General features: G+C 38.7%; 3 protein-coding genes and 1 long non-coding RNA gene across 5 annotated transcripts; 3 read left to right on the top strand and 1 right to left on the bottom strand.

Annotated features, from left to right (window-relative positions):
• Window positions 1-51486: 51486 nt before the first annotated feature.
• On the top strand, window positions 51487-62749 carry LOC132109841 (AP-1 complex-associated regulatory protein-like). Of its 2 annotated transcripts, XM_059516224.1 has the most exons (10): window positions 51487-51797; window positions 52633-52681; window positions 52782-52808; window positions 52895-52920; window positions 53509-53605; window positions 53826-53924; window positions 54587-54654; window positions 60941-61014; window positions 61125-61232; window positions 62238-62749. In XM_059516224.1, exons 1-10 carry the CDS (start codon window positions 51727-51729, stop codon window positions 62516-62518), a joined length of 900 nt encoding a protein of 299 aa, XP_059372207.1. In that variant the 5' UTR covers window positions 51487-51726; the 3' UTR covers window positions 62519-62749. The 2 variants fall into 2 exon arrangements, with proteins under 2 accessions (XP_059372207.1, XP_059372208.1); XM_059516225.1 differs by lacking the exon at window positions 53826-53924.
• A 19874-nt stretch (window positions 62750-82623) lies between these two features.
• LOC132110171 (uncharacterized) lies at window positions 82624-84703 on the top strand. The gene is made up of 3 exons (XR_009424604.1): window positions 82624-82733; window positions 83746-83851; window positions 84215-84703. It is a non-coding gene; the product is annotated as an uncharacterized LOC132110171 (long non-coding RNA).
• A 3622-nt stretch (window positions 84704-88325) lies between these two features.
• Window positions 88326-90342, top strand: LOC132109320 (putative nuclease HARBI1). Its single transcript, XM_059515326.1, has 6 exons — window positions 88326-88358; window positions 88459-88759; window positions 88911-89023; window positions 89069-89180; window positions 89246-89510; window positions 90330-90342. Exons 1-6 carry the CDS (start codon window positions 88326-88328, stop codon window positions 90340-90342), a joined length of 837 nt encoding a protein of 278 aa, XP_059371309.1.
• A 1763-nt stretch (window positions 90343-92105) lies between these two features.
• On the bottom strand, window positions 92106-94456 carry LOC132109319 (E3 SUMO-protein ligase ZBED1-like). The gene is made up of 2 exons (XM_059515325.1): window positions 93988-94456; window positions 92106-93127 (listed from the first exon to the last, which is right to left on the bottom strand). The coding sequence occupies exons 1-2, from the start codon at window positions 94454-94456 to the stop codon at window positions 92106-92108; spliced, it is 1491 nt and encodes a 496-aa protein (XP_059371308.1).
• Between the last annotated feature and the right edge of the window lie 49723 nt (window positions 94457-144179).

Here is a 144179-nt window from a genome sequence, read left to right as displayed (position 1 = left end):
ATCTAACCAAAGGGTCTATGGAACCATCCCCCAAAATTCAACTATCACCTTAAAAAAGGCAGAACATGCCTCTGGTTTCATAGCAACCATAGGCACACTATCTGATAACACTAGTTTACGACGCACCAGGAATGTGGCGAAACAACTCTTAACTCAAGTCTCTCAAAAACAGACACATAATACACATAAAAAGGGACTCTTCTCTAATTAATTAATAGAAAAAAAACTTTCTTTGAATTAATTCACATATTCTTTAGAGGAATGTGTATGCTGTTATTGTTCATGTATATTGTATATGTTTTATACATGCTTATAATGAATCAATAGTTAATATAACCTCATCTATATGATGTTTGGTATATATGAGTTCATATTTTCATAATCTAAATGAGAGTGTATATTATATGTTGATGCCTATGCAACACATTATTTTTATAAGAATCTTAAAGATTCTTCTCTTGAACCCCCCAATCTAATTACATATGCAAGACACCATACTAGAAACAAAGACTTGTAAAACTTCCCTCCAAAAGGTACCATTCCTCATTGGCTCACTCAAATCCTGAGGGTGTGACATCATCCCCCATATAGATCACTGATCACCAGATCAGGGCGGTTCTTTTAGATTCGGGAATTCCAGGAGAAGATGCTGAACTCAGAGCCTTCAAAACCATGCTAAGCTTGCTCCAGGCACTCGGCCTTGACTTTCCATTCATCAAGATCCTCTGATTCAAACTGGTCTTTCTCATCAACTCACTTTAGCAGAGACCAACTGGAGCCCCAAAGTGCATCAGGACTCTTTTTCAAACAGGCGAGACTTGCAAGTATCAAACTTAGCCTTATTAATTGATACATTAAGTATAATATGCATCTTTAACAAAGGTGTGTTTGAACTAAGAAACTGATGTTTCCTTCAGGCTGTAGATCTGTTGAATATCAAATTGTACCATTGCTTTGTGATTTTATTTCTCTTCTCTTTACTGCTTAAGCTTTATTCCTTTTTCCTATGCCCACTGAATAAGTGTGTGTCTGTGTGTGTGTGTGTGTGTATGTTGGACTAGTTTAAGTGTTTGTGTAGTTAATAAAGTCTTACTTGTATCACACTTGAGGTTGTTCATTGTTTGCTAATAACTAAAGTCCCTAATCATGCAGATTTTTGCTACATGCTCTGAGTAGTTTTGTACAGTAAGAAAGTTGTTTTCCTTAAAAAGGAAAATAAGGTTCGTAGAATTGACAGACAGTTGACACTGAGATGTCAAGTAAATACTTAGAGAGGATCTAAATATTTATAATTAATTACATAGTTATGATGGATTATTTATATTTCCCCTTTGGGCTTATTCACTACAGAATATATATATATATATATATATATATATATATATATATATATATATATATATATATATATATATATATATATAATATGGTGTAGTGTAGTCTACACTGTCTTGTGGACATCTCTTTGAAAATCAACCCTGGACCTTCCCGCACTGATAATCTCTCTGGTCGGGACCCTGGTCCCCTTTACCAGCTCCTCTTCATTCAGGATCCTGTAGTATAAATAGGAGCTCCGAAAATAAGCATCAGTTCTCCCAGGGAGCTCTCCGGAGATGGACTCATGGATGGCCATGTTCCCAACCAGCCGCTCAAATTTCCAAAAAGGCCACACACACACATACACAACATATAAAAAAGAGAGAACTAATAAGTTTGAACAAAAGCATTTCAAATGAACTGAGAGCAAAAATAGACATTTGTGTAGGTCATGTGGATAACAGTGAATATTATATACAATACATTAAAATAATGTTGAAATGTAACATGCCATAATTATTATCGTTTTTATTAAGTAAATCTTTAAATCTTTACTTAACATGAAACACCTAAATTTCACATATAAATAATTTACAAATCATAATAATCATCATCCACCGGTAATTATTCTATAAAATGATGGTTGAATGTCACTGGCAGAGTTTTTACCTTTATAAATAGCAGGCTGTTTAAATGAGACCCTTCTGTGACAGACAGTAGTAACACCTAGTAAAAAAGTACCATGGCTTTACAATGTTTTTTGGACTACCATGTAAATGCTGAGGTACATGAATACAGTAATCATTACATAACAGGGTATAGGTCAAAGTGTCATGGTATTATCTTCAGATACCGCCACTTTACCATGGTCCTTTAAAGTCATTTACATGTTTAAAGGGATCATTGTAATGACTGGGTGAAGGAGTGGCAGGAAGCAAGTGCGAGATCAATGAGATTTAATGAAGACAATGAGACAATACAAAACTGAGACACAAATAACGCTGGGAGGAATGCACAGTCCAAGATGGTGGTGAGGAATGACGAATCTGGAAGGCGGAGGTGAGTTGGCTGCAGGAGAGGGTGACACAGGAACTGCGGGGAAGCGAGCCGAAGGTAAGTGGTGTTGCTTGGTGGTGGGTTGCGTAGAGTGGACGGGGTTCTGGGGAGAGACGGACATCCAACGCAGAAACACACAAGAAAGCAAGGCATAGGTTACAAACATGAAACAATGCTCTCACGAACACAAGACGCTAGACAAGCCAATATATAGGGATGAGTAATGAGTGACAACTGTTGCTGATGACAATTAACGGAGACGCCCACAAACTAATCAGTGCTTTTGTTTATTTGGTGTAACAGAATATGCTTTAATGTTCAAAAAACACATTATTTTTCAAATACTGTACATTATTGTAGGTCCTCTATGCCCGGTCTCTCTCAAACACATCGTTTTCTACAAAGTCCCTCCTTCCAACAGGCGCAGTCTGCTCTGATTGGCCAACTGACCCAGTGCATTGTGATTGGACGAACACTGCAAGCACACGTCAAAAATCTAATGCGCCTTTTCATAATCTTGAGCTTCTTCTTTCAAAATTAATGTAATGACAGTTAATAATGTCCTTAGTTTTACCATCAGATCAAGCCTGAAAGCGGACCATTAAGACAGCTGACTCCACTGTGTGACACTCTCTCTCTCTCTGTCTCTCTCTCTCTCTCTCTCCCTCTCTCACACACACACTCACACATGCGCGCACACACACGCGCGCGCAAAACTTCACATTTAAACAGTAAATAGCAAATACTTAAATTAATAACAAAACATACTTACAGTAGCTGATTCAGAAGCGTCAGATTGTCGTAGCAAAGTCAGAATGACCTCCTCTTCTAGGTTCATGAAACGGTCATCATTAAAATGCTTTGCTGTTCTATTGTAAGTAATCTTAAAGATTTCTAAATGCACCTACTTTCGGAAGGCTAGATAAAGTGCTTTTGCTTAGATACACACAGAATCTCCCTGACATGGCTGCTTCAACACTAATTGCGGTTACTGAAAGCACGCCTTCTTTCTTTGTGTGAACATTTGGGCAGCACTCCGCAAATATTTCCACATAGTGATGTAGACATGTGGGGTGTGTTTGAATGAGCCGTTTTAGGAGGGTGTGGCAGAGTCTTAACTCTGATAAAGAATATCTCTTTGGATTTGAGACTTTAGTCTTTGCAACTTTACAGATCTACATGCACCAAGAGCTTGTAACACTCCAAAGAGAAAGGAAAAATTTAAATTGCATCAATTGCACCCTTTAAAGACATCTAAATGAAAAGTTAATGCTCCAAAAATTATTATTATAAATGCTTAAAACAAATTGAATTTTTCAGGGAAACCTTGATGCTGAGCCCCCAAGTAAAAAAAAAAAAAGTTTCCATGGTACTGTATATAGATAGAGTAAGAAACTACAATAGACATTTCGTGTAATTTTACAGAAAAATATTGGTTTGGAAGTGTAAAAGAATGTATAATTTACTGTGAAAAAAAAAACCTTCCCAGAATTCCCTGCATTACATTTCAAATGTGATGTTGTTTCTTTGAAATAACTATGTTTCTTAGTTATTCTAATCAGTTATGTTTATTATGGTTGCATGTTACATCTAATGTTGTTAAATTAATGTTTATAGCATATTTCAGTTTCATGGTTGGTATATTAACGTTAAATACAGTATGATATGTCCAGGTCTGTGATTCTCAATTAACATCAAGAGCATTCAGTATGTGTTCACAAAACACAGCACCAAATTGTGTCTATTCAAAGCTTTTTGTCACCAGGCTCTCACCCCATTCCAAACAAAAATGCTGAAGTGAGCAATAGATTCATTGTTTCACTGAGCTGGACAAGCTGAAATGATTTCAATGAATGTTGCCGGTTTGAAATGCTCACTCGTTTCATGCTGTCCCTGCAGGGCGAATGCAGCAATAAAAACATACATCAAGAAGAGAAAGCTGTTTGCTTTCTGTTCGTTCCCAAATTAAAAGAGAATTGAGTACAATTAGGGACAGTCATGCAAAAACAACCTGCCAAACAGATGTGATGATGCCTCCTGCTCTGATAATGGCTCTGAAACTGCAAAACAGTTTATTTTAATGGAGCCTGAATAGGGTTTGATGTATGTTAGGAGAGGATGTTTACAATGATGTCACTTCATATTGCTCTCACTTCATAAACACACATTCATGCATCAATAGTAGGGTTTGGGGGTGCTATCGTTTGTGCATATAAACGATAAATGACTGTATTCTCTTTGTTTTTGTGGACAGAGCACATTAGTTACGACCAAATTAATATATCATTTAGTAAGTCTACCTTTCTCACTCTGCGTCATAAACCTTGCCGTTGTCATGACAATCAGTTCATGTCTTTTCCAAGCATGTTGTACATGCTGTAGCTCCAAATGTTTGTGATTTTTTTGTAAGTTAATTAATGCTGCATCTGTGCAATAAAACTTTTGTAGTAAATAGGGGGCAAAATTAACATGCAATTATGGTCATTTGATGGTAAAAAAAATTGATGGTGAAGTTCATAAAATAATTGTATTAGTAGTATTTGTTTATTTACAACTCTTATAGTTTATTTAGAATAAATGGTTTAAACTGCAAGAATTACAGTCTGGCATTTACTGTTTTGTTTGAGTTTATGAAAACTTAGCAAATCTAATCAAATGTATATCTACTCATTTAATTCCAGAATTTCTGTATAAATTAATTAATTTGGGCCCCAGTGTGTAAAAATTCAGAAGACTTAATGATATGCACAAATACATACATATGCAACTAGAAAGATTCATACACATGCATGTACAGTAAACCTCTAATCATGCATGCATGTTAACACAGACACATTTAGCTGTGTCATTTTCTTGTCGTTTCCACAAGCTGCTGCTTTTCTAACACAGGAGATGCAAATGGATTTTATTGTTGCTTAGAAACTCCTTGAAAGACCAGGAACAACTTTCATTTGATAATAACAAAGGAAAAGGCAAAAGCATCTCAGTCATTAAGAGCCAAAATGGAGGGTCTTTGGACTTCCTGACTTGCTGTGTATCTGATTTAATAAATGACAACAGTGTTTTATCTTGAATGCTTAGTTCAGAAGGCTTATGGCAGAGATGAAAATGGAGGAAATTAATCAAAACTTTATTATTTTTATTTTTTATTTTTCGCCCATGGTGTTAGTGTGGTTACATACAAAAAGTCTATTCACACCAAGAGAAATGCAGCAAATCATTGCCAATTTCTTCTAATTTGTGTTAAAAACATTCACATAAAGCAAAACATGAATTTTCATCAACTTCTACTACACAACCCCCCTCCCACCAACAAAATTTATCTGAGAAAATTTGCATAAAAAATATCCACATAAGCATGATATCAATTTACTTTTACCCCTTTAGCAAATCCTTTCATCCAAAGTGACTTAAAAGTCAGGAACAGCACAAGCAATTTATCATAAGTGCTTGCCAAAGAGGAGTGTTTTCAGTTGTTTCGCTATTTTCCTCTTTAAGGTCATGATGGTGTCAGCGGATCAGTTGGAAACTTGCAGCTTTTACACACCACAGAGGAATAGAAAGGGTTTATTATTGTTGATAACAATTTGTCATCTGCCTCTGAAAAAGCCTGAATGAAAATAAAATCTGCTGTTTGTTTGTAGAGACTTCAGGGATTGTTTAGGTTAAGGCTTTATAGATCCTTTTCATATTACCAGGGTTCTCAGAAGCAGAAGTTTCCAAATCTGGAATGTTGATTATGGACTTTTTTTTTTTTTTCAAATAAATATTTTATTTTGCACAGAAGAAAGATAGAAATTCAGGTTTATAACAACATGAGAATGAATAAACGATGATAGAATTAGATTTTTATTTTCTGGGTGAACTAACCCATAAAAGTCTACATAAAACCAAAATTGTTCTTATTGAGAATAATTCATCTGTCCATGTTAAAAAGGATTTTCATAGTATAATTACACAATTACACACACACACACGCATGCACGCACGCATGCACGGACGCACACACACACACATTTGTTTCTGTGAATTGTGGGGACTTTCCATAGACTTCTATTACTTCTTTACTGACCAACAATATTTTTTATCCCCTAATCCAACCCTAAGGTTTTAGGATTTACTAAATCCTTGTGGGGACATTTGGTAGCATAAACAAGTACACACACAAACACTTAAACAACTTAAACTTGCTCTTCCTCAAACAACTTTTCTTTTCAGATAATGTCTCCTATAGGCAGTACGGGTGGAGAAAATAATGTTAAAACAAACTCGCATTTAGTTGTGGCTTTAAGCTAATATGAAGCCTCCACATTTCTTCACATATAAAATCAACATCACCGCTTTACATTTCACATTATTTCACATGGTGAAAGTAAAATGGGTTGCAAATTGTGAACACTGTTTGATTTTAAGTGTGTTTGTTTTGACATGACATTACAGAGCCTCTGCAATCTGAGATTAGACCACGTATCTCTTTCTCTCTGTCTGTCTCACTCTCATTCTCTTTGTCTGTCTGTCTGTCTTACTCTCCGACCGGCTGTCCAGCCAGCAGGACCAGATGAGCACTGATAATTACCAACCGGCAGTGTGGGGCAAAGGACACCTTCAGTGTGTGCGTGTGAGTGTGTGTGTTTACGTGTGAACAATGGATTCGGCCGGGGCGACACATGCCCCTTTCAGTCCCAGAGGCAACGTAACGCAGTCATTGTGTGTTAAGGACGCAGGCTGCATCCCAGCTAAATGGGGATGGGAGACAAGGGAGACAACTGCAAAGATGAACGATATGATACAGGGTCAGATGAGGTAAACACCTCAGTTAAGAGAGCAGGTGTGTGTAGCTGTGATCGAGGCTGCAGCATCTGAACTTAACCTCTAAATCTCTCATGGTTTAAAACATTAGCAGTGTCAGTGTATTTGTTTAAGTACCCTATTTATTGTGCAATCAGTTATAAGTTTGTATCTCACAATTCTGGCTTATTTCCCTCATGAGTTTACATCAGACTTCTTTTTCACGGTGGTACATTTCTATCTCACAATTTTGACTTTTTCCTCACAATTCTGATATAAACTCAGAATTCTGAAAAAAAAAGTCAGATTTGTGAGATATAAACCTGCAACTGTGAGAAAAAGAGTCAGAATTGTGAAATAAAAATAGGTCGTTTTTTCCACCAGAAACAGAATAAAGAAACTTCACCATAGCAGAAAAAATATTTTACAGTTTTTGCCCGTTGCTTGAACACATTTTGCAAAACTTCGCTCATTGTGCCAAAACTCTGCACACAAGTAAACATGACACAACACTGGGAAATATACCATTCACATCTGTGTCAAATTGAAACTCTAATATCAAAAACTAACATTCCTTTGTCAAAATGTAACTCTGATGACAAAAGGACACATACTTGCATCATATGCATACACTTTCAGATCAGGGGGAACACACTAGTCTACTTTATATAAAACATTGCAGTCTTTGATTTTCACTGTTTATTCAGAAGGCATATTTTCAGGAGGCACATTTTCAAACAACCAAAAAAGCAAATAGGCCTACTCAATATTGTTCATTGTAGCACTGTACATTGCAGTAAGATGAATTCAGATAAAGCAAAAAAATATAATACAGTTTTTCTCAATTGCTAAGACACATTTCTTTTAAGCTGCTCTCCTTTTCTCTAAACTGTGAACACAAAACCCAATTTTCAAGCTACATTCACAAAACCTCAGACTCTTCTTGCAAAACCAAACTTTCACCTCAAAACAGTTCAATCTGTGCTCAAAACTGAACTATGTTGTCAAATCGGTCAATCAAAATTAAAAATTAAAAACACTACTTAACAGTCACTAAACACTACGTAGAAAAATAGAAAACACAATGCTCAGGACATAAAGCTGGATAAATAAATGTTTATCCACTTCAGCTGTTATTTAGATTTTTTGAGAATTAGGCATATGCAATATTGGACCCACCGGTGGGTCCCCAGAGTTGATGTGGTTATTGTTCACTGTAGGCTAAATGCATGTTGCAAAACAAAACAAAAAAAAACTGTGCATTTAGCACTTGTACAAAAAGACAAAACAGAAATCTTATGTGTGTGCCACTTGTGTACAGTAAGCTGATGTAAAAGTATAGTACAAAAATATACAAATAAGTGCATTACTCACAGCATCATGTCTCCGTACAGGGTCAGGCCACAGTACTTCATCCACATCACAGGCCACATTTTGTCTGGCTGAGCAATGGGGAAAAAACCCTGGCATGCCGTATCCAGACTTGGCATGCCTCCACACCTATGTCACCACAGGCAAGTCCCATGGCTTGCAGGAGATTTACCCTGGTGTAAGGTTGGCATTCATATACCTTCCACCGCCACAAGGAGAAGAATTCCTCAATGGGGTTTAGGAAAGGGGAGTACGGTGGAAGGCAAAGATTGATAAAACCTTGGTTCATATTGAACCACTCTCTAACCTGGGCTCTGTGAAAACTCACATTGTCCCAAACAACAACATAGATGGGATGCTCATCCTATTGCCCTAACAGAGCATCTCGCATGTGATTGAGGAAAATGAGGAGCTGGTGAGTGTTGTAGGGCCCCAGGTTGGCATTATGGTGGACAACCCCATGATTGCTGATGGCAGCACATAATGTGACATTGCCACCACGCTGCCCAGGAACACCAACAATGGCCCAATGGCCAATCACATTACGGCCTCTCCTTCTCCTTTTGGTCAGATTTAATATATATATTTAGTATATAGTATGTCATACAGTAATTGCTGTCAACATTTACACACTGTACTATAATGTCAAAAAAAGTTAATTACCTCACCTCTTCTCTAAATCTTCAGATTATGGTGGACACAATGAATTTACTGATGTTTGGTTTTAGCCTTTGTCCAGCCTCCCTCATGCTCATACCATGGACAAGAACATGGTCAATCACAGTAGCTCTGATTTCATCAGATATTACTGTTCTTTGTCTTCGCTTACCACCTCGACCTCCTCTCACACGAACTCTTCCTCTCAGATTTCTATCCATTGTAAGGCCTCACAAACCAGTGCTCTATGAACTGGCTTACTGTATATGTTCCCTCACATCATTAGCCACAAGTGTGATCAATTTTGAGTTGTTGTGTTCAAATGGTGACATCTGTGCTTTAATTGTGTTTGACTTTTGTCACCTGTGCTCACCATTATGTAGCACGGGTGCATCACAATGAAAATGTGTTGGCAAGTTGTGTCTAAACAGGTAAAAAGTGCTTATGGTTTTGCCAAAAGAGTGATTGATTCAATCAGTGGGTTCAGGCAACTGAGCATTTGGTTCAGACAATAGGATTTAGTGTTTTAACAATTGAGAAAAACTGTAATAATATAAAAAACACTATACTGTAAACACAGAAAATCATGGCAATTGTGCATTCGTGGGCTCATGGATCCCGCCGTCTGTTGGCCTCATCGACATCGCAAGCAATGTCTTCTCCCACTAGGCACAGGGGAAAATATCCCCTTGCATGTCGAAACCATCCATGGATTGCTGTCACCTGAATGTCGTCACAGGTCTGTTCCATTGCCTGCAGAAGAGACATGCGGGCGTGTGGGTGGACTCTCTGCCCAGCTTCCCTCACAGTCAGGCCATGGTTGATGACATGGTCCACCAAAGTTGCTCTTATATCATCAGAAATAGGGGTCCGTGCATGGCCTCTTCGACCTCCTCTTCCCCTTCCTCCTCGTCCTCTTCCTCTTGCTCTCCCTCCATCCATGCTTGCAAAGTTCTTGAAATGGCTAAACTGAGGGCTTTTTGTAGCTGGCTGATTGGTGTTCAGTTTTGCAAGTAAGTGACTTCAGTTGTGTATTTGAGTGGTAGCAATTACCCGATGTGTATTGTATTTTGGATACATGTGTTTTCCAAACGGCACTCTGAGATTTCATTTTTGAATGAAGTGTCTTATGTATGAAATAGAGTGTAGTATGCAGGACCAAGTGTGTTGCATAAAGGAGTAAGTGTGTTGCAGAATTGCAACTAGAGTGCAAAGTAGCGCTTTTGTTTAAGGTATGGGTACATGTGTTTGAGGTATGGTAACAAAAGCTTCAAGTTGTGTTACTTTAGTCTAAGCATGGGTCTATAGTGTTCAAGCAAGGGGCAAAAACTGTAAATGTCACCAATAGGTCATGGAATAACACATAATTTCAACATTTACTCCCCCTTTCCATTCCTATGCAAAGCATGCTGGAAACTGGAAATCTCCACTGCCCAATTTCCTTAGTTATCAAGACAATTTCATTAAGTTACTACAACTTGGTTTAATCATGGTTTAATTAAATAAATAAATGAGATTTGTATATTGCAACCATGCATTTAATTAAGTTATAAGCAATAGTAATAGTATTTACTCATGGATGACTTGAGTAAAACTAAATGTTATAAACTGGACACATTGCAGCAGAATTGCAAATAAGTTAATGCTTTTGAAAATCTTAAGTCTAGAAAATAACTACATAACAGCAGCTCACACTCTGAAATGTGCCATTACAATTGGAAAGAACTTTTTACAATTTTCATGAAAATGTCCCTCCAACTAAGGAAATTTCACAACTGTTTACACAAAATGGCAAGTAATACAATAATCATGGACCCATTAGCCCCTGCTGGTAGATGCTGTAACTATATTATCTGGCTGCAAGCAACATACTGTATGTATCACTAATATTTCTTTATGTTTCAGTAGATGTCCTGTGGCAGCCAAAGAGTTGCGATTGAGATAAACAGGAATACAAAGGGATGGCTTTCTCCAGGCCTCCTTGCACACAACCTGGTTACCGCCTACTGACGCCTTTGCTGGATCAAATTTAGAAATCTTTCAGCTAACCATTTACATTAAGCATTTGGCAGATGCATTTATCCAAAGTGACTTACAGTACATTTTTTTTAATCAGTTCATGCAATTTCTGAAAATCGAACCCATTAACATGACGTTGAAGGCAGCATACTCTAAATTGAATCTTTAATTTAAACTTCATCTTGCAAGCTAGCTGCTGTGATTTAATCATGGAAAATAATGCTTTTTTGCTTGCATAAGGAAAAAGAATGTAGTAAGTAACGTTAAGTGTTGTAGAACATTTGCCACTGAATTAGATATATTCTATAATTTGTCAAGTAAAAGCAAAGTAATCTCAGCCAGTGATTTCAAGCGCTTTCAAATTCTTCGCTCTTTCCAGCAATGAAGAGTTTCTAGTGTTCATTCTCATCTTGGATCTTTTTTTTTTGGTCCCATGGCTTTCTGGTCTATTTATTTTCTTATGTCTTTCTAGTCTTTGGTTGTGTAAATAGTTGTTGACAGATTAATGCATTTTTAAAATTCATATATGGACTGCCTGCTGTGAATGAGCAGAAATGACTGAGAGGTAGAATGCTTTACATTACCGTTTTTCACATTTTCTCTTTATTTATTTATTTTTGCTTCTGCACCTATACATTAAAGCAGGAAAACTCTAATATGACTTACTAACTTTATTGCATGTACAGAATGAATGAATAACAGTTTTTCCAATTGGAAGTTTTTTGTTGGGCCCATTGTATATTTACATTTATTCATCATAACCCTAATGATGCCTGAATGGGAATATTTAGCATAATATTACAGTAATATATTTTTTAAATTCAAAACAGCAAGGAAAACCTGGTGACGTGAGCCTTTTACCATTCCCAAACCTGTCTGGAATGGTAAAGACACGTTAGCAGCCTGTCAATCTGACCTTATATCTACAACCACACTCGGCTATAAACCAAATGAAGGCATTTTACAGTGATATATTAGCAGCGGACTCAAATTTCATATGCTTGATGGTGAGTCATAGCATACGACAGCAAATCAGGCATAAAATAGAAATAAAAAAGAGGAAGAATGCTTGCTTCCATGAGGAGAGAAGGATCGGCTCCAGTATCCTGTTTCTGGTCTCCAGGGTTTGAACACACTTCAAGTGGGACAGATTTACATGAAGCCTAATGAAATAGGGTGCTATTTTTAAATCAGTATTAAAACCACATATGGGACTGTGAACGTCTGCTTATGAACTTACTGCAACTTACAATCTTTATAAAAAAATAAAATAAAATAAAAATGATCAGGATTTCTTATTGAAAAAAAATTGAATAATTGAATATTTTATAATTAAATAATACAAATATACGTGTATATGTAATGTTTTGCATTATATATAATATTTTATAATATTTCAATTACATAATTTTATTATAATTATTAACGTAGTTTTTATTATTCTTATATAATCTTATATATATATATATATATCATTCAGCAGGTGACCTCATCACAGTACAAAGCTGAAACTCTCATAGCTCCAGGACACGGCCATTTGACTGAGTCCTTGTCAGTGCAGACATTTAATATGTCAAGGTGAATAAGAACAGCTTCTTTTGTGTGTCTCATTTGTGTCCGAGCTCAGAGGAAACTGAGCGGTTCTTGGCATAATAAGCTTCAATGCCAATTAATCTTCTTGCAGTGTGTTATTATACGTTTCCAACTGAAATCCATTTTCAGCACTCAGTTTCACGGTAAGACACTAGGCAATTTGTGGAAGGTCAAATATTAAATGAGCTCTTATTGTATTCTGTTATTATTATTATCTAATATTATTATCCTATTATTTCAGCTCAGTCACATGAGGTTAAAGCCGTCAAAAACGTGATGTCCTCTAAAAATAACCTGATCAGTTTGACGTCCATGAGTCACTTGTGCCAGTTTAACCTCCTGTCACTATTTTCAGCGCATATTTTGGAGGGTCTTATAATAGAAGCCCAAAATAACAAGCGGTGGTTTATTATCATTGTCTATTTAGTGAGGTAAGGAATTTGTTTTCTTTGCATCTCTGCTAATTTTATATTGATGAAATCTGTTTATATTTTATTTACTACACAATATTTACAATTTATTTTTCGATATGACAAATGTAGCTTATATTTCCATGAAGTCTGAGGATAGTCTATTGAAGATCAAAGTGCTTCTGTTAACCCTTATGTTTTGTTTGGGAGATGAGAACCACTAAGGCTCTTTTTTTTGGCAGATTGGCTCTAGATGACTCTTAATCTTATGAGACTGAAAACAACATTTGAATTTAATAACATGCTGCAAATGTCCTACATAAAAAATGTTGTGCTACTTATGTTAGGGTCTCAGGGAGTGAATAAATGCAATGAATTTGAACATGCAAACATTCTTGCATTTGTTTGCACAGTATAACATTTCACCCCAAAATTAAATTGTTTTTATTTTTTATATTTTATACAGTATTTGTATTTTTTATTATATACACCACCTCATCTTTCCTGACTCACAGCATTCAAACCTTTCAAACCACGGAAGAGATCATGCAGTTACTTGTTTTTGTCAGAAGTGGCTCTATCATAGCCCAGGAGATTCATGTCGATTTCAGATATCTTTCATTTAAGTATCAACATTATCTCATATTTTTTCTCCTAAATATTGTTAAAGCTATAAAATGAATGTGCATTTTTTTTTTACAAGAAAATACTTAAAAATTCACATTTAATTGAGTGTGTTACTTGCTGTTGCTTTATAATTGGTTGTGAAATTTACTAGCAGATTTTAAAAGAAAATTCTATCGACACTCATTTATTTTTAGTGTGGAAAGCTTCACATTGAACATTTGGTCTTTGACGAGTTCATATTGAGATCTCTTGACTTTTGATTGCACACTTGGAGTCTTGGCAAGTCTCACATTGTTGAGAAAACATTGCCAAGATCTCTGTGAGTTAAATTGGCTCCTTTTCTCATGCAGGACAAAAAAATAAAATAAAATCTCATTGCTGCCTAGGAGAAACAAGATAATAGTTTATATTAAGATATCTCATTTATAATTCTTTCCTATGGGATTTGAACTAAATAAAAATGAACATCCATATCTGACAGCCTAACGGGGATGTTTTAATATAAAGATATAATGTGTGTTTATCCAGATATGTGGTGTATTTGAGGTTGCAGGGACTGTGGGGTAGCGGCCGTGGCATCGCGGGGCATCCGGTGGGCTGCAGTGAGTAGTTGGAATGATCAGGATTTGAGGTGGAGAGACAGGTTGCATGACCAGGATCTGGCAAAGGCTGGAAGTGCGGTCAGTCAGGTGGGAAACTGTGGACTGGCACTCGAAATAAATTTGAAGGTTGGAGACCACAGTACAGGTGGAATCTGTATCTTTTTGCAGGATTTTTATTGCTAAGTGCACCACGATCCAAGTGAACATGAAATCCAAATGAAACATACCGAGTTTTATTGTTTTATTATTTCTTAACAGCACATTATTTAAAACAGAAAAAGGTTTGTTTTTGTAATCGGAACATTTGCTGAAAATTTGCTCAACCTTAGTACATCCAAAATGTTTGGTTTTTTATTCACTGGAGCAGATTTGGAGAAATTTAGCATTAGACACTTGGTAACCAATAGATCCTCTCTGCAGTGAATGGGTGCCGTCAGAATGAGAGTCCTAACAGCTTATAAAAACATCACAATAATCCACAAGTAATCCATCAATTAAAATCTTGTAATGAAAAAATCTGGAGGAAGCGTTATTATGGATTATGGACTAGTATTTTGTACAGAAGCTAAACACATTACTGGTGATTTTTGTTTTTACAAAACACACAGCTTTTGCATGAATTGGCATGAAAGACATGAATTGGTGGACTGGAGTGGTGTGAATTATTGTGGGTTATTGTAATGTTTTTTTTTCAGCTGTTTGAACTCTCAATCTGACGGCACTCATTCACTGCAGAGGATCCATGGGTGAGCAAGGGATGTAATGCTATTTAAAAATTCTCCAAATCTGATTTAATGAACTAGCACACTCTCCATGACAAGACACATAATAGGATATGTTAAACCCAAATTTACTCACCCTCAGGCCATCGAATATATAGAGGAGTTTGTTTTGTTTAAACCATTGCTTCCAGGTTAACATAAGTGTCCATATAACCATAGTATCACTTCTTCCAATGAAAAAGTAACCTTGTCAGTTTTTGAAGAGAAATATGCACAGATCAGGCAGTGTTTACAAGCAAAAAAATATAAAAAAGTGCAAAACAGCTACACAAATATGTCTATGGATTTTGATGTAAGAGAACAACAGGGGATAGTCTTTTTACAGAGAAAGTGTTATTATGGATTATGAACTGGTATTTTGGCCAGAAGCAATGATTTATGGGTTGGTTTCTTACAAACAAGCGTCTTTTTGCTTCACAAGATATTAATTGATGGACTGGAGTTGTGTGGATTACTTGTGTATGTTTTTATCAGCTGTTTGAAGTACATTTTCAACAAATGTTTATTTTGTGTGACCTTTGCTTTAAGTGTAGGTGTTTTCCAATCTCTAACCCCAAGTATAGTACGTTTTCATCATATTATTTTAACACTGTATCTCAAAATGCACATCAGTCATCAGAAATATGTGTAACTCTGTAAGGAAATGTACACTGTGTATTCACAGAGTCGAGGGCCAGCCCGCTGCGGCAGTTATCAGAGCGATTGTCCTCCTGTCCAAGTCTCCAGAAGCGCCTTCAGGCATCTGGCTGTGTTGTCCCCGTGTCTTCACAAATACCCTTCTACAACACCAGATGTTCTACACACGTCGCCGTCCAATCGGAAAACACGAGATTTTCCCTTCCTGAATCGAGTCCACCAGGTGGCATTGGCAGATATTTGAGTGCTTTTACCACATTACGTAAGTCTCCTTGTTTCCTCAAACAGGTTCTAAAAAAGTAATTTCCATGTCAATAGAGAGTAATTACTACTGATGCTTTAAATAACACAAATTATTTATTGATATGCTCATGCATATACTAGTATTTTTAAGGAAAAAAAAGAAGATTCATCATAAACGCATCTACTCTCTCTCTCTCTCTCTCTCTCTCTCTCTCTCTCTCGCATAGTGAGTACAGTGCGGTTGGCAGAAACAGAGAGAGACAGATATATACTACCACCCACACATGCATGTATGACCCTGTACATCTCACAGCAGAGAGTCGGCCCCCACATTTGTGCACACACCAGCGATTTTAACATCCAAGGGGTCAGAGTCGCTCCCAGAAACACATGCATGGGCTGGCGATGGGAGTCATGCTGCTGTTTATCACATGGATGGAGGGCCCCTCCACAATCACAGAGATCAAAGTGGGAAAAAAGGGTTCATACTCACAAAAACATGGCTATATGTAGATGGGGAGAGGAGGAAAAAAAATATTGTGTGCCGTATTTAGCACACTGCCTGTTGATGAGGTCTTTAAAGACTCTTCTTGTACAGTGTGCTGTCAGTTGAGTTTAGAGAACGCTGCTGCGTAGCTCTGCCTGGGATTATAACAAACCTGTCATGAATTTTAGATGCTACTAAACGCAGGGATTCAGCAGCCCAAGAGATGGAAGTTGGCTGTGAATTGTCATTAGCGGCTCCCTCCGAGGTTGCGAGTGGTGAAGCCGTACTGGCATTGAATGTTCTCTGGTGAGAATACTCACTTTCCCCTGCTGATCTGGGTCCATATGGATATCTAGAGTCTCAGATGTCTGTTTCAGGATCACTTCCATTCTGGATAAGGGCGAAACTGACCCTAGATTAGCCCTCAGTGGATTTAGAGATGTGATGCTATTTACCCTAAAAAAAAAAAGAGATAAATGAATAAAAATAAATTTGATATGCATGAGTACACATTTTATAAAAAATGTGAGTAGTGCTGTGCAAAAGAGGATGCCTCTTTTGCAGTTGCTAAGAAGTTCTGGATAGTTGCTAAGATGATATAGCTGATTTAATTTAGTTTAAATTAATGTACTAAAATAACTAAACTGAAATAAAAAAAGGAAAATAATAATAATAAAAATGACAAAACACAACAAAATTACTAAAACTTTTAACTAATATTTTAATGAAAAGAATATATATATATATATATATATATATATATATATATATATATGAAAATAAAAACTACGTACTATACTAAATAATATTAAAAGAAACACTGATTGCTAAGTCAGCACCAGGGTTATTATCCTTTTCTAAAACTACTAAAACAACAATCTACTTTTGTTAACTGAGATTAAGATGAAAAAAAAAAAAAATACACTTACATAGTAAGAAATAGCACATAACACAAAACTGCCACAAAACAAAATAAAATATTAAATAAATATGTTTAAATATAAAAAGCCATAAGGTTGTTTATTTAATGTAAATCAATGATGTTGTTGTTGTTGTTGATCGACATCAAGCCACATACTGTAATTTGATGTATCGTTTGTGTCTACACAAACATTGCAGGATGAGTTATGCTTAAGAAAAATGTTAAGAAACAGAAAGAAGGAATAATTGTAATACTGGTTCTAGCCTCAGCAGCACCACTAAAGAACAAGCAAAAAGGACTTGTTGTAAACCAGTTAAATCTTTCTGTGAGCAGATGCTCTAATGGACCTATTAACACAGAACAGGCCTGTAAGGATTCCTGGAGTTTCTTCACAATAACTTTAATTCAGTTTTTACTTTCACTATTTTTTTTCCTCTACAAAGAGGGTCGAGAAAAAGCTTTGAGAAAATCCTTGTGAGGGTGTCTTCATTTATAGATAGAAAACATAGATATATTTATTTGTTCTCCCAGGAGAAACGTAGTAATTGTTGGCGGATTAGCTGAGAGTCTGGAGATTTTTACTCTTCGGGAATTTGGAATTTGAAAACCTCATGGTCATTCCAGTTACTCCTTTTATCGCATCAAGAGACAGAGCAACTTTTATGTGCATTTTTTTAATTAATGCTAGATCAATAATTCATTAGCAGGGTCATTTAGTTACAAATGCTACAGTTTAACACTACATATCTGCTACATATCTGCATATGTTTTACACATATTTCTGATGACTGATGTGCATTTTGAGATACAGTGTTAAAAGAATATGATGAAAACGTACTATACTTGGGGTTAGAGATTGGAAAACACCTACACTTAAAGCAAAGGTCACACAAAATAAACATTTGTTGAAAATGTACTTCAAACAGCTGATAAAAACATACACAAGTAATCCACACAACTCCAGTCCACCAATTAATATCTTGTGAAGCGAAAAGACGCTTGTTTGTAAGAAACCAACCCATAAATCATTGCTTCTGGCCAAAATACCAGTTCATAATCCATAATAACACTTTCTCTGTAAAAAGACTATCCCCTGTTGTCCTCTTACATCAAAATCCATAGACATATTTGTGTAGATCTGTTTTGGACTTTTTTATATTTTTTTGCTTGTAAACACTGCCTGATCTGTGCATATTTCTTTCCAAAAACCGACAAGATTACTTTTTCATTGGAAGAAGTGATACTATGGTTATAGGACTCTCATGTTAACCTGGAAGCAATGGTTTAAACAAAACAAACTCCTCTATATTTTCGATGGCCTGAGGGTGAGTAAATTTGGGTTTAACATGCCTTGTCATGGAGAGTGTGCTAGTTGAAGAGGTGAACAGGGTACAAACTTCAACTAATAGATTTCACCATATTTCCATGACTGATTACATTAAGAATTGCATAAAATGTTTTTAAAAATCTGAAATGTTATGTTTAAATACGCAAATGAGGCAATGTTTAAGTAAGTAAGCACTAGCTTGTATACGTTTCCAGAAAAGCTAAACATTGGATAAAAACAGGTTCATATATATATATATATATATATATATATATATATATATATATATATATATAATTATAAAAAAAAGAAAGCAAGAAAATCACCATGTTTTTAGAAAGGATAAAAGGCAAATAATATATGAAATGTATGATATAATATATGATGGGAATACAAATGTAAGGTTTGGTGTTTGTAAGGAGTGCATGTGCATGAAAAAAAGCCTTTAAGGTGTAATACAGATGGAAAAATATAATAAATATGCAATAATAAACAATTGTATTTTGCACTTGCCAAAACAAATGTATTTTATATTTATCCTTTCCACTAGTCTGAAACAACATGTTACAAAAAGCCAAATAATAAAATTAACCAGTGCATGAAATATAATGTTTTTGCCTGTAGTGTCTCGTCTTAAGTGATTGAATTTAAAAAAAAAAAATACGGAAATGGGCAAAATCATATACATTTTCATTGAAGGAGTTCATAATTTACCAATCTTGTCTAGCAGAATATAATTTGTGGTTGTGTCTTTTCACTGGGATCACCTAGCAACTAGCCAGAACCCCCTGGCATCATGTATGTCACTTTTGCATGTGCAAAATTATCAGAAAATGTCAAAATGAAGTATTCTTATAATCACATTTGAATTGCAAACCTCATTTAAATCAATATTGTACCCCAAATTTATTGCACATACATATTTTTGTTAGTTCAGATGGCTCCATCTGTTCATAAGCATCATGCCATCAGCTGACAGAAAGAGGTTTCCTAACACATTTTTGAATCTCAGGGCCCGTTTCCATCATGCAATCTTTGGGCCAATCTGTCTTTCTGCAAATGGGAAAGAAAGTGCTTCATTTCTCTGACAAGATTCTGAAAACACAATGCATGTCAACCGAGATTTCACTTAGCACCAATTAAAAAGAAAAAAAAGACAATGTGAGAGCCATGTGTAGGAAGCAGGCATTTGAAGGGTTGTCTGTTGTGCATTGCTAGTGAGCTGTACTAAATTAAGTGCTCTATTACCATGAGATGAGAGGTAGACAAATGATGAGTGTGTAGAGGTGATAAATAAAACTTTATTTAGACTTTTAAAATCCACTTATTTTACTGCAAATATTCCTCCCATAAATGTGTGAGCAACACATAGTCTTGTGAGCTAACAGTTCCCTGACAGCATGACATTGGGCCATGAGAATGACAACCGCTGAGGAATACAGCTAATGTAAATTTGTACATTTATCAGATTTCACTCAAACTAAGCTGAGATCCTCAGGTGAACTCACAGGTGAACATTAAAAAAAAAACATCATATGACAGACCATGAGCCCCGTACTGCTTTAAACAGGATTAACTATAGATGTTTAAAACGTTTCTTTAAAGGATAAGTACATCAGAAATTAATGTGCCATCATTTTCTCAGCTTCATGTTGTTATAAAAGCCGGTTCACAAAAAAAACAAAAACAAACAAACAAACAAACAAACAAACGGTTATTACTCTTTTACTACCATAAAACCATGGGTACTTTTCTTAAGGGGTGTCGAAACATGTGAGATATAAACTGATAATTATAAGATAAAATGGTATTCTGTGGAGGAAAAAATTGCCATATTTAAACTCTTATTTAAAATCTTAAGTTAAAAAAAAGGTTTTAAGATTTGTTTTTTTACAGAGGAGGATAACTGTAACAATACAATTTTAATAATCATTCTCAGTCTATGAAACAACAACCTCCAATCAGAATCCACCTGACTTTAATATGGAGGCTTGTTTCCGCCACAGGACAGAAAAAAATAATAAGGGTAATTGTGACTTTTTTTTCAAAAACATCTCTCAGTTCTCTTGTTTTCTTGCAGTTCTGTCCCTTATGAAAATGAACAATGGTTTTACCATAAATACATAGCACCCTCCCCCCCCGTCAAAAAAAAAAACAAAAAAACAAACAAACATGGTTTTACTACACTATGGTGTTGGTAGTAAAACTGTCCACACACACACACACAAACATGGTTACTAAACTTTTAATACAATAAAATGTACTTGGTTACTAATGTAACCTCGGTTCTCTCTAGAAGAGGGAAAGAGTACTGCGTCTTAGACCACGCCCACGATGAGGCGACGCCTCTTGTGGAGTGTGCTCTGACACCCAGTGGGCACTGAAGGCCCCTGGAAGTGTAAGCTAACGTTATAGCATCAACTATCCATCTGGATAGGCTCTGTTTCGAAACAGCCATTCCCTTGGAACGTCCACTGAACGAGACAGCAGAGCGAGTCACATAAGTTCTTAAAACCCTAACAGGGCAAAGATGACTTGAGTCTCCATCCTCTTCTGACACCGACAGGGCAGACAGGGAAATAACCTGAGCCCGAAACGGTGTGTTGAGGGATTTCGGCACATAACCGTGCCTAGGTTTGAGTATGACTCTTGAGTCATTAGGCCCAAACTCCAAGCACGTCGGGCTCACCGAGAGCGTGTGCAGGTCACCCACACGCTTCACTGAAGCGAGAGCCAACAAGAACACTGTCTTGAATGACAGATGTTTGAGGCTAATCGTTCAGATAGGCTCGAAAGGGGAACCTTTCATGGCCTCCAAAACCGTTGAGAGGTCCCATACAGGGACTGACGGAGGTCTGGTAGGATTCAGCCTCCTAGCTCCTCTAAGGAAGCGGATGACCAAATCGTTCCTTCCTATTGACTGACCGAGCGTTGTCTCAGAAAATGCTGCGATAGCCGTCACATAAACTTTGAGCGTGGAGGGAGCTCTACCCTTATCCAACAGCTCCTGTAGGAAGGAGAGAACCTCCGTCACCTCACAACTAAGGGGTGAACGTCCCCGAGCTGTGCACCAGCTGGAGAATACTGACCACTTCGAGGCATATAGCCGTCGAGTCGACGGAGCTTTAGCCTAAGTGATAGTATTTAGCACTCCCACTGAGAGATCAGCTGTAACCGTTGAGCGCCCACACATGGAGGGACCACAACTCCGGTTGAGGGTGCCAAATCGAGCCCCTGGCCTGCGAGAGGAGGTCCCTCCTCAACGGCACTGGCCACGGGGCAGTGTCTGCTAACTGCATCAAATCTGGAAACCATGGTTGGTTCTTCCAAAGTGGTGCTACAAGCAGTACTGAGCATCTTGTTTCCCTCACCCGTTCTATCACCTGCGGAAGAAGGGAGACGGGGGGAAAAGCATAGAGCGGGCAGCACGGCCACCTTTGTGACAGCGCGCTTTCATTCTTGGAAAAGAACGCGGGGCAGTGAACGTTTTCGTGGGACGCGAAGAGGTTCACTTCCGCCCTGCCAAATCTCTCCCCCAGCAGCTGGACTGTCCTTGGGTGTAGAGACCATTCGCCCGTGGGAATGTTGTTTCTGGACAGTCTGTCTGGACCCAGATTCTGTAGCCCAGGCACATGAACTGCTCTCAGCGAGAACAAGTTGTGCTGAGCCCAAACCAGGAGGCGTTCCGCCAACCTGTACAGGTTTCGGGACCTGAGACCGCCCTGGCGATTTATGTAGGACACCACAGACATGTTGTCCGAACGGACTAAGACGTGGTGGCCCTTGTGGAACAGTTTGGGTGTGGAGGTTAAGCTATGTCCAAGCATGACCCAGTTTAAGAAGCAGTACAAAAATATGGTTTTCACAAGGTATAGGGAGGAGGAAGGGATTTAGCAATCGGTAAATAATTTATGTATTTGTTTTCTTAATTTATTTATTTTCTATTTTTTGTAGATAGGTATTATGTAAATATATTTATTATGGAAAACTGATTGTTTATTGAATAGTGGAGAAGGGGTAGGTTTTAATAAGCTTATGCTTCATCCTACTCCTTTTCGGACATGTTGGTTTCATATTAGTATTATTAATTGTTTGGTTTGTTTGTCTTTTTATTTTCAATTTACTTTCTTTTGTTACTTGTTTTATGTTTATGTTCGAAATAAAGCATTCATTCATTCATTCATTCATTCGGGGACAAAAGCGCGTCAGCGCGTTCTCCACTGCCAGCATTTCCAGACAGTTGATATGTTGGAGCTTTTCCCGTTCTGACCACAGGCCAAAGAACGGTCTGCCCTCGAGCAGCGCTCCCCATCCTGAAGTGGAGGCGTCCGTCGACACCACTTTCACTTTCGAGGAAGTCCCCAGGCTTACACCTGATTGGTACCAGTCGTTCGCTGTCCAGGGTTTCAAGGCTGTAACACAGCTCTGATTGACCTTGAGACACAACTGACCGGATATCCACGCTCTGCGCGGTACTCGCGCTTTCAGCCAGAAATGGAAACTGGTGATGCTGAGGCCATGAGACCTAGCATCTTCTGAAATTCTCTGAGCGAGAAGGTCGCGCCGCAGCGGAGAGAACTCGCTGCGCGCTGAATGCCCAACGCGCGCTGTGGCGACAGCCGCGCCGTCATGGAGCTTGAGTCCAGAGCTATACCCAAAAACAGTATCGTCTGACTGGGGTTCAGCAAACTCTTTGTCCAGTTGACACTGAGACCGAGTTTCTCGAGGTGATCGAGTAAAATGGCCCTGTGTTCCACGAACTCTGATCGTGATTGAGCCAGAATCAGCCAGTCGTCCAAATAGTTCAGCACCCGCATGCCTCTGAGTCTGAGAGGAGCGAGCGCTGCGTCCATGCACCTCGTAAATGTACGAGGAGCCAAGGACAAGCCGAACGGCAGGACTGCATACTGGTATGTCTCGAAGGCGAATCTCAAGTATCGCCTGTGACGTGACGCTATCTGTATTTGAAAATACGCGTCCTTCAGATCTATCGACATGAACCAGTCTCCTCTGCGAATATGCGCGAGGAGTTTCCTGGTTGTAAGCATTTTGAAACTGCATTTCGCCAATGCTTTGTTCAGCTGTCTTAGATCCAGTATGGGTCTGAAACCCCCTTCTTTCTTGGGCACTAGAAAGTATCTGCTGTACAGCCCCCCTTCGCTTTGAGCTTGAGATACAGGCTCCACAGCCCCTTTGCTCAACAGTTTTGATATTTCGGCTCGAAGTAGGTGTGCTACTTCTGTTTTGACCGTAGTTTCGACGCGTGCTAAAAAGCGCGGAGGGCGTCGAAAAAACTGTAGCGAGTAGCCTCTCTTTATAATGTCTAGCACCCAATCCGAAACCCCTGGAAGCGCTGACCATGCGTCTGCATGAATGGCTAAGGGTTGGATGCGAAGCGCGCTCTGTTGGCTGGGCAACGGCAGCGCTTCGATGTGAGGGCTGAGCGGGTCCCGTGGGACTCGTGCTGTCTGTGAGTAATTGTGGGCTGTAAGCGTGCACATTTACTGCTTTTGACTCGCTGTCTGCCTAGGCAGAACGAACGTGCACGGGTTTCGTTTTTACAGAAACCACATGACGTGTGTGACATAGTGTTTGTGGGCACTGAGGAGTGGGCACGTTTACTATGTAGTGCGCGCGATCGTCCTGAGTCGCTTTTATGGGCGCGAGCCCTGTGTGAAGGGCTGTGCTTATATGTGGAGATGGGCACTGAGCAGTGGGCATCGTCACTACATTTATAGCACCATCGGCCGTGGCCTGGACACCAGAAATTACACTCTTTTCGGGAAATATCTGGGTAGCCGTGATAACGGCTTTTGTGTGCAGGCAAGCGGGTAACTGTACAGGCTTGCGCGTTGCAGAAGACGCTGAGAAAGTCACAATTCCTGGAACTGAAACAGCGGCGCGCTTGGGTGAGAGTTTGGCCGCAGCGGGACTCGTACACCGGCGCTTTCCTAGGAGTGCTAGGATGACTTCGGGGCTTCCGGCCTCACCGTAATCCTCTGCCGTGGTCCCCGCGGCGCGGGGCGACGGTCGGTAGAGCGAGAGCGGGGTCTCGAGCTGCGTTGCTGATGCTGTTGCGATGAAGCAGCAGGAGGCGGGGGGTGTGGCTGAGAGCTTTGCGGGGCCGGTCTAGCACGACTCGCTGCAGAACCGGAGCGCTTCGGGAAGAAGTGCTTAAATGCTTGAGACGCTTTCTGGTCCTCGACGAATCTCTCAACGAACTCGTTGACAGAAGATCCGAAGAGGCCAGCGGGAGTCAGCGGGGCGTCGAGGAACGCAGTGCGTTCAGACTCTGCCATGTCTAAAAGCATCAGCCAGAGATGCCTCTCAGCCACAGTAGCGGAAGCCATAACTCGTCCCATGGCCTGTGCAGCGGACTTAGTAGCGCGAAAAGAGAGATCCGAAGCACTCCTCAAATCCGCGAGACAGATAGCCTCAGGTCCCATCTCATCCAGCTTACAGAGGAGATCACCCTGGAATATCTGCAGCATGGCCATGGTGTGTAGTGCAGACGCAGCCTGCCCAGCAGCAGAGAAGATCCGCGCAAGCAGAGATGACGTCATGCGGCAGGCTTTAGATGGCAACACCGCTTTCGTCCGCCGTCCAGCAGAGGGCGGGCAAAGGTGCGTCGCTATCGCCTGTTCCTCCGGCAGAAGTGACTGGTAGCCTCTGTTTTTAGCATCATCCAGTGTGGAGAATGCTGGTGAGACAGACGAACGAGTTCGTGCTGAATATGGAGCGTTCAAAGCCTTTGCCACCTCTTCATGAAGCTCAGGAAGAAATGGGGTGGGCTTTGAGTTCAGAGAAGTACGCTAACCCGGAAGAAAACTACCATCCAGCCGGGAACGAGAGGGGGGCGCTGGTGCAGACCACTCGAGGCCGAGGCTCGTCGCGGCCAGCGTGAGCACTCGCATCAGCTCCTTCTCGATGTCAGCTCGTCTGCTGGGCTTCTGAGCAGAAAGCGCGAGATCCCCGGAGCTCGCCCAGCCTTCGCTGCCCGAAGCTAGCAGAGAGCATGTGTTCTCTTCCCCCGACGCGGCCCTGAGATCGACTTCCTCGGAAGACGCGGCGGCAGACAGCGGGCGCTGACCACCGGGAAGCGATGCAGGGGAGGCCGGTGAAGCAGGGCGAACCGGCGAGCTCGGTCGAGCTGGAGAAGGTTCCGGAATCCGCTGGGAGCGGCGCTTTTTATGACGCTGCAGCGCAGCGGGGAATGCAGGCTCTGAGAAAAATGCCAAGCGAGTCCTCAGAGTCACCATTGGCAACAGCTCGCAGTGAGGGCAACCGCCGTCAGCGAGCACGAGCGCTGCATGATCCTCACCCAGGCAGGAGACACAGATGACGTGACGGTCTCCCTCGCTGAGTGGGGCTCTGCATGAGCCGCAAGAAGGCATCTTTAAAAAGACGCAGCTCTTTTACAAGTGTGTGTCGCAGGGCGAACACACACACGAGGATACGAATGAAAAGGATATAGGCGCCGGAAAGCGCAGCAGGAACGGCAGTGGAAGGCGGCGTTGGCCAGCGGCTTCAGGAAAGGCTCGTCCCGCTGAGATGCTATCGGACGACGCTTGCTTCCTCTCGTGATCCAACGATGCGTGAGCTTCGCTGAAGAGATGAAAAATCAGGTGAGTCAGCCTTTTCGAGCTCCCTTTATAGGGCTAGGCCACACCCGTTTCGGCGGGAAGTGGCATGGAGGGCGCGAGCGCCCTCATTGGTCTGATGTTGCATCAGCCTGCGCTCGATAGGCTTATGCAGTTGCCGCAGAGCAGCCAATGAGCGAGCGAGCCATCTCGCCTATGGCTGTGTGCTGCTGCAAATGCGCTTTACAATAATAAAAAATTAAGGATAATTTTTGCTTCAGTGTATCATGAAAAGAGACTTTTCCCGCAGCGTCTTAGCTAAGACGCAGTACGAGAGAACTCTCGTAAGAGAACTATGGTTAATTGTTGTAAGTGGTGTCAAAATTGAGATATAAAAACAGAATTAAAAGATCACGAGCTGTCTGCTCCGAGTGGTTAGTGTGCCGACATAATAGCACATGTGCTCACAGCGACCTGAGTTTGATTCCCGTCTCTAGGTCCTTTGCAGATCCCGCCCCCTCTCTCCACCCAATACTCTCCTGTCTGCTCTCAACTGTCCTAATAAAAAAGACATGAACAAATAAAAATAAAAACTGTCCACAAAGAGAGAGAACAGCAACACATCCACACAATCGACGTATACGACTGTAAAATAATGAACAGAAAGAGAGAGACTTAGATTCACAAGTAAACAAGGGCACTGGTACAATGAACGGGAAAAAAGTGGAAAATGAAACTACATCATACATGCACTTACAGTGCATCATACACTTTGAAGTGTATTGACATTCGGCCAAGTATGGTGACCCATACTCAGAATTTGTGCTCTGCATTTAACCCATCCGAAGTTAACACACACAGAGCAGTGAACACACACACACACTGTGAGCACACACCTGGAGCAGTGGGCAGCCATTTATGCTGCGGCGCCCGGGGAGCAGTTGGGGGTTCGGTGCCTTGCTCAAGGGCACCTAAGTCGTGGTATTGAAGGTGGAGAGAGAACTGTACATGCACTCCCCCCACCCACAATTCCTGCCGGCCCGGGACTCGAACTCACAACCTTTCGATTGGGAGTCCGGTTCTCTAACCACCAGGCCACGACTTCCCACAAGCAGTGGGCAGCCATTTATGCTGCGGCGCCCGGGGAGCAGTTGGGGGTTCAGTGCCTTGCTCAAGGGCACCTAAGTCGTGGTATTGAAGGTGGAGAGAGAACTGTACATGCACTCCCCCCACCCACAATTCCTGCCAGCCCGAGACTCGAACTCACAACCCTTCGATTGTGAGTCCGATTCTCTAACCACCAGGCCACGACTTCCCTTGAATAAAACAAGGTTAATTTTCATAAGGGACAGAATCACAAGAACAAGACAGAATTGTGATTGATATATATATATATATATCCTGTGACAGGAACAAGCCTCCATATTAAAGAAGAATGATTATTAAAATTGTATATTTACAGTTATCTTCATTTGTATGAACAGACCATAACCGTCTTTTTCTTTTCTCCTGTAGAACAAAACATATCCATGAACATTCATTATCTGTAAAAGAGCCATGTGAAGATTCTTCAAAAGTCCTCCCTTCATGTCCCACAGAAACAATAACATCATAAAAGTCTGAAACAACACGAGAGTGAGTAAATTCTGACAGAATGTTCATTTCTGAGTGAACTATTCTTTTGAAATCTATGCCGTGAGCATGCTAGCATGGGAACACAGAAGACTTCAGCAGCAGCATATTGAGGATGTGGCTAATGGAGTTGAACAGAGCAAGTGGGTGGTTGATGGTTCTAATTTTTTTTTTTCATAAATGGCACTCATAACCACATAGAATTATGACTGAAGGAGATTCTTGGTTCTTAATAAAACCTGGAATTATATAATATTATGGATAATCTGTAAAGAAATGTAGCTTTCGCTAAGGGTCAAAAGAGCATGTGGCCAGAGAATAGAGTGTGTTTGCAAGGATCAGTGTTCAGCTTAGACAAGAAAACGGAGAGACTGATTTAACCAAAAATAGAAAGCCATTCAATTTAAATTATTATTTTTTTCTTTTTTTTGAGATGCCACGTATAAAATGTCCCAGCTACATGACAGATATCACTGAAATAGGTGTCTTGAGAAATCACACCTGTCGCTGGCTCTGTAAACGGCTAAAAACGCATATGGGAACAGCACATCCTTTTTTAGCCAATCAACGCGTACAGTCTGTTAATCTTTTAGCATGTTGTTGACATCAGGTTGGCTGACACATTCTTGTCATTTATTTGTCTTTTTTTAGGGTCAGGTTTTGGATAGAGGCCGTGTGTTTAAAGGAATATGATGATGCAATTCAGTCGTTAGGCCTGGCTGAAAAAGGGATGCATAATTTATTCTCACCAACAGTATTATTTTCTGACAGTGACAGTCTATATATCATTCAAAGTTTGAAATCATTAGGACTTTTTAATGATATTGAAACAAGTCTCTTGTGCTCAACGAAGCTGTAAGAAAATACAGTAAAACGGTGACATTCTGAAACATTATTATAATATAAAATAGCTGTTTTCTATTTCAATATATTTTATTTATTCCTGTGATACAAAGCTGAATTTTCAGCATCATTACTCTAGTCTTCAGTGTCACATGACCCTTCAGAAATCATTTAACATTCAGATTTGAAAACAATTGTCACACACCACTGAAGCACAGGAGACAAGGAGAGTTCACTGAATTTTAATGAAAAGGAAACACTCAGGAAAAACCCCGCAGAGGTGAAATTACGTGAATGCCCAGCGTCCGAGAGACTTCACTTGCAAAACACAAGTCCTGCCGTACTTCAGGGAGGAAGAGGATCGTTAACCACTGACCAACGGCCGATGAGGACGAGGACGAAGATGACGATGACGGTGACGGTGACGGTGACCTGCGGGCTGGATGTCGGGAGTCTTACACAAACACGCGATAGACGAGACCAGATGGTTAGGTGTCTGTGAGTGCGGGTTTATATGCCAGTCTTGATTGGTCAGCGGCAGGTGCAATGATTTAATACTCAGGTGAGCAGGAACGGGAAGGTTGAGCTGTAGGGTCTGACGCTGCTTGGTTGGCTGGATCCGTGACAACAATAGTGTTGCTTCATATTTTATAGAAATTGATACATTTTTTTTCAGAATTATTTGTAGAATAGGAAGTTACACGACAGCACTGATTTGAAATAGAATTTTATAATCTTATAAATGTCATTATTATAACTTTTGATCAATAATCTTATAAATGTCATTATTAAAATTTTTGATCAATTTAAAGCATTCTTGCAAACTATATAGGGACAATATTTTCCCATCTGATTATCATTAGATTTATGCTATTTTATGGGACATATAGACCTTTAAATATATTATATTATATAAAATGTATATATATATATACAACCCGAATTCCGGAAAAGTTGGGATGTTTTTTAAATTTTAATAAAATGAAAACTAAAGGAATTTTAAATCACATGAGCCAATATTTTATTCACAATAGAACATAGATAACGTAGCAAATGTTTAAACTGAGAAATTTTACACTTTTATCCACTTAATTAGCTCATTTAAAATTTAATGCCTGCTACAGGTCTCAAAAAAGTTGGCACGGGGGCAACAAATGGCTAAAAAAGCAAGCAGTTTAGAAAAGATTCAGCTGGGAGAACATCTAATGATTAATTAAGTTAATTGATATCAGGTCTGTAACATGATTAGCTATAAAAGCTTTGTCTTAGAGAAGCAGAGTCTCTCAGAAGTAAAGATGGGCAGAGGCTCTCCAATCTGTGAAAGACTGCGTAAAAAAATTGTGGAAAACTTTAAAAACAATGTTCCTCAACGTCAAATTGCAAAGGCTTTGCAAATCTCATCATCTACAGTGCATAACATCATCAAAAGATTCAGAGAATCTGGAGAAATCTCTGTGCGTAAGGGACAAGGCCGGAGACCTTTATTGGATGCCCGTGGTCTTCGGGCTCTCAGACGACACTGCATCACTCATCGGCATGATTGTGTCAATGACATTACTAAATGGGCCCAGGAATACTTTCAGAAACCACTGTCGGTAAACACAATCCGCCGTGCCATCAGCAGATGCCAACTAAAGCTCTATCATGCAAAAAGGAAGCCATATGTGAACATGGTCCAGAAGCGCCGTCGTGTCCTGTGGGCCAAGGCTCATTTAAAATGCACTATTTCAAAGTGGAATAGTGTTTTATGGTCAGACGAGTCCAAATTTGACATTCTTGTTGGAAATCACAGACGCCGTGTCCTCCGGGCTAAAGAGGAGGGAGACCTTCCAGCATGTTATCAGCGTTCAGTTCAAAAGCCAGCATCTCTGATGGTATGGGGGTGCATAAGTGCATACGGTATGGGCAGCTTGCATGTTTTGGAAGGCTCTGTGAATGCTGAAAGGTATATAAAGGTTTTAGAGCAACATATGCTTCCATCCAAACAACGTCTATTTCAGGGAAGGCCTTGTTTATTTCAGCAGGACAATGCAAAACCACATACTGCAGCTATAACAACAGCATGGCTTCGTCGTAGAAGAGTCCGGGTGCTAACCTGGCCTGCCTGCAGTCCAGATCTTTCACCTATAGAGAACATTTGGCGCATCATTAAACGAAAAATACGTCGAAGACGACCACGAACTCTTCAGCAGCTGGAAATCTATATAAGGCAAGAATGGGACCAAATTCCAACAACAAAACTCCAGCAACTCATAGCCTCAATGCCCAGACGTCTTCAAACTGTTTTGAAAAGAAAAGGAGATGCTACACCATGGTAAACATGCCCCGTCCCAACTATTTTGAGACCTGTAGCAGAAATCAAAATTGAAATGAGCTCATTTTGTGCATAAAATTGTAAACTTTCTCAGTTTAAACATTTGCTATGTTATCTATGTTCTATTGTGAATAAAATATTGGCTCATGTGATTTGAAAGTCTTTTAGTTTTCATTTTATTAAAATTTAAAAAACGTCCCAACTTTTCCGGAATTCGGGTTGTATATATATATATATATATATATATATAGAGAGAGAGAGAGAGAGAGAGAGAGAGAGAGAGTCATTATATTTAAATATTATGTGCATTATATATACAACTTTCTGATACTGATTATATTCATTTTGTTACAGAATTGTGGTGGCAAGTGAGCTAGATGCTTCGGGGCAAGTTGAGGCGCTGGACTATTTCGAGAAGTCACATTTCTCTGGACCTGTCATTTAGATCCTTATCACTTAATTTGATAGGAGACATTCTGAAATATAATTAGGTGAATTAGTTTTACCTCAGTCTCCTTTCTCCTTCTCGCCTGGAGCAAAACAATGCAACTTAAAACTAGCTCTTCTTACCCCACTCCCCCCTTTACAACGCCCAGATAGATTGAAATGAAAAACGACTGATATGTAATAAAGCAGTAAACCACTGAGAGATGTTGTATTGCTGTGAATTCACTAAAAGTAATTGGTGTTTTTACCTAAAAACACACACCTAAAATTACAGTAATCCAAGGCCTCGTGTGGGTAATTGCTTCTATAAAGATGATGAAAGTCACAGATGTTTGTTAAATAGTTAAATCCATTAATAAGTGGAATTAACAATTCTTATGTCAAATAATATTCATTAGTTCATTCATTAGTTTAGCTGTAGGCTGTTTAGTGTCATTAGTGCCAGAGCGATGAGCAAAGATTCGCCCCGGCTGCTTGCATGTAAATATACTTAATGTTTTGTAATCGGTAAGGGCAGTACAGTAGATGTACACTTTGTGTGAGTAATAAAACCCTGAATGTGGGGGCAAATTGCTTCGCCAGTGAGAGAGCGACTAACATTGACCTGTATTGTGCAAAGTAGGCTACCAGCACCGCTAGGGAACTTGGGTAACGATCTCCAGTCTGCGTCAGAGGGGCTTTCACTGCCGCCCCATCTCATCATCTGCTATAAAGACAGGGCAGAACTGAAGAGAGAGAAGGAACAAAAATGAGAGATCTCATGCTCCACTTTTTTTATTTATTTTTTTACCTAAGACCATTAATTGTATCCATGGAAACCACAAAAAAGCAGAGAAGATGTTGTTTTTTTTTAAGTTTCCTCTGAATTCACTTTTGCAGCTTATTTACCCATAAAACACCAGAATGCAAACGATAAATAAAACAGCAGACACCACATTGTGGCAATTAGCTAATTTCTATCATCTAAGAGATGGTTTATGGTTTGAGAGCAACTTGAAGGGATGGAGGTTCCCCATGAACATTAGTTCCAGCGCTAAATGACCTATATACTCAGTAAAACGGTGTCAGTCTCAGATGTCTCTGCGCGGCTCTGCTTACATGCGCAGCTAAAATTTAACTTCACACTGCACCAGGGGGCCTTTCATATCTTTACATGGACACAAGGTGGTAAAATTAAACTGTGCAATTTAGGTTGCCACTGGAAATCCTCAAACAGTGCAGGTCGGAATATTTCACCAGAGGAAACCTCATTTATCTGATATTGAACTATGATGGATGTGTGTCATTTTAAGACACAGATTTACTTTACACTGATGCTGTTATTGCAGTCTGTAAAACATTCAGCATGGTATAATTGAAATAAATCCTGACATATTAAGGTGAATCTCTTGAAAAATGGTCAGATCGGAGCTGTGGCATGGATAGTAGTCCGTTAAACCTGACATACTGCATAAGTTTGAGTTTGTTCTAGGTCATGTCCCGTCAGTCTCCCTTTACTGTTAGTGCTCTACTGTGCTCTACAATATATATATATATATATATATATATATATATATATATATATACAGTACAGACCAAAAGTTTGGACACACCTTCTCATTCAAAGAGTTTTCTTTATTTTCATATGTGATGGGGTGCTGCGCCAGATGACCTGGCCTCCACAGTCACCGGACGTGAACCCAATCGAGATGGTTTAGGGGTGAGCTGGACCGCAGACAGAAGGCAAAAAGGCTAACAAGTGCTAAGCATCTCTCGGGGAACTCCTTCAAGACTGTTGGAAGACCATTTCAGGTAACTACTTCTTGAAGCTCATCAAGAGAATGCCAAGAGTGTGCAAAGCAGTAATCAAAGCAAAAGGTGGCTACTTTGAAGATCCTAGAATATGACATATTTTCAGTTGTTTCACACTTTTTTGTTATGTATATAATTCCATATATAATTCCACATGTGTTAATTCATAGTTTTGATGCCTTCAGTGTGAATCTAGAATTTTCATAGTCATGAAAATAAAGAAAACTCTTTGAATGAGAAGGTGTGTCCAAACTTTTGGTCTGTACTGTATATATAACATATTATTTTCTTATGTATTTGTTTGATTTTAATACACTATTTATGAATCGCAAAACATGAATAAACATTTATTTCATATAGTTTTTAATTGCAATTATGACTATGGAAAAAAGGTAATGAAATTTGGGGAAGTGTAATTTCTCAATGTTCCATTAAAAATGTCATAATTTTAGACATGACTCTCAAATAGGTCCTTCAAGGTATCTTGGAGAGATGAGATGTCCAAGTCACGACATCTTATTACTGGAGTACTTCAGGGCTCAGTTCTTGGACCACTTCTCTTCTTTGTCTACATGGCATCAATAGGTTCTGATATCAGAAACATGGCTTTTCACACCACTGCTATGCTGATTACACTCAACTCTACCTTTCATTCCATCCTGATGATCCGACAATAGCTGCTCACATCTCAGCTTGTCTAACAGACATTTCTTTCTGGATGAAGGACTATCACATTCAACGCAACCTTGCCAAGACAGAACTGCTTGTATTTCCATCAAACCCATTGTTTAATCACAATTTCACCATCATCCATAACGTTTTCAAAAACAGCCAGAAACCTTGGAGTTATGATTGATGATCAGCTGACTTTTCTCAGACCACATTGCTAAAACTACCTGGTCCTGCAGATTTGCTTTATTCAACATCAAGAAGATTGGGCTCGTTCTTTTGGAACATGCTTCACAACTCCTTGTTCAAGTTCTTGTTCCGTCTAGTCTGGACTATTGCAATGCTCTCTTGGCAGGTCTTCCAGACAGTTCTATCAAACCTTTACAATTAATCCACCACACAGCAGCAAGATACATTTTTTTAATGAGCCAAAAAGAATGCACCTCACACCTCTGTTTATCAATTTGGACTGGCCAATAACAATAGCTGCTGGCATAAAAAAAATGGGCATTAATGTTTGTCACATCTCTTTCATCTTTATCTGACCCTCTAACTCAAGAACTCTCTATTCTTAAAAAAGCTTGCTTTTAGAATTTAGACACTCTATTCATTTACTACTGCTTGTTTTAAAAAAAAAAAAAATCCTAACACTGACACTTCTTTTTGTGTTCTATTTGTTTTCTTTTTATTCATTAAGCAAAAAAGGCCTCTAACAAGCTTGCTCTATTCTTTCTGTTTTCTTTTTATTATATAATAATAATAATAATAATAATAAATTGCTATGTCTACAGCGTTAGACTAACTGAGACTTGTCATAGCAGTTGCATATCATTGCTCTTTTGTTGATTTTGATTGCTTCCATTGTCCTCATTTGTAAGTCACTTTGGATAAAAGCATCTGCTAAATGACTAAATGACATAGACGTGGGAAGTGGGGGTGCTGCAGCATGCGATCGACCTGGGTCCAAATCTGCCTATTTATTTATTTATTTGTATAAAAATTGAGGAAATGATGTAGCATATCAGATCCCAACCATACATTAAAGCCATTAAACAGTCGATCAGGACTGTGGTTGAAACACGAGCCAAATTCCTCAGAAAGGCATCAGGAGGTTGTCAATCATTCCTAGTGCCAGAGTCAGAGTCAGCCTGCACGCCTGCTGCTACTTAGCCACGATGAGAAGAAATACCACCTAGTCTCATCAAACTTTACTTCTGTTCTTTTACTTTAGTTTCTTTTCTTTTCTGTTTGAGGGTTTTGTGTTCTGAGTTAAGTTTTGTAACCCTGTGTATCTGACCTCGAGTGCCCATTCAACTTCAACCAGCCCACACAACTCCGCATCGTCAAAATAACATTTCTTGTTTCATTTTGATTTTGTGCTTAATTATGACCTAGACTTTATTTCTCTATGGCACCACTGGTTTCTGTGATGTTCTTATGCTTATTATGCTTCTGAGAAAATGCTTGACAGGTTTGTGAGATTCACCTATAAGTCTATTCATTCTCAGATTTGTAACAGGCCATTATGTATGTTTAAACCATTTGCTAGAATTTTAATTGTACATCTCATGAAAACCTCATTTGATGTAGAGTTGAGGGACACTGGGATGGCATAATACTCATTTGTTTGCCAAGAAGGAGTGTTTAATGTCTTCAAAGTCTGACTATAGGAAAATATCATCTATTTCATTTCAAAGTGATCCGGGTGCTTTGACTTCTCTCTTTATGCTCAGACCCAAATGCATAATTACATATTTAAATCATTACTAATATATTTGACGAACAGAATGGAATACTCTGACAGATTAAATCGGGTTTACCAGTTCTTAACTAGGTGCTCAGGTTCACAAGACAAAAGTTGTAGTCATAGTTCTCCTCACCAGTGTGCAGGTGTGTGACACCATCTCATATTTACGGTTATTGTGAATTTTGAAGTTTGAATCTGCTCCCCTTCCCTCACAGAATTCCTGAGGTTGTTCTTTTGAGGAGGGCGACAGTCTGACAGCTCAATTTGGTGGCGACGCCCCTGAGACCCCCCATTAAACTGAGCTGGAGGTAACATCATAACTCTCCCATGATCCCTGAACAGGCCGCAAAGAGCAGTGAGGACAAACCAGAGCCGATGAATCAGTCTGCTACCTTCCCCAAACGCTCAAAGGATGACCTCTATGGGCACAAACTATAGAAGGAAGTCCATCTGCTGTCCTTATGCAACTTATTCATTATTAGTACTTGTTAAAGCAAATGTAACTATTATTATTATTCATACTTTTTGATGCTAGTTGTTCCTACTGGATGCTGTCAACATATACAGTAATTTATATATATATAAAAAAAGGTACAGAAGTTGTCAGTGTGTTGGTATTTATATGGTACTAAAATGTAGAATTTAATAATTAAATACAGATTCAATATAGATTCAAAACAGATTGTTTCAAAGCAGCTTCACAATAATAAACAGGAAGATTACAGAATCATTAATGCAACCTTACCAAATATGAGACCAAATATGACAAATTAAAATGCTGCTGTAATAAGACAATAGTGTTATTATTCAGCTCAAGCCAGTTCAATTTAATAACTGTAAAGTTCATCAATTTTTAAAAAAGCTCAGTTCAGTAATAAGCAGCTTTACAGAAAACAATAATCCTGATATTCAGCTTAAGTCAGTGTTGATTCAATTCAGCTGAATTGTACTGTTAAAGGGGTCATGACATAAGAAATCATTTTCTTTTGGCATATAAGAGGTCTTTGTACCATTAAAAGATCCTGCAAGTTTCATAGCTTAAAACATCTTCCTAATCAAGCTCCAGAAATGGCTTGTTTTGGATCTGAGGTGCAAGATGACGTCACCTGGGCAAAAACATTTGCATGAACACTGCCTCCAGAGCAAGACATTGATGAACAGTCATCTTCTCACAATAGGCCCCGCCTACTGGTCTTCACTCACTTAATGGCTGACATTTGATCATGAATGACATTTGATGAATACAAGTGTTGCATCACGTCAATAGCAAATATAAATGACAACCACTGTTGCTATCTTGTCTACACTGGATACAGTATAGAGATGCACATTCACTTAATAACACAGTTCACGCGCTCGGGTCTGTCGTCAGGACAAATGGAGTGAAAGAACGTACGGTTTGATGATTTTGGTTTAAATAGCTTGTTTGCATCGTTATATAGATGTTGTATAGAAGGATCCCAGCATGAGGAATAAATGGAATGTTTATTTTTATCCCGGACCATGTCAGAGGATTTTTTTTTTTTGTAAACGAGGCACAGTGTCATGGAGAATTCACAAAGAAACAAAATTGATTTCATAATGCTTTGTCTGGACGTTACTATTTTTTATTTTTTGGATCATGTTATCAAAACATGCAACATGCAATAGCTAGGGGGCAGTTGATACTGTTTGCTGTGTAATGGCATTAGACAATTATAACACGTGGCCGATTCTTGACAAGCCTTAAAGGACACGACCCTTAAAACGGGTCATTTTAGACAGGGGGCCCGAACAAGGATTGAAGATAATAATTTTCCCACATTTTTAATTATTCATCCAAAATTCCATGTCATGACCCCATTAAATTAATATGGCTATTGTTTTTGATATCTGATCACAAATGATAATTTTTTTGATGGTAAAAATAAAGCATCATTTGTTATTCAGTTCAACCACAAATCAGGTTTCTTGCTGCTTAAAATGAGCACCATGTAATGGAAAGTGTTTATATGTAAATTGCTGTAGTGCATAATATATTATAGGCTATCATGAACAAGATGAACTATTATCAATGTATGAATCAAACTCACTCAGGATGCTGAAGGTTTCTGACATTTTTTCCATACATCATTTTTAATGATAACACTAAATGTGGAGCTGAAATGAAGTATGGGTCAGTGTAATCATTCACTGTAATATTAATTTCTCATATGTGACATTTTGTTTGCTGACAGGAGACAGACCATGTGACTTCCGCTGACTTCACAGAGTGCAATTCTCTGTAAGTAAAAACTGATTTTTTTAAAACAGACCTACTTTGAGTTCTAAGGTTGTTAATCAAAGGTAATTTATTTTGTTGAAAATGATTTTTTAACAGCTGAATTTGAGGGAAAAGACTTCATTTTCTTAAGCAAAATAAAGTTTCTTGTTTCTTTCTTTTGATTTTGTGGTGAAATATGACCCTGGAAGCGTTTCCCAGTGGCGCCAATGGTAATCACCCAGAACACTCTGGTGAGATTTGCAAATGGTGCAAGCACTACTCACATTGTCTTTCGAAAATGTAATAATACAAAATATGTATTACAAAGTGGTTGACGTTCGCTATGGGAGATATTTAGATTTTTGAAACTTCATTTTATTTTTTAGAGAATACTGATCCTGTTTTCTACATACTAAAGGTCTTCTAAACTTTGCTACTGCTGGCTGATGATTAAGTAAACTTACAGTTGTTTTTAGTTCTCTTTTCATCAATCAGGCTAGCATGCGTTATTAAACCTCTCATGCCCACTTACCCAGACATTTAAGGTCTGCGCGCTGGGGTCTGCAGCCGAGTACACCTGATGGATTAAGACAGAAGTACGGAGTGATGGAGAAGATGAGGGAGCCAGGGTTATATTTGGCCTGTCTAAACGAGAGATTTGGATTGCCTTCTGCGCAGATTTGTTGTTCCGATGTGGGGTGGTGGCATCTCTCCAGGTTTCCGTTATGTGCCACTGACTGCGGTAATGAGAGTCGTTTATATTGTCATTTGTTTACAAGGCTTGCAGTGACCATGTCTGCCACTGCCAGACAGGGAGCAGAAGGAGACGCTAATATGAAGATGTGGATATGTTGAGTCTGTGGTGGTGTCATTAAAAATAGAATAACACTTCACAAGGACAGTAAGTTCAACAGATTAATGATTTGTCAATTAGCAGATTCTTTTATCCAACGTGACTCACAGTGCATTTAACTATTACAAGAACAAACCTCTGAACGACCTGAGTACAAGTGTCTATCTATCTATCTATCTATCTATCTATCTATCTATCTATCTATCTATCTATCTATCTATCTATCTATCTTAAATATTGGTTAAATATCATTAGATATTAAATATTTCTAAATGTTAGTTAAATATTAGTTATGTGAATTCCTTCGAACTTAATTTGATTTAATTCTACTTCGTTATATTCAGTTTCAATTAACAGTTTCAATTCTGCATTCTGTTTGCTTCCTCAATTAATCTGAATTCAATTAATGAAAGAAATTCAAACTGAGAAAAGGGCAATCATTGAACAAACAAAAATGTTTGTGTTTCAGTGTTACTGAGGACAGTTGTAAGACCTCAAATCTAAGCATAATGTTTTCTCTCAACAAACCTTTTGTACTGTATGAGCTTGTTATAAACATAAAGCATGTCCTAAAGTACTTTTTTTCTCTGAATATGAACAGTTTCATCATATTCTTCATATGCTTTCAATGGAGCATCTCAAAATGTCTCAATCAGTCATCAGAAATATGTGTTACCAAGGGCGTAGATTTGGTTTGATTTATTTCTTATCTATCTATCTATCTATCTATCTATCTATCTATCTATCTATCTATCTATCTATCTATCTATCTATCTATCTATCTATCACAAATTCATATACAAATATGAAAGAGACAACATTTAGACATTTATTTTAACATTTTTACATTCCACCTTAATGCATTTTAATTTTTTTTTCTAAAGGGAAACACATCTTTAAAACATTAAAGGCATTAATGTATAGTCTAACTTTACAAAACTGCTGTTTTTCTATACTGTTTCCTATTTTATTTTATTTTATTGATTGAATGGCATCTTCTTTACCTGATCACCTGCTCCTCCTCTCCCTCTGCTGATTTTTCTACCCTGCAGCTATATTTACCTCGAATCTGTTATAAAAACATGTTAAGAGATTATACACCTCATAACGTTATGAAATTTGTGTATAATCATCAATCATAAAATTCTAACATAGTAGAGATTATCAAAAGAAAGAAATTAAGTATTGAAACCGCCAGTAGGCGGCAGTGTTTCACTGTTTTAATGAGTTAGCCACTTAAATCGTTAATTCATCCAATTCGTTCAAAAGTCAGATTAATTTAGTAAGAAAACAAACACCGACGTGAATACTTTTGTCGTTGATAATTACAGACACTATTGAAAAATACACTAGCAAAACAGACAGCTGCTTTTGTAACTTGTTATACTGATAGTTATAGCTAAATACATTGCAATGGATTAGCTAGCTAAAATATATGTGGTGTGTACGAACTATTACACAATATTCTCATACCTCATTCTCAGTAGATGCTTTAATTTTTTTTGCATCCCTCTCTGACCAGCAGTTAAATATAGTCCGCTGTGCAGCGCTTCTCTTCATTTTTGGCGTTAACATTAACCGTGTGCTCTCCCATTCAAACACCACTCGCTTGTTTTGGTGAAAGTGCGACTCATTGGTTGGGCGTTACCAATCGGTTCAATGGAGGGGGAGTATTTTTTGTCTGATTTATTATGACATACTCATATTCAGTGTTGGGGAGTAACTAATTACATGTAACGGCGTTACGTAATTTAATTACAAAATTATTGTAACTGTAATTAGTTACAGTTACTAAGGAAAAATGAGTAATTAAATTACAGTTACTTATGAAATTTTTAACGATTACAAAGGGGATTACATTTGAATATTTACACACATCCACATACAGATTTAACTGATTTCTTTCCCAAATTGCACTGACTATTCTGAGACATACCGCCCTGATAATTTCCGGGATGCGGAAATACAGTCTGCTTCGTAGAATCCAGTCATAAAAACGAAATGCCTAACGCGGACGGAATAGGCTATGCCACATTTTGGATGACTAAATCAAAAGTAGGTCAGTACACTTGAATCAAAACATGACATCGACTAGTGTCTGTGAATATAAGGCCCCAAAAATGCAATATATGACTTGCACATTCTGCGTGTCTGTGGAAATCAGGCGCGGACTGGACACCGGGAGAACCGGGACAATTCCCGGGGCCTGGCAGCCGATTTTGCCCGCTATTTTAATATCATTATTGTATAATTGCCTGCCGAATGTACTAAAGCGATCATTTGCGAATCCGCCATTTGATAATTAAATCTCTAATAAGTCATGACTCGCGCGCTCTCCGCGCCTCCGCAAAACGGTTTGGATCAGACTCAGAGAGAGAGAGAGAGAGAGAGAGAGAGAGGGGGGGGGGGGGGGGGGAGAGAGAGAGAGAGAGAGGGAGAGAGAGGACGGACTGCTGGAGCAGAGAGCCAGAACTATACTGTTCAGGGTTTCAGGTCAGTTTCATCTGTAAAAATGCTTTTTTGTCTTAGTTTATTTATTTATTTATTTAATCAAGCAGCAGCACGTTGCTCATCAGTCATCACTCAAAATACTATATAAAGGACATCATTATTATCTGTTGTAATGTTACAGTAGTAATTTAGCTGAAAAAAAAATCCGATTTTTTTTAATAGGTTTAGGGGGAGCTACGACAGACAACAACACAACCCTTACGAAAATTAACATTTTAATATTTAACTATAAACCCAGGGAAAATGGTTACTATTGTTTAACTGTGATAACCAAAAATGCTAAATTATTTTACAAATGTATTTATTTAAAAATAAATACAAATCAATTTGCAAAAAAAAAAAAAAAAAAAAACAAGGTTATTTTACTTTTATATAGGCTAATAAAAGCATGGTAATTTTTTGTAAGGGAAAAACACGACTCATGTACAGTATTAGGATTTTTCTATAAAGATATTGTAGTATTGTAGAGTATTGTATTGTAAAGTATAGTTTTGTTCAATCTTGAGTATTAAAGTCATGAGAGAGATGGATAACAGGGCATAATAAAGAGACTTGAAGAGAAAAATGGAAGTGAAGGTGCAGTTCAGGAGAGAACTTTTAATTATTTTGCATGTCCCCAAATTAAAGATTCAAACCTTTTTTATGTCAGGTCCATACAAAAAATAGTTTTGTCCATGAATTTGTTTGTATGAGTTTGAATTTTCCAGTCTGAATTTTTTTCCCAGTCCGCCCCTCCTGTAAATTAATGGCAAAGACATGGTTTCATTTACTACACATAGGCCTACTGAAGCTCGCAGTGTTTTCAACCTCTGCTGCCTCAATATAGGAGTACACAAGCACATAAACATAATTTCTAGAACTGCTCTGTGTCTCTTCATGTGCATTTTACTTATTTTGAGAAAACTATCATCATATACAGAGACAGCAGTTTCAAAAAAACACCAATGTTTCAGGATTTTATTACACAGAATACGTCACATGCTTATTAGATAACTGTATTTAAGTTGATGTATATGCTTTTATTTATTATTCTTTAATTTTCACAAATTTAGAAAAGTAATCAAAAAGTACTCAAAAGTAATTAGTTACATTACTTTAATAAAGTAATTGAAAAAGTTACACTACTATTACATTTTAAACAGGGTAACTTGTAATCTGTAACCTATTACATTTCCAAAGTAACCTTCCCAACACTGCTCATATTTGATTATGAACAAAATTATTTTTACAAAATAAATGAATTCTATTTTTTCATATTATATTTTTCATTTGATCTACTGTGATTTTCATGTTGAAATATTGGGGGGGTTGTAACTGATGGATTTGAATATTGGGGGGTTCCCCCCCCCCCATCCCCCCCATAAACTACGCCCCTGTGTGTTACTCTGTATGGAAATGTACACTGTGTATTCACAGAGTCGAGGGCCAGCTCGCTGCGGCAGTTATCAGAGCGATTGTCCTCCTGTCCAAGTCTCCAGTAGCGCCTTCAGGCATCTGGCTGTGTCGTCCCCATGTCCTCACAAATACGATAGATAGACAGACCGGTAGATTGCAACTTTGCACAAATACATTTTCACTAATGGCCATCCAGCCATTAGTTTCCGTGACCTGTTATTCAGACTGTGTACAGTAGCAGCACAGTATTTATCCTGCTTCATAAAGACCCAAAACACTTTCATCCCACAGCTACCTTTGAACTGATGGTTTAGTTGCCATGGAAATGGCGAAATGATCTTCTATTTTATATATATATATATATATATATATATATATATATATATAAGCACTGTTCAGAAGCAATGTTTTCCACTAAGCTAAGATAAAAAGTAATAGTATTATCAGAAAGGAAAAACAAACCATTGCACAAGAACTAACAGCCTGCAACCAAACCCTGACTCTAATAATTGGCTAAAAGTCAGTCAGTTTTTTTTTTTGTTTTTTTTCTGTAATCGTCGGCTGTCTGCTGCGATCTCCCTCTGACTAACCGTTCAAGGATGAAGATTACAGTAGGAGAGCAGTTACGAGATGTTTTGTAGGTTCAGTGGAGAAATCTAACTTGGATGTGTGGATATTTTCCATGATGCAAGCTGGCGTGTGTGTGCTTATGTGTGAAAGGGACCAGAGGAGGAGGATCAGTGCATGGAGTAGCACAGGAGGAGGAGACCAACCCAGATCTGCGGGATGCTGTGATAAAAAGCCATGAAAAATGATCACAGGAGGACTGCTGAAATATATCACATCTGCTCCTCGCTCCCCTCAGCATATACTGATCCATGAGGGAGTGAAAGACAAAGAACACTTTAAACATATATGTGCCACAGAGTTTCTCTTTACACATTCACATCAGAACGTTCTCTCTTTAGCACACTGGAAATGACATCAAACATGGTTGTTTGATCCTGTTTGCATGTCCTGAGGGTTACTGAATAGGTACATATTGAAGTTTTCTTGAAGCAAAATGTTTTTCTCTCACTTTAGGAGAGGCAACAAGGGCAAAATGCACAAAAAATGGAAATACTGATTAGATTTTGATCTTCGACTTTTAGAAGGGAGATTTTTCACAAAAGACTTTGTTTTTTAATTGCACAGGAAAAAAAATATAATAATAATTTGTGACATTATTTTTCCGTTTTTGTTTTACTGAATAAATAAAGTCATGGAACAATAAGAGGGTGAGTAAATTATGACAGAATTAAAATTTTGGGGTCAACTGCATGTCAGAGATTTAAATAAGAACAAATCAAATGATCTGAGATGCAGTTTTTATTATTTAATAAATAGAAAGTTTAAAAGAACAGAATTTATTTGAAACAGGGACCTTTTGCAACATTATAAATGTTTTTGCTGAATAAAAGTATTAATTTCTTCCAAAGGATAAAAAAATAAAACTCTTACTGACCTCAGACTTTTGTACAATATATATATGTGTGTGTTATAGTTTATACATCATGTTTCACCTGTATTCCGAATTTTGCATTTAATTGTGTTGTGTTTTATCACTAATGGAAAGATTCATAAAATTATTAGACAATATTCTGGTGGAATTTTAGAACATGTGAGACAGGGTTATTATCATTAACTAAAAATGTTACTATAGTAAAAAAAAACTAAAAATAAATGAAAAAAAATAACAAAACACCACCACCACCACCAACAAAAACATGTTCATTACTTGATATAAAATGTTGATATAAACATTTATAAACTGAAATTCAATTGGAAGAAAAAAATATATAATTTAGAAATTTGTCAAGACAACTTTCTTTAAGTACAAAAATAACTAAGAGTGAAACTGAAATAAAAAATTATAAAAACCATTTTAGACTGAAGTTTCTGGTCTGGATTACCCTCTGTGCTCTGGTTGGATGTTGACCCTGTGGGATCGTGGTGATGTCAACTTTTTTGATTACATCAGGATCTGTGTTCTTGAGGAACGATTTAAGTAACTATGGCAACAGACGGCAGAATATTACAGCAAACTTAAACTTCACGTCACTCTGCTCTTGGAGGCTTTTGTGAGATTTACTATAATCAGCAGTTCAGAAGCCTCTCTGCTGGTGCATCAGGATTAGACATCAGCTGGTCCGCGGGTTTCAGAGGGGTTAACGACATGTTCACACCACGTCTGACCACATTCTCCATCTGTCATCTCCCTGAGGTCAAATCACCCAAAACATTTCAGTTAGGAAAAGTTACAATACCCTGATACTGGTCTTTTACTCCTAACACACATACTGACCTTCAGTACATAATTCATCCCACATTGTGCTATGAACTGCTTTATTGTTAACTAAAACTATAAAAAAATAAAAATAAAAAACTCTCAGGTTACTGTTACAGATCACTCGGGAGGCTGAGGAGTAACAGAGAGAAGGGTTTATTAATAGACACAAGCAGAGGAGCAGGTAGTGTTGGGTGGAGTGATGAGTGGATCCGTGAGAGCTGGGTGAAGACGTCAGATGAGGGAGGTGAACCACACACACACACACACACACACACACACACACACACACACACACACACACACACACACACACACACACTAATAGTGCTGTAAAAAAGCACCTTATCTGTTTAAAGTGTTTGCAAACCAAATGTTATCACACTTTTGTTCATATAGCAGTACTTTTAAATGAAAAACGTGCACAATACACTACTTTTGAATTCATTTTTGAATTTTGAACATAATGCAATTGCAGAAAATCATGCGATTAAACATGATTAAAAAATTCAATTAACTCAATTAATCATTATTCAGATATGAATAAAAACTATATTGATATTTCAGTGATACAAAAGAAAAAATACTGCTATGAATATGATATATATTCTTTAAATTATGTGATTTAGTGAGGAGTGGTGAGCTATAACTATCTAAAAAAACTAACCCTACTTTAACTACAAATATTGCATATTATATGTTCATTACCATTTGAAACTTTGAGATCTGTAGGAATTTTTTTTTTATGTGTTTGAAAAGTCTATTTTGCTCACAAGACTGTTTATTTAAACAAGAAGCTGTTCTTATTATCAGATTTTTTGCAGCTAAATCGCTTTTTTTTTCTTACAGACCCCAGACATTTTAATGGTAGTGTATGTTTGTATAATAAGTAGTTATTTAGTGTATATATGGTGCATATTTACATAAAACAACAACAACAATAATATTAAAATCCTAACTAATAAAATTAATTCTTGTTACTTTCAAAGTTTCTGTTGAATGTAGAATGTTCTGTAGAATTTTAGAGTTTAGCATTCATAATACAAAGATATGTTAATGGCCTATTGACCAGTCATATTGAATTCAAACGATGGTGTAATAAAAGATGCTAATTCTTGCTCTGTGTACTGTAGTCGTGGTTTGTCGAGCTTGAGCATCTGTGCCTGAGACTCCGGTGCAGAGGTCAAAAGGAAATCAAAGGATGAATGTCAGCATGCCTTTCACCCACAGCAGGAAACACTTAAGTCTCTCTCCAGTTTCCAAAGAAACAGCAGTTCTTGTTTTATGCAGTGCTGGCATGATGCTGTGACCCTAATTAGTTTCTCCCCTAAAAATTTTCATGGCTCCCTAAAAAAAAAGTATTTTTAGCATTTTTTTCTTCTAATTTTAAATCTGATTTGAGCTAGTGCACAGAATCCAAAAGGATGAAAAAGCAACTGCTACAGCCGCAGGCTGGAAAACTGAGGAAGGTCTCATTAGTCTTTGCAGGTTAAATGACACGGGACGTTCACCAATTGCAGAATGTATCACACATGCTCTAATGCCTGCAGACACATTTAGTTTGCGTCTGTGAAGAATTAGAGACATTTAGCAAATCCAGTTGAACAAAGAGCCTCATAATGCTTCCATATGCAGCCATATGGAGAGCATTAGCTCTATACGGCAGAAAGCAATGAGTCATTTTATGTGTTCGGAGGTTAACCTTCATGGTAAATGACCAACGGATAACCAGCTCCACAAACATTCCTAAAACTCTGACACTATTTTTCCAGCACCTTTGCCAAGAATTTGGATCACAACAGTTGTCCCACCTGTGTCACGATTACAGCGGTCTTCTGTCTACAGGTATAATCTAGTTTTCATTAAGAGCCTCACCGGCCTGCTGACAGGAGCAGGTGTACAGGTATGTGTGGATTTATCTGTATGGTTATAAGTGTGGAAAGGTGTAGCGTAATCATAAGTGAAGGTTTCAGACCGGTGGCCCGTAAAGGTGGGATCGCCAAGCCTTGCGTGCAATCTGGGCAAGCGGCTTTACCTGCTGGTAGGAGCAATTTGTGCTCCCTGAAATCAAGCATCAAAGTACGTTGGCTAATATGATTTTAATCCTCCTTGACCTTAAAAAAGCAGCAGGGCCTCAGTTTTGATGAAGTAATACATAAGACCTCATTGTTTCAGAGTCAGAGGAGACACATATGATCCTCCATATGTAGGTGTCTAAGATCCAAATCTCAGATGTTGGACACCTACAGTGCATATTAACATTGTAATATAAAATAATGAAACCATGGTAACTCCAAATACCTGCCAAAGTACCATAGTTTCGGGTAAAGCATATTTAGACCTACTTCTGCTTGCAAATGCACTAGGAACATGTATAACATTAGATTAAATTATATATTATATTCATTTTTACATTACATTTACATTTAATCATTTAGCAGACACTTTTATCCAAAGCGACTTACAAATGAGAACAATAGAAGCAATCAGACCAACAAGAGAACAAAAACAGTATACAAGTGCCATGACAAGTCTCAGTTAGTCTAGCACAGAACATGTAGCCAGTTTTTTTTTCAAGAATATGATAGACAAGAAAAGAAAAGGTAAGTGCTAGTATTAGTTCATTTGCATGAACAAATATATATTTAAAATATTATGTATTCTTAATTCGTATATATATATATATATATATATATATATATATATATATATATATATAAATATATATATACACTCACCTGAAGGATTATTAGGGAAACCTGTTCAATTTCTCATTAATGCAATTAACTAATCAACCAATGACATGGCAGTTGCTTCAGTGCATTTAGGGGTGTGGTCCTGATCAAGACAATCTCCTGAACTCCAAACTTAATGTCAGAATGGGAAAGAAAGGTGATTTAAGCAATTTTGAGCATGGCATGGTTGTTGGTGCCAGACGGGCCGGTCTGAGTATTTCACAATCTGCTCAGTTACTGGGATTTTCATGCACAACCATTTCTAGGGTTTACAAAGAAAGGTCCAGTATGCGGCAGTCCTGTGGGCGAAAATGCCTTGTTGATGCTAGAGGTCAGAGGAGAATGGGCTGACTGATTCAAGCTGATAGAAGAGCAACTTTAACTGAAATAACCACTCGTTACAACGAGGTATGCAGCAAAGCATTTGTGAAGCCACAACACGCACAACCTTGAGGCGGATGGGCTGCAACAGCAGAAGACCCCACCGGGTACCACTCATCTCCACTACAAATAGGAAAAAGAGGCTACAATTTGCACGAGCTCACCAAAATTGGACAGTTGAAGACTGGAAAAATGTTGCCTGGTCTGATTCTGAGTCAGAATTTGGCGTAAACAGAATGAAAACATGGATCCATCATGCCTTGTTACCACTGTGCAGGCTGGTGGTGGTGGTGTAATGGTGTGGGGGATGTTTTCTTGGCACACTTTAGGCCCCTTAGTGCCAATTGGGCATTGTTTAAATGCCACGGCCTACCTGAGCATTGTTTCTGACCATGTTCATCCCTTTATGTCCACCCATCCTCTGATGGCTACTTCCAGCAGGATAATGCACCATGTCACAAAACTCGAACCATTTTAAATTGGTTTTTCTTGATCATGACAATGAGTTCACTCGCCCTGGCCCGGGGGGGGGGGGGGGTGTCACCTCTCGCCTTCGCAGCTCACTGACATCGGGCGGTTGCAGTCCGAATTTGCCGATGTGTTTTTCGCCTCTACCGGTTCGTACTAATCTGATTCAGCACCATATTGAGACAGAGCCGGGCGTGGTGGTTCGCAGCCGGCCATATAGATTACCTGAACACAAAAAAAGGTAGTTCAGGCTGAAGCTATGCTGGGGATGGGAGTAATCAATGAGTCCCACAGTGATTGGGCGAGCCCGATAGTTTTGGTGCCTAAAACGGACAGCTCAGTGCGCTTTTGTGTGGACTACCTGAGGGTGAACGCAGTGACAAAGTTTGATGCTTATCCAATGCCGCGGATTGACGAGTTGCTCGATCGGTTAGGCACGGCTCGTATTTACTCGACATTGGACTTAACAAAGGGATATTGGCAGATCCCCATATCTCCAATGTCCAAAGAAAAAACAGCCTTCACCACGCCGTTTGGATTGCACCCATTTGTGACGCTTCCGTTCGGTTTGTTCGGGGCCCCGGCTACGTTTCAGCGTCTCATGGATCGGGTGCTAAGACCCCATGCTGCATATGCTGCGGCCTATCTAGATGATATCATCATCTATAGTGGAGACTGGCAGCGGTATGTGGAGCATGTGAGGGCCGTCCTTGGGGCGCTGAGTCGGGCGGGGCTAACTGCCAACCCGAAGAAGTGCGCGGTTGGGCAGGTGGAGGTAAGGTATCTGGGCTTCCCCTTGGGTCACGGGCAGGTGCGTCCCCAAATTGACATGACGGCAGCGATTGCAGCCTGCCCCAAGCCCAAGACCAAAAAGGAGGTGAGGCAGTTCCTGGGGCTGGCGGGATATTACAGGAGGTTTATCCCTGACTATTCGGACCTCACCAGCCCGCTGACTGACCTCACTAAAAAGGGGGTACCAGATACGGTCCAGTGGACGGAGCAGTGCCAACAGGCCTTCACCCGGGTTAAGGCTGCCCTGTGTGGCGGACCGCTCCTGCACTCTCCTAACTTTTCTCTCCCCTTTTTGTTGCAGACTGACACGTCGGACAGGGGGCTGGGCGCGGTCCTGTCCCAGGAGGTGGAGGGGGTGGACCGTCCGGTGCTGTACATTAGTCGAAAGCTCTCAAAGAGGGAGACTAAGTACAGCACCATAGAGAAGGAGTGTTTGGCCATCAGGTGGGCGGTTCTAATCCTTCGCTATTACCTCCTGGGGCGGGAGTTCACCCTCTGCTCGGACCACGCGCCCCTCCAGTGGCTCCACCGCATGAAGGATACCAACGCGCAAATCACTCATTGGTATCTGGCTCTGCAGCCGTTTAAGTTCAAGGTGATTCACAGGCCGGGGGCGCAGATGGCTGTGGCTGACTTCCTCTCCAGGAATGGGGGGGGGGCCTGCAGGCCGGATGGCTCCCTGGCCTGAGTCGGGCGGTGGGGGTATGTGGTGGGGGAGGCGTGGTTCAGCGAGGTCTGCGACGGGAGAGAGAGTGAAGAGACGAGCGGTGGTAAGTGGTTCAAGTGAGAAACAAGTAACACCTGGATCTTGTTACAGTGATTGGCATGGGGAAGCGTATTTAAGCCGCCCGAGGATTGGCAGAGAGAGAGAGACCTGAGGACTCTGGGAAGGAAGCAGCAGCAGCGGAGTGTGAGTGTGAGTGTCAGCAGATAGTGTGAACGTGAATGTTTATGCGCATGTGGCGCGACTTTATTTTCCTTGTTTGTTTTGGTTATAAATAAAATCTTCCTCGAGTCCCTACCCTTTTATTTTGGTGATTATAAATCAACATTGGCTACCAGAAATCACTAATGCCACATTTAAAGCTGGAATGAAACTATGAGCATGCATGTCAGCTAGCTCTTAAAGTAATAGAAGCCAATTAACCTAGCTGCTGCGATGTCTGTTAATCAAAGAAGAAAATTAAAAATATTAAATCAATAACTTTTGTAGGTTTTAGGATTCATCTATATTTAATTTAGAATATAGTGTTTGATAACTTTATTCAATTTCTGTATTCTTTCTGAAGGACACAGGTAAATATGACAGTTATTATAATGAGTTTATGTGAAAATTGCTTTGAGTTCACTTAAATTAGAAGTTGTTGTTATTAATATTTTTTTTTAAATAAAAATTATCTTCCTACATTTTTTTTTATGTCAAATGGGAGCATGAAGCTTGGATCGCAAAAATATATTTACATGATATTTACATGGCCATTCTATACTATGAATTTAGTCAAAGGTAAATGATATGACAGACAGTAGGATTTCTAGAAAGGAAATCCAGAAAGGACACAGAAGGTGTCATACAGATTAGAAGTGACATAAGGGGGAGGCAATGGTGATAGAAATTTCATTTTTGGCTAAATAAATATACTTTAGGGCAAGCATAGCTTATACAGTACATTATTATAACAAGTGCTTATATATAGGCCTATTTAGGCAAGTTGTTATATAACGCTTATAATAGTTATATATTTATAGTTCTTCATTATTAACACCACCTGCAGTAACCTAACTTTGATTTATTAGAGAAAAAACTCTGGTAACCAGTGTAATTTTAAATACGGAGGATCTCTGTCGGCCCCTAGTGTTCGGTCGCGTCATTACAGCACTTGAGCCTCGCGACTTGCCGTAGTTTAAACATTAATCACATGTATGAGTTGTCAGGAAGAAGATAAAGGCTTTTAGGCCAGAGCTGAGAAGGCGAGCCATGGGCGATGAATGATGCCGCTGCGAGAGCGTAGTGTCCACAGGTGACTTACCTGCGCGAACCGGTCGCGTGCCAGAGCTCAAAGTCATGCAGAATAAAGTCCTCGCGTCCAGAGCAGTGCGCAAAGAAGCAGGACACGGATCCGGGATGGAAGAGTAGCTGATACATACACCTGATCCGTGCATGCCATGGGGAACTGCTGGGCTCAATGTTTTGGGCTCTTTAGAAGGGAAGCAAACAGGATACAAAGAGGAGGAGGGTGAGTCATTCATGGGGAGTGTTATTTAATGTGGGGAAAAGAAAGGTATCTGTGATCTTTGGCTGCATGATTCGCCGGCTGTCAGGTGCATTTCATTGGAAAACCATCGAACAGCAGCCAGAGAACAGCTGAGAAACGCTCGATCTTTTGAAAACAATTGACTCAAAACAGTTAATACAACTTTACTGTTACATTAAATAGCCAGATATTGTATTAGTAGAAAGTAACTGATAGCAGTCTCATTAGTGATGTTCATTGCAAGAACGAATTGTTCTTTTGGAAATGATTGTCTTTCTAATTGTTATTTTGAGTCAATTCGCATTGTGTTTGAGAATCACTTCACTCTTTGGAAGAATTAAGTGACTCCTATTGTGATCAAGTATGTAATTAACATTTAAGTAAAATTTACTATATATATATATATATATATATATATATATATATATATATATATATATATATATATATATATATATATATATAACGAATTCATTTCACAATTCTGAACGATGATTCAAATCCTTTTTGAAACGATATGTCCGAACGAACCGATTCGCTTAAATGATTCAGATTCATCAGTGCTACTCCAGTTTCCGCATTAGCTGATGTCTGATCTCAGGACCACGCCCAGAGTCCTTTGGTGAATCCGCCCTGGGACGTTAGTCTTGTCGTCATCATGTGTGATGTCTTCAGATTCCATACATTAGATCTAAAATAGAACCAGACTTAAATCATGTTTTGAAGTGTTTAAATACACTCTCCCAGGAGGAAGTTAATGTTACCTCACATATAACGTGCCTGGCCTGATGACTGACTATTCCTTTTTTGACATTAGGTCAAAGTACTTCAGAAGCAGCACAGCTGGGGAACACTATACCATTGAGGTGCAGCCACAATAATTCATTTAAAACTGAAGATAATTTTTTATTAAAAAATAAATAAATCACTGTGCAGTTTGAGTGACTTCTATACATTTGGTTACAGTTTGAGAACCTCGTGGAGAGCGATGAGGTGAGGACAAACTGACAGAACCACAATCACGATTTTACAATATTCCTCTTTTGCTTAGACGTCAACACTTTTGTCTTCTTTTTCAGGGTGAGAGTTCACAAAGCTGCCCCAGGTATGATATTATTTAATCCAGGTTATTTTATCTGTATTTTAGATTTGAGTCACTAAACGCTTGACTTATTAATTTTTTTAATTTTTTAATACTGCAGACACTTTAGTTAATATTTAGTTGAAAACTGTCTTTTTTTTTTAGCACTGGATTATGTTCTCTTCATAATCAAATACAAATTTTGCTGCATAATGAACTTTTGAAGAGAGTATTGAGTCTAGATTTGAGGACAGTGAATTCAGTTTTGTTGTATCAATGTGAGTATTGCAAACTGTTTAAACTGTATCCAAATGTCACTTAAAGGTATAATCCAACCAAAAATGAAATTTCTATGATCATTTACCCCCCATCATGTTGTCCCAAACTTGGAACGCAAAAGATATTTTGGTAATTAAAGACTTTGGGTCCCATTGAATTCCATGCACAAACAAATAAATTACAATGGAAGTTGATGGGACCCTAAGTAGATAGTAAAGACTAGCCATTTTATGAGTAAGTTACAACTGTTATTAGTCACATTCCTCTCAGATCAGCATTTCGATTGGTTGATGGAGGCTGTGAACTCAACTCTTTCTTCTGTCATTGGTCCAGACCCGTGAGTGAAGAGGAGATTAATCACTTGAAGGAGCATCGCTACGCTGCCATCTCAGACAAACAGGCGCTGATCGATGAAAAGCTGAAAGCAGAGGTACAGCAGGTCATCATATGGGAAATGGATCAGTTTCATGATGACTTTTCAATAGTCCAGTTCAGAGCATGTTGCCACAAAACAATGTTTACCTTTAAGTTGGAGCTTTTGTTGAGTTTTATGCTTTCATTTTTTTTGTGTTCCATTGCTTTGGTTTTTCACCCCTGCCTTTGTTTCTGAGTTTAGTTAACCTTCCCTTTTTGTTGTGATTTCTGCCCAGTTAGTGGCAGAAGAGGAGAAGTTAAGGCTAGAAGAGGAGGCTGTTTTTGCAGCCCAGCGCGAGGCAGCGCGGCTCGCTAAGGAACAAAAGCTAAAGGAGGTGAGGCGTTCGTACTGAGCACGCCCAGCCCTTCTCTTAACCCCGCCCACTGATCTTCAGGCACACCCCTTTCATTTATTACACGCCTTCAGCTCTGTGTAATAGCAAATTTTGAGTCCGTAAGCTATGCATTGTATATCATGAATCTTATTTTTTTGGTTAAAATTAGACTCATCTTTGAAATATGCTGTATATAGATTATGACTTGCAATGAATTGTTATAGACAGGATTGAAGGCCCTTAACATTGGTCCATAGTCTAATATTGATCAGCATCTTGTGAATAAACTCGGCACTTATTTGCAGATAAAAGTAAAATCGATCTGCTTCCAAGAAAACCTTCTCCACTTAAAACTAACGAAACAACACATCTCTCATTTCCTCCTGTTTTAGTAGCATTTTTCTTCTTAATTTGCCCTCATGTCCTCTTCATTTTTATTTCCTGTTATGTTGCTTTAACCATGATTTGTGTGTTTGACCATCTGCTAATATTGCATTTGGTGTCTGTTTCCCAGTAGGGCACTAAACTTTGGCACAAACAGTTAGAAATAATTTTAGCACTGCAATTTTTTTTTTTTTTGAAAATCAGAGCGATACCATAGTGCATGGTGAAATATTAGTGGAAGTGAGTCAGTCGTCATTTTTAACATGTTGTGTTTTCAGGGAAAGCAGCCACTGCAGAGGACCAAACCCAGATCAGAACCAGAGAGCAAAGACCCTCGGCACAAACCGTGAGTATAACGTATGAGTGTCATTGCATTGCAAACAAATGAAATTGGACGTTTCTTCAAAAACAGCATCCTTTTATTTTGAGCTTTATATAGAATTAATATTATGTTTTAATATATTTATTTTAGTACCTTTTGAAAAGTATTATTAACTACTTGCAATTTTTTTAAATAGTAGTTAAAAATAAATACCTCCAGTTTACCTGTGCTTGTTTGTAGGGCTACACAATTTGGCCAAAATGTTGTGATTATAATATCAATATGGCTATAAAATAATAGAAATAATAATGATAGTAATAATTATTATCGTTATTATTTGTACTGATAATACTGTTAATAAATATAAAAAAATACTAAAAGACAAAGAAATATCAGACTTGTAATATTTGACTGTAAATTAAAAAAAATTCAGTGTCTGAAAATGTACCTTTAACGATCTATGGCTCGAGGACGGTGCATTTAGTAGCTGGCTCAAGCCCGTCGCTAACAATCGGTATCAAGCATCCAAACACAAGACGCGGAAAAGCTGAACTGAGTAACTGGTTACTCGCGCGCTGTGTTCGGTGCGGAGAGAGAGAGAGAGACGCGTATCACGGACAGTCTCTCCTGCACATGAACGAACTAATACTAATCGCAGTTTTGAACAAACAAAAGGATGTGAAAGAGCCGAATGGTGTTCAGGGCTCACGCAGAGAAAGGCGTCTCAAAACGCTTGTACACTGAATTTGCTTCTTTTTGCTCTTATGCCGACAAATACATACAAAATATGTCAAAATACCCGCCTTGGAAAGTATGCTCGGAAAAACTTTTTTTCAGTTATTTGTCAGTTATTTCTTAAGTGAAAGTAAACAGTTGAGGAAAAAGATGCGTTCATCGTCTCTTAAAGTGACCGCGCCTAATTTAGCTACTGGCTGCTGTAATGTTAATGCAAGAAAATGAAAGAAAAATCACTCACTGTTCTTGATTGAATTCCTTTGTAGTTTTAACAAGAATTAATGCACAGTCAAACCAAAAATTATTCAGACTCCAGATATAATTTTAAATATACATTTATGTGAGTATAAGCAAACTGTGACATTATACCCAAAGAATACAGTTAACTACTAGTTAAATAGATAAATATAAATGTTTTTTCTATCTATCTACATATAAAATTGGGAACAAAGATTATTCAGCATTTTCTTAACTTTTTGGTAAACAAAGGGGATTTACTATAAAAAATAAAACATGGAAGAAATGTTGTGTGATTAAGCCTTAAAAAAAATAATTATATATATATATATATATACACATTTTTTTTTTTGTAGTAGGCTATGTACATTCTGCTGAACAATAGTCTTTAAGCGGACTTTTATTTTGACGGGTTGACGTACCTTAACATTTCTGTGTATGTGATATGACGCTAGTTTTACTCCAATCAAACGGTTAAATGCTCATGAAGTGAGTGTCAGAGCAGTTCTGTAGATGTTGTTCATGTGTTCACATCCTTATTTAGTGAGACAGAAGACGCTGAAATTACCGCGAGCGTCACGCTAGTGTTGGGCGATATGGTCATTTTTCAAATCGTCATATCGTCAGCCCGTCAGCCCGTGAGATCGATGATACATGATCTTATCGTGCATGGGTGGCGCAAGAGAGAGACTCTTTGTTCTTGTGTTTTAAACCGTGCAGGTGCGTGAGAGAGCCTATGGAATCACCAATAATTGAAAAAATATACTTTAAAACATACTAGTAAACTAATGTTAAATATAAAAATACTGTATTTAAAACAGCTACGTTCATGTATATAGTTGGACACAACTGTCATATCATGCATCCTGTGACAATTTGCATCTGTGTGCGGAAGTTATTAGTCTAAATGTTCTGCATAATCAGTCAACGGTGAAAATCAATATTAGATTTCATTTAAAGTCCAGCAGTTTAACACTAATATTGGGCATAAACAAACAAGTTAAATATAAAGTATTTAAAACAGGTAAGTTCATATATTTGGAGTAAAGTTGAATTGAACTGATTGCATCAGTCATACAGTGCTCCGGACCACGCGCCTCATGACGAGCTCGACGCACCGCAACAGAAACAAGAATGAGATGCATTCTAACATAACTGTGGCATTAAACTCAGTGAGGGCTCGTTTGAAATAGTGCACATATAGGCCGTTCAGATTACTTGTTAAAGTGCAATGAAACACCTTCTATCTGCAGACGATGTACGTCTGTTTGTGGATGGTGACTTAGTAACGGCCAAAACTCTGTATTTTGCATGCATCACATTATAGTGCGGTGTGCATGAAAATAATAACAAGGCTGCAGAGCAAACTTATCATCCATGGTGGTTCTCACGTAGTCCTTCTACGTCATCACCAGTGTTGGGAAGGTTACTTTGGAAATGTAATAGGTTACAGATTACAAGTTACCCTGTTTAAAATGTAATAGTAGTGTAACTTTTTCAATTACTTTATTAAAGTAATGTAACTAATTACTTTTGAGTACTTTTTGATTACTTTTCTAAATTTGTGAAAATTAAAGAATAATAAATAAAAGCATATACATCAACTTAAATACAGTTATCTAATAAGCATGTGACGTATTCTGTGTACTAAACTCCTGAAACATTGGTGTTTTTTTTTAAACTGCTGTCTCTTTGTATATGATGATAGTTTTCTCAAAATAAGTAAAATGCACATGAAGAGACACAGAGCAGTTCTAGAAATTGTGTTTATGTGCTCGTTTACTCCTATATTGAGGCGGCAGGGGTTGGAAACACCACGAGCTTCAGCAGGCCTATGTCTAGTAAATGAAACCATGTCTTTGCCATTAATTTACAGGAGGGGCGGACTGGGAAAAAAAATCAGACTGGAAAATTCAAACTCATACAAACAAATTCATGGACAAAACTATTTTTTATCTATTTTAAATCTTTAATTTGGGGACATGCAAAATAATTAAAAGTTCTCTCCTAAACTGCACCTTCACTTCCATTTTTCTCTTCAGTCTCTTTATTTTGCCCTGTTATGCATCTCTCTCATGACTTTAATACTCAAGATTGAACAAAACTATACTTTACAATACAATACTCTACAATACTACAATAGCTTTATAGAAAAATCCTAATACTGTACACGAGTCATATTTTTCCCTTACAAAAATTAACCATGCTTTTATTAGCCTATATAAAAGTAAAATAACCTTGTTTATTTTTTTTGCAAATGGATTTGTATTTATTTTTAAATAAATACATTTGTAAAATAATTTTACATTTTTGGTTATCACAGTTAAACAATAGTAACCATTTTCTCTGGATTTATAGTTAAATATTAAAATGTTAATTTTCGTAAGGGTGTTGTTGTCTGTCGTAGCTCCCCCTAAACCTATAAAAAAAATCGGAATTTTTTTCAGCTAAATTACTACTGTAACATTACAACAGATAATAATGATGTCCTTTATATAGTATTTTGAGTGATGACTGATGAGCAACGTGCTGCTGCTTGATTAAATAAATAAAAAAACAAAGCCAAAAAAGCATCTTTACAGATGAAACTGACCTGAAACCCTGAACAGTAGTTCTGCTTCTCTGCTCCAGCTGTCCACTCTATTCTTTCTCTCTCTCTCTCTCTCTCTCTCTCTCTCTCTCTCTCTCTCTCTCTCTCTCTCTCTCTCTCTCGCATTGATTACTCTGAGTCTGATCCAAACCGTTTGGCGGAGGCGCGGAGAGCGCGCGAGTCATGACTAACACTTCATGACTTATTAGAGATTTAATTATCAAATGGCGGATTCGCAAATGATTGCTTTAGTACATTCGGCAGGCAATTATACAATAATGATATTAAATAGTGGGGCAAAATCGGCTGCGAGGTCACCGGGAATGTTCCCGGTTCTCCCGGTGTCCAGTCCGCGCCTGATTTCCACAGACAGGCAGAATGTGCAAGTCATATATTGCATTTTTGGGGCTTAATATTCACAGACACTAGTCCATGACATGTTTTGATTCAAGTGTACTGACCTACTTTTGATTTAGTCATCCAAAATGTGGCATATTGCGTCCGCGTTAGGCATTTCGTTTTTATGACTGGATTCTACGAACCAGACTGTATTTCCGCATCCTGGAAATTATTAGGGCGGTATGTCTCAGAATAGTCAGTGCAATTTGGGAAATAAATCAGCTAAAACTGTATGTGGATGTGTGTAAACATTCAAATGTAATCCCCTTTGTAATCGTTAAAAATTTCATAAGTAACTGTAATTTAATTACTCATTTTTTCGTAGTAACTGTAACTAATTACAGTTACAATAATTTTGTAATTAAATTACGTAACGCCGTTACATGTAACTAGTTACTCCCCAACACTGGTCATCACCACATAGTGAGTGTTATAAGTGATAAGTCTAATAGAAGGTCTACGTGAGAACCACTATGGATGATAAGTTCGCTCTGCCGCCTTGTTAATATTTTGTCTTTACTTTATTTGTAACGCCAAGAAAGAGTTAATCTGTCATGTATGAGAAGAGCGTGTTGTCGTGTAGCAGCCATTAAATGTGTGGGACACCAACTCCTCGTTTTCTATCTCTTTCATTTCATGGATTTAACGAGTTATCAGAGTCAAGGCGGACAGTTTCACTGACTACAGGCTCTAATCCTCCTGCGCTCGCACACGCTGTGTGTGCGTGTGTGCGTGTGTGCGTGTGTGTGTGTGTGTGAAATGCGATGCTGAAATGAAATAGCTGGGCAGTTTTATTTTAATAAGCAGCCTAATAAAAATAATAGTTATTATTATTATTATTATAATCTAATACATTAATAGGAAAATGAGCCTAATATCGTCTTGATTATCGACAGAGAAATCTGCTTATGTCGATATCTCTGACTATCGTCGATACATGATACTATCGTCTATTGGCACAACCCTACGCCACGCGCGCTTCAGTGTGTGTTAATAAAGGAAGATGTGCTTCTGCTCCATTCATTAACAGAGACACACAGAACATGCAGGATTCATATTTAAATAGACTGTTCCGGCTTAATATTTACAGATATTAGTCTATATCGTGATTTGATGTAAGTGCAATGACCTATTTTTGACTAATGCATTCAAAATTTGGCAAATTCCGTGCCATTCCGCGTTAAACTGTAAATTCCGTTTTTATGACTGGATTCCGCGATTCCCTCCGCGTTTTCTGCATCGCGGAAATCATAGGGCCCTAGTTGTGGTATGCCAGCTCTATCTTGCAATGGACACATGCCACGACGTTCTCTTTACGTTTGCACGCGCCCTCAAATCAAAACACTGTTGACTCCTTGCGGTTTGCGATTTCGGACACAGCGCTTGTCTCCTTCCGCTTTGTGGGTGACGTAAACACGTTGTGTCACATTAAAAAAATCATTGCGAAAGAACCTGACGTGAGATTTAAAATAAATTAAAAGAGGCTTCGAGGCAGAGGAATTTGCCTCGATCATTTTTTGTAATCGAGTTATTCGAGTTACTCGAGGAATCGTTTCAGCCCTAACCTGGACACCTACAAACTTGAAAAAAACTTAAACATTGTGTAAATAGCAAAAATAAATAAAAATTAACGAACATAAAAATTAAACAATTTCAAACAGGGCCCACTGGTACAACCTTCAGCGGGGCCACGCAAACCCCAGCTACGGCCCTGACTGTGGGTGTTGAATACTGTGACCAAACACCAATAACACTTGTTATTTTGCAAAGTAATGCCATAAAATAATTGTTAATTTACAATGTTACTTTACAATGTTACAATTGTTAAGTGTTCCTGTGTTCTTGATACTCAAGAAAAAGAAGGCGAAGGCTTCAGTTTCTTAATCTTATGAAATAATAGAATAACTCTTTAAATAATAAAATGTGTTGCTTTCAATGAAAGTGAATAATAATAAAAAAAGACTTTTAAAAGGAATTTTAATGACTGAAGTTATTTATCGTAATTTGTGTAGGTCATAAATTCAAATCCTAATAATCATAAAAAGGTCTTAAAAAATCTTAAATTTGACTGATTAAACCCTGCAGAAACCCTGTTTAAGTTGAAGGGGTTCAGCTCACACACAAAAAAAGTAAAGTGTGCTAGCGGTTCTTTCTTGTGGTGTTTTTTAATTGTTAGGAATTGATAAAATCACAGTGATTTAGCACCAGAATGATCATCCGCGTCTGCAGTTTTGCTGTAATAAGAGGTTCATAAGACTGTCATGCTGTCCACAGTCTCACTACATACAGTACATCTATGGTGATAACAGAAGTCTTGCAGATGGCTGATGTAACTGTGTGTTCCTGCAGCAAAGCTTCAGATGCAGAGTTTGAGGTCTACCTGCAGAGTGTGAAGACTCAATCTGAAGCGTTTCGCAGTAACAGTGAGTTCCCATTTACACATTTCAATTAAAATGTTACAGAATAAATGAATTTCAATGAAAGCGTATTCATCTCTAAATGCAAAAAACGGTCTTTTTTTCTGTGTGTTTAGGACTCAGCTCTGAGACGAATGTTGTGACCCCGAACACAGAGAGCAGCTGGGACTTCACCAGTAAGACTGATGCCACCTCACTGGACCTGGAGTGGGAGGATGAGGAGGGTGAGTCACTTCACTGAACGTTCTTGCCTTCAGTTAACATTTATTATATGCAAGAGTCAAGTCAAAACATGGCAGTTTGAGTTGAGCTTTAAATGCCACATCCAAGTCAGGTCTGGCTAAGCACTTGTTTTCAACATTTCAGTAACACTTTGCATTATGGTTTTATTTTTTGGGATCGGTTAACTACATTAGTTGACATGTAGAGATGCACTGATCGACTGGCCAAGGACTGGAATTAGCCAGTTTTCTGCATTAGTGGTCCGGACCGGTGAGAGAACATCTAACTTTGTCCAAAGTGGAGGATTAATAGTGTTTAATAATTTATTAGGTTACTTTTTTTTTTTTTTTTTTTGCATTAAAAATATTTAAATAGTTTTGAATTGCAGTTGGTGCATATCTATTGACATTAACAGTACTTATGCAGCATTTATCTTAGTTCATGTTCATGTCGAAAATTCAAAATATGAATAGTTTACTAGAATATATATGTGATGCTTAAAAACACAGGTTGGTGCAAAATGTAACATTTATTAATGAACTTATTAAATCAGCATTTGTCTTATGACATCAATGCAACATGAACAAACTAGAACTATTAGTATATTTTTCCTCACATTAACCAACATTAATACATTAAGTAAAAATATGGTGTTCATTCTTAGTTTATTATCTGCTGTATTTAAATATTACACAAGAGTTTGTGAACATTTGAAATGTTCTCATATTTTAAAGAAAACTTTTGTACAGGTTTTATAAAAACGTGTTTGTATTATATAAAACAGTAATATTCTGAAGTATAATTACAATCGAAAATAGCTATTTTATATTGTAATATATTTTAAGTGTAATTTATTCCTGTGATGCAAAGCTGGATTTTCAGAATCATTACTCTAGTGTTGCATGACCCTACAGAAATCATTCTAATATGCAATTCATAAATTCTAAATAGGTGAGCCTGTGAGGTTAACATAATTCATAATTGAATTAATACGTGGCATTGTACAGGAATGAATCGGATGGGTCCTGCATGGGAGCGTTCCAAAACGGAGGAGGACATTTTACGTGCAGCCCTTCGTCCCGGCGGGAAACAGCTGGACAGTGGCCCCACCTCCACCTCGGAGGACTCCAATGCTCTGGAGTGGGAGAACGACTTTGTCAGCGCACATCCAGAGGACAGCGGGGACCACCGTGATGAAGACTTTGAGGGATTTGTTAATCCAGTAGTGGACACACCCACTGAGGAGGCGGAGCAAAAGGCCAGCTCTGACCAACAGGAGGAGAGATAGTCTACAGCTAGAGACAGTGAGACTACAGCAACTTCAAATGCCTCATTCAGATTCAGTGTAATGACTACAGACGGTCCAGATAACCTAATGCAGAAAACTAAATTCATAATTCATAACAAGGAACAGAAATGCATCGTATGATTTCAACTTGGTCATGGGTTCATAAATGTTTGAATGTCATGAAAATCTGGTCATGACGGTTCCCATATATATATATATATATATATATATATATATATGAAAAGTCGATGTAAAACAAAATATATATACATATATTTTTTTTTTCCATTGACTTCTCATTACTGTAATGAAGTCAGTGTTTTAATTTGAGATTTATATTTCGAATTTTCAGTTATTTAATACAAGAGTTTCTTATTTGTTTTTAAATTGGCAAAAAAAATCAATACAACACATTTAAGCATGATATTTCTCAATTTAAAGGGATAGTTCTCCCCAAAACGAAAATTGTTATCATTAACTCACCCTCATGCTGTTGCAAACCTGTAAGAGTTTATTTCTTCTGTTTAACAGGAAAAAAGAAGGTATTTGGAAGAATGTAGGTAACCTGTCAGTTGTTGGTAGCCATTCACCTCCATAATGTGAATCAAATGCCATGGAAGTCAAAGGCTACCAGCAAGTATTTGGCTATTATTATTAATTGAAATATCATATGTGTTCGATTCTTACAGGTTTGGAATGATATGTGCGTAAATAATGACTTTTGGTTTTTTTTTTTTGCCTTATTTGCCTTATTTTTTTGCATATTAGTTTGACATTATGGTAATGAGATCTGGGTGGGAAATGAAATCAATGGTCCAAATTTGTAATTCTTAAATCTTAATGGACCTAACAGAAGACTTCATTTTCTTTATGCAATATCTAATTTAATTTGGGATGAAATATGACCTGGTCATGTTCTTGACCAGATTTCATGAGATTCACTTCATTAGGTCACCGATTCATTAGGATTTGTGTTCCACAGGTTAATTTGCTCCTGTGTTGAGTTATTGGACTCATCTGCGATTTATTTATATTCATTTCCGTTTGGTAGCTGCGTTGAGTTTTTAAATTAACTCTGGAAATACTTCATGTGACTTAAAAAAAAAAAAAAAAATTTCATCGAGGAACTGAATCAAGTGCAATTTTAGAAGATGAGGGAAATTTCTCAATAGCCACTTTTTTTTTTTTCTAGAACCATCTAGAAAAAAACCTTTTTTTTTTGTATGTTAATGTGATGGGTCATATCAGACGGCCATCTCTCATTTAACGTGTGACTGTCAGGGATTGAGACACTTGACAGTTTTAAGGGAAAGACCTTTTCTCTAAAGAAATATTGCCTCAAGGATAAAATGTGTTGGAACACATTTAAGTTCCATAAGTGCTTTTAAATTGGTCACATAACTACATGTCTGCCTGATGTCTGTGGGTTAAAGGGTATGTGGTGCACGCTTCTTGGAAACGGCTAGTAAATGAGCCTGTTGTTCATTTTCACAACTGCATTCTTGGACAAAATGGGTCTTGTAGAGGGAACATACTTTGTGGTGAAACATAAATCTTCATATGCTACCTCTGGTTTTGATAATCCGGATGTTATTGAATGAATTCATGCCTAGAAATGATCAGTGATTTGATTTGGCTATCCTCCTAATCTTTCAGGAGCATGTCCAGGTTGTATTTAAAAAAGCATTTATTTTATTTTTTTTCAATTGATTGACACAATTTTTTTTGAAAATTAAGCACATTTTATTACCAGTTCTTATTGCTGTATTTCCAAAACATCTTATTTTCTTTCCTGTAATGTGAAAATAATAATACTGTCACTTAAAATAACACACAAATAATCACAGTAGATCTAAAAAAATGTGTATATGCTTATTATAATTTCATTTATTGTGGTGGTGAAATATAACCTGGACATGAGAAAAAAAAAAACCGTTTGTATTGTATATTTATGGGGATTTATGGTATTCAATATTTTTTTATTTGATTTTGGGTTACATATGACCTAGAAATTTTCACTGTTCACCCAAAAAGCCTAATATCCAGTGGTTTTAGCTAAATTTGTTTTGTTAGAATGATTCTTTATTCAGTAAGGAATTAGCTTTATGTCAGTCTCTGAATGCCGAATGTAAATTGACTTGTCTTCATCTCGTTTACTACTGTCTGCCGTAATGAACAACCTCATCCAGTGATCCCCATATTTCCATCCAATTGGAGTCTGAATCCAACCTAATGCTTTTAAATAAATGCTGATCTTTATATAATGGATTGTAAAGCAGATACTAAAGGCCTTTATAAGAGCAGTGGAGACTCGTGTTTGAGGAGGCCGAGGTCTGTAATCTAGTAGTGTTGTCTAGAACATCAGTGCACAAGAGCTTCTGTACAGCACAATCATGTCACGTTATTTCTTATTCTCAAAAGAGATGTATTCACGTCTTCTGAATGTAAAGTACGTGTGATCAGTGCAGTGTTTTTCTTTCTGTCTTTTGTGTTGATCACGTAACTCGTCCTGTTTGAAGAGTTTGGGAGCACATATGCAAGGATAGATGAATGTTTGTCCACTGGTCGGAGTTGAAAAGGCCCGTAAATATCAATTGTGTGCAAATGATGACATTTGTTTTTGTTGGTGTATCTAATTTAATACAGGGTTAACCGCAGCTTTAACAGATTCCCAAGTTAAAATTTGGGACTCTTGATACTATTACCTGGCCTTTTTTTATATTAGAGCTTGTTGTGTGAATGGATCAGTAATGGATGTTCTCAATTTAAGGAAAATAAAAAGGATAATGCTGACCATTACAGGAAAGGGCCTGGAATTTTTCCAAAGCGCTTCCCAACTCTTCAACAGAGCTTTGTTGAACATGAGTGTTTGTGAAGAACCGGTCTTATTTCAGATAAACTGAATGTAACTAAAGTTTTCATAATTCCAATCTACATGAAACCTTGGGTTAGATCTGATTGCTAATAAACAAATGACATCATTACATCCCGTCTGTTTACTTTTATATGAGGGAAAATTTATTTGATGTAATATGCAGGTCTGTTTAGTTTGGGGACAGACAGTATATATTGTTTTCCCCTCTCAATTTTCGTAAGTATTTTTTTCTAATGCGGTTAAACATGGTTAATTTAATTTCCTTTTAATCTCATGCCTTTTCTGTTTCTATTTTCACTCTGTTATATTTTCCTTTTTTATTATTAGTTTAGGCTTCAGTTCAGACTAGTGGGTGTGTTGACATAACACCTGTGACAAACTAGTTTATTGCGTTTTTTTTTTTTTTTGCATATTTTATCCATATTGGTGCCTTGTTAACTAAATTTCACATTCCAGCTATTGAACTATACTTTGTTTTTCCTACGTATTCTCATATCTCATTAGTTTCGTATACAAAATCTCATCAAGGAAATAAAACGGAAATGATTTTTCACATTAAAAAAAATAATAAAATGAATAATATATATAGAAAAAATAAAATGAATCATTTTATTTCATGACTGTTCATTTTGTGCCATAGTTACGATCTGGCAGTAATATTTTGACCTCACTGATTTCTGTCATATGATAAATAGATTTCATACTTAATGGTGTAATGGCACACACTAACCTGCAGGTGGCGGTGTACTTCCACAAATCGAATCCATGAATCAAACACACATGCAGGATAAGAGCTCTGGACATCCCTAGAGTAGCTATGGTATAAAAACTAATGGAAATAGTTGTAAATAATCAAATATATTAATACTATAGTTAACCACAAAAAAAAAAAAAATCAACACCTGCATTTCATTCAGATGTGCAATACTTCAGTATCTAACTCAGTGTAAACGATTTATAGGTAGTTTTTTCTGGGTATTGAGGGTTCTCGGTTGGAGGTCATAGAGTTTTCTCTTATCTCTTAAGTGCAGTGATACAGGGATTTTTGTCTCTTTCACAAGACGAAAGCATTAGCCCAGGGGAAAGAGCCTTGAGGTAAAAATAAATTGCTCTTTTTCTCTCCTGTCTGCAGCTCCAACAACACAAGCTCAGAAGGGAAACCAAAATGAAGATACAGTATACGAAACACACACACACACACACACACACAGAGAGAAAGAGATTGCAATTAATGCTCTTATTTGATCAATAGCATCATTGTGGTCTAATAAAATGAAACCGACGCCAGTTACAGTAACAGATATTTTATGATCTGTTATTTATTTCTTCCAAATGAAAGTGTACAGCCTTAGATCAGAGCTTGAGGAAGGGAAATGTACCGGTAGAGATAACAATGTGTTACGCTTTTCTAATTTCCTGCTGTTGAATATGACTAATGATTTAATAGTGATGTGGAGAAAAAAACAAAAAAAAAAAAACAAGGAACTTTAATGAAGGCTTTTAGTTGCCGTGGTTAGTTTGACATCTTTGTTGAAGACTACAAATTGTTAATAGTATTCAAAAATGAAAATTCTGCCATTCAGACAATATTTACTCACAATTTTTTTCATTCCAAACACAACCTTTTCTTCGGTCATTAAGAATGATGAGAGGCAGAAGATATTTAGCAAAGATTAACAAACAACACTCAAAGTTTTAACTTACAAGCAGAACATGTGCTTTTAAGTCTTTCTCTTCTTCTTTCTCTTTTCAATTCCTGGTATAAAATATAAACGTATTACAGTTAAGTTTGGTAAATAGAAAACAAACATTCCCTTTTCTTCATCCTCCACTGAGATCTTTCGTCAATTACAGTATATGGAGAGGAAAATAACAAGCACTGACTGACCTATCACTGAAAGAAGCTGGCTGGAATACAAAAGCGCACTTTGGGGACAAAGAGATCAGTAAAGAAGTTTTGATGCGTTTATGTGAAGCTGATCTGCTTGGTGTGGCATAAAAGTTGTCCATGAGAGATCTAAACAGACAAAGAGTCACGAGAAAGCATACAATGTGTCATGCTGAAATTCATTCTACAGGAATCTAGGGGTGTTTAATAGCCAATTCATTAGTTATTTAAACCTCAATGTGGCGGTAAGTGGGGATTAAAGGTCAAATTCAAGCAACCTTTATCTCAAGTGTCACACATCAGAGTCTACCAAGGAACAACCTGTAAGAGAACTTCAATTTTCACCTTATAATAACCACCATCCCATTTCTTCTTAACTGTGAGCAGGATTCATTTAGTTTTTAATGAAGAAAGTTTTGGAGTTTGGTTTATGACAGCATTTTCTTAGTGTCTAGGTCGATTTACTATGCAATATATAAGCATGCAGAACAGTGTGCTGGCCTATTGCATTATCAGCAAGATAACAACAGCAGCTATGGATTTTAAGATTAAGATCATATCTGTTTAATAGATAGCTTGGGGACACACATGAAATTTAATCCAAAAGACAATAAATATATATTATATTTCTTTTGGATTGTGTGTTTTTCTCTTTTTGTGCCCAATAACTAAGTCAGAGACACTCCTGTCAGAGCTGGAACTGCAGGGGCTTATGAGTTTAATGAAAAGCTAATAATTAATTAAATCATAAAAAATGTAAAATGAAAACAAGTCATTTAAAAAATATATATAAAATAATAATAATTATTATTATTAGTATTATTATTATTATTTATATATATATATATATATATATATATATATATAAGAACAAAATAATTTGGCGACGAGGATGGTATAACGTAAAGGTTACAGAAGGGTCAGCAGCAAACAATGCTAGCATGCCACATGGTTGCGCACATTCAATTGTTCTTCTACACCTTTCATAGGTACCTAGACACAATAAATAAATAAATAAATAACAGCAGTTTGATTAGAAGCATTTTAAAATGTAATTTAATGTAATTACAAGTCAGGCCATTGGAATTCACTTTTTCAATATTTACCTTATTTTTAACAACCTAACACCGTGTCCAAACTACAAGCGATGTGATGCGATGCCGCGACACATGATCATGGGTATATTTTCAATGTTAATTGGAGGTTTTGTCCTAAATAGCCATGCCAGTGACGCTCAAATTTTTTATTTTAGAAACGGTTTATATTTCCCCGATGTCGTGGCTGGAAGAACAACATAATGTGATTATTTGCTTTATTTAAAGTAACATTTCTAAAATCTAACCTTTAAAGTCTAATGAGTTTAAAAATATCATTTTGCATGATACTTTTAGCCCGAAAGCAACAACAGATCAGATATTGAAAATAAATTAAAGCAAAGATATACGTAAAAAAATTGTGAACTCACCCGAACTAATGAGTGTATTCCAAAATAAAGATCGTATCAGTCACTCAGTACATTTACATTTAATGATGTTTAAAGGGTTAGTCCACCCCAAAATTTAAATTAGGCTTGATTTTTGTTGAAATCTCGGATGAAAATCAGATGAATACTTTCATTTACTGCATGGGAGATGAGGCGGATGATATTCTCGTTGGGTTACCACTGGCAGACGCTGACAAAACAAAGTATGACGCAGTAAAAGCAGGTTTTGAGGCACATTTCGTTGGGAGAAGAAATGTAATTTATGAACGGGCACGTTTCAATATGCGTAAACAGGTGGAAAATGAGACTGTTGATTAATTTGTGACAGCTTTGTTTGCTCTGGCTGAACATTGCAATTATTTAGCATTACATGATGAGCTAATTTGGGACCGGCTCGTCATGGGGTTGGCTAACAAACGGCTTTCTGAGCGTATGCAGCTTGATCATGAGCTGACCTTGGAAAAAGCAATAGCAATGGCACGGCAAAGTGAGGTGGTGAAACGATAGCAAGCTGCGTTGAGAAGTGTGACAGATACTGTGGCTGCAGATGCGGGCTCTGTCGACAGAGTGTGCGTACAAATGAAAGTATAACGTGGGGAGACACCAAAAAGGAAATGGTCCTAAACAGAAATCACATATAGTACACTCCAGTAAGATGAATAGCAACCAGTGCCATAAGTGTGGTAGCTCCCCAGCACACGCAAAACGTGACTGTCCAGCAAATTACGTAAAATGTCACTCCTGTGGGAAAAAAGGGCACTACAAGCGGGTGTGCACATCATCAAAAACTGTGAGTGAAGTGTGTGAGGGGGACCCTATATTTCTTGGCAGCATCACAGGTACTGGCGAACCATGGATGGTGAACTTAAACATTAGATACAAATGTGTGCCGTTTAAGATTGATGCCGGCGCGGATGTCACTGTCATTCCAGTAGAGGTGTTTGAGGAGATTTTTAATAAAGACCTACCTACCCTCAAGGATGCAACAAGGCCATGGCTTGGTCCAGGGCAAGTTCCGTTAGATGTTGTTGGAGTTACTAGTCTGCTGTTGAAGAGAGGTGAAAAACAGTCTGAGGAAGATGTGTACATAATCAGAAATCTACACACTGCACTTGTGGGCAGACCGGCTATTGCAAAGCTTGAGCTTGTGGCACGATTAGATAACATTGATATGGAAATATTAAATACAAGTTAAATACAAGTTATGCAAAATTGTGCAGCAGTCTGGGGGAAGTACGACAGCCATATGTTATCAGGCTCAAAGGCTTCTCCATTCTCTCTTAAAACCCCAAGACATATCCCGTTACCTTTAATGAATAAAGTTAAAGAAGAGCTGGGCCATATGGAGACTTTGGGGGTAATCAGCAGGGTGGAGGAACCAACAGACTGGTGTGCCGGCATGGTGATGGTCCCAAAGAAGTCAGGTGCTGTTCGGATATGTGTAGACCTCTCCAAGTTAAATGAGTCAGTTCGCCGGGAAAAATACATCCTGCCATCAGTTGAACAGACATTAGGAATGCTTGCTGGAGCACAGATCTTCAGTAAGTTAGATGCCAATATGGGATTCTGGCAGATACCATTGTCAGAGGATTCTGCGCACTACACAATGTTCACAACCCCATTTGGCCGTTACTTCTTCAAACGGCTTCCTTTCGGAATATCATCTGCGCCAGAACTCTTCCAGAATAGAATGGCTACAGAGGTTACTGAAGGACTGGAAGGCATGGTGTGTCTTATTGATGATGTTCTGGTGTGGGGGAGAGCAAGGGAGGAACATGACACTTGTTTGCATGCAGTACTGAGGAAAATGCTAAAGGCAGGCATGACCCTTAATGTCGAGAAGTGTGAGTTGTCAAAGCGGACAGTACACTTTTTAGGGCACATTATTTCTGCCGATGGCATTAGTCCAGACCCCATGAAAACAGCAGCCATCAGGGACATGACGGAGCCCTCAAATGTGAGTCAATTGCGGAGCTTCCTGGGGATGGTAAATCAGCTTGGGAAGTTTATTCCCCAACTGGCGGATAAAGACAAAGAACTGTTTGATTTGGGGCATTGAACAAGCCAATGCGTTCCAGGCTCTGAAAGCGTACTGTCGCCCCCCCCCCCCCCTTTTCTTGCCATCTATGACGCGAATAGAGACTGTAAAGTGTCAGCGGATGCTTCGTCCTACGGACTGGGAGCCGTCGTACTGCAAAGGTGGCCAGAAGGAAGCCAATAACGTATGCATCAAGATTCCTTACTCAGACTGAGCAAACTGAGTGGAGAAAGAAGCCTTGGGGCTCACATGGGCATGCGAAAGATTCAAAGACTTTGTCATTGGCAAACATTACACATTGGAAACTGACCACAAGCCATTACTGAGTCTCTTAGGACTGCAAGCTCTGGATGCTCTCCCTCCTCGTATCCAGAGGTTCAAAATGTGACTGAAGCTTCATGAATAGAGAGAGTTTTGGGAGGACACTAACATTTATGTTGACTCTATCATGGGGAATTTGCCAGCAAGCACAACCTACCTGGGACAGCTGAGAGAAGACTTAAAGAATGACAAGGTATGCTCCAGTGTGATGAAATTGTGTGTTGAAGGGTGGACAGAGCACAGCCAGAGAGATCCAATACTGAAGCGTTACTGGGCAGAACGGGCTCTTTTAACTGTGTAGGACGACCTGTTGCTGAGAGGCACGAGGTTGGTCATTCCAGCCACTATGAGAAATGGTGTCCTTAGCAAGTTGCATGAGGGGCATTAAGGACTTGTAAAATGCAGAGAGCAGGCAAGACAATCAGTATGGTGGCCAGGGTTAAGTAATCAGCTAAGGAATTGGTGCTCAACTGCAGGACATGCCTCAAGGAGAGACTAAACCCAAAAGAACCACTCATGCCCACTCAGTTTCCAGACAGACTCTGGCAAAGGTTAGGAGCTGATTTATTCATGCTGGAAACTAAAACATACCTGCTTGTGGTGGATTACTATTCCAGGTATATTGAGATTGCTCAGTTATCACCCAGCGTCCACATGAAGTCCATATTCGCACGGCATGGAGTTCCAGAGACGCTAATAACAGACAACGGACTACAATTCTCTGGGCACTCATTTGCATCCTTTGCTGCTTCTTATGGATTTGTCCACGTTACTAGCAGCACAAAGTTTCCCCAGAGCAATGGAGAGGCTGAACGTGCAGTCAAGACAATAAAAGCTCTTTTCAAGAAAGCTGATGACCCTTACCTTGCTCTCCTAGCGTATCGTGCTACTCCCTTGCAGAATGGGTACAGCCCAGCTCAGCTTCTCATGGGAAGAAGGCTGCGAACAACTGTGCCCACACTCAGGATTCACTCAGAAATCAGAGGAGCAGGACATGCCTGATGTGGTGTCTACACCTAGAATTAGGTGTGGGAGACGGGTCGTGAAACCTGCAAGGTTGAACCTGTAAACAAGTGTGTGTGGTTTACTGCTGCATTATAGTAACAAATACATTGCCACTTAATGTACATACGGGAAAAAAGAATGTTCGAAATATGAAGACAAATGTTATAATTACTTGGTTTGTTTAAGAGTTAGATAGGAGCAGACCTTCCGGCAAACGAGGCAGAATAATCCTCTAAGGTCTGTTGAGACAAAGGTAGTCTACCCTTTGATCTCTAGAAAGGGGAGATGTGGTGTTGTTGCTATGGTGTTCTAGGTTGGCGAAATGTTGATGATGTCATGAGAGAGGCGACGAGGAAGTGCCAGTGAAAACCATGTATGTTTAACGTTGCCGAAAGAAAGTAAAGTGAACACTTTCATACAGTTTGAATCCAGAGTCATCATTTAAAAGACACGACACCAGCCATCCACACTGGTTTAGCTTTGACTGAGAGATCAGATCCAATAGGAACGGCACTGGGAGTGTGTGTTGAGTGCACAGCGTTATTCAGGACTGAAGAGAGTTCAAAGATGAGGGCCATGACATGGAAACTAAATATAGAACAGACTGCTGAAAGTCAAGAGCCTTATTTTCCCTCCCAGAGAGACAGAGAAGTGGAGACAGAAAGCTCTCTCTCTCTCTCAGGGTCTAAAGTTGAGAAAACAAGATGAACATTCATCCTGCAGTACAGTCACCATAAACATTAACAAGTATTTATATTTATGAAGTTCAAGGCAAATGCCATCAGCAGGTCGGATTCTCAATTCTACAGCACTTGAGGGATTTCCTGGTCTCACATTTCAGAGCAGGTTTTGACCAGTATGGTTGTATCAGTGGTGTGCAGTGGTGAAATGAGGAGGCATTTTATATTTATTTATATAAATAAACAATATACACACATAAATAAACATTAAACTATCAGAAAAAGGGGTAAAACATTTTTACATTAACAAAGTTAGTGTTTTTAAGCATTTTAAATTTATTGCAAAATAATAACTTAACAATAATATATTTTATTTGTGAATGTTCAGCTATTCTTTTAAATAATTAACTTTTCATTATGTTTTAATTGTTTGGATCATCAGCCATCAAATCTCAGTATATATTGACACAGACACAGAGATTTACTTCAGATTTAACCAAGCTGATTACTCACTAAAGACTCCCACAGATCTTATTTCACGCAACAACGTGGTTACATTATATCTAAGTGTGTGAGTTGTTTACTTACTTTTTTAAATTAGTCTTCTCATAAACACTATTACATTGTTCATTCAGACTGATTTGCGGATGCAGAATGCACAAGAACATGAGAGGCGGGATTTATCTCATAAACCAATCACAGCCGAACATAAACAGTCATATCGCAATGCAGGCATTGCCTCCTCTCACCTAACTTTCCCCCATTCATTCTCAATAAACCTTCCACTAAACCCATGGCATGCCAAGGGGTCTCTGTTATAAGTCTATGGACTGAAGGGAGGCAAGCCTCCACTGTAACTTTACCTGTGGGTGTCACTGTTGGACAGTGTTACTTCATAAAAACAAGTGACTTTTATCCTTTTAATGTCATACTTAGTAATATTTGCATTGTTATATTTCTGTAATATCGATCATTTTCTCATTCAATGTGAAAATGTCTCCCTTGCCTCAGAGGAAATGACCCTGGGTTGTAGACAGTATGTCATATATATTATGCATCAAATGTGTTATCTAGTGAGAGCTAATCAATCTCTCATTGGTTGATTGTTCTAGTCTCCACCAATCAGAACACTTGAGTACTTATTGATCACAGCTGCTGGTAGAGAGGTTATGCAGCTCCAGTGGTGGATCAGCATTAGGAGACTAATGAAAATCAGTCCCCTTTCTCTTTGTTTATCTATTTTTCCTCACTGTGGTATGGTAATGTAATGTTTCCTTCTTTGTTTGCTCTGCTCTTTGGGGTTCTGCTTTAAGTGTTTAAAGATTGGGCTTCATTTTGGGCTCTCAAGTGGGTGTTTGTGTTCTTACTGCACATTTGAGGAAACCACTTTCATTTGAGGTTGTTACTAGTTTCTTTTGGAGTTTTTTTGCCAACTTACATTTCATTATAGTCTAAATGATCTGAGTGGAGATTGTCCAAAAAGATGTGGTTGCTTGAAAAATGATGACTTGATCACAGTACACTGTGTTTTAACTAAAACTTTTTTTTTCATATGAAAAGCAAGAAAGAAACATTTTGTTCAAATCATCCTGTCTTGGTGTGTTTTTCTCCGCAAATAAATTTCATCTTGTCCCTTCTTTAAAACTCAATTGAAAACCCATATTGTTTATTCTGTTATCGAAATATTTATGCAATCTGACTCTTTCTTCTGATTGCCATCAATTCATGCCACATTTGTTAGGAAAACTGTGGAAAGTGTATAATAACTTCACTGCAATAAATCACTTCCCATGCATTTTCCACTAAGGGAGAATGGATGCATCCAGAACGTTGCAAAATGAGCCTACACTGACTGTTCTAATCACAATTGAGATTTATTTCTTTTGAAAATATGTTTGTTTTTGCATCAAAATGTACACTGTTTGTTTACTAGAAGACAAAATAATAGAATAATCTTGATATGAAATGCCAAAGGTGATAAGGCTGATAACCCTCTTCTGAAGGCCTAAAAAGTATTTACTCAAATGCGTGTTTACTAGAAAACCTTTAGCTAAACATTTTACTCTGAGTTTTACTGCTTGTTTTAATTATGTTTCTCAAGTATACAAAAAATAAGATTTTTATACTTTTCCAGGCAAAGTTGCCCTACTTTTCTAAAAAGTGTATCTTTATTCGAGTAGTTTGTCTCTTTATTATGCCTTCATTCTTTCACTTACAGTTGTTTTCTAACATGCATTGTGAAGTGTCCTTGGGTACTTGAAAAGTGCTATTGAAACACAAATAAGGTATATGTGATGGAGGAAACTCATAAAATGGATTTGATTTCATTGTATTGAAAAGACATGAAGACACAGTCAGACGTCATGACAGCAGCTTCAGTGTTCGACACAATTGTGTTGTTCTGATAGATCTGCTCTCTCTATTGTCACTCATATCACTGAGACAGTCTATACAGAACTATAAATCACACATATTCACTGTCAAGATGGACTCAATCATGACCACCCAGCTGAAAATGAGGCGTAATCTATCACTGATAGTCAGAGAGGAGGAAAAATACAAGAGAAAGACTATGAAACCAAGATTAAAGGAGAAACTTATGGCTTCTAGGCAGAGTTTAAAAATGCTGACGTTTTTAAAGTGGCTCCTCGGCAGAACGTCTTGTGTTGATGGCTGATGATGATGTTTGATTTTGTTGTGAAGTTTTGTTCTAGGTTTTTGAAAATGAGGGCATGTCACACATCCTGTCATTGCTGACATCTGTAAGTTCAAGTAAATGTCTGTCTAGGCAATTCGATAGCCTATGATGTCAATGACGAAAGATATGAGAAATCATTTTTCCCTCCCTTTTAAAAGCCTGATAAGCCTGTTTATTTTCCTTGCCTGGCTATGCATGATTAAATTAGGTCACAAAGGCCATTTATTGCTGACTTTTTACATTTATTTTGTGTTAAAACATCTAAAATTATCATGAAAAAAAAATCTGAATTTTGCATGCCTTCTGTATATATATATATATATATATATATATATATATATATATATATATATATATATATATATATATATATATATATATATATATATATGTACAGGTGCATCTCAATAAATTAGAATGTCATTGAAATTTTATTTCATACATTTATTTCAGTAATTCAAATTGTAAAACTCGTGTATTAAATAAATTCAGTTCACACAGACTGAAGTAGTTTAAGTCTTTGGTTCTTTTAATTGTGATGATTTTGGCTCACATTTAACCAAAACTCCAGCAGATGACATTGAACCCCAAATCATCATAGACTGTGGAAACTTAACACTGGACTTCAAGCAACTTGGGGCTATGAACTTCTCCACCCTTCCCCCAGACTCAAGGACCTTGGTTTCCAAATGAAATACAAAACTTGCTCTCATCTGAACAGAGGACTTTGGACCACTGGGCAACAGTTCAGTTCTTCTTCTTCTTAGCCCAGGTAAGATGCCTCTGACGTTGTCTGTGGTTCAGGAGTGGTTTAACAAAGAGGAATACGACAACTGTAGCCAAATTCCTTGACACTTCTGTGTGTGGTGGCTCTTGATGCCTTGACCCCAGCCTCAGTCCATTCCTTGTGAAGTTCTCTTAAATTCTTGAATCGATTTTACTTGACAATCCTCATGAGGCTGCGGTTCTCTTGGTTGGTTGTGCATCTTTTTCTTCCACACTTTTTCCTTCCACTCAACTTTCTGTTAACATGCTTGGATACAGCACTCTGTGAACAGCCAGCTTCTTTGGCAATGAATGTTTGTGGCTTACCCTTGTTGTGAAGGGTGTCAATGATTGTCTTCTGGACAACTGTCGGATCAGCAGTCTTCCCCATGATTGTGTAGCCTAGTGAACCAAACAGGTGTTTTTAGTTGATAAGCTGATTTTCATGTCACCAAATTCTAATTTGTTGAGATAGTGAATTGGAGGGATTTTGTTAAAAGTGAGCCAAAATAATCACAATTTAAAGACAATTAACACTTAATTGATTTAATACACAATTTTCACAATTTGAGTTTTCCCACGAAATTCTAATTTATTGAGATGCACCTATATATATATATATATATATATATATATATATATATATATATATATATAGAGAGAGAGAGAGAGAGAGAGAATTTTAACTGTTTATTTACCTCTGACATCTATGACAAAATATACGAAAAAAGATCTCTCTTTTAAAAGCAGATACACCTGTTTATTTTCTTTAGCTCCTTCTTAGCTATGTTGTGTTTGCATGATTAAAATCAGTTGCAAATGCCGTTTCATGCTGAAAAAAAACATTTTTCTGCTAAAACTCATCTTTAAAAAAATAAAAAAATAAAAAAATAAAAAAATAAAAAAATAAATAATGCCCTCTGATGCAAAAAAAAAAAAAAAACATTGTGCTGTACCAACCCTCAACATCTGGAGGCGCTGCAGTGTCAGCTTTATTCAGGTTTTATTCAGGTTTTCTGTTTAGAACCATCTTATTTAGCACCTGGGCCTTGTGATCACTTTTTTTCAGCTCAGCCTTGTTTGGAAACTAAAAAAAAGTATTCATTTAAGCTGATGTGCACCAAGCTATTGCCCATAAAACACACAAACTGCGGCTTTCATGAAGTCATCAAAACACTGCGATTCACTTAGTGTTTATACTGTAAAATAACAATGTTCAGTTGCACAAGTGCTACAGAGAAAACAACAGTAAATGCTAAGAATAGAATCATCAACAAAGCAACCAGCATTACATAATGAAGGGATGAGTGAATGTATTTTTCTCTGTATGGGTGGTCTATGGGTGGTCGGCCACACAGGCCCACAGCGGGAGGATCTTCTTACGGCATCTCTCAGGAGAGTCTCCTCCACTATTCAGCTCCTTATCAGAGCATCAGATGTTTACAGTCTTATATTTCATGCAGCCATTTGGCTTGCCTTTTTTTTTCACTGCAAAGAGATAAAGATTATAGCATGGACAGAGGGATTGGGAATAAAGAAAACAGAAAGAAACAGTCTAGAATAATGCAACACAAGACACGGGCACAACAATAATACAGATAAAAGATATGGAAGATTGTATAGGGAGAAAAAACAGAGCCAATTAAGAAAAATAAATAAATAAATAAATTTCAGTGCTATCAGTAAAATCAACATCGTTTCCATTATCAGAACTCAAAGATGGAATTTCCACCTTCCTATTTCGAAAACTGCAATATAACACTACTTAAAAAGTAAAATCCAACTTGGAAACTCCTGTGGAAATCCAAAATAATAACTTTGATGCATGACGCTAGTTTGGGATATTACTTAAAAAGTGCTGCAAATGCAAAGATGCAAATAAAATCTCCATTGGCTTTTGGATTATTGCAGAAAATAATCTCTGTGACTAACAAAGTTTGTGTTTCATGGCTTCTTCAATATTATCTAGTCTTTATCTAAAATATAAAATAAAATAGCTTGCAAGAGCTTATAAACACAATGAGGTTGTAAAAGTGAGTGATTTTATCTGCTTGGTATAATGATATTTTATGTCCCCAAAGACCTTGTGTATTTTTCAATACAAATAAAAGCTTTAAAAAAAGTCACAAGGGGAATTAGTTTTGAATTATGTAGAATTAAAAACATTGTAGATGAAGACGAAAATATCTTGAGCTTGTGTTCACCACGGAAATTATTTAAGGCATTTAACCAAGAACCCTTTCAAAAAAACTCACCAATTTTAAGACTAGGAACCAGAAATGCAAACTCATTTCTGGATTTTGGCCTACAAAAATACATCATCCATGCAGCACTTTATTCTTAGATGTAAATAAAGTCAAATACAGTGATGTGACTTTGCCATGTGACCTATGCTTTGTGATTTTAAATTATATTTAGAACTCTGATGAACAAGTCAAAGTTCCTACAGGGAGGAACCTGTTTAGCATAGATTTGTGCAGAGAGATGGATGAAGAATGTAAAAAAAGAACTCTCTTTATGAAAAATGTGCTAAACAAATGTTAACATTTCATTACATTGTTTATGCATGCAGTTGTTTGCTAATTGACTTATTTGACAATTTAACGTAAAGCTAATGGTGACTCATATTATACACATGTTCTGAGTATCAAACAATGGAACTAACTGGATCTATATGATCAAAAGTCAGGAATTAAACAGGAATATCCAATATTGGGAGCAACACTAAATAAAAGGATGTTTAGTTCCCGCTTAAAAATGAAGTCACATCCTCTTGTCAAAAGAGTTAATTTAAAGAAGTCGCTTGTGCCTCTGTAACCTTCCTCCTGTCTCTGGGAGCTATGGATTGAGGCACAGTTTTATTAAAGAATGGATTTTCTTTTGATGTGACAACTGATGGGCCTCTTAATTTATGCCTGAAACTTGAGTGTTCAGTCAGAGGAGATATTATAGAGCTCATACTGTGCTTTGTGTCAGTTTGAGGTCGACACACAGGCATTTTGAACAGAGATTGTTTAGAATAAGAAACTTTTATCTATGACAGGTTCACTTAAACAGATATTAGTGTACACTGTAGGCCATTTTAAAATATGGCGAAAACATGTTCCATGGTGATTCATTCATAAAAAAAAAAATAAAAAAATAAAAACTTTTAGTGTCATTTCATGAATAAATACATTTCAAAGGTGCCATTCTGTTATTTAATATCTATTTAAATAGGAAATATGTATGAACTATTTATGTTTTTGCTATAATAATTAGGCAATTAGGCAATTTAAAAGGCAATTAATTGTCCAAAAAACATTGTTAATTTTACTGTACTTATACAATTGGATGGGAAAGGAATTGAGCTGCAGCATTTTTTAAATAAATGTGATTACTTTTAATAATAATATTCATTTTTTATCTAATCTTCTTTTATAAAAAAATAAATAAAATAAATAACTTTCTAGTTATGCTTATTATTTATTTTAAATTATAAATAATATATTTATATTATATTAATGTATATTATAAATATGTTATTTATTTTTTTAAATTGTATTGTTCATAATAATATTAAGATGATTAAAATACTTTGAGAGAAAACTTGAACTCAGTTAAGTAGTAATTTTATAATTTATAGATTTTGCAGTATTATTATTTTTTCCATAAAGATGTGAAATTTAGTATGAATATAAACAAATACTTTATATAAATAAATTATTAAAAAAAAAAAAAAAAAAAATCTCTCACTTTCATCTAGTCTTATGTAGGAATGTATCTTTAGGTTTTGTTTAAAGTATTCAAAGTACTTTTATGAATCATAACACTGCCAAGATGTTAAAAATACTTAAACTATTACTTAAACTTAAAAAAAGTAAATTGAACTGAATCCAAAAGTTTGTAAATAACATTTTGTGAATGACCTACATTATTTGTTCACACATGCATCAACATAACAGTCCTTTTATGCAACACAAAATTTAAAACAGCTCCTTTTAGGCTCATATAAAAAATTTGTTTGTGAAACCAATCTCTAAATGCTAATGAGAGAAAGACAAATACTGAAAGACAGACAGAGAGAGAGAGAGAGAGAGAGAGAGAGAGAGAGTGTGTGTGTGTGTGTGTGTGTGTGTGTGTGTGTGTGTGTGTGTGTGTGTGTGTGTGTGTGTGATGAAAGGAGAAGAGTAGAATTCCTGAGATCTGGTCTGTCACAGGAAAGGTTATACAGGCACTGGTTTATTTCCCCACAGACCCACCGTGACTGAGATGGTCAGCAGACTCACACCCTGCCTGATATAAAACTAAATCTGTCTGTCATCTCAAATGACCCCCGTCTTTTTCTCAAAAGTCACTTGAGAGACTGTTTTACAGGCTGTTTCTTACATTTTAGGACACATTTCACTGGTGCCATCATGACTTGATAACTTAAAATGACTTAAAATGTCACTCCTCTCAGAATCAGTATCGATGTCTTGTTTGCTCTTAAATTACATCAGTAACCTACACCTGCTCTCACAGAATGCATGCTTTATTTAATTTGCCAGTGGCACCAATATCTGATAAAGATGTACAAATTTGAATCCATGAATTCCGAAATCTCAAATATTGATCACTGTTTTCTTCTCTGCATACTTTTCCACACACATACACACACACACACACGCACGCACACACACACACACACACACACACACACACACACACACACACACACACACACACACACACACACACACACACACACACACACACACACACACACACACAGAATCCTGATAGCCATCTGTGCCCTCACTAATGCTACTTTATCCTTTAAAAGCAACAGACGAAGGGCAGAGGCACAAACATCCCCTCCAGAGTGATGAATTAATAACTGGGGTTAACCTCTCGCCTGGAGACAATGAGAAATACAGCACAGGGTTTAGACATCTCCTGATAACACACGCCTCTAAATGCAGCCACCGCTGACAGACAGATGAGCTCCATCTCTGGACAATAACACTGTGTCAAACAGAACCCTGCTGAACTATACCGAAGTGTGTCTGTTTTGGCATAATGGAGACTGCATTAGAATGGTTCAGATCTTAGATTTCTGATCACATTCATTTAATTTTTATTTATATCCACAGATCAGAGGTTGGTCCGGTTAGTACAAGGTGTCCCCCAGGGCTTAGTTCTTGGTCCCTTGTTTTTTGAGAAGGTCCTCACTGCAGAACACAAGATCCAGGGGGTGAGGTTGGACCTATATCTAACTCCTCCCACTTTATAAACCATGTTCTACCGGAAGAAGCTGCATAACGTTACATGTTCGTGAAGTTGCAGGCTTGTAGCCCGTAATCACCAACATTTGCTCTTATAAGTCTAGATTAATATTAGTTGAGATAGATTCATTATGTAGTGTATGTCTGTAAGTAATGATCACAGTTAAATATATGTCAAAGTTTTGACGGTGTAAATACTATTTGATAGCACCAAGACATGTTTAAGGCCCAATCCCAATTCTATTTTATAGATTATAAATATGATCGATTTTTTGCAAACATTTCTTTGAGTAACCGTTAATATGAACTCACAATTGAATGTAACATAAAACAAATGATTACTTTTTGTTAAAATCTTTATTTATGCCAGAAAAGCTTACATTTATGTGTCTTTTTGTTCGCTGTAGCAGCCATGTTGCCGAGATAATTCATACCCCTTCGTTTGAAGTGTAGTCCCGAAAAAACTTAGTTTGAAGGGCTATCTGGCCCTTCCCCTTACCCCTTCCCCTCCAACCAAAAGAGAATCGAGACACCCCTACCCCTTCACGTGAACGTGCGAAACGGAGGGGTAGGGGAAAGGGGAAGGGCTAAGGGGTAGAATTGGGATTGGGCCTAAGTAACGTTAACTTTAAAAGTACTAACAGTTAACTAGATAACAGCTAAAGCTACAGGTGGACTGTTGTTGGCAAGGTAGTTTACACGCTAGCCAGGCTATGCTAACTTGGCAAGAAATACCATTTGAAATACATTTAACGTTGACCATAGATGCACAGAACAGTGTTGCGACGTGAGAAGATTGCCCTTCAGAGATGCAGTGCAGCATGAAGGTAGGTAGGTATATATATATATATATATATATATATATATATATATATATATATATATATTTTTTTTTTTTTTTTTTTTCATTTCCAGAATTCCTAATTGTCAAGTGCAACTTGCAGTGTAGAGAACAGACACATTTTCACTGTTATTGCCAAACACAGTTACTATATAAGGAAAGTCCATTCGTGAGTGCTGGCTGAACTTAATTTTAAAGTGCATTAGCCATAAAAGGTGAGAACCAGATTTGCAAAACCATGCGGTCTTTCCAAAGTTTTAACTTTCTTTGTTTTATTTCTGATACCATTAACTGTGTTATAATGAAGACTCAAGACTCAAGAAGGACCAAGTGAACTACATGAATGGTTGTCTCAAGGAGCATGGGATTCTTGTGGTATAGTGTCTGAGTCACTAGCAATTGTACATTTTAGAAATTTTAACTCTTATCCAGTGTTGGGTAAGTTACTCAAAAAAAATAACTACTTACTAAATTACTAATTCCATTAGTGTAGGTTACTGTACAAATGACTCTCTCCAAAAAGTACTCAAATTTCTTATTACTAATTACTTTCTAAATCTTATATCAACCTTGACAAGTTAATGATACAAAGATAGACATGAAATGTTTCTTTTAATCATTCTGTTCACACTTTAGATTAGGGTCCAATTCTCACTATGAACTATTTTTCCACAATGTACTCCTAATTATTGCTTAGTAATACGTAGCAAAGTAGTTGTTTAGTTTAAGAATCGGTTAGGATTTAGGATTTGTCGGTTAGGAAGTATTTGGAATAAGGTTTTGAAGAATAAGACATTAATATGTGCTTTTTAAGTAATAATAAACAGGCAATATCCCAGCATTATTCATGCTAATACACAACTAGTTTATTGTGAGAATTGGACAAAGTATTTAAAGTGAGAAGGGTACATTAAAAGCATGCATTTTAATGTTAGACTTTAAATGCTGATGTTAAATCCACTATTTAATTGTGTATAAATGTTCTGCAGTCTATACACAGTGTTAGTTCAATTACATATGAAGTAAATATTATTAAATTACAGTAACTATTTACTTAGTTACTAGGTACACCCAACACTGCTCTCAGCATACTGGTCTTTGTATTCCTTTTACAGGGAGTATGTGGTTTTTATACAATCTTGACTTCACCTGTGTCCGATCACCCTGTTATTTACTTCACAATGAAAACAATCGGGCCATTATCATTTTTTTATAATATATATATATATATATATATATATATATATATATATATATATATATATTATATATAACCCACTACAAACACGAATGCCCAGAACAAAGATAAAATCCTCATATTTCTCCTTTTTGTTTGCTTAGAGTTGCCAGCATCTGTAAAAACATTTTTATCAATGTTGTTATCCAGGAGGGTGACGAGGCTATTCTGACACTGGCCCTTGTGTGCATTCGCTTCAGAGACCTTGTGACGGGGGAAGCCTTAAGAAGACAAGCCCATTTTCTTTGGCTTGACAGTAAGTGTTCCCTAGTAGTTTTTGCATAACTTTTGACGTATTTTTAAAAAAATTCTTATGTTATTTGCTTAAAACGCTGGTTAATGAATTCCAGCCTTGTGGATTTTTGAATGTGTGTTCTTTTACATGTCTACAGGTGTCACAAATTGGAGTCCTTTCTTTTCATACTACAAGGCAGAGTTCTACAAAATGTACAGACTGGAAACTTATATGCAGTGTGGAGACATATTCAAAAATGTAATTCCAGGTATGCAGTGGTAGTTGTTGCCATGTGGTGTTTTGCTTTCAATGATGAATTAAAACATTACAAAAATAATGAACATTGGAATATTTTTTTTTTTTCTTTCTTTGCTAAACCTGTAGGATATGTAGGTCGAGGAAGAAGAGGGGAACTCGACACCCACCCAGGCTTCTGCAGCGAGTTCTGCCAAATCTGTGCTGATCTTCTTTGAGTGTTGTGTGCATGTAGTGCAATAGATGCAAACTCCTCACTTTTCAGTGACAACTCACTTTTTTGAGGTTGAAATGGGTCACCTACGAGATTTGCATGGATCCAATGAGAGTGGATCTTACAAGGATACTTGTGATCTAACGTGGGTAAATAAAGAACTGGTTGTTTCAATAAGTTGTGCATAGTATTTTCTTTACTCTTTACTTCTTTACTTTAAAACTGTCTAAAAATGTAATACTTTATTTATTTGAGGTCTGAGATGTGGGAACAGTGAAGAGTGAGAGGTTGGGCAAATATTTTCTTACTGAAAATAGCCGGCATAGCACGTCATCTTTTACAACATAGGATTTTGACTACATTTAGTCACATGCAGTTGTCTAGTAATGTTCATGATCAGTAGATGAAAGCGAACCTATTTTCTACTAGATTAGAAAATATGTAGTAGACACATGATTTATTACCATTCCAATAAAAGCAGATGTGCCTTATTAATTTTAAGTCAAAGTGGACTACTGAGAGGGTAAGATTTAGCCAATCAAAAAACACACTTTTTTTATTCTTACTTGTAACAAGAAACTACGGGCATTTCAGGCATTGTGAAAGGTATGATTCTATTTTTTATTTAGGTAGTTATAATGTTTTTGAAATTAATACAAACGTTCATCCAACTGAAAATATTAAAATATTTGGTACTTGCCCATAATTATGTGTGCCCGACTACAGTGTTTGTACAAGCATTTAAAGTGTTATTAAAAAAAAAAATGTCCTTAGCAAGTTTATTTTTCCGTCAAAAGAATAACTTTCCTTACGACTCAATGCGGAAACAATAGTAAGTAGGACGTGAATATGTATGACGTTAATCTGCTATATGTCCAATCTAAATGCAGTGGGACGAGATCCAACTCCGCCACCTCTACGTAGATCCAACTCCGCCCCCTGAACGTAGATCCAACTCCGCCCCCTGGACCTGGGTCCAACTCCGCCCCCTGGATCTTGTGTTCTGCAGTCAGGGGCTACTGTGTTTTTTTGAGCATTTATATTTTTCCACTTTGTCAACTATTAAGATCTCTTGACCTTAAATAACTTTTTATGGTGATGACACCCAGAGTTGTGTGCATTCAAAACCAGGTCAAATTTTTTTTTGGGGGGGGGGGGGGGGGGGGGTTAACTGCTTTTATTTTTCTTAAAATATAATTTTATTTCCCTTACAATTTTGATGGAATTTAAGCATTACTTTATTCATAATTGTTTTCAAATACAATATCTTGGTAATTAAGCTTTCTTAAATACCAGATGGTGTGTCATATTTCAAACTATCAAGACATATCAAAACAGGAGTGAACAAGAATGTCAGTGTAGATCAGACACACTGGCTAGCTTTACGTTAAATTGTCAAATAAGTCAATTAGCAAACAACTGCATGCATAAACAATGTAATAATATGTTAGAATTTGTTTAGCACGTTTTTCATTATCAGTCAAGAGAGTTCTTTTTTTCATTCTTCATCCATCTCTCTGCACAAATCTATGCTAAACAGGTTCCTCCTTGTAGGAACTTCAACTCACTAACCAGAAGTGTTTGTTAAAAAAAAAAATCCTGGAAAAATACAGAGATAAATGAGAGGATGTTTTCAGAGGATGTCTTTACTATTTTTAGTATTGTTTGCTAAGACAAATTTTGCTACTATTGTTTACACTTGTGAATTTAATATTAAAATGCATAGTAACTTCTTGGTGACCACACATAACTCCAGCTCCATTACAGTTTTCAGGGCAACACCACTCACACTTTCTTCAGAAAATGTAAAAATCTGGTGTATCTGAACACACCCTCCTGTCATCTCCTCAGGCCACACAAAAGCATGCTTCCTTTGTGCAGAATAACCTGTGTTTTGACAGGCAGGATTTTCTTCTCACCTCTAAAAAGTAGCATCTCATGCTCGCTGTTCTTTAGTCTTTACACAACAGTCTGTTGTTCTCAGACCGTGTGGCAGAATGCAGCTGAAAGGAAAATGCCTGAGGTGGAGAGAAGAGAGGAGCGGAGAATACAGTGAGTTTAGACAACTGAAGAAAGAGGAAAAACTCATGCTGTCTCTGGATGTCATATTAATGCATATCAGAGCCACACAACTCTCCAAAGCTATTTTAAAATATCCTTGAAAAAAGTTTCAGAAAGCAGTGCGGTCTTTAAGTCACATTTTGATGCAATGATACTATAAGTTTACCCCATGAATTAATCTAAAAACATGTTCTTAAATCTTGGTACTGATATGCCAGATAATTATTTGACAATTTAGTGATTTTGAATTAAGGCTTGTCAAGGTTTAGCTGGTTAGCATTGGTCAGTTAGACGTTCAGCTGCAGTGGTGACATGATAATGTACAGGTAAGATGAGTTTTTGTATTTTATTCTCATAAACCACAAAAAAAAAGAAAAAAAAAAAACTTAATTTGGCAGTTCCATCATCATATCTTCCCTTTAATATCCTATTATTCTTCATAAGAGATCATTTGTAGAGGATTCATAAAGATCACTGCACCAAACCATCATCCCCTCCCTTTCTGCACATTCTGCTGTTCATTTAGCTGTGAGACGGGTTGGTATCACATCAGTGCTGCAACTGCTGGCTCAATCTGCTGACTTCTGCTTCTACTACACAGCTTTTTGTGAAACACACACACACACACACACACACACACACACACACACACACACACACACACACATATATATATATATATATATACAGTACAGTATATATTCTGTACAGTACTGTGCATATATATGTACAGAACCTTATGACATCAATGCAACAAGTGTAGAAAATTTAGTGACTATGTAGTACTAAAACATCTTCTACAAACCTAGTGCACTCAGGGTCTTTTCTATAACAAGTGGAATTTTAGTGGCTTTGAAACATGACATTTTGCAGTTCATCTAATATTTATGGGCTAAAAAAACAGCTCAGAAATACTCTGTTTGGACAAACCCCTTAAGAAGCAAGTATTTTCTCTAGAAAATGAATTATTTTATTAAACTCTGAGGCTGAGATCAGAGTGTTCATACTGTAGTCGAGATGCCCCTGGAGGCTCCGTCTCACCGAAGAAACAAAATCCTACAACTCGCTTACAGAAACCACTCTCATCAGCACAGACCTATTAAAACACAAATCTCATCCTTGCCTTTTTTCTTCCTCTGCTTGTATAATCCAGTTCAGAATTCTTCAGGAAAACCGCATTGGGAATGGAGAATCTTTGACGTTGCTGTTTTACTTTCCTGAGAAAAAAAAAAGATAAAAGCAGTGAAACAAAGAGGTGTTCACTACAGCACACGGTCAGCTATCCATTTCAGCAGTATAGTTTAAGAACTACAATTATTACTTATTCCACATCAATATTCTTCAGTAAATGGGACACAATTAAAGAAAGGAAAATCTGATTTTCCCAACATGCTTGTGTTAGGAGAATACATTTTGAAATTACGTGTTATATTGCTAATTAATCTAAAGTTCTGTCATGAAACTCTAGATGGCACAGTCCGATAGGTTTAACTCAATCTGACGTAATGACTTCAGTATTCACATGGTGCAGCTGATTTGTTTCTTTTTGTACTAACAGCCAATTATCTTTCTGCTTGACATACAAATACTTGACTAGTGTTTGCTGTAGCAGCTGCAGAGCACTTCAGAAACCCTCCACCTTCCCCAGCTCCACCTGGATAGATCTGCTACGAGGTAATTTCATGTATGTTATATATGGGGGTTATTTCATGTTATTTGTGCAGCAGCAGTATTTCCTACATACCCGCAGCAGCATGTTCTGGGGGGTATTCCAGAAAGCAGGTTATGTGACTTACCCGGGTAAGTTTAGGAGTAAGTAAGCGGATAACCTCTGCTTTCGGTTCCCAAAACAGAGGTAACTTTTTCTGGTTATGTAAGTAACCATAGCAACTGACTCTTTGAGGATAACCTGCTCTAGAGCAGGTTATGTTGCAGGGTTAGTTTGTTTCAGAGAGGTTTCCGAGCATGGCGTGCCCTTTTGATGATGATCCTGTGGATGTAGAGGCACAGATTATACAGGGGGGGGGGGGGGGTTCGCCGTGAGAGGGTGATAAAACCACGTATCGATGACTTTTCATATTCTAACGAATATTTGCAGGATCGTTTTTCTAGGGAGTTGTTAATTTATTTAACAAACCTACTAAAACCACACATCTCAAACGTGACAAACCGTGGGTCAGTGCTTAGCACCAAACAAATTCTTTGTATTGCTCTGCGCTTTTTTGCTACGGGGAGGTTTCTCTACAATGTGGGCGATGCAGAGCACGTGGGAAGGGCAACAGTGTGTAGAGCCGTTAGTACAGTATGTATGGCACTGAAACGGTTTCTACACACTTTTGTACAGTTCCCTGGCCATAAACCTGTGCGCTTTATTAAAGAAGAATTCCACAGGGTGGCAGGTTTGCTCTCAGAAATTCTGTCATCTACTTCAATTAAATTAAATTTCTTAATACGTTTATTTTGACTGCACACACACACACACACACACACACACACACATACATGTAAAGGCAACAGACTTTTTAAACTTGTAATTAATCTTAATTTCAGGGTTCCCAAACGTGATTGGGTGCATTGATGGCACCCACATTCCTATTAAAGCTCCATCTATCAATGAGGGAGACTATATTAATAGGAAGTCTGTGCATAGCATTAATGTGCAGGTAATAGGTATATTTTGGTAATAGGTATATTTTTGCTCTCCACAGGTAATATGTGATGCAACCCACCTAATCACTAATGTTGAGGCAAAATGGCCTGGGTCTGTACATGATGCCAGAATATTTAGGGAGTCATCTCTGTGCAACAAATTTCAACAGGGTACGTTTTATTAGACAAATGCTTGTAGTATTTATTACATTGACAAAACACTTCAAACATTACAGGACACTTCTATGGTTACTTGCTGGGGGACAGAGGATACCCTTGCCTTCCCTATATAATGACACCCTACCCTGATCCTGAGCCCGGACCACAGACACGCTTCAACCTGTCTCACAGCAGAACACGGGCCAAGGTGGAGATGACAATAGGCATTCTGAAGGCGAGGTTTCAGTGTCTGTGTAGGCTCAGGGTCACTCCAAATAGAGCATGTGACATCACAGTTGCTTGTGTGGTACTTCACAACATTGCCAAAATAAGAGGAGAGAGGTACCCCCCCTGTCCTGATGAAGAGGACCTAGAACAACACCCATTGAATCTAGCAGACCACAGAGATGGCAGAATGCTTAGAGACATGATTTGTCAAAATCACTTTATTTAATGTGCTATTTCTTCATATCTTGAAATAAAAGAGACATGACAGATTTGTATTTATTGCTTTATACACACACACACACACACACACACACACACACACACACACACACACACACACAGACACACACAAAGATTAATGTTCACATACGATTTTCACCTTAAGGCGATGCTCCAGTAGTTTTATTTCAAGTTTGGCCTTTTTAATGGCCAGCCTTTTCTCCTATAGCTGAAGCTGTATAAGGTCCATTTCCATATCAGTTTTTTTAATTTGCCTTAATAGGTGGACCTTATACAGCTCCTTTGCAGACAACTAGGAAAGCAAAGTAAATAAGATGGTTAAAGAAGAAAATCTGCCACATATTAAAATTATGTAAATAAGGACAACCAGGGACAAGTTCTTGAACTGCTAAGATTACTTGTAGAGGTAGATGGACCCTCATCTGCATGTACATCCCCAGCTAGATTCTGTCACAGGACAAATGACACATTTTTCACTTCATCTAAAAAGCTATGCATTGTCCAGTATATGCATCATACCTCTGTGGGTCTCCCAGCACTTTCTAAGTCAGTCACAGCAGATGTGGTCTCTTCATCATCATCCTAGAGTGGAAATATGCAAGGTTACTTTGTCTGGCAGACAAAGTGAAAGCTCTAAAGCAACTGGTTCTTAAAATGCATCACTATCAATTGTGACAGACTGTGTGGTTTCAGGAGGATCCAATAATACAATGCATCCATCAGCAAATGCAAGAAAAACAACAACAACAAAAAAGATACTCAGTGTAAATTACTTAAGTATGACAGACACTGAATAAAGGCATTAGGATCATGCAATAAAAAAACAGATTACTGTATAAAGCATATTCTGTAAAATAGAACATGTATGCATAATGCACAAGTGAAACAATGACTGCATTTGGGAAGCATTTAGCTTTCTTCCTAATGACAAGAGTTAATGATCGTTTTGTCCAAACGCATGACTAAATAATCGTTAGTACTAATATGGTATACCTACATTGTACCAAGTCACTTGAGTTTTCGTGGGAGGAAGCGAAGTCTGACGAAGTGCCCTCTGGAATACCATCAACCACAGGGCGACCTTTATTAAGTGATAGAGCCTAAGATGGGGTGAGAGGAGGTGGAGCTGGACCCCCGCCAGTTAGACGGGCCTCAGCTTTCTTTCTATTAGCTATATAGGAAGAATACTTTAAAAGTAACTCAAGACATTGATCTTAAAACTGTTAAAAATAAAATCGACACAATAAAATATGACCTTTTTGGAGAATGTTTTTGTGTTTCATTTTGACTTGGGAAAGAGTTATTTTGGCTCCAAAAGGATTACACTGTTACAAACACGCCAGGTTCCACCTCCACTCATTCACGACGAACGCCCTCACCTGAGTACTGAGCACTTCCACCTGACCCTCATCATCACCCAATCACATCTGCACTATAAATACCAGACACACGCACTTAGTCAGCGTCCGGTCTCGTTCGCGACAAGGTCTTACCTGTATGCTAACTCTAAGGACTAACTCTTCCTCTACTTACCTCTCTCCAGTGATCCTCTGACTCCTTCGGACTCCTCCTCACGGACCCCTTTCAAGATCTGGTCGATGCACTCCATAGGACACTCACTGCTCAACCTGCATCCCCAACACCAGCGAGCACTAGGGCTGGGCGATATGGACAAAAAGTCATATCCCGATATATTTAGGCTGAATATCGATATACGATATAAATCCCAATATTTTTTCCGCAAAGTGAGAGCAAATGTTCAGTCAAAGCCAAATATGACGTCACAAGTAGTTTTATTGAAACCGGCCATTTCAGTGAACAGTTGCAAAATCAAATGAATAAATAGTAAACAGGTTTCTTCACCTGGTTCATAATTAAATGCTCAGCTGTTCAAATAACAATAAAATGTAAAAAAAATAAATAAAATATTGTATAACAATAGGACAGGAGTACCTTTTTTGAAATCAAAGCTCCATAAGGTGCACATTTAAATAAAAAAAATATCTTAAAAATAGCCTATAAAATAGGCTATTAAAATAGGCCAATCTTTTTCCGAAATAAATATATATTTAAATGAGAAAAGTACAATTTCAATTTTTTTGAGTTTTACAACTATAAATGGCTTATTAAAATCAAAACAGATTTTATTCTCCTTTCTAACAAATCCACAGATGCAAATAACGAACATTACAAAAGAATATGACAAACCCTAGTAACTTAAGGGCAGCATTTACATATAAAGAAAGAACAAAATAAAGTGATCAGTTTAAGAACATTTTTTTAAACATCAGCCTGAGGTTACCTTTTCCTTTTTGTTAACTCAATTTCTTATCTGAACAGTCTCAACCAGTTGCACAAGAAACAGATTATTAACTCAATAAACATTTTCCCCCTCTTTTTTTACTTTGATAAACAGTAATGCTGTCTTGAGGTAGACATTAGAAGACAGACAAGCGTATCCTCCTTCGTTTAAAGATTTTGTGCGAGAAACACCAGCCTGTCAACAGCATCCGGCTTCAGAGATGCTCTGTGGCAGGTCACGATATTGCCACTACAGCTGAAAACCCTTTCGGAGGGTGAACTGGTAGCTGGTACCAAGAGATACTTTTTTGCTAGGTGGCTCAGAGATGGAAAGAAAACTTCATGATCCTTCCACCACTTGAGAGAATCAGTGTCACTCTCCACACTTGCGGACTGCAAGTAACTTGACAGTTCATTTTCAATAGCCTCCCTCTTGGTTGGTGCAGTGGTGGTGGCTGTGCGCTTCTTGAAGAAGCTTGCCAGTCTCTTAGCTTTTGGTGCTACTGCTGCTTCTCCATCTGCAGGCTCAGGCACAGTGGGCACACATAGGCAAGGCGGTTGACAGCTGCTCTGATCAGCCAGTAGCGTCTCCACCGCCAAGACAGCTCTGTGCTTTAATGCATCGACTTTTTCACTTGGGATGTAGGTGGCCCTGAACCGAGGATCCACAAATGAAGCCATCTCTAAAAGGTCAGTAGTGGCTGGGTCAGAATATTTGCTGTTGAGGTACTCAACAATGCTGGTCTTGATCGATTTACAAATCTCACTATCACCCTCTTCACATGCCAGGAGATTTTCGTTAAAAAGGTGCAGCACAGGTTTCACATATGATAGAGTGATGTACTCCTCACCTGATAAAGCATCAGTAAAGTCCTGGAGAGGTTTCAGGACCTTTTGGACTGCTTCTAGGACCTCTAAGTCCTGCCAGGTAGGGACAAGATGCCTGGTCTTTTTGTCATTAGACAGGACTTTGGCCAGTGCTCCTTCCTGCTCCAGGACTCTCTCTATCATCTGCTGCCTGGATCCCCAGCATGTGGCAGACTCGGTTATGAGTTGGTGACTTGGCAGACCCAGCTGAATCTGGACTTCAGCAAGATGTCTCCTTTTCTTCCAGCTGTACGAAAAACAGCTTACAATTCTTTTGCACAAAGAAATGGCCCGGGTGACACGCTTGTCATTCATGCCATGTCCTGTCAGAATCATAAAAAACTATTAAACAAATGTGCTTATGCGAGAAATTTGACTCTGGTTTCACTTTAACACATTCATACAACTAATCCAAAATCAAGCTTTAGAAAAATTCTACATTAATATTATTTTCTTGTTTCATACTTTATTTTTTTAATCAACAACAGTACTAATCATAAATATCAAATATTATATTTTTTTCTGAATTTTAATCATGTAAGTGATTTTATGTATTATTATTTTTGTATAATTTATAAATGATGACTCTACTGTATGTACATTTACTCGTGTTCCGTTCTTGTTGTTGTTCTTAGTATTTAATATTAATGCTATTTTTTAATGCTACTTCATATTTCTACTCCACTAAAAACTCCACAATGTCTAGGCATATGTGTCAACATTAGTTTCTAGTTACTTTGCAGTTTGCTATTTTCAATCCAGAGAAAAAACTATAGTCTATCATAATAGCTAAATATATGTTACCTTGATGATAACAACAGGCTAACCAGCATTTTAAAGTCATAATTACCTCACCTTTACCAGCTGTAACATTAAAGTGGTAAATACATCAATGCATCACTAATTCTTACCCAATAACGGAAATCTAATAAAAATGGTTCTGAAATCTACCATTCTGTATTGTAAATGATTTTACATTTAGCACTTTAAGTTTTGTGTTTTATTAATCTATTTAACCTATGTTTAACAATACATACTGCATTTCAATGGACACCTGGCCAAGACCGCAGCATAAAACACAAAGTTGCAGACAGACACACAAAGGAAAATAAGGAAAAACTAACATTTTAATGTTTTTGATTAAAGTAAAATATCTGAATACTTCTTACATCACTGCACTCACCAATAGCCAAGTGCAGTCTGTGACCGAAGCACTGCATCCTCAGCCACTCGTTCAGCTCAACCGCTTTGACGATGTTGCTCCCGTTGTCGGTTGTTATAGCAACCAGATACTTTTCTTGGAGTTTCCAGCTTGCAATTGCGTCCAGCAGGGCCTCAGCTATGTGCTCACCGGTGTGGTTCTGGGGGAAATAACTTGTTTGTAGACACGCTGTTTTCATCTCCCAGTCTTGAATGAAGTGAACTGTCATGCTCATGTAAGGCTCACACGTCCTGCTCGACCACATATCACTGGTCAACGCAAAATGGGTCACGTTAGCGAGTCGGTCAGCAAGGCTCTGTTTGATTTCAGTGTACATTTGTGGCAGTGCTTCTTGTGCAAAGTAGTTGCGACTGGGAAGCTCATATCTCGGGTCCATAGTTTTCAGTAGCTTTTGGAATCCGACTTGTTCCACAGTTGCAACGGGGACCATATCTTTAGCAATGTGGTAGGACACCGCTTTAGTTATAGTACACCACTTGACACTTTTCTTTTCATAAGGCACATTGCGGGAAAATGAAGTTTGCAGTGAGCTTTCCCACTGAGCAAGCGACGTCTGTGGACGTACAAAACAGGTTGATATCACGTCCGTCCGTCCAGGCCATGATTTGAACGTCCATTGACAGCCAGAATTAGTCGATTCATGACACTGTGAATTTATGTCCAATCTGGCCATAATTTAAACGTCCACTGACAGCCAGAAGTAGTTCAGAAAAGACGTTCATACTGACTATAATCTGGACGTCCGTTGACATCCAGAAACAGTCCATAAATGACGCAAATAAAGATGTCCAATCCGGCCATAATCTAAACGTCCACAGACAGCCAGAACTAGTTCAGAAAAGACGTTCATTCTGACTATAATCTGGACGTCCGTTGACATCCAGAAACAGTCCATAAATGACGCAAATAAAGATGTCCAATCCGGCCATAATCTAAACGTCCACTGACAGCCAGAACTAGTTCAGAAAAGACGTTCATTCTGACTATAATCTGGACGTCCGTTGACATCCAGAAACAGTCCATAAATGACGCAAATAAAGATGTCCAATCCGGCCATAATCTAAACGTCCACTGACAGCCAGAACTAGTTCAGAAAAGACGTTCATTCTGACTATAATCTGGACGTCCGTTGACATCCAGAAACAGTCCATAAATGACGCAAATAAAGATGTCCAATCCGGCCATAATCTAAACGTCCACTGACAGCCAGAACTAGTTCAGAAAAGACGTTCATTCTGACTATAATCTGGACGTCCGTTGACATCCAGAAACAGTCCATAAATGACGCAAATAAAGATGTCCAATCTGGCCATAATCTAAACGTCCACTGACAGCCAGAACTAGTTCAGAAAAGACGTTCATACTGGCTATAATCTGGACGTCCGTTGACATCCAGAAACAGTCCATAAATGACGTGAATAAAGATGTCCAATCCGGCCATAATCTAAACGTCCACTGAACAGACGTTCATAGGCTATAATCTGGACGTCCGTTGACAATGTTGAAGATTTTATTATTTAGAAAATAAGCAATTTACTTATAGGCCTACATTTGTACACTATTATTTATTCCCTTTGTGTGTATGACTTTGGTTGACTTTGGTAGCAAAGGCCTGAAAACCAAGGCCTGAGAATGTTATTTCAGTAAAGACACCTGGTACAAAGTCTCACCCAAAAATAATCTAAAGGAGGTGACCATATTTGGAAGGGATGTGGGTATATTATCTGTGAAACCCCACAGAACTGGAGTGTCCTTTCTGCAGGAGGCGCTCGGCTTTGTTTGTTCAAATAAAGTCTAATTGTTTCTGGCATCAAAGATCTCTGAAGTCATTTTGCCTGAAAGATTGATTGAAAGACTGAAACTACAACAAAATCCAGAAACGGTCCATAAATGTGAATAAAGATGTTCAATCTGGCCATAATCTAAACGTCCACTGACAGCCAGAACTAGTTGAGGAAATACGTTCATATGGTTATAATCTGTACGTTGACATCCAGAATTATTCGACAAATTATGTGAATAAAGATATCCAATTTTGCCACAATCTAAACATTCGTAAACATCCAGATTTAATGATTGAAAATATGTTAAAGGCCGGCCACTGTGGCCTGCCCACTATAATCAAAAGGCTGTTAAAAAAAACAACCATCATCATTGTTATAACATTTCCAGAGTCCCTCAGTCCAATTTCCTAAAGTCTTTCATTCCAGATTAAGGTCCTTAAACACTGCGCAGCCTGTATGGCTTTTAAGTTTTTCTTATAGAACTCAATACTCAAAATATATTTTCATTTCATGTTTAAATCTTTAAAAAAAGGGCTGCATAAAATTTACATTTGTGAATACATTTAGCTAACAGAATTTTTTCAGATTTAAAAATTATCAATTTTCTTTTTACATTCATGAAAACATTTAAATTCAAAGTTAGGATTCACATAATATTTTATAAAAATTTACAAAATGTACCACCAAAATATCCACGTGAAAGACAGTTCCAAAATAAACAAGCTTCTCCTTTGGTGTGCACCTCCAAAAATGAGTAACCCTAATTCGTGTCAAGGTGACGGAGGCCAAGAACATGGTCAACTGGTCCTGTGTTGATCAGCTGTGTGGAGTAGTCACTGAATTTGCAAAAAAACACTACAATATGCAGTAACATTTTGAAATTAGATCTTCAAAATCAGACTTATCATATATCACTCCGAAACGGTCACAACACTGTAGGAGCGACGCCATAGTTGACGCTAGTTCCTTGTCAATATCACAATTGTATTGCATTCAACCCTCTACATAATTTTATTATTTTGGTCACCTTGCTCTTTTAAACTTAGGCAGGTCAGTCACAATGGGGAAAGCAGTGGCAGGATGACTAATGATTTTTTATGATCTGATCATCTCTGAGAGGTAGGCCTATAGGATACAGGCAGGTTGGCACAAATTGACAGATCTGGTCCCTCAAATTCAAGGCGAGGAATAAACCAAACAATAACTGATAATGTGAGTTATAACCACATGATTTTTGGGAAGTGGGAATGGTAGACGTTGACACAAATACTTCCAGTCCGACTATTATTCTAAAGTTTTTAAATTATTTATTCTAGAAAAAGTTATTTATTTATTGTATTTTTTCCATTTGTCATTGTCTTTGTTTGAGGGTGATGGGTAAATTTCCACATATTTGGCCTTAAGTTATTTTTAAAGGCCTGGGGTTCCAAAAGAGCGCTGTTCTGACCACCTTGACCCCTTCAGCAACATGGGCAAGCCCAAATATAAAATAAATTTCACCCATACTCCTACAAATGTCAATTTATTTTATAGTTTATTGTTTTGGTGTTTTTTTATGACGTGTATGCTAATTAGTAAAATTATATATTTTTAAAAGTGATAAGCATAGATGTTTTTCGGATAAGAGTGTTTTTTTTTTCCTTTCGTTTTTGTTCTTAAAAGTGTGGTGGAAAAGGCGGTTTTATTGGGTACACCTTCCGGTTTCAAGAAGATTCCCTAGATCCCATGTGAAAAATAGTTCTACCTTTATAGTGATAATAAAAAATACAAACTGTGTCAATTACTTTGATTTTTTTTTTTTACTTTTATAACATGATTTATATAATGATCAAACATGCTCGGAATACAAGTTTATCAGTTCTGTGGCGGACGGATATATGTGACTGCAGTCCGCGCAGCATGCTCCGCCGCATTCTGCACCAAGGCTTTTAGCTGTATCGTGTTACACTTGACGTCCCCATCAAGAACTTTGTAAGTATGTTATACTATTGATAATACTAATAGTGAGCGATTCCCGAAATGTTATTATAATGTTTTTATTTCGTTAGTCCCAGTTGGTTCAGCTAAGTAATTCAAGTGTTTTTTTTCCCTCTAAATGGACGAACGTTTAAGAGCGCTTAACGTTAGTCTCCGTGCCGCTGTCTCACTGTGTTGCACTTGAGTCGACGTCCCCATCAAGGAATTTGTAAGTAACATTATGTTATAATATGGTAATACTAATAGTGAGTGTTTTTCGAAATGTTATCAAAGTTTTTTTTCGTTAGTCCCGGTTCAGCTAACGTTAAGTAATTCAATTTGTTTTCCCTATAAATGGACGCGCTAGCTACTTAAGCTAGCTCCTCGTGTCGCTGTCTCACAGTGTTGCACTTGAGTCTACGTCCCCATCAAGGACTTTGTAAGTATGTTAAAATATTGGTTATACTAATAGTGAGTGATTCCAGAAATGATATCATAAAGTTTTTTTCGTTAGTCCAAGTTGGTTCAGCTAAGTAATTCAAATGTTTTTTTCCCTCTAAAAGGACGTGCTAGCTACTTAAGCTAGCTTAGTTGCCAAGGAAGGCTCCTCGTGTCGCTGTTTGACGGTGTTGCACTTGAGTCAACGTCCCATCAAGGACTTTGTAAGTATAACATTGTTATAATAGGGTAATACCAATAGTGAGTGTTTTTCAAAATATCATAAAGTTTTTTTGGTTACACTTTATTTTGATAGTCCACTTTAGACAGTCTACTAACTAGTAACTTTTCAACTAGCAGCTACATGTCAACTAAGTTAAAGGAGAACTCCGGTCAATTCTAACATTGAGCTCATTTTTTTGTACATTTGGAGTGCTGTCAGTACAGAGAACAACGACAAAAATCGGTGTTGCCTACACCGAGTTATTCTATTTTTAAAATTTGCACCCTGTTGACTTCAATGGGGCAAGTACTAAACCTGCTTTTAGCCTCTTAACATCCTTGATGTGTCATTACAAGTAGGGATGTCCCGATCAGGTTTTTTTGCCCTCGAGTCCGAGTCCGAGTCATTTGATTTTGAGTATCTGCCGATACCGAGTCCCGATCCGATACTTATTACATAAAAAAAGAATAAAGAAGAGCGAAAAAACAGATCCAGGATGTTCCTTATTTTTTATTTAATTCATTTGTCGATTGCCGAGTTCACACGCGTGATCATAGGTAACTAAAACTATGCGCGTGAACTCGGCAATCGACTACTTTGGACTTCAACCGAAAAACAGGATGTAAACACAGGTATTTGCGCTGGCTTAACATAATTTTTATACATATCTTTCACATCTACTGCAGTCAGATTCACTCGTGTTCACTCAGAAGGAATCACTCACATTTTCTGTGCACTTGTAATGACACATCAAGGATGTTAAGAGGCTAAAAGCAGGTTTAGTACTTGCCCCATTGAAGTCAACAGGGTGCAAATTTTAAAAATAGAATAACTCGGTGTAGGCAACACCGATTTTTGTCGTTGTTCTCTGTACTGACAGCACTCCAAATGTACAAAAAAATTAGCTCAATGTTAAAATTGACCGGAGTTCTCCTTTAACTCTCAGAGTATTAGTAAGCTGTAGTAGACCGGACGTTTTTTAATTCGATGATCGAGATTGTGATTTAATTTCGATCAATTTCGATTAAAAATCAAAATCGTGACACCCTTAATGTGTATGCATATGGTAGACATACACCCCTGTAGAAGAATAAAATAGAATAGCAGACATTTAGGCCAAAGTGGCAAAGATAAAAATCTTTGTTAGTGAGATTTTCTCTTGTGTTTTGTTGTTTTATTAACATTAAAGGGATAGTTCCCCCAAAAATTTTAATTGTCATAATTTACTCTCTCACGTTGTTTTAAACCCAAAAGTTATTTTTTTTTTGTCTGTTGAAAAAAAAAAAAAAAACGCCAAAGAGAGCCCGCAATCCAATACTATCTAACTTATTTGTAACTGAACACGTGATCCGTATTTATATATAAAAACCGGACAAGGCATCATCTCCAGTGTGTGTGTGTATGCACACGCAAAATATTTAATTTTACTGAATTTTGTTTTGACACTTTCAACTTAAGGGTTAAAGATGGCTTATTTAAGAATGTGGAGGAAACGTAGAGCAGACATCAATGAACTTCTCCAATCTGACGATGACACTGCGGTGACAATTGATGACGCAGTAACCACAAATGACAGAGAGGAAACAACCAATGATGATGGTGGAAGCAATACTGATGACCACAGCATCAGTGTGACCACTGATGGTTCAGACTTTGACACTGACATCGGAATGTGTGACTCAGATGTGGAGATTTTGAACCCCGAACCAGAGGTCCAAGTTAGAAACATCGGCGATGACTTGCGAGAGTGGAGTACAAGACATCAAATTACTAATAGGTCCCTAAATGAATTGTTGCAGATTCTAAGGGATCATGGACATGTACTCCCCAAAGATGCACGCACATTACTAGCCACTCCTCAAGTCATTGACAGCCATTCTAAATGCAATGGACAGTATATTTACTATGGCTTGGAGGGGGGCATTTCCCGTGTACTGTCTCAAAATGATGCTTTTAGACAACAACACAGTACAGTCAGTTTGGATGTGAACATTGATGGACTACCAATCTTCAAAAGTAGTAAAGTCCAGTTCTGGCCAATACTGGTTACATTTAGCAATTTCAGTCCATTTATTGTGGCATTATACTGTGGGGAAAGCAAGCCTGAGCCCCTTGATGCGTATCTCCATGACTTTTTGGAGGAGTTCAATAATCTCCAACAGAATGGCCTGGTGTTTCGTGAGAAAAAGTATGCCGTAAATGTTCGTACCTTTATCTGTGATGCACCGGCAAGAGCATATTTAAAATGCATTAAAGGTCATACTGCATATGACAGCTGTGAGAGGTGCCAAGTGAAAGGTCAGTATGTTGAAAGAAGAGTTGTCTTCAATCAGCTGACATCCACCTTGCGCACAGATGAAGGATTTAGTCAGTTAGAGTATTCCCGTCATCAAAATGGGTCTAGCCCTTTAATAGCTGCTGGGATTCCCTGTGTCAGTGCCTTTGTGTTGGATTATATGCATACGGTTTGCTTGGGTGTTGTTAGGCGGCTGTTGGTGTATCTGACTAGAGGCCCAAAACTGTGTAGGCTTTCTGTGAGACAGAAAAATGAAATCTCACAAAAACTAAACCTGCTACGAGGCCAGATGCCCAGTGAGTTTGCGCGACAGCCCCGTGGCCTTCAGGAGTTGGACAGGTGGAAAGCCACAGAGTTCCGTCAGTTTCTTCTGTACACGGGACCCATAGTACTCAAAAATACAGTCTCCTCACAGCTGTATGCTCATTTTGTGACATTGACCGTGGCAGTATCCATCATGCTGGACTCAGATGAGAGGAAAAGAGCTGCCTATTTGGATTTTTCTGCTGAACTGATGAGGCACTTTGTGTCTAGCTGCCCTGCACTCTATGGAAAAACATTTACGGTGTACAATGTGCATGCCCTGTTACACATCCATGAAGATGTCTCTCGTTTCAGGTGCTCTTTAAATGACATATGTTGTTTTCCATATGAGAACTATTTGCAGCAGATTAAAAGATTGGTCAGGACTGGCCAAAATCCCTTAACGCAGGTGTCCAAACGCCTGGTCGAAATTGAACATGCCCAGGGGAATTCCACTGCACAGCCTAAAGCAAAGCCCCAAATGTACATTTCATCAAAAAGGAGAGACAGCTGTTTCCTTCTGGAAGATGAGAGCTTTGCTTTTGTTCAAGAGAGGAGGGGAGATGGTACAGTTGTTTGCGATGTGGTAAAACAGAGACACACTGTCGACCTGTTTGACAAACCATGTCCGTCAAACCTCTTGAACATTGCCTACATAGGGAATGGCCGAAGACTTAGAAGAAAAGAAGTCAAGGAAAAAGACCTTGGTCGAAAAGTAGCCTGCCTTCCTTTCAACAATGGCTCTGTCATGATTCCTCTGCTGCATGGCATTGAACATTCATGATGAAGATTGGCAAGACATAAAGTACGTTGGGTATACTATGTATATGGGTGCATGATTTGCATGAAATGTGTATTGCTCAACTCAAATCTCGAAACAAGCAAAAACTAAATGCACTGTGCTTTCTAAAATAAAATATAATTAAACTAAATATTGACATATTAGCAATACTGCAAACTTGTTGTTTGTCTCAATAGTACAACAGTAAAGATGTCATATTTACCTATGCCCTTACTGTCTAACTGGTAGGCCTTGGACATATACCGAAATTTAATTATCAAACAACCTGCACTGCGTAAAATATGAATAAAAAATATAGACTTATCCTTATTAAAGCTTCAAAAGTTCTTTAGTCAAGAGCAGTGAGTAAATATACATATATTTAATAGTTCATTTATTTATTATATTCATTTTTGTTGCAGGTTATGCTTTTCGTCAGAGCCGTCTGGAACGAGAATGGGAAGGAAATGGAGGGGACCATCCCTGATGCCTGGGTTAATGTTGCCGAGAAAACCCTTCGATGGCCAAAAACAAGGGCAAAATATTGTTTCGACAATCATGTGGCTCCTAAGGAGGACTGGGAAACTTTCCCATTGCTGAAAGTTAAATTTACCTCAGGTAACCTCTTATATTTTGATACAATGGTAAAAAAAATTGGAGAAGTTATGTGGACTATACATTGATATAAGCTTTGATGACATGCATGCTGTCTTTGCAGAAAGTTTCCATGAGTGTGAAGACTACGATCAAACCAGCCATGCTGAACTATGTGAAGAAGATGAAGACGAAGAGGTTGTTGTTAAAAAGAGGATAAAAAAAACAAAAAATTTTGACGATTTTGTTGAAGGTATGTCCCCATCATTTGTTAAATAGTGAAAACATGCTAACTCATGTTACAATTGAACGTGTTTTAATATTAAAAGGATCTGACCTGTCTGAGGCGACTGCTGAGGAGGATGATAAAGAAAAGAGGAAAGGAGGTACCGAAATGTTTATTGTGGCATTCATTTAATGTGTATTGAAACGTTGCCTGTTCTCAGTACAAAATCAAGTAAACTGTATGTTAATTTTGCTATACCCCTTATTTGCTGTTAAGATTCCAGTCCAATAATTCCAGTATTTCCCACCCCACCAATCAAGTTAAAGAATGGTGAGTTGTTACTAAGATGACCATGTGCATTTTAACCAGATTCAAATTTTAAGTTAAGTATTTGTATTAAACCATGTCTATCTTTGTTGTCAGTGGGCCTCGACAGATCAAATAGTGGTGAGTAGAGCTGTCAATCTTCCCATTTAATACTATTCAAATTTCATTTTTCTTTTAATATTCAAATATTGAATGCTCAAATGAAGCCTGTACTTCACTATTATGCATTATCAACACTGTAATGAAACATTAGAATAATTTGAAACAAACATAATTAGCCGTCTAATGATAATGATAACATAAGCATTTTGGCTTGGTGGATGACAATTTTAAACTTAATGTTAAATCTATTACCCATCCTTCCGAATCCCAGCTGCAGCCTGTCACTAACATTACATGATACATAACATTAGCTCAGTAATCTAAAAACCTCACATTGCCTTGTGTTTCGCACTCTCGCTAACTTGAATTTACTTGAATTGGCTTTATGCACAGTTGAACGACTTCCTGAGCTTCAGCCTGCTCTTTTGTTTCCTGTCTGACATTATTCAGGGATGCAAACAGCGCGCATCCCTGATTATTAATGTGCAGCCCTACTACTTATCATGACTGACTGACATTTTCGATTTGGTTTGTTTAGGTTCACCCAGTTCTGCGTACCGTGACAGGTCAACTGGTCGTGAGTATAACTTTTCATTTTTAAATTATTGAATCAGCATGCAGGTTACTAACACTTGATAATGACTGACTGATGTTTCTGTTCTGCATTGCTTAGGTTCACCCAGGTCTGCGGGCCGTGACAGGTCAACTAGTCGTGAGTATAGCCTTTCATTGCTGAATATTGCAGGCTGGTCACTAGGACTAATGATAATGAATCACTGATGTTTCTGCTCTGCATTGCTTAGGTACAGCCAGGTCTACAGGCCGTGACAGGTCAACTAGTCGTGAGTATAACTTTTCATTTTTAAATTATCGAAGCAGCATGCAGGTAACTAACAATGTTGATCATGACTGACTGATGTTTCTGTTCTGCATTGCTTAGGTTCACCCAGGTCTGTGGGCCGTGACAGGACAACTAGTCGTGAGTATAGCCTTTTTTTATTGCTGAATATTGCAGGCTGGTCACTTGGACTGTTGATAAAGAATCACTGATGTTTGTTTCTGCTCTGCATTGCTTAGGTACAGCCAGGTCTACAGGCCGTGACAGGTCAACTAGTCGTGAGTATAACTTTTCATTTTTAAATTATTGAATCAGCATGCAGGTTACTAACACTTGATATTGACTGACTGATGTTTCTGTTCTGCATTGCTTAGGTTCACCCAGGTCTGTGGGCCGTGACAGGTCAACTAGTCGTGAGTATAGCCTTTCATTGCTGAATATTGCAGGCTGGTCACTAGGACTAATGATAATGAATCACTGATGTTTCTGCTCTGCATTGCTTAGGCACACCCAGGTCTTTGGACTGCGACAGGTCAACTAGTGGTGAGTTAAACTTTTCATTTTTAAATTTTCAAATCAGCATGCAGGTTACTAACAATGTTGATCATGACTGACTGATGTTTCTGTTCTGCATTGCTTAGGTACAGCCAGGTCTGCGGGCCGTGACAGGACAACTAGTCGTGAGTATAGCCTTTCATTGCTGAATATTGCAGGCTGGTCACTTGGACTGTTGATAAAGAATCACTAATGTTTGTTTCTGCTCTGCATTGCTTAGGTACAGCCAGGTCTACAGGCCGTGACAGGTCAACTAGTCGTGAGTATAACTTTTCATTTTTAAATTATCGAAGCAGCATGCAGGTAACTAACAATGTTGATCATGACTGACTGATGTTTCTGTTCTGCATTGCTTAGGTTCACCCAGGTCTGTGGGCCGTGACAGGACAACTAGTCGTGAGTATAGCCTTTCATTGCTGAATATTGCAGGCTGGTCACTAGGACTAATGATAATGAATCACTGATGTTTCTGCTCTGCATTGCTTAGGCACACCCAGGTCTTTGGACTTCGACAGGTCAACTAGTGGTGAGTTAAACTTTTCATTTTTAAATTTTCAAATCAGCATGCAGGTTACTAATTGGTCATGACAAAATGATGTTTCAGTTTTGGGTTCCACAGATTCGTCCAGATCCAGGTCCAGGTCTGTGGGCCGGGACAGTTCAATTAGTTGTAAGTATAGCCAGGCACAGTTGTGTTTTATTGAATATTAAATTAGCATGGGTAATTTGCACTATTGATAATGGCTACATTTGGGTTGCACAGGTTCATCCAGGTCTGTGGGCCGGGACAATTCAAGCAGTCGTGAGTATTGCCAGTTACATTTGGCTTGTCTTATTGAATATCAAATTAGCATGAATAATACTATTCATACTGAATAACTAATGTTGGTGGTTTGGGTTTCTCAGGTGTACCCAGGTCCCAGGCTGTGGAAAGTAGGTCCATAGATGGTGAATGTCATTGGTTGTATCACTTAATGAGGCACATTGTACAAGTGTTCTAAATATATTGATCGCTTCACACACTTTTTTCTTTCCTGCTTAGGTCTTTCACATGAAAAGTCCAGTTATAATAGGGATGTGCCAACCACATTCCCCCTGTCAGAAGCGAGTAAGTACAAGAATATTTTCATGTAACACCCAGACTAATTACTTATGTATTAACATTACATTCTCTTTGTAACTGGTGAATCAGACTTCAGGTTTTCATCTTATTGCTTTGGCATTTATGACATTTAGTCTAGAACCATCTCTTAATAAAATTGTTATTTAATACAACTGATTTGTCAAATACAGGGTTAAAGTTTACCTGTTAAATAGTGTTATGTAACAAATTGAATAGTTATTCATTTTTCTAGGATTGCTAGAGAGCACACTTTTACTGAAATGCCTTGCTGTTACCAGAGAACCATGATTATAGTGAGTAATTATTATTATTTTTCTTAATTTCTCATTATTGCCAGAATTCCAAAAAATAGTGCTGACAAAGCTGGTGACTCTCACTGATGAGGTCAAAAAACTCCAGAGGAGCATGCCTAAATCTAGCATTGAGATCAGAAAGATTAACACCTTGGAAGAGTTCGAGAGGGAGGAGGCTTCTCTTCTGGATAAAAACAAATTTGAAACCTTGGTAAGAAGTTTTCAACCTCTAATGAGCTTACAATCCTATTGATTATCCTTAATAAACATAGACATTATCACATTGTGTTTTTCCACTAGAAATAAACCTTGTTACATTATTACCTTTAATTTGGTACTGTGAAGCTGCTTTGGGGCAATACGTATTGTGAAAAGCGCTATATAAATAAACCTGACTTGACTTGACTTAGTGCTGGGCGGTAAACCAGTTCATACCGAAAGCCGCTGTATATTTTCGTTACGATGTTAATTTTTAATAAACCGCCAAACTGATGTATTCAAGTACACAACGTTCGGAAGTCGGAACGTTGCACTGCGCCACACGACACTGTTTCAGACGGACCCTTTAAAATGTTGCACTTCAGCGATTGCAAGCAGTGGTGAGGGTAAACAAACGGCAGTGTTCTGGTGTTACGGATGTACACGCTGCAAGTTCGGACACTTGGGAGGTCGTGAGATATTGCACACATTCGCATCAATGCAGCCGGTACACGGCACGACTGTCCTGCACAAATTTTATCCCGAGTTGGTGGCAATCACGTGAGCTTTCACGCTAAACACAGAAACAATGTAAAATGACAGAGAACAGTAGCCATTCGGAATCCATTCCTCTCAACATAAACACTTATTAAAAGAGCGAGATTGTATGTGTGATAGTGTATGTAATATTAATGCAAATTGTAACTTCACTAAGTCACTTGTTTTATATTTCCTTTTTAGATTTACTTGAATACTGTGTAATGTACCTGTATTGCAAGTTGTTCTATTTTTTTGTATTGGTTTTTTATAAAAAATAAAAAAGAAGTGAAATTTGAAAAGTTAAAGTTCTGAATTTTGACTACAATTGTCTTTGCATTCTGATTCCTCACTTCATTAGAAGCATGACTGGCTCTTATTTGTAAGCAACAGCATAATTTTCTGGGGCCATGCAAACCTGTTTTACTAGTGTGGAAATATTCTACAATATTCACTAATGACAGTAAAATAGACCATCCTAAATCAATTTACTGCAGTAATTCCTCTCTCAATGAGTAGAAAATGCATTGAACACCTGACTATGCATGAAAATAAAATAAAAAAACGTCATAAACCGGAAAACCGTCATCATAAAAAAATAAATAAAAAAAAAACGTGATATAAATTTTTGGTCAAACCGCCCAGCACTAACTTGACTAATTAGGACTTGACTAATGCCAATAGGGGGCTATGCGGAACACCGAACGTTCTAACCGGAAAACAGGTCTTATTTCCACTTTTCACTTCAGTACAGAACACATCTGCAGTGGTAGGTGATGTCTTAGGTAACTGAAGTTTTGCTTATTATAATAAAATTTGTATAAACTGTAGTGTATTTCTTTTAATTAAAATGTTGGAAGTTTTTGTTTTGCCAAGCTGCAAGTCAGTCAGGGTGATATGCTTCCGAAAGATTATGCGTGCTAATTTTGTTGTAAGGAGACACACCCTGAGTCGCATTTTATGCCAGAAAATATATGCAACAGAGTAATACAGCAGAGATCTTATATATTGATACATTTCAATATCGATCCAGCAAATTCTTTCAGCTTTTTGTATTTACCTGCTGATAAAATGTTTTGGGATTTTTTTTATATTTGAGTTAAAATCTTTCAATTATTTCATGATTATACATATGATTTTTGTATGGTTTACATGTGATGTTTTTTAGGGCAGCAAACAACTGGACCCTGTTCTCAATTTTTTACCATTAATATATTTTCATGTGTTTTTTTAATTATAGGTTTGTCAGCTGGCAAGAGTGGGTGGGAAAGATGTGAAGGACTGCACGCACAAAGTGATGGACAGGTATTTATTTACATATTAACTTAACAGACACAGATCCCCAATCTGTTTTCATTTGGTAGTTTGGTTTAGTTGTTGGTTTAAGTAAAGAGCAGGACTGTGCACTAGGGCTTGGCAATATGGATAGTTTTATATCTTGGTGTTTTTTGGCTAAATGGTGCTAAAAGATAAACTGTATATCATATATTTTATGAAAATGGCTAAATTTGTAAGTCAAATCCACCTTAGAGATGACATATGCACTTTTATTTAAACGGATGGTCATTAAAATAAAATGCAGTGGTTTACTTCCCTGTTTTATTCCCTACGTTGAATAAAAAAGCATTATTTCTGGTTTCCAACAACAATAACAGGAGGATTAAGAGAGGGAGAAGGAGAGACAGACAGGGGCTCACGGACAAAAGAGGGCATGAGAGGAAATTCCACCAGATTTCACTCTTTTCGGCCAGATGTCTGTTATCTTTCTTTAAAGGGACACTCCACCCATTTGCATTAAGCTTTGCATTGTTAGAAACCCAGTCATACTATTGAATGGTCGTGCAACACTCTTTCTTTTTCCCCTGAAACGGGAGAAATCCGTTATTTACCTCTTACACTTCCTCCTAAAAATGACGCAAAAATCGTCATTTTGCGTCATTGTAGGAGGAAGTGTAAGAGGTAAATAACGGATTTCTCCCCTAATTTCAAGCTCTGGTGGTAGCTAGCCTTGTAGACGGAAGAGTGATTTCTCTTATAGGCAGATATGCGCTTTCTGGATTAGTGGGAGTGGCTTGCGGAGCTGTGCAATGTGGTGCATTGTGGGAGTTGTTGTCTTTCATACAAATGCGTCCTGAAGTTATTTTTTGTCTTTCCTCGATCACGAAGGCACCAAATTAAAAATTTATTTTACATTTAGACTACATATATGACCCACTTTAAATAAAAAACAATGTTCAAATGGGTGGAATGCCCCTTTAAAATAAATTTAAGCTCTGTCGATTTATGTAAATTGCTCCTCAGATCTCTGCAGGGTAAATCCATACAGCTAGCTAGACTATCTGTCCAATCTGAGTTTTCTGTTGTACGACTAAAACAACTTTTGAACATGTATGTTACACCAAAAGAAATTTCTTCCTAAGGCTAATTTGCAGTGGCACCGTGGCTTTGCCTGGCTCCAATCCCAGAATGCCGCACCGAAAACGCATGCATACTAGAAATAGAACCGACGCTTATTTTTCACGCGATTACATGTTGTTTGAAAGTGTCTAGGTTTTGACATAAAAATGCAATACTTTTATTAAATACTTGAATAAAAGTCAGTACTTCCAAAGTTGTCTTCAAATCAAATCAGTATATTTTTATGTTTAACATGAAGTGTGCTACTGCAGTAAATCAATTGGAAACATGCGTGTGTACAGACAAGGCTAGCAGCGCAGCGTCAGACATGTTTCTGGTGTGCAAAGACATAGAAAATGCAACGCAGCCGCCACACAACAGAAACGCCAGGCTCATGCGACGCAGCCAATTTGTGTAGCCAGCCTAAGGCTGACACTGGCTAATTTATGAATCCCTATGTGCTTCTCAGCTAAGAGGTCTAATGTATGTAAAGATCTGTATGGTTATATTGTATAGTGTCTTTTCAGGCGATTTGATGAAGGTAAAAATAGTGTGGCTGTGTATAATGCCAATGCTCTATCAAAATCAATTTAATTTGAAGACAATTCTGCGTGTGGTGGAATAATTGCATATTATTTTTGTCTTGGATTGGATTAGGCTCTTCACCAACCACCTAATGACACTATTTAATTTGAAGGGGAAGGGCAAAAAAGAGAAAATTGGTCTCGAAGACAAGAAATTGTTTTCAGCAATAAAAGGTAAGAATTTATATTATGGTAATTTTAAAAAAATTTGTGTGGAATGCTTAATATCAGGCTTGATGTAATTTTACTTAATTTGTTATCTATTTCATTTAATTGATTTGTTACTCAAATTTTCATCTAAGCATAATATGTATCTCTGCTGCAAGCTAAACCACAACAGTGGCGTTTGAATTGATTTATTTTACACAGGATTTCTTTGCTTTGATTGTAGATGCTGTCATGAAATGGGATGCAGCTGCCACAGAGGCCCAGATAAAGTCGGCTGCATCGGACCACCTTAAACATGCCCCTGGGAGAGTCGGGGGTGGTGCTTATAAATAAATAAATACACTGTGCTAATAGTACAAAATTTTATAGCACTTTTATTTATTACTTTACTGTTCTGACTTTTAAGTTTTATTATGTTATTGTGTTAATTTATACTTTCTGTTCTCGTTTTAAGTATTAGTGTGTTATTGTTTTAATTTATACTGCTGTTCTGGTTTTAAGTTTTACTAAATATTAGTAATAAAAATATATTTTGAAATTTAGATGATTTCTTGGAGTGATCAGTTTGGTTTACAGGAAAATGGTAAGCAGTTTATTACAATTATATTGATAAGATACAAAAATGCAAGACTAGTATATAAACTAAACAATTATTCAATTGAATATTCAATTTAATCCATATTCTTTCAAATAATTTAGGTCTATGGTCTGTCTGCAGTTTCATGACACGACAACCATTAACAATGAGTAACTGGGTTTTTCTCAGTGAGAACTAACTCACTCAATGCCACTGTTTGAAGCAAACATTTTTTTGAATTTTGATCCTTGCAAATATGTCCAGATAGGATTTCCATGTTAATACGAGTCTTTAACAGTCATCTTTGACATTTCTACAGAAAACGCATCTAATACAACTTTTATTCTGGCTGTCTAAAGATTACATATTTAGCACGTTTTTGACATCTAAATAATGTCCTAAAAAGACATCAAAAAAACTATCTTTCTGGCTCTTGTGAGGACGTCTTATGGATGTCGAAAAACTACGTCCGTGGAACGTCTTTAATTTACGTCTAAACAACGTCCAGAAAAGACGTCAAAAAAACTTTCATTCTGGCTCATGTAAGGACGTCTTCTGGATGTCTAACAACTTCGTCTGTACAACGTCTTTAATTTACGTCTAAACAACGTCCAGAAAAGACGTCAAAAAACCTTTCATTCTGGCTCCTGTGAGGACGTCTTCTGGATGTCTAAGAATGACGTCGTTAGCACGTCTTTAATTGACGTCTATACAATGTCCAGAAAAGACGTCTAGTGGATATCTAAAAATGACGTCATTATCACGTCTTTAATTGACGTCTATACAATATCCAGAAAAGACGTCAAAAAAACTTTCATTCTGGCTCCTGTGAGGACGTTTTCTGGATGTCTAAGAATGACGTCTTTTAGACGTCTACTAGACTACTTCTTGCTCGCTGGGTTGTTTCGGGGCTGGAGCTTTTTCGGATTGTCGATGGCTTGCGGCTGGGGCTTCTGCAGCGTGCAGTTTCAAAGACACTTCGTACTGCAGTTTGTGCCACTGTTTTAGGTGGTGAAAAAGATTTGTAGTGCTTCCACCCCTGGCTGTAACTTGTTTATTGCACTCCCTACAAATAACGTGATGTTGTTGCTCATCTGATACTTTGAATCCGAACCATCTCCAAATTACTGAGCCACTGCTTTTTCTTTTACTAACCAATTCCTCCGTGCGCTCCGCAGACGTAGTTGCTTCCTCCATGTTTGTTGAAGAGTGGCTCTGTGCCTGCACCCCCCCCCCCTCGAAGAGGAGGGGCGGTGGCGCGGGGAGCAGCGCAAATTTAAACTATATCGATATATGCGATATGGTCTAATTCCATATCGCGTCTAAAAATATATCGATATATTTTTTATATCGATATATCGCCTAGCCCTAGCGAGCACTTCCGTCAACGATGCCAGCACTTCCTCACCTTCCGTTCACGCCAGTCCCATGGCCAGGCCGGCGCCCTACTCTGGTTCGGCGGAGAAGTGCAGCGGATTCCTCCTTCAATGCTCGCTAGTCCTGGAAATGCAACCGCACTTATATCCCACCGAGAGATCCAAGGTAGCATTTATAATTTCTAAACTGCAAGGTAAACCACTACTGTGGGCAGATTCTATATGGACTCAAAATAACCCAGTTATCCAGTCTTATTCCTGCTTCATCGACCATTTCCGAGAAGTTTTTGGCAGACCAGTTTGGGACTCGTCAATTGGTGAGAAGCTGTATAATCTCAAACAGGGAAAAATGTCTGTCAATGAATATGCCCTTCAGTTTAGGACTCTAGCGGCCTCCAGTGGATGGAACGAACAGGCTTTACTGATTACCTACCGTCAGGGATTGGATCCTTGAGTGCGGTTGCATCTCGCTGCATACGAGGACATCATCGGGCTTGAACGATTCATAGTGGACTCATATCGACTCTCAATGGCTGAAAAACAAAGACGGCTGGCCCAGAATCTTTGCCTCTGTGCAGCCCCGGGGCATGCCATCACTGTATGCCCTGTCCATCCTCCTCATCCCATGGTGAGTGCCATTCTCCCTTCAAAATACCAAATGAAACCACTCACCACTGTTGTGACACTTACTGCCGGTGACATCTCTCTTCCAGTTTCTGCCCTCCTCGATTCTGGGTCAGCCGGCAACTTCATCTCCGGCGCCCTCTGCCGTCAACTCAAACTCGCTACCACGTCAACGCCGTCAGCCTACCTGGTCCACATTATTACCGGCAGGTCGTTGAGTAGAAGATGTGTATGTCATAGTGTGGGTCCCATGTCCCTCCAAACCGGACTACTCTACCATGAGAAGATCCATCTACTGGTTCTGGAGGAATCCACTGCTGACGTCATTCTAGGGCGCCCGTGGTTGGAGCAGCACAATCCTGTCATCTCCTGGAAAACGGGCGAAGTCCTGAAGTGGGGCGATGCCTGTTTCAAGAGCTGCATCTCAGGTTGTCCAGTCCCAGCCAAACCTTCCCCTGAACCTCTTCCAGTTTACTCTACCTCAATAGAGAGCCCAATGGAAAACCAATCCATTTCCATCCCTACCTGCTACGCCCCCTTCAGTGACATCTTCTGCTCCAAACGGGCTTCCAAGCTGCCTCCACACCGGCTGTGGGACTGTGCCATCGATCTGCTGCCGGGTGAACCAGTGCCTAAAGGAAGGATCTACCCCATATCCATTCCGGAAGAGAAGGCCATGGAGGAATACATCAAGGAGGCGCTGGCCCAGGGTTACATTCGTCCATCTACCTCCCCTGCTGCTTCGAGCTTCTTCTTTGTGGAAAGGAAGGACGGAGGCTTGAGACCATGTATCAATTATCGGGCTCTCAACAACATAACCGTCAAATTCCGATACCCACTTCCCCTCATCCCAGCTGCCTTGGAACATCTCCGTGGTGCCACTGTCTTCACCAAGTTGGACCTCCGCAGCGCCTATAACCTCATACGGATACAAGAGGGGGACGAGTGGAAAACTGCCTTCATAACCCCTACTGGCCACTATGAGCATTGTGTGATGCCGTATGGACTTGTTAACGCCCCCTCCGTCTTCCAGGATTTTCTCATATGATATCCTCATATACTTCCGGAGTCTAGCAGAACATCGACGCCACGTTGCGGAGGTCCTGCAACGCCTGAGGGCCTTTCAGCTCTACCTCAAGGCCGAGAAATGCTCTTTCCATCAGCCCTCAGTGCAGTTCCTTGGGTACAACATCAGCAGCAGTGGCATCCGGATGGATGAGGGGAAGGTTAACCCTCTGGAGTCGATTAACGCATATACGTGTTATGAGTCATTTTCTCCTGATAACCCCGAAAAGAACTTAAATGACACTTTCAGTTTTAATCATACAGATAAGAGCAATACATCAATCGAATCTATAAAAGGGTCTACTTTTTTTGGATACAGACATAATAACAACAAAACTTTGTGCAATTATAAAATAAAGATAACACACAAGGTGTGCTGTCTGCAGCCTTTGTCTGCGCTGACCTTCATTTACAAACATGTCATTAAAATGAACTGTAACTCCGTGAATACTCAACAAAGAGACATGAGAGAGATATCTATAGAAAGCTTGACATGTCTACTTTTAAACTAAACAAGTGCTGCCGAAAATATTCTGTGATAAAGTAATCCATATGAAAACAACGCGATGTCCGTTTTTCACGTTTCCCTTCATTATATCTAATGTGACCATGCCCCCGCACTGAATGCTCTATTCAGATTCAAACTGAAGCGCACGGCTTGAATATGCCCACACAGCAGAAAAAGCAGCGAGACTGTTCTTCAAGTTTTTTATTTTACTGTTTGCTTCGCGATGAGAGGAATAAGACATAATTCACCCCAGAAAGATGCGATGTGGTTGAGGATTTGAGATTTAGATTTCCTCAGAAAAAAAGGATGAAGCACTTTATTCAGCAGAGATCATAAACATGAGTGTTTATTTTTATTTATTTATATACTTGTACTAGTTTTCACATAACGTGTAAACATTTAACTAGTTAGACTTTTTCCAAACTATAATTCCTGACTTAAAGTATAATCAAGTGAAATATTATGAAGTTTCAATAACAATATACAATACTATACCATTCAAAATCTTCATGTAAATAATATAAATGTAACAAATAAATGTAACTAAAACAAATGTAACAAAAAATGGTGTTCTTTTAATTTATCTCCCCTAAAAAAACCTGAAAATTATTCTCAGCTCTTTTCAACATTAATAATAATAATGTTAATAATATTTTTTTTTTTTTTTGTAGAAAATAAGATTGTTAAAAGGATTTCTGAAGGATTGTGTGACTGGAGTAATGATGCAAAAAATTAGTTTGAAAGTCAGCTTTGATTGTTCCTAATAAACTGTTTAACTGCTCCCCCAAGTGGATAGTAAATTATGTTGTGGGATAATGAAATATATCCTAAATAAACTACAAACATAAAATTATATAGATTTATTTTGTCCTCACATTCTTTTAACTCTTCCCCTCTCAGTGACACAAGCTAACTTAAAGGCTCATTATGCAGCTCATTGTGCAGGCTTTTGTCTTCTCAGGTGTAAATCACAATGATATTCATGATAGTTGACGCCTACTCGCTTTTACCAACAAAAAGTGTCTTAGAAAATTTAAATCAATATATTGTTTTCTGTAAATGAGTAAACAAGATGATTTTCACATAATTTAGAAAGAAAAATTCTAGGCTACAAACTCCAGTTCTCAAAAATCCCGGGAACCATTGTTCTTTATGTGTTTTTTTGCCTTATTCAAGTGTTTTAACATTTTTAGTTTTTCACTAACCACGCATAACATTTTTTTTCTCAAAAACACAATCATGTACATGCATGCATTTCACATATTATTATAGCCAAGTTTGTGCTGAATACAGTGAGATTAGACTTTACCCATTTAGATATTTATAAGAAACTGATAAAAGCACAAATGTCAGGGCATGACAAAACTTCTCCAGGCCCCAAAAATACCCTTAGACTCCAGAGGGTTAATGCCGTCAGAGATTGGCCCACTCCTACCACCATCAAAGAACTACAACGATTCCTTGGCTTTGCCAATTTCTATAGACTGTTCATTCAAAAGTTCAGTACCATCACCAGCCCTCTCACCAGTCTCCTCCGTAACAAACCCAAATCTCTCTCTTGGACTCCTGCCTGCACAGAGGCCTTCCACACCCTCAAAGAGGCCTTTACGACCGCTCCACTCCTGGTCCATCCTGACCCCGACCGACCCTTCGTCGTGGAAGTCGAGGCCTCAACTACCGGAGTAGGAGCGGTCCTATCTCAGCAGCAGGGGAATCCCAGTCGCCTCCACCCACCCGCCGCCTTCTCTCGGAAGCTCAACCCGGCGGAGGTCAACTATGACATCGGCAACCGGGAGCTGTTGGCCATCAAGTTGGCTTTGGAAGAATGGAGGCATTGGCTGGAGGGAGCCAAACACCCCTTTCTGGTTCTCACGGATCACAAAAACCTGGAGTATCTTCGAGTTGCCAAGAAGTTAAACCCAAGACAAGCCCGCTGGGTGTTATTCTTCACCCGCTTCCACTCTACCATCCCCTATCGCCCAGGGGTAAAGAACGTAAAGGCTGATGCCCTGTCCCGGTGTCACGCCCCCGAAGGGAATCTCGAAGAACCCGAAACCATTCTCCCTGAAAAGGTCATCATCTGCCCCATTACCTGGTCCGCCGAGACCCTTCCTCCAACCAATTCTGCTACAAACCCCCCCGGGTTGCCCACCGGGACATCAGTATATTCCCAGTACACGGCTCACTCCACTCATTCACTCCGCTCACACATCTCTTGGCACTGGTCACCCTGGGGTCAATGAAACCCTCTCGTTGCTTAAAGAACGCTTCTGGTGGCCCAACATGGCCTGGGATGTCAGGAGGTACGTGAACGGATGTACAAACTGCGCCATATCCAAGAGCCCTCGCCATCTTCCATCAGGCAAGCTCCATCCTCTGCCCGTTCCCAATCGCCCGTGGTCACACCTAGGGGTGGATTTCATCACTGATCTTCCTCCTTCAGATAATAATACCTACATTCTTGTCATAGTGGATAGATTTTCTAAATCATGTCGTCTTCTCCCCCTGAAAGGTCTGACCACGGCCATGGAAATGGCCGAGTTATTATTTAACCATGTCTTCAGGTACTTCGGCATCCCAGAGGATATCATCTCGGACAGAGGTCCTCACTTCATCTCCCGGGTATGGAAGGCTTTCCACTCACTCCTAGGTGTGGCCATCAGCCTGTCCTCCGGATACCATCCCCAGTCGAACGGGCAGATGGAGAGGAAGGTCCAGGAGATTGGACGCTTCCTCCGTACCTTCTGTCACGGCCACCAGAACTCCTGGAACCAGTTCCTTGGGTGGGCCGAGTACGCACAAAACTCCCTTCAACAACCTACTACCGGACTCACTCCATTCCAGTGCGTACTCGGCTACCAACCTCCTCTATTCCCCTGGTCAGATGAACCCTCGGAGATCCCCGCCATCGACTACTGGTTCTGGGAGAGCGAGAGGGTCTGGGACGCGGCACACCACCAACTCCAGTGGGCCTTACGCAGACCGACAGCCGACCTTCGCTGATCTGAGGCCCCAACTTACTAACCCGGTCAGAAGGTATGGCTGTCCCCCCGGGACATCCGCCTGCGCCTGCCCTGCCGCAAGCTAAGTCCCAGATTCATTGGCCCATTCACCATCCTTCAGCAGATCAATCCGGTCACTTATAAACTCCAATTACCCCCTGAGTACCGGATTCACCCCACTTTCCATGTGTCTCTCCTAACACCTCACCATGCCTCTGTCTCTCCATCCACAGAACCTGGCAAAACTGAAGCCCCCCCTCCACTCCTCCTAGAAGACAGTGCGGCCTATGAAGTTAGAGACATCCTGGACTCCCGGCGGCATGGTGGACAACTTGAATATCAGAATCAGAATCAGAATGAGCTTTATTGCCAGGTATGTTTACACATACGAGGAATTTGTTTTCGTGACAGAAGCTCCGCAGTACAACAGAATGACAGCGACAGAACATAAAACACATAATAAAAGAATATAAAAATACAAAAAATACAAATAAGTAGATAAGGAATAACAATATACAAATTGACAATTGTAGGCAGGTATATTACAAAAATGCAGTTATCTATGTACATGTATATTATGTGCAAAATGTAAGTGTATACTAAGTATGTGTGTTAGATAAATTAAGTGTATGTGTATATAAATATAAAGTGTAGTGTGTTCAGTGTGTTCAGTGTGTATCAGCTGTTCATAAGATGGATTGCCTGAGGGAAGAAACTATTCCTGTGTCTGGTCGTTCTGGTGCTCAGTGCTCTGTAGTGTCGACCAGATGGCAACAGTTCAAAGAGGGAGTGTGCTGGATGTGAGGGGTCCAGAGTGATTTTAACAGCCCTTTTGCTCACTCTGGATAAGTACAGTTCTTGAATAGATGGGAGAGTTGAACCGATGATTCGCTCAGCAGTCCGGACTACCCTCTGTAGTCTTCTGAGTTCAGATTTAGAAGCTGAGCTGAACCAGACAGTTACTGAAGTGCAGAGGATGGATTCGATGATGGTGGAGTAGAACTGTTTCAGCAGATCCTGTGGCAGGTTAAACTTCCTCAGCTGGCGAAGGAAGTACAACCTCTGCTGGGCCTTTTTCACAATGGAGTCAATGTGAATGTCCCACTTCAGGTCCTGAGAGATAGTGGTGCCCAGGAACCTGAATGACTCCACTGCAGTCACAGTGCTCTTCATGATGGTGAGTGGGGGGAGTGCAGGGGGGTTTCTCCTGAAGTCCACAGTCATCTCCACTGTTTTGAGCGTGTTAAGCTCCAGGTTGTTGAGAGTGCACCAGACAGCCAGCTCTTTAACCTCCTGTCTGTAAGCAGACTCGTCACCGTCCTGAATGAGGCCGATGAGTGTGGTGTCATCTGCAAACTTCAGGAGCTTGACAGGGGGTCCTTAGATGTGCAATCATTAGTGTACAGGGAGAAGAGCAGTGGGGAGAGAACGCAGCCCTGGGGAGCTCCGGTGCTGATTGTACGGGTGCTGGATGTGTATTTTCCCAGCCTCACTAGCTGCTGCCTGTCTGTCAGGAAGCTGTTGATCCACTGACAGACGGAGGTGGGCACGGAGAGCTGAGTTAGTTTGGGCAGGAGGAGGTTTGGCATGATCGTGTTAAAAGCCGAGCTGAAGTCCACAAACAGGATCTTCACATAGGTCCCCGGTCTGTCTAGGTGTTGCAGAACATAATGCAGTCCAATGTTTACTGCATCATCCACAGACCTGTTTGCTCTGTAGGCAAACTGAAGAGGATCTAGCAAGGGTCCAGTGATGTCCTTCAGGTGGGCCAGCACCAGTTTTTCAAATGACTTCATGACTACGGATGTTAAAGCCACAGGCCTGTAGTCATTTAGTCCTGTAATTTTGGGTTTCTTTGGGATGGGGATGATGGTGGAGCGTTTGAAGCATGAAGGAACTTCGCACAGCTCCAGCGATCTGTTGAAGATCTTTGTGAAGATGGGGGCCAGCTGGTCAGCACAGGATTTCAGACAGGCTGGTGTAACACAATCTGGGCCTGGTGCTTTTTTCCTTTCTGCTTCCGGAAGACCTGGCGCACCGCATCCTTGCTGATCTGTACTGCAGGTGTGGGGGAGAGGGGGGATGCAGGAGGTGTGAATGGTGAGAGTGCTTGATTGGAGAGGTGTTCAGGGTGGATTGCAGGAGCTGTTAATGGTGTGAACGGTTGTTTGGAGAGGCATTCAGGGTTGGTTGCAGGAGTTGTTATTGATGTGAACGGTTGTGTGGAGAGGTGTTCAGGGCAGGTGATGGGTGTTCTTTCAAACCTGCAGTAAAACTTATCAGATCGTCTGCCAGTCGTTGATTTTCCACAGTGCTGGGGGGTGGTGTCTTGTAATTGGTGATCTTCTTTAGACTTTTCCACGCTGATGCTGAGTCGTTCGAAGTGAACTGAGTCCTTATTTTTTCAGAATAATTCCTCTTTGCCACTCTGATCTCCTTTTCCAGTGTGTATTTAGCCTGTTTATACAAGACATTGTCCCCCTTCCTGTAAGCATCTTCTTTGGCCTGACGGAGCTGTCTGAGTTTTGCAGTGAACCACGGTTTGTCATTGTTGTAATTTAGTTGAGTCTTGGTAGGAATACACATATCCTCACAGAAACTGATATATGATGTTACGGTCTCTGTGAGTTCATCCAGATCGGTGGTAGCAGCTTCAAAAACACTCCAATCAGTGAGGTCAAAACAAGATTGTAAATCCTGCTCTGCTTCATTAGTCCATCTTTTTACAGTCCTTAATACAGGTTTAGCTGATTTTAGTTTCTGCCTGTAGGTCGGTATAAGATGAACCAGAAGGTGATCAGAACGTCCCAAAGCTGCTCGTGGAACAGAGTGATATGCATCCTTTATTGAGGTGTAACAGTGATCCAATATATTACTGTCTCTTGTGGGACAAGTAACATGCTGTCTGTATTTTGGCAGTTCACGGGAGAGATTGGCTTTATTAAAGTCCCCGAGAATGATTAAAACAGAGTCCGGGTGTTGTTGTTCTGTCTCTGTGATCTGCTCAGCGAGTTTCTGTAAGAGAGCGTAGATTTGCTAGATGGATGCTAGGCAACGGCGTTCGAAATCCGCGCTTCCTGAGTCTGACGAGCGCGCCAGCTCGCTTTCCCCGCCTGCGCGTCCTGAAGCGTTTGATCAGCGCCGCTGCTCCTCCGATAACAATATTCAGTAAAACGTCTGAATAATTGAAATCCGGAAAAACATCTTGTGGTGCGTTCTGCCGAATGTTCAGCAGTTCATCCCTGGTGAAACTGATTGCAGGAATATAACTAAAGACAGGACAAACTAACAAAAAGACAAAAAAATATGCAGAGCACGTCACGGAGGCAGCCATCCTGTACCGGCGCCAAGGTCACACTGTCTAGTGGACTGGGAAGAATATGGTCCAGAGGAACGTTCATGGGTCCCACGCAAACGACATCCTGGATCCTAACGTACTTAACACCTTCCACTCCAATCATCCTGACCGACCAGCTCCCAGGGGAAGAGGACGTCCACCACGTCGTCGGGGTAGGAGCGGGCCTTGGGGAGGGGGGTACTGTTACAAACACGCCAGGTTCCACCTCCACTCATTCACGACACACGCCCTCACCTGAGCACTTCCACCTGACCCTCATCATCACCCAATCACATCTGCACTATAAATACCACACGCGCGCACTCATTCAGCGCCCGGTCTCGTTCGCGACAAGGTCTTACCTGTATGCTAACTCTAAGGACTAACTCTTCCTCTACTTACCTCTCTCCAGCGATCCTCTGAAGATCAAAGTCTCCATTGTGCGTCTCCATCGTGCGTGTGTGTGGTACACCTCCCTTCTCTGACATCTTCACCCAGCTATCATGGACCCATTCATTACTCTACCCAACACTACCCGCTCCTCTGCTTGTGCCTTAAATAAAACCATCTTTCTGTTACTCCTCAGCCTCCCGGGTATTCTGTAAAATACACCTTATAAAACAAGAGGCCTAAATATTTCTTGTCAATATACATTGCACTGTATTCTTAAGCAACTGATGTAGAGAAAAGTAAATGCTTGTCGAGTCATGCCACATGTGGCACGTAACTTTTCACCCTTAGTTTCCATGGTGACTCCTGAATTCGGCGTTCCATTGAAAATGCCTGTTCGCCATGTGCGCACATTAAATCGAGGTTATAGCAGTAGGTTGATTAAACTAACTCGACACAGGTGTTTTGGAACCGGCATACCCTGAGTAATCAGGTTTTGGGTTAATCAACCCAGAGTTCAGGGTTAATCAGATGGTAAATTAACCCAGCTTTCTGGAATACACCCCTGGATGTATTGGCATTAACAAGTTCGCGCTTGCTCTGCAAGCACTTTAGCAGATCTATTCCTCCAAGATTAAACACATTAACATTGACATGCACATTACCATGCTAAACTCTCTGAGAGTTGTCATGACAGAAATATAGATATGTTAGTGTTTAATGTTCTGTTCTTTTGGGGTTTGTTTGGGGCTCGTATGCTCTTCTGTGTTCTCTGCGCCACAATGATGTGCTGTTTTATTTAAAATCAAAGCTAAATAAACGTAGAAACAGCGCATCATTGTGGCGCAGAGGACCGTAAAAGCATATGCAGCATGGTGATATGAAGTGACACAGAGGAGACCGTTGACAAAGGATTTATTGAATAAAGTCCATATTATTGTTTTCTTTGCTTAAAAAAGTGCTCCTGTCACTTCATATAACCCAGATTGCATGTCTGATGGCAGATGGAGTATTCTGATGATGACTTTTCATACCTTGAATGCATTCGCGCATCTAGAGCAAAATAGACGCACGTAGAAAGCAAGAGTTTGAAGCGAAATTGACGTGCGTCCGAGACAAAATCCACTTCTTGTGGGAGAGGCAAGTACTAGGCGGTTGTCTGTTTGCAAGATGGCTGATGTTGATCGAGCACTCTGGGCTTTTCCACTTTTTCCTGCACATGTCATCGTCACGCATCTTAAAAGTGTGCCCACAAATTCCCAAAGCACCATCTGTTTTTGTTATATTCAGCACTTAGTAGTCAACACACAGATTCCACTGATTTCTAGTGAAAGCTCATGCATCTTTAGCTGTTCTAAAAAGAAGCATACTATGATAAATTAACGGAAGTATTCTCTTTTTTGAAATTATGATTTTGGTTATTTCAAGGATTTACATTACGGGCATTAAAACATTTTTAAATTTGAGACCCACGTGCACTGTACACGTTGCATGTATTCAATTTTTGCACCTCTGTTCCACCAACCTTTAACTTGCCATTTCAAAATCAGCCAAATTATGTAACGAGAGCACAACACAGCCTGAGGAAGTTCCACACGAGACCATCATCTACACTCCCCAGAGGATCTCTATACATTTGAACAACCTTCCTTCTGTTTTTGCCCTTGGCCATAGATAATTATTAGAGTAGTTTTACTTCTGCTGTCCTGGGGGCTCAGGACTCACTTTTAAAAAGTTTGCCTACACCATGGTAAAGATAGTGAGTGCAGAAGATCTTAACGGTCCTTTTAGCTGACTATGAATGATCTAATTAGGTATTTGCAATAAACTGGAAAATTCCATTTGCAAAAATACTACAGTCACTTATGTAGCGGTTGTTCCTCTGCGTTGTGTTATTTTGATGTTTGTAATAAAAGATTCTCCACACAAATCTGGTCGTGCCAAAGGTGAGTTTAATTGCAATGCCTCTCCTCTCTCTCCTCTCTGTGTGGCAAAACACACAAACAAACAAGCACTTTTCAGCAACTTTTCTCTTTTGCCTCTCCTCTCTAATGACATTGCAGGAAAGAGGACGAACACACACGTTACAACACGCATACACATTATACATTATAATAATAATAATAATAAAAAGTGTAAATAAGAATAATTGTGTTAATTAACATGTTATCCTTATATAAAATACTTCAGAACAGCATCACAGTGTTCTTGGATGTCAATTAACATACCTGTGTGGCAAAACACACAAACAAACAAGCACTTTTCAGCAACTTTTCTCTTTTGCCTGTTGACCACAAAATACAATGTTTAAGTACACCAGGTAATCATCACAAAACACACTGATGCATTGTCCATTATATCAATAAATGAAAATGTCTTCAGTATACTTACAAAATATATTCAAATATATACCTATAATTATACATGCACTTCAATATATTTTATTTAAACAATGTTAGCCGCTTAGCCGCTAACACCTCTCTTACGCATGACACACATACACACACACACCAGGTCGCCATTTCATGCAATATGCTATTCACCCATTACAGCACTCAAATAAACTTCATTTAACAGATTGATAACTCAAACTAATGGTCAACTATAACATCACATGGAATACTTTATCCACAATTGATCTTTTAAACAAGCAATGAACACCTATAAAACAATTTATCATCAGATGATCGGAGCTAATGAAACCGTACCTCTCCTCTCTAATGACATTGCAGGATAGAGGATAGTGATGTGTCGTTCTTGAACGATTCGTTCATTTTGAACGAATCTTTAATGTGACTCGGGAAGAACGAGTCGTCTCGGGGAGTGATTCGTTCAGTCGCGCATGCGCGTTATTCTAGAGGTTCTGTTCTAGTAGTAGTGATTCACCTGTCAGTCAATGCAGTCTTGAGCCGGAAAGAGAATTGATTAGTTCATAGTTCGGGTCTATCGGGTTTTTGACTCGTTCCTTAATCACGTGACAGCCCCATACGCTAACCCAATGCAGTCTGAGCCGGAAAGAGAATTGATTAGTTCATAGTTCGAGTCTTTCGGGTTTTTGACTCGTTCCTTAATCACGTGACAGCCCCATACGCTAACCCAATGCAGTCTGAGCCGGAAAGAGAATTGATTAGTTCATAGTTCGGGTCTTTCGGGTTTTTGACTCGTTCCTTAATCACGTGACAGCCCCATACGCTAACCCAATGCAGTATGAGCCGGAAAGAGAATTGATTAGTTCATCTCATGAGTCTTCGGGTCGAGTCATTCCTTAATCACGTGACAGACTCATACGCTAACAGTAAAAGAATGCAGTATTGAGCCAGAAAGAGAATTGATTAGTTCATCTTTCGGTTCTTCGGGTTGTTCGTTCTTTTGTCCCGTGATGTGACAACATTGGCTAGAGTAATTATTAAATCAGATTGTCTGTATAAACCATACTTTTGTAACATATGACATTATATTAATATATAGCCTAGGGTTTATTTACCGATAGACAGTCAAAAAGACAAATTAATCAATATTTTATTTATAACAGGGTTTTATTTATTTATAAAATAATAAACCACAGATCCTCAACAAACAGTAACAAAAACACAGTGACAGAAAATGTCAGAAATAGCGTATGGGTCTGTCACGTGATTAAGGAACGAGTCAAACTCGACCCGAGACCCGAAAGACTCATGAGATGAACTAATCAATTCTCTTTCCGGCTCAAGACTGCGTTAGTTTTGCGTATGGGTCTGTCACGGGATTAAGGAACGAGTCAAACTCGACCCGAGACCCGAAAGACTCATGAGATGAACTAATCAATTCTCTTTCCGGCTCAAGACTGCGTTAGTTTTGCGTATGGGGCTGTCACGTGATTAAGGAATGACTTAAACCCGAGGACTTCTTGTCAGATAAGAGGTGAGGTGAGCTAATCACAGACTAAAGACCCAGGTAAAGAATGATTTTTTTTCTGTATCTTATAGCATTTTAGTTTTGTATTGTTTTTAGTGTGATCAACGTTTGCGTAAGTACTAGATGTGTTGGGGAAGTAACACATAAAATTTTATTACATTTTGCTCAAATGAACGAAATGACTCGAAAAAAGATTCGTTCATTTTGCTGAACGAGACTCAAAAGTCAGAGTCGGTAAAATGATCCGAACTTCCCATCACTAATAGAGGACGAACTCTGATTGCGCTGTGATTTGAACCTCTCACCTGCGCATGACATCAGAGCGCACAATAAGAGCGCACAACAGTCTTTCAAAATAAAATACCCCCTAACAAACGATTATTAAAACAAATAATAAAATAAAGATAAATGTATAATCTGGTGTAACAACATAACCCTGCTACACTTAGTACTGACCACATGGGTACATCTGAGTAGCTCTGAATTTAAATCTAAAGGCATTTATTTGATGAACTTGTAACCAAGCATGATGATTTATTTTTACTTGATCATGGGCGCTTATGCAGCATGTTCATGAGCAGGGTTTTGATTTGCACTAAATAACAGTATAAATCTCTGGGAGAAAAGATACTCATTAGGTGATTCTGGTAATGGGCCATGTTCCCATGTCTCTTTTCTGGTGATGGAGGAACTGTAGGCAAGCGGTACATACTTGGCTGTGTCGCTTCGTTAGACACTTTTTAATTAGCATAAACAAGTCTTATTCATCAAATGTTCAGGCTCATTAGTGACCCATCTCAGCTAATTGTTCAATGGCAGAGTGGAAGAACTGTGTGTGTGTTAGAAAGAGGAATAGAAATGGCTCCTATGGGACGATATCGCAGTTTCCCTATGATTATGATAGACGTGATATTACTCAACCTTTCCCCACAACTTCCTGCTGGATGGGACCTTTGGTCTTCTTACTGTATCTGGGCTCACTAAATGGCTTGTATGTTTATCACAAAATAATAATAGAGAAGAGGGAAAGACAGGCTGACCCACAAGAAGGAAAATGGAAGATTATTTAAAATAATATGAAGACAAATAGAAAAATAATGACTGTTTCAAACTGGTTCCCAATAGTGGTTGCCTAAAATGATGCTTCGCATCCCTTAAGTGTTTACAGGTCTTTTGGAAATCAACATACAAATGACAAATTTTATCTTTGCAAGATAATATAAAGTATTTTAACATTGATTGTGATTTTCATTAAATCTTTTTGCAGGTAAAATAATCAGCAGGTGATGACATGTGACCATTTTATACGAACGATTTAATGAATCGTTGAAACTACCAAATCATATTCATTCAGGAACGATTCAAGTGACTGTCTATATGCGTGAGTCAGCGAATCATTTAATCTCATTTAATCGAATCTTTAATCTAAACTGATTCGATCAAAATGCCTGCTTCAGAAAAGAAACAATTGAGTATCCTTATAAGCATAGATATGTATATATATGCCATATTCAACCGCTCCAGATATGTTGATGCTTCCCCCATTTTGGAATGGTCAACTTGACGTCATTCATCATAATAATCAATGAATATTCAAAGATGTACATGCATATAACTTGCTTTTGTAGATTCACACAGTCAATTTGGGATTGAGGGTTTTGCAGACCTTTCCAAAATGGCGGATGGCTTATGTATCACGGCCCATAGAAACAATCGTTAATGAGGCTAAGTGCATGCTTGAACCATTGAATCAACCGAGTCGTTCAAAACACTGATTCATTCAGGAACTGCTGTGTGTTACTCAAAGACCTTGCTTCGGATTTATTAATTCGGATGAACAAAAATACCTAAGGTACATGTTTCACAATCATTTTATGATGAACCTCTGAGCAATGCAATTGTCCTCATGAAAAAAATTCCTTTAGAAGAAAATAAGTCATCAGAGACAAAGGTTTTCAAATGCCGTCACCATGGCTCACAGACCCATTAGTTTATAAAGTCATCTTTTATGATTGGAATCCTGCTTGCATACGGTGTGTTTTGTGATATAAGAGTTTGCAGTATTTGTCATTCAAATAGTAGTTTGAGCTTCAATCATCTTTGTGACTCCATCAGAGATACAGTTGTAGAAATTGGCTGTAAAATGATAGGGAAAAATATACAAATGCATGAGTGTGTGTGTATGTTTGTGTTATTGTGTCTGCCGACGTGAGCTGAATTTAAAAACACTACCCCTTGCTCTCAGTAAACAGCAGTCCCTGGCATGTATATTCAACACTGAATCTAATTAGCATTCATGGTGCAGAACAGTAGATTAGACTGAAAAATCAGAAAGAGGCCAGAGGTCTCTGACCCCTCCTTTCACTCCTCAGCCCCGCCCACACATTAGCATAGGACGCAGATTTTAGTGCTGATAGGGAGCACGCGCAAACAAGATTTATGGCGGTGTGGTCAGGCTGTAATCAGAGACCTGAGAGCAGACACTGTCACGCAGGATAAAATTTATACAGCAAATGAAATGCTATTACTTGCCCTGTTATGGGGTTGGGGGGGGTTGTTCGGGGTGCTTTCTTCCATGTTCTTCATCGAGTCGCAAATTGGGAGTAATTGTCATAGTGAAAGATAGCTGTGTGTTGTTTTGTTGCTGTGGATCTCCATAATGAATAAAAATGGCTATGCACCATTAGCAGATTGATCTCTCTTTTTATTTAAATCATTAAAATGGGTTGGAGGGAGATTAATTTATGGAGTTAATGTGTTTTTCTGTCACATGGTTTCATGTGTGTTTTTTTTTCCGCCTGTTATAGCACTTGGTAATAAAGAGAGTTTTTGGCTGTGAACACATCAAGACATTAAGTGGGACTGTTGGGGTCATAATAGTGCTATAAAACACATTTCTGGATGGAATGGTAGTGTTTGTATTGTTTGTGCAATGTGCTAAGTGCTAAGGTTCACTTCCCGCAGAAATAGTCATCCACGATTACATGAAAACATTATGTTTAATTACTTTTAAAAATAATTTTCGGAGGGAATAGATGAATAAATAATATTAACAAGAATAAATAAATAATTTTTAATGAATTTATATATATATATATATATATATATATATATATATATATATATATATATATATATATATATATATATATATATATATATAAATTCATTAAAAATTATTTATTTATTCTTGTTAATATTATTTATTCATCTATTCCCTCCGAAAATTATTTATATAAAAAGTAATTCATTGTCATTAAAATTAATCATTTATTCTCTTAAAAGGTATTCATCCTCTTTACAAGTTATTTACGTATTCATTAATTTATCTATTTATTTTATTTTTGTGATTAATTTATTATCTATCTAATTCATAGATAATAAATAAGCTACGTGTATTTGATTATTTGCTTTAAAATCTGTGTGTTCATTTATTTGTTAATTTATTCTTGTTAAGAATATTTATTTATTAGCTTATTTATTCTCTTTAAAAATTATGAATGTAAAAAATATATTTATTCCTTTATTTTGTAATTAATTTGTTATCTATCTGTTTAATTCTTCATGCACTATTTGTCCATCTACTGTATCTGCCAATTATCCTAAATACAATCTGATGATTAACAAATTATTTTAATCAATCCTAACTCAATTTTTGGACCATCAATGCCTCATCTTTGTAGTTTTTATTTTATTTGATTATTCTTTTTATTTTTTTTATTTTTCCCTCACAGCCTATTGTCACATCATTTCAAATTGTAATCTTGGAGGAATTCAACAGTAAAATACCTGCATGCCAACATTAATTATTTTGTATCTCAGGACAGAACTGATATTGAAAATGTTTATGTGTGTGTGTGTGTGTGTGTGTGTGTGTGTGTGTGTGACATATGTCAAGAAAATTATATCTCCCTTGTCCTTTCTATCCAATCAAAAGTGGAAGACTCTCAGGAGTTGAAGAAGTTGTAAGATCAGGCACCAGGTGGTGTCTTCCTGCTCATAGCAACAGAAAGCCTTCCGCCATTGAGCGCTGAGGTCTCAAAGGAGTGAATAGTAGAGTGTTTCTGTGAGTGATGGATTGAGCATGTGTATGTGTGTGTGTGTGTGTGGTTAAAGTGTGTGCGGCAGATCTTGTGTGCTCCCCCTTTTTTGTTTTAATTGTGCCACTGTAGAAGTCGCCCTTCTGCCTCTCTAACCCTTCCTCTCGTCTCCCTGTCACACATGGAGTGTAATTAGAGAGAGAAGATCTTCCACACCACCTCGACACAAAGCTTGACTGACAGCAGGCCTCTTGAGATGTATCTGTGGTACACTTTCAATAAATATAGTGTAAGGTCTGTGCACCAAGCCAGTGATGACCATTAGTTGGAAAAGTCACATGTTCTTCTCTCACTGAAAGTTTTTCTCTGATTGATCTCTCAGTATATACAAAACAGGTAAAAACCTTTTAAGGAAACATAACTATTTTATGATGTAGTAATTTCATATGAATTCTAGAGAGAGAGAGAGAGAGAGAGAGAGACATAAGGATGAAGGTCCATCCCTAAACCTAACCATCACTGGGGTGTAAGAAGATCATACGAAAACATCTAAATTTATATAAATTATCTGCCAATTTGCCAAAGAGTAACTTATTTTTATTCAATTATGAATTGTAATAAGAGTGTGTTGTGCAGGCAGTCTATGCTGGAATTACTATAATTATATATTTTTAAATCGATTTCTTTTTAAATTATATATGCCATGATCATGATTACATCAGAAGCTGAAATTATGAAAGGTCCAGCTTCTCTCACATATATTGTAACATATAGGAAAACAAAATGGATGAAGCGGTTACAACTATTAGAGACAGCAGATTTCTACTCATTTTTGTCTTTTTATAGCCAGTGTCACCAGGTGCATTTTCTTTGTTCTTTAGTGTTTTTCATGAGGTAAATTAATGTACTGCACTTAAAGGATCCATTTTGGCATCTTGTGTTGCCACAGAAATTAACCATTTCTGAATTGAAGGATGAGTTGTCGTCTCATAATAACAGTCATTCTAAGATGCATTACTTTATTGTTGTTAAGCTCTAAAGATGGCTACAAGCATCTTTAAAGTAGTCCATACAAAACTGAAGATGTTACTGAAAATCTTCAACTTCAGATATAGTATGAAATTTAGGATGCATCGTGACAAGTTTTAAGTCACCTTTTTGTAGCGCTTTATACAAAACTGATTGTTGTAAAGCAGCTTTCCAGCAATAAACAGGGAAATAACAGTGTTAATATTAATGGAAAAATTTATCAGTTATACAACTTCTAAAGTTCTTAAGTAGACAATAATGCCATTATTCAGCTCAGCTTGATTCTGTTCATTTCAATAACATTTTTACTTCAGTATTCAATTCAAGTTTTTTCAATTCAAGTTTATTTGTATAGCGCTTTTTACAATACAAATCGTTACAAAGCAACTTTACAGAAAATTATGTTTCTACAATATTTAGTAATAACTTATAAGTGGTGACTGTCAGTTTGTGCACGTATGACAGGATTTGTAGAAAAATTTATACAAGTCATAGTCAGCCAGATGATGAACATTATTCATATTGTTAATAATTTATAATTATTATATGATGCAGTCACACTTGTAGCAATATTTGTTAGTTCTGTTGTTGAATCAGGGTTAACATCATCTGGGGTCCTCTAAGGGTCAGCATCATCTCTTCTCAGGTGTTCTGGATCCAGATTGGAGCTTGTGTAAATCCTGTAAAAATTTTGTAAAATGTAAATCCCGTGGCAAAACATAGAAACAAATAGAGACATCATTAGCATAGCTGCTGTTCCAACAAAGTAAAATTAATTAGTTATTCAAATGCTTGGCGAAAGAGATGCGTTTTTAATCTAGATTTAAACAGAGAGAGTGTGTCTGAACCCCGAACATTATCAGGAAGGCTATTCCAGAGTTTGGGAGCTAAATGTGAAAAAGCTCTACCTCCTTTAGTGGACTTTGCTATCCTAGGAACTACCAAAATTCCAGCGTTTTGTGACCTTAGGGAGCGTGATGAATTGTAGCGTGGTAGAAGGCTAGTTAGGTACGCAGGAGCTAAACCATTTAGGGCCTTATAGGTAAGTAATGATAATTTGTAACTGATACGGAACTTAATAGGTAGCCAGTGCAGAGACTGTAAAATTGGGGTAATATGATCATATTTTCTTGACCTGGTAAGGACTCTAGCCGCTGCATTTTGGACTACCTGTAGCTTGTTTATTGAAGAAGCAGGACAACCACCTAGAAGTGCATTACAATAGTCCAGTCTAGAGGTCATGAATGCATGAACTAGCTTTTCTGCATCAGAAACAGACAACATGTTTCGTAGCTTGGCAATGTTTCTAAGATGGAAGAATGCAGTTTTTGTAATATGGGAAATATGATTTTCAAAAGACAAGTTGCTGTCTAATATAACACCCAGATTTTTGACTGTAGAAGAAGTAACAGTACATCCGTCTAGTTGCAGATTGTAATCTACAAGATTCTGTGTAGTGTTTTTTGGTCCAATAATTAATATCTCTGTCTTAACCGAATTTAATTGGAGAAAATTATTGGTCATCCAATCTTTTACATTTTTAACACACTCTGTTAGCTTAGATAATTTAGAGGTTTCATCTGGACTTGTTGAGATATATATAGCTGAGTATCATCAGCATAACAGTGGAAGCTAATTCCGTATTTTCTAATAATATTACCAAGGGGCAACATGTATATTGAAAATAGAAGGGGACCTAGGACGGATCCTTGTGGCACTCAATATTTTTCTGATGATAAATGAGATGACTCCCCATTTAAGTAAACAAAATGGAAGCGATCGGACAGGTAGGATCTAGACCATCTTAGAGCCTGCCCTTGAATACCTGTATAGTTTTGTAATCGATCTATGAGTATGTCATGATCTATGGTGTAGAACGCAGCACTAAGATCAAGTAAAACTAGAAATGAGATGCAGCCTTGATCTGATGCAAGAAGCAGGTCATTTGTAATTTTAACAAGTGCAGTTTCTGTGCTATGGTGGGACCTGAAACCTGACTGAAATTCTTCATACAGATCATTTTTGTGCAGGAAGGTGCTCAATTGAGCAGACACAACTTTTTCTAAAATTTTAGACATAAATGGAAGATTTGAAATAGGACTATAATTTGCCAGTTCACTAGGATCTAGTTTTGGTTTCTTAATAAGAGGCTTAATAACCGCCAGCTTGAATGGTTTTGGGACGTGACCTAAAGATAACGACGAGTTAATAATCAGTGTTGTGCCAGTTCATACTTAAAAAGAACTAGCTCAAAGTTCAGTTCACACAGATGATAATGAACTAGTTCATGTTCATAGTTCTTTTTTTTTTTAAATGAACTAAGTTCACATATCTAAAAATGAACTAGTTCACGTTCATTTGTTAAATTCTTACTCAATCTTACTCAATAGAACCTCTTTACCATCCATTACCAGCTGCAAATCACTGCCACTCCAAAACTAATCAAAATTATTGTACCAATAAACAAGAGACAATTATTGTAGCCAGGAGAAAAATAATGTTGAGATAGAGAATATATTTACCCCTTAAATAATGTGTAATCATGATATGTAGAAATTGCAAAATACAAGGTGCAGTCAAGGTATACTGTATGTTCAGTGAAGCTTTTATTTAGCCAGCATGAACCAAATTACCCAGGACTTTCTAAACAACTTCAACGGTCAAAATCATGTCTGATCCGCTCCATGTCTCATATTGCGCATCCTATCTTACTCGGTCGTGCTGTTCACTTTTCATAAATCAACATAAATGGAAAAAAAAAATAACATTATAATATTTTAACAAATATGAAACGCGCTTTTTTTAATGGCTACAACAGTATAGTATGTCTACATAGCCTACTCTCTATTTGTACAAATTTCTGCACATTAATTTAATTCTGAATTTTGCACACACAAGTTGAAAGGTATTTGTTCAAATCAAGTTCACGGATAATTGTGCGTGCATTTATTAGCCTAATAATTATGATACTAAAATCCTAACAAATAGGCTATGCTATGTACAAAATATCAGATGAGCCCATAATATGAACGGTTAAGCATTTTCCTCCCATAGAAAACCATTATAAGAACGCTTAATGTGGCTTAATGCAGATTAGAATGTCCCATTATTATGTCGAAATAATGAGATATCGATACTAGGCTACTGTGTCCACCGTGGTCTCCTTTTTGATCAGCGAAAACGATTTTTGCTTGTTTGGGATCTGACTGTCCAGCGTATTTGAAAAAGTTAAGCAAATTTTCCTGTCTTTTTGACATTTTCCCCCTGCGTGAAACGATCGAGGCTAACAGCAATCTCAACTAGTACAACAAGCGCGCAAGTCATGTGTCACAAACATTGAACACTACACAAACAGTATTTTTTTTTTCATTTTGGGCAATTAATTTTAGTGACACAGGAGGTGCCGGATCCAATGTCGGAGGTGACGGAACATGTTCCGGCTCAAATTAAGCCCTGGTAAAACCTGACTTTTCAAATGAGCGTGAACGTGAACTGCGCGTTCTGTTCATTCCTGCCAGAGTGAGCGCCGCTCTCGTTCACGTTCATTGTATGAAAAGTGATTCGTTCAGTTCAGCGTTCGGCGAAAATATGAACGCGTTCAGTGAATGTCGTCCGTTCATTCACAACACTGTATAATATGGAGAAGCGGTTCTTCGGCTACAGGTAACAACTCTTTCAGTAATATAGTGGGTACAGGATCTAATAAACATGTTGTTGGTTTAGATACAGTGATAAGTTTATTTAGCTCTTCCTGTCCTATATTTGTAAAGCACTGCAGTTTATCTTTGGGTGCGATGGATGAAACTGAAGTGTTAGACGCTGTTGAATCTACATTCGCTATTGTATTTCTAATGTTATCTATTTTATCAGTGAAGAAATTCATAAAGTCATTACTATTTAACGTTGGTGGAATATTTGAATCAGGTTGCGTCTGGTAATTTGTTAATTTAGCCACTGTGCTAAATAAAAACCTTGGATTGTTTTGGTTATTTTCTATGAGTTTGTGGATATGCTCTGCCCTAGCAGTTTTAAGAGCCTGTCTATAGCTGGACATACTGTGTTTCCATGCAATTCTAAAAACTTCCAAGTTAGTTTTTCTCCATTTGCGTTCAAGACTACGAGTTACTTTCTTGAGAGAGTGAGTATTACTGTTATACAATGGCACAGTAAGTTTTTCTCTAACCTTTTTCAATTTGATGGGGTCAACAGCTTCTAATGTATTAGAGAAAATAGTGCCCATGTTGTCAGTCATTTCGTCTAATTCATGTGTATTTTTGGGTACAAATAGCAGTTGAGATAGATCAAGCAGGTTATTTGCGAATCTGTCTTTGGTGACATAGTTCTGCCCAGATGGTAACTCTGAAACATATAGTTAATATCAGTGATATGCAGCATGCACGATACAAGGAAATGGTCTGTAATATCATCACATTGAGGTACGATATCTATAGCAGTAAGATCGATTCCATGCGATATAATTAAATCTAGTGTATGATTAAAACGATGAGTGGGCCTGGTGACATTTTGCTTGACTCCAAAAGAGTTTATTAGGTCAGTAAATGCAAGTCCTAATGCCCCATTTGTATTATCAACGTGACTATTAAAATCTCCCATGATTAGCGCCTTATCAACTGTAACCAGAAGGTCTGAGAGGAAATCTGCAAATTCTTTTAGGAATTTTGTATACGGCCCTGGTGGTCTATACACAGTAGCCAGAGCAAAAGATACATTAGATTTATTTTGCATGTCTGACAGTGTAACATTAAGCAGAAGTATTTTGAATGAGTTAAACCTGTATCCCGTTTTCTGGTTAACATTGAGAATATCACTATATATTGTTGCAACACCTCCGCCACGACCAGTCTGACGGGGCTCATGCTTATAACAGTAGTTTGTTGGAGTCGACTCATTTAGACCAAAATAATCATTCAGTAATGACATATATTGTATAAAATGGTTCTTGCATGTTATTTGACCATATATTCCATTAAAATAATTATGATGATCACAGGATGTATAATATAATAATGTATGGAAAATCATTTTGTGTTCTTAAAAAAAAAAAAAAAAAAAAAAATATATATATATATATATATATATATATATATATATATATCGAACTATTCTAACGTGAACTATTCTAATAAGTTTGTTTTTTTTTTGACTGAAAAGCAGTCAATCAAGGATCTAACCATTTACTGTATGTTGCTTTGTAGTGCTTCTGACTGCATGTACCTATAACTTTAAGTTTACGTTCAAATCTTATTATATATATATATATATATATATATATATATATATATATATATATATATATATATTTTTTTTTTTTTTTTTTTTTTTGTATGACATTATTTAATTTTTAATTTATGTTTGCAATTCACTGCAAGTCAAATGTCAATACTACTTTATTTAACTTTGGCATTGTGGGAAGCAACCATGTGGCAAGATGGGGAAAATATTGTTTAATGCTCTGAAATATTAAATCATAAACTGGACAGGGAGGGAAAAGAAAAGAAAAGAAAAGAAAAGAAAAGAAAAAGTTCACATATATATATATATATATATATATATATATATATATATATATATATATATATATATATATATATATATTAAATTAGCAGTTATAATATTAGAATAGGACAAGGTTTATGTACTGTAGCAACATTTTTTTGAAACAACACTGATATAACATTCAACAAATTTAAAATAACCATGAACCCTATAGTTTTAAAAAACTTTACAGTTCAAATTGGAAATATTACATTATATTTTAGCTTAATAAATGATTATGTAAATAATTATAAAATTGGTCTGAACAAAAACGAAAACTAAAATGCAAATTTGCTATCTGATGTTAGGTGATACTTATGGAGAAGAAGAAATACAGCAGTTCCCTTTGTACACAATAAATAAATTATTATTTTAAAAACAATTTTTATATGTGTGTGTGTGTGTGTTACGGATCACTCGGAGACAGAGGAGTAACAGATGAAAGATGTAGTTTATTAAATGGACACAAGCAGAGGAGCGGGAAGTGAGGAGTGGATGGGTGCTGGGATCCGTGCCGGGAAGGAGGGTACCACACACACGCACCGTGGGGTCTTAAGGAGAATCTTGGAGGTAATCCTTGGAGAGAAGATGGAAGAAGAGACTTCGGAGGTTATCCTTGGAGAGAAGGTAAAGAGGAGTTAGTCCTAATAGTTAGTGCAAGAATGATCTTGTCGCGAACGTGACCGGACAATGACTGAGTGCGTGTGTGTGGCTTTTGTGGTGCTGAGGTGGATGAAGGTGATGCGGATCAGGTGGTGATGATTAGTACTCAGGTGAGGGTGTGCGTCGTGATTGTGTGGAGGAGGAACCTGGCGTGTTTGTGACAGTACCCCCCTCCCCAGGGCCCGCTCCTGAGGGCCGGGGACCCTGACGTTGTGGTGGGCGTCCTCTACCCCTGGGAGCTGGTCGGTTGGGGTGTCTTGAGTGGAAGGTATCCAGCAAGGAGGGGTCCAAGATGTCGTTGCGTGGGACCCAGGAGCGTTCCTCTGGACCGTATCCTTCCCAGTCCACTAGGTACTCAAGCTGCCCACCACGCCGCCGGGAGTCCAGGATGTCCTTGACCGAGTAGGCTGCGCCGTCATCTAGGAGGAGAGGAGGGGGGGCTTCCGTCTCGCCAGGTTCTGTGGAGGGAAGAACAGAAGGATGGTGAGGTTTCAGGAATGAGACATGGAATGTGGGGTGAATCCGGTACTCAGGAGGAAGTTGCAGTTTGTAGGTCACCGGATTGATCTGCTGAGGGATAGTGAACGGGCCAATGAATCTGGGACTAAGCTTGCGGCAGGGTAGACGCAGGCGGATGTCCCGGGTAGACAGCCAGACCTTCTGACCGGGTTGGTACTGGGGGGCCTCGGAACGGCGAAGGTCGGCTGCCGTCCTGCGTCTACGGAGCGCCCGTTGAAGTTGGTGATGGGCCGCGTCCCAGACCCTCTCGCTCTCCCGGAACCAATAGTCGACCGCGGGAACGTCACAGGGTTCTCCAGACCAGGGAAACAGGGGTGGCTGGTAGCCGAGTACGCACTGGAAGGGTGTGAGTCCGGTGGTGGGTTGACGGAGGGAGTTCTGTGCGTACTCGGCCCACCCCAGGAATTGGTTCCAGGAGTTCTGGTGGCCGTGACAGAAGGTACGGAGGAAGTGTCCGATCTCCTGAACCTTCCTTTCCGTCTGCCCGTTGGACTGCGGGTGGTAGCCGGAGGACAGGCTGATGGCCACACCTAGGAGGGAGTGAAATGCTTTCCATACCCGGGAGATGAATTGGGGGCCCCGATCCGACACTATGTCCTCTGGGATGCCGAAGTACCTGAAGACATGGTTAAACATCAGTTCTGCTGTTTCCATGGCAGTGGGGAGACCCTTCAGAGGAAGAAGACGACATGCTTTAGAAAATCTATCCACAACAATCAGAATACATGTGTTATTGTCAGAGGGAGGAAGGTCGGTCATGAAATCCACTCCCAGGTGTGACCACGGGCGGTTGGGGACGGGCAGAGGATGGAGTTTGACAGATGGTAGATGGCGAGGACTCTTGGACATGGCGCAGCTGTTACATCCACTCACGTACCTTCTGACATCCGAGGCCATGTTGGGCCACCAGAAGCGTTCCCGTAGCAACGAGAGGGTTTCATTGACCCCCGGGTGACCAGTGCCAAGTGATGTATGGGTGGCGTGGATGAGAGGAGTGTGACGTGTCCTGGGGATGTACTGGTGCCCTGGTGGGCAACCCGGCGGAGCGTTGGCAGGAGTTTCGGCTGGAGGTAGGGTTTCGGCAGACCAAGTGATAGGGGCAACAATAACTTTGTCTGGAAGGATGGGTTCGGGGTTATCAGACCTCTCTTCGGGTGAGTAACATCTGGACAGAGCATCGGCCTTGACATTCTTTGCCCCAGGGCGCTAAGTGATGGAGAACTGGAAGCGGGTGAAGAATAGCGCCCAGCGGGCTTGTCTGGGGTTGAGTCTCTTGGCTGCCCTAAGGTATTCCAGGTTTTTATGGTCAGTGAGAACTTGAAAGGGGTGTTTGGCTCCCTCCAGCCAATGTCTCCACTCCTCCAGGGCAAGCTTGATGGCAAGTAGCTCCCTGTTGCCAATGTCGTAGTTCACCTCCGCCGGGTTGAGCTTCCTGGAGAAGAAGGCACATGGATGGAGGCGGCTGGGCGTCCCCTGCTGCTGAGACAGGACCGCACCCACTCCGGTGGTAGAGGCGTCCACCTCCACGACGACTGGTAAATCTGGGTTAGGATGCACAAGGAGTGGGGCGGTCGTAAAGGCCAGCTTCAGGGCCTGGAAGGCTTCGGTGGCGGCTGGAGTCCAAGACAGGAACTTGGGCTTCTGACGAAGGAGGTTGGTTAGAGGACTGGTGATGGTACTAAAGTTCTGAATGAATCGTCTGTAGAAGTTTGCGAAGCCCAGGAATCGCTGTAGTTCCTTGATGGTGGTAGGAACGGGCCAATCCCGGATGGCGCTTACCTTCCCCTCGTCCATCCGGATGCCACTGCGGTCGATGGTATAGCCAAGGACCTGCACTGAGGGCTGATGGAATGAGCACTTCTCTGCTTTTAGGTAGAGCTGGAAGTCCCTCAGGCGTTGCTGGACCTCCGCAACGTGGCGTCGATGTTCGGCCTGGCTCCGGGAATATATCAGGATGTCATCGATATACACTAGGACGAATTGATGGAGGAAATCCCGGAGCACCTCATGCATGAAATCCTGGAATACGGAGGGGGCGTTTACTAGCCCATACGGCATCACGCAGTACTCGTAGTGGCCAGTAGGGGTGATGAAGGCGGTCTTCCACTCGTCCCCCTCGCGTATCCGGATGAGGTTATACGCGCTGCGGAGGTCCAACTTGGAGAATACAGTGGCACCACGGAGATGTTCTAGGGCCGCTGGGACGAGGGGAAGAGGATAGCGAAACTTCTGAGTAATTTTATTCAGGGCTCTGTAGTCGATACATGGCCGCAAACCTCCATCCTTCTTGGCCACGAAGAAGAAACTCGAAGCAGCAGGGGAGGTAGATGGGCGGATGTATCCTTGAGCCAGCGCCTCCCTGATGTAATCCTCCATGGCCTTCTCCTCGGGAACGGATAGGGGATAGATCCGTCCCCTAGGCACTGGTTCACCCGGCAGCAGATCTATGGCACAATCCCATGGCCGGTGTGGAGGCAGCTTGGAGGCCCGTTTCGGGCAGAAAACATCACTGAAGGGGGCGTAGCACTGGGGTATGGAGATGGACTGGTTGACGACAGGGCTTTCAATAGAGGTGGTGTAGACATGTAGTGATTCGGAGGGACGTTCCACTGGAACTGGACAGCCGGAGATACAGGATTGAAAGCAGGCTTCGCCCCACTTCAGGATTTCTCCGGTCTTCCAGGAGATCACCGGGTTATGCTGCTCCAACCACGGGCGCCCTAGGATGACGTCAACGGTGGAATCCTCCAGAACCAGCAGATGAATCTCCTCATGGTGAAGGAGTCCAGTTTGGAGAGAGATTGGACCCATGCAGTGGCGTACATACTTCTTGCTTAACGGCCTGCCGGTGATGGTGTGGATTTGGTAAGCGGCCGCCGTGGACGAGGTCGGGAGCCTGAGTTGACGGCAGTTGTTCTCTGGCCGGCAGAGTGGAGAGGAGGAATGCACCTGGCCCTGGTGCTCTTCTAAGCACGACTGCATACGAGTGGCGAAGCGGATGGACAGCTGGATGAATCGCTCGAGGCCGATGGTATCCTCGTATGCAGCAAGATGCAACCGCACTCTGGGCTCCAGTCCTTGGCGATAGGTAGTGAGAAGGGCCTGTTCGTTCCATCCACTAGAGGCCGCCAGAGTCCTGAACTGCAAGGCATAATCATTGACAGACATATTCCCTTGTTTCAAGTTGTATAATCTCTCACCTATAGAGGAGTCCCAGGCAGGTTTGCCGAAAACTTCCCGGAAGTGTTCGATGAAGCTAGAATATGACTGGGTTACAGAGAGAGTCTGCCCATTGTAAAGCCTTGCCTTGTAACTGGGAGATAATGAAAGCTACCTTGGCTCGATCCGTTGGGTACGAGAGCGGTGTCATCTCCAGGACCAGTGAACACTGAAGCAAGAATCCGCTGCATTCCTCCGCCGAACCAGAGTAGGGCGCTGGCCGTGCCATGGGACTGGCGTGCACGGCAGGTGAAGGAGGGATGATAGGATCCGCGGAAGTGCTCGCTGGTGGTGGTGATGCAGGTGCTGACATAAGTGTACGGCGGAGTGCATCTACTAATTCCTGGAAGGGATCCGTGAGGCTCATGCTTGTGTCTCTCGGTGCTGGTCCGGTCATCTGTTACGGATCACTCGGAGACAGAGGAGTAACAGATGAAAGATGTAGTTTATTAAATGGACACAAGCAGAGGAGCGGGAAGTGAGGAATGGATGGGTGCTGGGATCCGTGCCGGGAAGGAGGGTACCACACACACGCACAGTGGGGTCTTAAGGAGGATCTTGGAGGTAATCCTTGGAGAGAAGAAGGAAGAAGAGACTTCGGAGGTTATCCTTGGAGAGAAGGTAAAGAGGAGTTAGTCCTAATAGTTAGCGCAGGAATGATCTTGTCGCGAACGTGACCGGACAATGACTGAGTGCGTGTGTGTGGCTTTTGTGGTGCTGAGGTGGATGAAGGTGATGTGGATCAGGTGGTGATGATTAGTACTCAGGTGAGGGTGTGCGTCGTGATTGTGTGGAGGAGGAACCTGGCGTGTTTGTGACAGTGTGTGTGTGTGTTTGTGCAGTGGCTAAGATAGATGTTATTTAAACTAAGTGCATATAGCGATAGATGCTATTCAAACTAAGTGAATATTGCATATTTTCATAGCGATATATGCTGTTAACAGCACTGGAAACAGAAATGGGATCTATTTACAGTAAGTGAAAATACTGTACTTTATTAGCGATATGCTAAATGACAATATTTAAAATCTAATAACAATATGTAAAATAGCAAAATTGTCTTTGCTATAAGTGTAAAAAGTGGATCCTGTTTATATTTAGTGCAAAAATGGCAAATGTTTGCACCTGTAGTACATTATAAACCTGTATGCAGTAATAACACATTGTATAGATAACCATATTTACTAAAATAGATGCCATATTATATTGGGACAATAAAGCCCTTCCTACGCCTACCCCTAAATCTACCTGATAAACAGTTTATTATTAAATACCTCTGAGCCAAAGTTGAAAATAAATGTACTTCATATCTGATATTAGATGGGAAATGAGAGAAGATTGAGTTCTTCAAAAGGCAGATTCAAACTTGTGTCATTCATTTCAAAATATGCCATAATGCGCTTTACGCCCCAAACCTGTTGAGTCTTTTGTATAACAATCGTCGTTTGTAATGTTGTCTATAGCCTCTGCCAACAAGGTGGGCTACACTGTAAAAAAGAAAAAGTTATTTCATCTCAAATTTTCAAGGCAACTGACTGCACAGAATTTCTGAGTTGAAGATATCAACTTATTTTTTTTAAGTTTAGAAGAACTGCAATTATTAAGTTGCATGAGCTAAGTTTTTCAAGTTCTGACAACTACGTTTTTTTAATTCAAGTTACTGAAACTTCCAAGTCTGTAAAAGCTATTTTGAGTTCAGATTACCATCCCCTGTAATAACTTACTATTTTGAGTTTAAACTACCCCCCCCCCCCCCACACACACACATTAAAGGTACAATTTGTAAGATATTTGCAGTAAAATATCCAAAAACCTCTAGGCTAGTGTTATATATTTTGTCCAGCTGATTATTAACAATATCTCTAATGTTTTCAACTAATTGTAAATCATGAGAAAATTCCCATTCTAAACAATGACATGGGGCAGTGCAGTCGCCTGTCAATGGCGTTAGTTGCCCTTTGTTACCGCCTTTACTGACGTAGAAACCACATGACAACAGTGTTGTGGACAAATGCGGAAGTAGTGTCTAGCATCCAGCAAACCACTAGCTTGCTTCAAGCAGTTCCTTATTTTCTTTTACTCTTGCAAGTTTTATGGTGGATTGTGTTACTTATTTATGCAACATAATTACTGTTTACCATCTGTCGCTGGATCTGTCGACAAGGACAGCTCTCGTAAATGTAAGCGTACAGGCCAACCAAATGACCAAAGAGTTTGGGACAAGAGGAGAGAAAGAGCGAGGATCAATATTGGTGTTGCATTTTCTAGATGGAGAAAGCTTCGCGACAAACTTCAACTAGAAAGAAATGCGATCTCGCTTGTGTTTTACTTGACAGGTGAGTTGTTTTGATTCGTATCTTACAGAAAACACATACTATTATAATGATCAACAAGATTAGTGTTATGGGGCATATGTTCCAAACGCGGGGCATCGCGACTCTAGACCCGCGCGAGGACCCGTCTGATCCATAGTCTGATCGCGTCTTTGCATTGACTTTGTATGTAATCTACTCAAGCAAATCGTTGAACTCGTGTTTGCTATGTATGCCCAATTACTGTGTTTGAATGTACATGAGTGTATATATTTGTTGCACAAGTGGTAATCGTTTTCATATCCTCTGATTGATGGCCGTCAGCGGTTGGGTAGAAGACAACAAATCCCATCATTCCACGCTCCTTCTTAGTGTCATCAAACCACGTGATTGTTATTGTTTTGGTAGTACACCCTCTAGTGGCAGGTCCTACAACCTGTACCTTTAAATCATCCACTGACAGTAAACCAGTTAATTTATGCATGTTTATTTGAACGACTTTGTTGACCTCACTCTAACTGGGTGTCAACTACAACTTCAAAATAAAATCAACTCAATTTATAAAATAAGATGAACTTTTCCTCAGAAACATCTGAAAGTAAGTTCAAGATCCAACTAGCAATTTTATTGTCAGTGAATGCAAAAATCTTAGTAAGGTGAACCCTGGAGGCCCTGTGGGGCCAAAAAGGTGTCACGTTTATTGCCTCTCTAAAATGTTTATCCCGTGCCTCTGCCATTCCCGTCTTGAACCTCACAGACACAAAAGGGTGGGGGGGGGGGCCCAGCTTCAGGTATTTTTCCTGGATTCTGCATCCCAGGGGAGGACAGGATGGAATGCCTGGAAGAAAGAAATCACATGTCCTTTGTGAATGGGGGCACCATTGTGCGACTCGATAGGAGCACAAAGAGGTCTGAGATAATAAATTAGATTAAACAGGGAAAACTTGAGCTATGAAAAAGCCACACAAATGCAAAGCAGTGAAAACAACAGCAGTACAAAAGGGGTGGTGAAAAAATAGCCACCCTGATATGACTGTTTATTTTGTACCTTCACTGAAGCAATTATAGCCATTGTACATGGTGAATGGCACTATGAATGCAGATTATGTGTGCAATGGAAATTTTTGGCTCATTCTCAATTATCTTTTTTTTTCTCTGTACATCATGCCTAAGAGGAGATATTTCACACTCAAACACACACACACACACACACACATGCAGGGCCTCAGAGACGTCTCTCTTCTATTTTGCCAATTCTAAAGGTCACAGCAGTTTTCCCATCAGCGAGCGTGAAGTATTAGCCCAACGCCTGTGGAGAATAACCATTTTCCATCTTCATTCCCCCTCAGGTACGTTTCAGACGCTCTCTTACACAGGTCTCCAAAGCGTCTCTTACAGTGCGTTAAAACACACAACACACGCGGCTGTTGATGCCTCAGGTAACACTCAATACACAGGCCATTCGTAATGATATTCAGGCTCATTTGCATAAAGAGCAAGGATTTGTGGGTGCCATCAGTTAGATCGATGCTGTTGTGTTGTCTAAAACTGACGAGGGCGACTTGCCTTTGACCTTATTTTAAAGACGACGACGTTTGAATAATCACAAACTTGATAATTTATCCCAAAAGACAGTTTAGGAAGTACTTTTGAAGTCTTTTTTCTGGGCGATTACTTGAGGCAGGAGATGTTCGTTCATGTTCATTCATGTTTATTTCATGTTAAAACTAGTAGTAAAAAGGAAGTGATGACAGCGATCTGTCTCGCCATATTAAAGAGCGCCAAATACATATTAAATTATTGTTTGTGAGTATCATATAACTTGTAAGATGATACTTGTTTCTTATCAAAAGTAACGATATACATATAAATGAAGTTTCACTTTTGGAGTGGTTAAACAATGCTGTATTTGTTCAGTACAAATGCGTACAGAACCAAAAGACCCATACCCGGAAATTTTTGGACAAATTTGTGTACTTTTTATATTCATTTAATATTCATGTGGTGTAGTTCAACTCCCAAACTGTCCTTATTTATTGATTTTAACACATGCAGCTTAACTGTGAGATCTCAGTTCAAGTGACAATGTGTGGTTAAAGATTTACAATGTGAATTTTGTCAGTATTGTAAAACAGAAAAAAAAAGGGAATGAAATATGTTGACATGTCTTGATTATTTTAGTATTGTTGTTTAAAATACAATTATCTGTTAAGACTATTATCTTATTGGATGTATGCCACATCTAAAATAATTTTTACAATCTATGTCTTTTGCATAATAATAATAATAATTGTATGACTGTATTTATTATTATTT

The sequence above is a fragment of the Carassius carassius genome, chromosome 29 (genome assembly GCF_963082965.1).
Source record: "Carassius carassius chromosome 29, fCarCar2.1, whole genome shotgun sequence".
NCBI lineage: Eukaryota > Metazoa > Chordata > Actinopteri > Cypriniformes > Cyprinidae > Carassius > Carassius carassius.
Note: the sequence above shows the minus strand (reverse complement) of the source record. Positions and strands in the feature narration are given on the sequence as shown.

Excerpts from the sequence above, each read along its gene's own strand:
- LOC132109841 (XM_059516224.1), top strand. The coding sequence starts at position 51,727 with ATGGGGAACTGCTGGGCTCAATGTTTTGGGCTCTTTAGAAGGGAAGCA. Across the intron at positions 53,606-53,825 it reads ATGAAAAGCTGAAAGCAGAG|TTAGTGGCAGAAGAGGAGAA; the intron begins GTACAGCAGGTC and ends ATTTCTGCCCAG. Across the intron at positions 54,655-60,940 it reads AAAGACCCTCGGCACAAACC|CAAAGCTTCAGATGCAGAGT; the intron begins GTGAGTATAACG and ends GTGTTCCTGCAG.
- LOC132109320 (XM_059515326.1), top strand. The coding sequence starts at position 88,326 with ATGGCGTGCCCTTTTGATGATGATCCTGTGGAT. Across the intron at positions 88,760-88,910 it reads AGAATTCCACAGGGTGGCAG|GGTTCCCAAACGTGATTGGG; the intron begins GTTTGCTCTCAG and ends TCTTAATTTCAG. Across the intron at positions 89,024-89,068 it reads TGCATAGCATTAATGTGCAG|GTAATATGTGATGCAACCCA; the intron begins GTAATAGGTATA and ends TGCTCTCCACAG.
- LOC132109319 (XM_059515325.1), bottom strand. The coding sequence starts at position 94,456 with ATGGTCCCCGTTGCAACTGTGGAACAAGTCGGATTCCAAAAGCTACTG. Across the intron at positions 93,128-93,987 it reads CAGACTGCACTTGGCTATTG|GACATGGCATGAATGACAAG; the intron begins GTGAGTGCAGTG and ends TGATTCTGACAG.